The sequence below is a fragment of the Danio rerio genome, chromosome 18, assembly GCF_052040795.2.
Source record: "Danio rerio strain M-AB ecotype USA chromosome 18, GRCz13ab, whole genome shotgun sequence".
Classification (NCBI taxonomy): domain Eukaryota; kingdom Metazoa; phylum Chordata; class Actinopteri; order Cypriniformes; family Danionidae; genus Danio; species Danio rerio.
In genome coordinates, this window is record NC_141038.1 from 47,138,494 (window position 1) to 47,282,672 (window position 144,179).

Sequence of the window (144,179 nt, forward strand, 5' to 3'; positions counted from 1 at the left end):
GCCCATTCTATTCAAATCATACCCATAACTCATTAAGAGAATAAACTCAACCCTGTTAGACCATGTGCCATGGCACAAACCATATTTTTCCGTCCTTAAAATAGCAAAAGTGGACTTGATGCTTTTGCACCATGCGCTTTAGACTTTGCACCTAGTTCATTAAAATAGAGGTCATTAAGGTTAATTTGATTCAGCTTAAAAATTTAAGGCAACCAGTATTTTTTTTTAAAGTGTACTTTATTCTTAAGTAAACTTGTTTCAGGCCATAGGTTTACACACTTTAGGTAACTAATAACTTTTTATGGTTATTCAAACATTTGCACAGCAATTGCCTCCATTTTGTCAGTTGAATTAAATTTACTTTTATAGTAATCTCAACGGGCAGCACAGTGGGTTGCACAATCGCCTCACAGCAAGAAGGTCGCTGGTTCGAGCCTTGGCTGGGTCAGTTGGAATTTCTGTGTGAGTTTTCATTTTCTCTCCGTGTTCGCGTGAGATTCCTCTGGAAGCTCAAAAAACATGTGGTACAGGCGAATTAGGTGAGGTAAATTGTCCATAGTGTATGTATGTGAATGAGTGTGTATGGGAGTTACCGGGTGATGGGTTGCAGCTGGAAGGGCATTTGCTGCGTAAAACATATGCTAGATAAGTTGGCGGTTCATTCCGCTGTGGCGATCCCAGATTGATAAAGGGACTAAGCCGAAAAGAAAATGAATGAATGCATGTTTTAGTGAGCTCTTCAACTCTTCAAGCAGAGTTAATCCATCCACCTCACAGGCGATGGACAGCATGATTATTGCACAGGTGTGCCTTAGGTTGGCACTATTGGAGGGCTGTTCTGCTGATTTTGAGTAGAAACCAGTGGTATGCCGTGGAGTTCTAAAAGCAAAGTCAAGCTCTGTTTTTCAAGCGGGTTATTCCACTGTGGCGACCCCAGATTAATAAAGTGACTAAGTCGAAAAGAAAATGAATGAATGAGTAATCTCAATTTACATCACTCAAAGTGACTAAAAATTTGAAGTTAAACTTTAAACAACTTTACAAATGTAGTTGAAACCTGACAAACTTATTAAAATAAGCTCAAGCAGCATAAATACATTTGTTATCTTGACTTTTTGTCGCTGTGTACAGCGTGGTAAACGTTAATTAAATACAAATATAGGGCGACTAAAGTGCTTTGGACTGTGATGATATCTTAAAAGTAAAAAAACAAATCAATAATAAATTCATTAAGTTTTCAGATTGTATTTATGTGCATCAAAGCTACTTCCCAGGACAAAAAGTAGGTTACTTCGGTAAAGAACTCTGAATAGGTTTCTGTAACCAGGCCATTTTGCTGAGAAAGTACGTAAGAAGCCAAATGTTGGTTAACCAAGTGCTAAAAAGAAAAAGGAAGGACCCCTGCGACTTTCATCAAAAAGTGAAGACACTATATGTTACTTTCACTCAATAAAGGAAAATGATGCCAAGTCTTAATACTGTAAATCTGATTAAACTGCAGGATTGTGAGGGATGTGTTTGCTCTGTAAAGGAAATGTGTGGGTTCTTTGTTTTCATACAGAATTCAAATAAGGTAAATGCCAGTCCTTGAGGAGGTAAACTTCAGAGGTGTGTCTTGACATTGTGAGCGCAGTAATTCATGGGTCGGTTGTTCAGAGGGGTTTCAGCATTGAGACGCTGCTGGAATTTAAGGTGCACATCTGTGACAAATGCATTGCCATCCACATCAGGACAAATATGAATCAGTTATCAGAGATAATTACTCTTGAGGTGAGCATTTCCAAACTCTCAACTCACTTTGAATGATTTTATTCATTTGAAATTCTGGATATTCTGTACACTGTAAAGATTTATATAAATAATTAGTCATGACAGCATATGTTTTTAATTCACTGTAACTTATTAAGCTAAGTTAATCATGTTCTGACTTAATTTTATAAGTTATGCAAGCAGCTTTAAGTGAGTTGAACATAATATAAGTTCAGTGGACTCATGAGGTTAATTTGATCCAGCTTAAAAATTTAAGGCAACCAGGATTTTTTTTTATAGTTTAGTTTCAATTTGAATCTCATGAAAAAAGTTTGAACATGTTTAATGTTGCAGTTATATCAACAATAATAATAATTGTAAATATTGATATCACAAATGTTATAAACAATTAAAAATTAAAAATTAATTAGTATTATTGATATCACTGCAAAAATACTACTTTTGTGAATACTTATGTTAATAAAGATGAACAATTGAGGTAAAATATAAATTGTTCAGTTTTATATGTATTGTTAACAAAAGCAACCTTGTGAAGTGTCATTTGTGAATCATTGTATGTCTTAATTTGTGCTATACTACTATTAGTACTATACTAATTATTATTAATTATAATTTTCATGTAACACACACACACACAAAAAAAAACAGGAAGTGAGACTTCCTTTAAATAACTTCATGTGAACACTACAGGTGGACAAACTTTTTTTTTTTTAATTGCAAATGAACAAGCAAGATGATTTTATTATGCACTATATAAAGATTTTTTTCCCCTAAAATGATGTTTAACAGAGCAAGGAAATTTTCACAGTAAATCCTACAATATTTTTTCTTCTGGAGAAAGTCTTATTTGTTTTATTTCGGCTAGAATAAAATATAGCAATTATATATATATTATTACATTTTAAGGTCAAAATTATTAGCCCCTTTAAGCTATATATTTTTTCCTAAGTCTACTGAACAAACCATCATTATACAATAACTTGCCTAATCACCCTAACCTGCCTAGTTAACCTAATTACCCTAGTTAAGTCTTTAAATGTCACTTTAAGCTGTATAGAAGTATCTTGAAAAATATCTAGTCAAATATTATTTACTGTCATCATGGCAAAGAAAAAATAAATCAGTTATAAGAAATGAGTTATTAAAACTATTATGTTTAGAAATGTGTTGAAAAAATTTCTCCGTTAAACAGAAACGGGGGAAAAACAAACAGTCGGCTAATAATTGGGGGGGTGGGGTGGGGGGGATTTTACAGGTTATTTTCATCGATTTTAACACAACATAACTGAACATAAGAGGCAGAGAAAAATGCTCAAACCCAGAGAATATAGAAAATTCTAGATGGCACTTAAAGGTTTCGCATCCAAACTCTTCATAGTCACTTGTCAGATTGATCTACAATGTAAAAAACACCCATAAATAAGCAGTTTTCCATATTTAGTGATTCATGTTATTGTTTTTCCTCATTTATTTATGCTTGTAAATTCCATTATGGAACCTGGATCTTTCTTTTGACAATTTTTAACCTTGAAAAGTTAAAAGAGTGACATGTATTAACATGTTTAATAGTTTAAAGAGATATATATTGTCTGGGTTGGTGTCGTATATTATGGTACATTTTTACCGATTATTTCTCTCTCTATATTATTTCTTATACATTATTGCAAATGACTAAAAAGTCAATAAAAGTCACTTTGTTCAACTCTAAAGTTGAATTTTCAACATCAAAAGCCGACAGAGCAGAGATTAAGACTTATGACCGTAAATAAACGGAACACTTGCGAATTACAAAGTACGGATACTGCTAATTAACCAATATTGTTTACCGTGTGTACTGGAAGAAACATGATGCAAATATTCAAATGTCTACAGTTAATAGAACTCAGTTGTGTATTTTCAGGGTGTGGACTTCTCGAACTACTCCTACTATGATGAAAATACAACAGAAGGACCTTCTGATGGAATACAATACATCTGTGAAGAAAAAAAGGACCCACTGCTTCTGTTTCACACCGTGTTCCAACCGCTTATATTTGGTGTTGTTTTTCTCATCGGCCTAACAGGGAATGGTCTGCTTTTGATAGTCCTGTTAAAGCGGCGCCACAACCTGCGCATTACTGAGATTTACCTGCTACATCTGGCAGTGGCTGACCTGCTCCTCCTCTTCACCTTCCCATTCGCAGTCACCCAAAGCATAGCCGGATGGCTTTTTGGAAACTTCCTGTGCAAGCTAGTGGGTCTTGCTAATCGCTTAAATCTGGTGTGTGGCTGTCTGCTTTTGGCGTGCATCAGCTTCGATCGCTACCTTGCCATCGTGCACGCCATCCCAAGTCTCCAAACCCGCAGGCCCAGGACTGTCCACCTCACCTGTGGACTGCTCTGGCTCCTCTGCCTACTTGTGACCATTCCCAACTTGGTCTTCCTGTCTGTGGAGAAAGACAACAACTCAACTAGGCTCTCTTGTTATTACAACAGCCATGGCATCCATGGAAGTAACTGGAAGCTGACCAGCCACTTCATCACACACCTGTGCTTCTTCCTGCCTCTGGTGATCATGGGCTACTGCTACACCTTTGTAGTCATCACTCTTCGCCAAAGCCATAGAAGCCTGGAGAAACAGGGAGCAATTCGGCTGGCCCTATTGGTTACAGTGGTTTTCTGTCTGTGCTGGCTACCATATAACCTCACCATTCTGATGAATACCCTTGTGGACCTGGAGGCTATGCCTAAGCTGAGCTGCCCTGCGCAGGACACATTGGATCGGGCAGTTATAGTGACCGAGAGTATCGGCTTTTCCCATTGTTGTCTGAATCCAATCCTGTATGCTTTCATAGGGGTCCGTTTCCGAAGAGACCTGCTCCAGCTGCTTGCCAAAACAAAGTGTCTGCGTGTTTGCTTTTCAGATGTGCGCATTAATAATCTGAACAGGGTGTCTGTCACAGATGCGGTTACTACAACAACGAGTAGCCAATACATCTAACAGCAGATGAATGTTTCTGTACATATACAGTAGAAACCAGAAGTTTACATACACTCTAAAAAAAGGAACATAACCCTTTAAAAACATGTCTGATGGTAAATCATACTAAACGTTTACTATTTTAGGTCCTTTAGGATTACCTATGAGGGATGTCCAGACTTGGTCCTGGAAGGCAGGTGTCCTGCAAAGTTTAGCTCCAACCCGAAACAGAAACACCTAGGCTAGCTAATCAAGCTCTTACTAGGCAGTCTAGAAACATCCTTGCAGGTGTGTTGAAGCAAGTTGGAACTAAAATCTGGAGGACACCGGCCCTCCAGGACTGAGTTTGGACACCCCTGACCTAAATGATTTACATTTGCTGAATGCTAGAATAATGACAGAATTTATTTTTTTGAGAATTTTTTATTAATTTCCAGACAGTCAAAAGTTTACACACATTTCCTTACTATTTTTTTTAGCTTTGCTTTTAAACTGTATAACTTTGGTCAAATGTTTAGGGTATCCTTCCACAAGCTTCTCACAATAGTTTAAAGGAATTTTGGCCCATTCCTCCTGACAGAATTGGTGTAACTGCGTCAGATTTGTAGTCGGTCCTGCTCGCACAAGCTTTTTTTAAATCTGCCCACTAATTTTCTATAGGATTGTGATCAGGGCTTTGTGATGGCCAAACCATTCACTCTGTTGTCCTTAAAGCACATTTTAACTAATTTGGCAGTATGCTTAGGGTCATGGTCTATTTAAAAGACCCCTTTGTGGCCAAGTTTTAATTTCTTGGGTGATGTCTTGAGATGTGGCTTCAGTATTGCTACATAACGTTCTTTATTCATGATGCCATCTATGCTGTAAAGTGGACCCGTCCCTCCTGCAGCAAAACACAACATGATGCTGCCGCCATAGACTTCACAGTTGGGATGGTGTTCCTAGGCTTGTAAGCTTTGCCCTTTGTCCTCCAAATGTAACACTGGTCATTATGGCCAAACAGTTCAATCTGAGTTCCATCAGACCACAAGACATGTCTCCAAAAAATTATTCTTATTACTCCCACCTTGTAATTTAGCAAATTGTTATCTTGGTTTTTTTTTTTTTTTTGATGCTAGCTTGCTGATTTTCCCATGTTGTCACACAAGGAAGCAGTGTGTTTGAAGTTTAAATACTATTCTACAGTTATGGCTCCAATTAACTCAAATGTCGTCAATTAGCCAATCAGAAACTTCCAAAACCTTGACACCATCATCTGAGCTTTTCAGAGACATAATAATCCTAATTTATCCAAACTTGACTTACAAGAAAAGTTAAATACAAAAAAAAATATCTCATTATTCTGCTATTGAGCATAACAGAAACAAATGTGATAATCCTAACTTCCCTAAAAGAGAAAACGTTTAGTCACATTACCATCTGACTTTTTTTTTTTAAATGGTTATGTGCCTTTTTATATAGTGCAGGTAAACTTCTGGTTTCAACTGTACTTTCATACTTTCATACCAGCTTTTTGAAAATATCTGCATACTGAGCCAAGAACTGGACAACTGCAAATAATGCAAGTGTGTGAAACCATATACATTTGGACAATCAGTTTAACATTCATTCCTGATCTGCATTACTGCTTTGGATTGTTTTTTGAAATTCTTATAATAAATTTAATGCAAATGACACGTGATTCTTTTTGAAAAATAAAAAAGTCAAAATGATTCTTGATGTCCTGATTCTTGTCTTTTGTAGCGTGACTGTCGCTGAAAATGTCTCCTCACACACATCAAAACAAAGCCAACACCATTCGTATTTGTTATTAGATTTCTAATAAAACACAGTATACAGAACAGTTGCAAACAAACACAAATTGCATCTTATTTACAGCAACTATGTATATATATATGTATGTATGCAGATATATATACATATATATTATATTTAGATATTTATATATTACCTTCCACAACAGTTTGGTAGCCAGAATGTAATTAGAACATAGAAACCCAGATGCCTTTCACCTTTGCAATCAAACACAATGATCTGAAATGTACATATTTTACAAATATTTTAAAAAATGGCTTCAGATTTTGTTACTTAACGGTAATGTTAACCCTCAATAATTTCAGCATCTCCCAAAGTTAAATTCAGCATAGAGATTATTACTAAAACCAATATTTTCTTTAGCATTTGATCGACACAGTTAGTCAATGGCATTAAAAACATGTCCAAAATGAGAAAAAGCCAATAAGAAACAAGGTTTTTACAGTCTTTTTAGAGAAACCGGATTAAAAGGGCATGTTGGCCATACTACCAGGCCCGTAGCCCAATGGGCTGTCCAAAGACATGCTCCGTTGTCTAAGACTCTGGGGACCCATCATGCCAGTCTGTGAATGTGGAGGCCCCATCATAGGCCCCTGAGGGGACATGAGGGCACCCTGCTGGCCAAAGTGCTCCCCAGGGAGAGCCATGCCTCTCTGCTTAGCCTGCATCATCATTAGATTCTGCTGAGCGATAAGATTATGAGGATGCTGCTGTGGGGACAGCATGCCACGGGGAGGGTGGGACGGGTGTTGTAAGAGGTTATTGGCCATCATGGCTTGTTGCTGCTGATGGTGGTGTTGTTGCTGGAGCTGCTGTTGTGGAGACATGCCTGTCCTACCCATCATGTGCCCTGGGTGGCACATGGGCCCCATCCCACCTCCTGATCCCATGCCCCTTGAGCCGATCTGAGGCATGCCCATACCTGGACGCATCCCGCAGTGTGAGGGGTGTAGGGGCAGCTGTTGCTCAGCCATCATGTTCTGTAGGTTAGCAATATGAGGGTTGGAGGAAGGGATGTTGCTGTGGGGAGGTCCAGACGAGGAGAGTTGTTTGAGAAGTTGAGCGGAAGAAACCTGTGGAGGAGGTTGGCCCTGGTGAGGATTCTGCTGTGGCTGGGACATGGTTTCACTCTTAGGGAAGTACTGCAGGGTGCTGCTCGGCTTGTCCGCAGGAATGATACGGGAAAGATCAAACTCAGGAATGCCTGTATGTGTGGGCCTAATGACCTCACTCAGGTCTGGACCATCACCCATGGGCATTGGCGGAAAAGAGTCTGGTTGATGAGGTGGCCGCTGGTGAGACATGCCTTTGCTTAAAAGATGCATCTGTTGGGGTGGTAACACATCATCAGGACGTGGGGGGTACTGTTGCCCCATACCACCAATAGGGGAGTGTAGAGGTCCCTGAATGCGAGGGAATCCTCCCATTTGGTTTTGGGTATGCATTGGAGAAACATTACAGGGTCCTATTCCATCTGGAGGTCCCCCTCCACCACCCATTATTTCTGAGGGCATTCCTGGTATCCCCATAGGGTTAGGGGACGGGAGCATAGGTCCAGGATGATCATGTGATAACGGCGGGCCTCCTTGAAGTACCATTCCCATCGGACTTTGTGGACCACTGTGAGGTCCCATTGCACCCTGTGAGGAAAGGAGCATCTGCGCAGACTGGTGGTTTCCCATGCCGCCAACTGTAAAAGAGGTTGAATAAGATATTTTTAAATTCATTTTTGATTTTAATTAATCATGTTTAATCATCTGTCTATACAAGTAGGCAATTTTACAAGTACAATTACAGAATTGGTCATAAAATGATGATCTGAAAGACAAAGGATCTTTATTTATTCTGTTAAAAAGGTCTGTACCTGACATGTTGGTTCCAGGTTGAAGGGGTCTATCAGGTAGCATCTCATCATCTGATGTGGCGATTGTCTTGATTGCGTCATGGTAAAGTGGAGTGGAACTAGGCATGGCATATTTTGACATCTGAGACATTATAAGGGACAGAGGATTTTGGGAGGGAGGTGCATCTGGTGATGATGTGAAAGGCATGCTAGGATTGATAGAGTTGGAAGGCTGACTGATTGGTGTTGAGTTGGAACTCCTAGGTGGCAAGGACATACCTAATGTAAACAAAAATGGTGACATGTAAATATGTAAAAGAATAAATGTACACAAAATCTTAAAAGTTTTTTTTTTTTTACATTTCAGTAAACCTTTTACCTGTATCAGTGGAGCTGCTGCCTCCGTTGCCTGTGACCTTGACACTAGGAGGCCCTCCAGGGCTTGGCATAGCAGTCTTGGGTGAGGCAGTCCAGCCAGGTGAAGCGACAGGCATGGAAGGAGATTTAAGATGTCCAGGGGAGCCAGATGGTGAGCGAAGACCAAGCGAAGGTCCCATTACCTGGGGGGACTTGATTGAGGTGGAAGAGGGTGTTCCAGCCCCAGAGGCTGCTGGTAGGGGAGGGTGAGTTGGACCACTCTGTGGTAACTGGCTGGGTGATTTCAGGCCTGCTGCAGAGGGTGAGGGCATGAGAGGTGATGGCTCCTGACTAAGAGAGGGGGATTTTAGCTGGTGAGATGGTGGAATAGCTGGAGAACCCATTGGATTTACACTAATAGGCAGGTCAGGAGGGTGTCGAGCCCCAAGGTCTGTAACCCTTGATCCAGTGTTCATGGGAATGTGACTAAGTCTCGAAGTGCTGCTCAGATGGGGAGGACCTGGCTGGTCTGGTCCATACATATCAGGGCCTGGCTGCTGTAAATATGGGCCATCAACCTGACCGCCGGGAAAGGAGCTCTGATTGGGGAACTGAAGAGGTCCCTCTGGGCCAGGGATCATTGCTTTGTTAGCACCACCCCGGCCATTCTGTGAAGCCCTAATGCGGGAGATGTCTTCAGCATTTAACATCTCCCCAAGAACACCAGGACCTCCCCTCAACTTCTGAGCCAGCAACTGTTGCTGTTGATTTATATTCATTCCCATATTCATATTGAGGTTACCCCCTAAAGGAGAATCAACTATGTCTCTCATTGTGGGGCCCCCATCTCCACCCACTCCACCAATTGGAGAACCCATTATAGTCCGAGAAACAGGAAAGTCCATTGGATCACCACGGGAGGGTGGGCCTCCAGCCATGCCAGGATTAGGGAAGCCTGGTCCCCCAGGATTATCCATCATTCTAGGGCCTCCAAGTCCTGCCTGCTGTTGCTGTCTAGACATTTGCTGCAAGTCTAATCTATGAATTCTGCGGTATATTTCTTCCCGCGTCATAGGGCGATCTAAATCACCCTGGAAGTGTTGGGGAGGCCCCCCAGGTCCCCCTGGAGGATAGCACCCGTGAAATGGACCTCCACCACCCATGTTTGGAGGAATTTCCTCTAACCAGCCCATGCCTGGTCTTGGAGGTCTTTGAGGCCCCAACCCTTCTACACCTAATACACCACCTGGGCTTTCTGGATAACCCCCACCCCCTGAAGGACCTCTCATCTGTCCAAGAAATCTTGGCCCGCGAGGACCCTCCTGATTCATGTCCATCATTCGTGCATTCCCTCCCATTCCTCCCCCTACCATTGGACCAGGCCCCCACTGCTGATCACCAGGTTTACTATGATATGGTGGTGGAGGACCCCTCATCAGCATTGGAGGTCCCCCAGGCATGCCCATCTCTGGCATTATGCGGAAATGCTGGGGATGCTGGTGGGGGTTCATATCATGTTGTCGCCTTTTCTCCTGGTAGTATTCTTCTTGTAGCTTCCTCCATGCTAGCTGCTCTGGTGTTACGCCTTCAGGTCCAAGAAGGGGCCCCATGTCTAATCCTGAGGGTGAGGAGAGGTGGTGGGAATGTGGTGGCATACCATGATGGGGACCCATCAGAGAGTCATCCAGTCCAGGCCCACCAAGGTTCTGTGTCTGTGAAATAATGGACTGTAATGGCTCTTCGTACTTTTTCATTCCACCGACAGGGGGCATACCAGGCATACCAGCATTGTTGATATGGCAATTGCCAGGAATCCCTCCACCAATTTCACCATCTTCCAAACCCCTACCTCCATCATTACTATTATTGTTGTTAACATTAGTGCCATTTGGATTGCCATTAGGACCTCTTGGATCCTCTTGGGCAACACCAGTTCCACTACGGAGAAGTAACCTCTCAATGTCTCGAAGAGTCTGTAGAGAGCGTTCACGATGTTCCAGCTGCTCCTTAGAGAGCCCATCTGTGTTTCCTGGTCCTACTCGTTGACCTAGTTCACTTTGACGAAGTGCAGATAATACAGAGGGACTTGTGGAAGGAGACACACCAGCACCATGGTGAGGAATTGCACCTGGCCTATCCACTCCTTCTGTTCCAGAAACCCCTACTGACTGTGGGCCTGAATTTCCTAGGCCCAGTGTATGAACTGCAGAGCGGCCGTTGTTGCTGGATGTTCCTCCTCCTCTGTGGGTTTGAGCTGGTTCACTGTCTGGATGGCCAGTGGAAGAAGGAGTACTGGTACCAGGAAGGTGTCCAACTCCACCAACAGAAGCTGGCCTGGGAGTACCACTTTGAGATTTAGGTGTGCCAATCGGAGGACTGTGACTAGAGCTGATGTGCTCAGCTAGATTGGAGACTTTTCCAACTCCAGTAGACTGCTTAAACAGAAACAAAAAAGAAGAGAAGAGAGAAAGCAAGAAGTGAGTGCGATGTTAAGCCATTATTACTCTTAGTTCAATACATCAGAAAAGACTTCAACTTTACTGTTTCTCATCAACACAGAAACAGGAACAAAGATGAGCATTGTGATTTAAATAGCCATTTAAACAAATGCACTGCCTCACGCCATGCAGCACCTGCAAGTGTGGATGCTTTGTCATATAACAGCATCTATGCTACAGACATAAACAAATCCCTCCAGCCTAAACATTTCATAATAAAGTATGACAAATATATGCAGGCATTTATGTACACTATGTGCTCCTATATATAGACAGACCTGGTCCAGCTTGGTACGAGGGACATTCTGCTGGTGATACAAGAGGATGGAGTCTGTGTGGCCATGCATCACTGCCTCTGCAGCACTGTAGAAAATAAAAATAGATTGATGAATCAAATTTACAATATCATTATTAAAAACAAAATCTTAGTTTTCAGTTAGATGACAATGGTTGATAAAAGCGCACTGCTAAACGTGTGTGGTGGAAAATGCATATTAATGCATATTAATGTTAATGCAGCATATTAGTCAACTCCTTTGTTGTGGTTTTCGCAAACATTTCCGGCATAGACATGACAATATCTAGTAAATATCCTATCTGTACATTTAAAAACAGGATATTAAGCTGCAAATCCTATTTGAACAGAATAGAGAAACCATACTGACCTATTAGCTAGGCTGGTGGTGAAGACATACACTACTTGCTGAGGGGGCCGAGAATGCAAATCTGTGCGAATACCAGGTCCGTGGCCAGAACCTAATCCTGGACCTCCCGGATCACTGACATGGCCGGTGGTGGATGAACCAGAGTGGCCCTGACTAGGACACATTACATGCTCACCTGCAAAATAAAGAGAATGAGACCAAGTTAATAAGTAAAAGAATATTCAGGCTTTACATATAGGTCACCTAAACCTGTATATCAGTGTTTTGGTATTCTATCAGTGTTCAAGTTATCATTAAAAGCTATTTTTATTTCAGTTATACAGCAAGCATGCAATCAATTTTAAGAAAGAGTAATATGCAATAATATATTTAAATGAGTAAATCATACATTATTAATAGATACACTGTAAAATCCAACAGTCAACTTTATCAAATGAAATGAGTGTAGTTAACTCAAAATTGACTGAAAATTAATTCTACTCATTTGAAACGCGTTTTGAACTTAGTAATGAAGGTAATGCGTTAATTAAAGACCTCATTACTTCAACTTAAATGGAGTAAGTTCACATTACTCATATAGATTAGGTTACTTTTTTTTGTTCAAATGGTTTGTTGCAATCGGTTTCTTTAAATGGTTTGAGTTGCCTTAACTTATTACGTTTTTAGAGTACTCAGTTGGTTTGAGTTCTCTTAATTTATTAGGTTTTACTGAGCTCAAATTGACATTGTTAATTAGAATGAGTTAATTAAATACCTCATTACTTCAACTTAAATCGAGAAGGTTCACAATACTCATTTGGATTAGTTGTTGAACTTAAATGGCTTGTTGCAATTGGTTTCTTCAAATGGTTTGAGTTACCTTAGCTTTTTGGGTTTTACAGCGTAATAAATCAATATCCAAACCTGTAACACTATTTTGTGTTACAGTGGGAAATTTGGAAGCTTGTAGCACTAGTTTTACAGCTAAAAAAAGCATGGCTTTGGCTGGTAAAATTAAATGATGGATTAACAATTGTTACACAATATGCCAGCCTGGAGAATCACTGGTTTATTATACCAGACTTCTAAATATTGTATCCGTTAAGCAGGTATTAATAAATAAATCCGTACTTCCACGAATAGATTTGAACTTTATAATGATACCATGAACAGGTTCAAGTAATTAATGATACTGAATGGTAAAATGTAGTACTACAGTACTGACTAATTACCATATATACACTGTAACACCCAAAAAGTTTAGGTAACTCAAACCATTTGAGGAAACCGGTTGCAACAAACCATTTAAGATAAGAAAACTAATCTTAATGAGTGCTGTGAACTTAATCAATTTAAGTTAACTAAGCAATTTGAGCACATTAAAACACAGTAAATGAAGAGAACTCAAACCAACTGAGTACTGTAAAACTTAATAAGTTAAGGCAACTCAAACCATTTGAGGAAACTGATTGCAACAAACCATTTGAGTTAAAAAACTAATCCACATGAGGACTGTGAACCTTCTCCATTTAAGTTGAAGTAATGTTATGTATTTAATTAACAAGTTACCTTCAACACTGAGTTCAAAACTCTTCAAATTAGTAGAATTAACTTTCAGTCAACTTTGAGTTAACTACACTCATTTCATTTGATAAGGTTGACTGTTGGATTTTACAGTATATAACATAAATTTCCTCACTCTTAGCATTAATAATAAATTTGAAATGAACAATTATTTTAAAAATAAAACTATAAATCCAAAAACCTACATGTCCATTTCTAAACAAAAAAGAGGGGGAAAATCTTCTGCAAAACCACAAGGAGGAGCTAAAATCCCACAGAAAACTTCCCAGAGTGTCAGTTCCATTATGAATATCTGAAAGCATTTACGTCATCAATTTATGTGGGCTAATATGACACGCTCAAGATTAACAAAATAAACCAACAATAAACCTCACATGAATTTCAAACAAAATGAATGCATATTAGCAGTCACAGCACTAAAGATAATACCTACATTTACCCTAAAGTCTAAAATTTGGATTTACAGGTTTCAAGATTATGGATCTGGACATTTTCCTTAAAGGGCAATCCAAAGCCTGCAGAGGGTGTCGTGTTGCACTTGTAGTTATAGTGTTTCACTACACACCTTCAGTCACATGTCCGTGCACTGTTTAAAAAGGCAGAGCTTGTCACAAAAGAGAACAATAGATCTGAAAGCTCAACATTGTGCGGGTTACACAATTAATGGGCAGTTCACAGTGAAATGCTAACATTACATTATTTAAGTTATACTTTTTTGAGCTAATAAATGTCTCCGAAATAAATAATAGAGCATTTTTAATAATATTTTGATATGACAGTTTTTTTACACTGTAAAAAATATGTTCCACACTTTCTTCATGTTGTCCCAATACAGATTGATTAAGTTAAACGTTTTTACAAGTTTATTTAGATTGAACATAAAACACTTAAGTTGTCCCCATCAGAAACTTAAGAATTGTGTTGTTTCAACTCATTTTAAATAAGTTTAAACAAGCAAAAGTAAGTGTTTGAGAAGTATTATGAATATGCAATGTCTAAAGGCATATTTTACTATACAATTAAAATGTTATTTACTTCATTTATTTATTGTTGATTTCTTGACTTGATTTAAAATTTAGCTCCAAACATCCATCAAATGACATGTAAGCAAGTTTTTAGACATAAGCGGTTTGCAATTATAGCAATAGGAGAGAAAAGAAAGTATGGATGCATGATGTGATTATCAATAACAAGTCCTCCTCAAGACTGATTCCAATATAGATACCGTATACAAGTTTTTTGTGTGTTGGATTATAAACTCACCGGCCACTTTATTAGGTACACCTGTCCAACTGCTTGTTACACAAATTTCTAATCAGCCAATTACATGGCAGCAACTCAATGCATTTAGGCGTGACATGATCAAGACGACCTGCTGCAATTCAAACCAATCATCAGAATGGGGAAGAAAGGTGATTTTAGTGACTTTGAACGTGGCATGGATGTTGGTGCCAGACGGGCTGGTCTGAATATTTCAGAAATTGCTAATCTACTGGGATTTTCATGCACAACCATCTCTAGGGTTTACAGAGAATGGTCCATTTGTGGGTGGAAATGCCTTGTTGTTGTCAGAGCTCAGATAAGAATGGCAAGACTGGTTTGAGCTGCCTTATATCAACGGTTCAGATTGGTGGGGGAGTTGTAATGGTGTGGCACACTTTGGTACCATTAGTACCAATTGAGCATCGTGTCAATGCCACAGCACACAGAGTATTGTTGCTGACCATGTCCATCCCTTTATGACCACAGTGTACCATCTTCTGATGGCTACTTCCAGCAGGATAACGCACCATGCCATAAAGCGTGAATCATCTCAGAACATGACAATGAGTTCACTGTACTCAAATGGCCTCCACAGCCACCTGACTCAATCCAATAAAGCATCTTTGGGATGTGGTGGAACCGGAGATTTGCATTATGGATCTGCAGCAACCACATGATGCTATCATGTCAATATAGACCAAAATCTCTGTGGAATTTTTCCAGTACCTCATTTAAGCTATGCCACAAATGGATAAGGCATTTCTGAAGGCAAAAGGGGGTCCAACCCAATACTAGTAGGGTGTACCTAATAAAGTGGCCGGAGAGAGTACTTTATATGTGAGTTTTTACTGCAAACGTCACCTCCATAACACTGGCATTGCTCACAGCACATCATATCGTATCATATGTTTATTTTTATTTTATGCCATGTCAGTAACAACAGCTCTTTTAATGGCAAAAACATCAGAATTGGCTTTTTTTGTTTGTTTTGTTTCAGTGAAAACAAGTCATTGAATGCTTCTTTCTCAACTATTCCCTAGATCAGAATAGCAAGTAGCATAAGGTGCAAACAAACACACACAGGATTTGTGGTCACCAACTGTCAGATGCAGCACCACCTCGCAGACACAAACACAGAGAATACAAGGCTTTGATGAAGTGGCCTGTGTGGTTTGTAGAGGAAGACGAATGACACCTGATGGATGGCCAACATTTTAACGGTGTGCAAATACTCTTTTTTTTCCCTGTGTGTGATTTATTATGAATGCTTTTAGCCTTTTAATTATATTCTAACTTTCTATATTTATTCATTATGCTCCCTTTCACATTCCTGTGCTTTCATTCTTTGGTCACACCTTGCAATAAGGTTACAATACTAGTTAATGTATTTACTAACATGAACTAATAACGAACAATACTTGTACAGCATTTAATAATCATAGTTCAACATTTACTAATGCATTATTGACATCCACATTCATGCTAGATAACATGAGTCAATGCACTGCGAGTTAACATGATCTAACAATGAACAACTAATTTTCATTAACCAATGTTAATTTCAGGGTTCTTAAAAAGTCAGATTTAAGACTTTTAACACCCTTTTAAGACCATTATGAATGAAATTCTGACTTACAAAAGGCTAAACAAGAAAAAAAAATTCTAATGGCCCCGTTAAAACATTTAAATAACCATTAAACACATGTTTTTGTAAAGAAGTGTCATTAATATACTTCTATTGAGATTGGAATTGAGATGGAATGCTAGCGATTGGATGGGTGTTAGCCTGATTGGGTAGCTTTACTGTACATGGACAGAGACAAATTAAGATTTGTTTAGAATGATTTAAAGAGCCCCTATTATGGGTTTTAAAAAAAATGACCTTCCATGCAGTGTGTAACACACAGTGGCGTAGCGGACGGGCCCGCAGGGCACGCACCACGGGGGGGCCCCACGTGATTAGGGGGCCCCACGTCGTCGCGATTTTCAATAATTGAAAATCCGGCAACCGCAATAATCAAACTCTTGGGAACAACTGTGGTCGGAACCAAAGTTCACAGGTCTGTGTTCTCTGAACTCCTCTCAAGCGGTGGACTACTTCATTCTGATTGCCTGCCGCCGAACCGTGTCATAGCACATACCATAAAGTTGACTTGATTTCAACTCTCCTCGACGCCCACACAGGAGAAGACGCGCCGCGCTGTTCCTCGCCGCCGGTTCTCACTAAAAATGAATGACTTCTGGCTACTTTGACGCTCTCGCCGCTTTCGGTTTGTGATCGCGCCTCAGTTTGTGAAGGCATCCCGGCGTTGTCGCTCCACCCCGCCCCCTTTCCCGCTCCTCAGTTTGTGAAGGCTTCCCCGTGTTGTCGCTCCACTCTGCCTCCCCCCCCCCCTCCTTCTGGGGGCCCCGTCAGTGATCCCTGCAGAGGGGCCTCCGCATTTTGCGCTACACCACTGTTAACACAGCTCTAAATAAAGTCAAATACCCAGGCTTATATCTGAAAGAGCGCCCTATTTAAAACCATTGATTCATCTGTAAAAGAGTCGAGTCAGAGTGGTTTGAATGAATCGGCACTGTAACGAGTCTTTAGCCGTGTCGCCGTGACGTCGATATGGAACTCAAGCCCCGGCCCATTTGTTGTGCACACAGGCCTGGGAAAGTTTAAACCCCCGGCCCTGCCCACAAACACTGTAGAAAGAAAAAGAGGAAGACAAACACTGTAGCAGATCCCGGTTGAATCGCAAAGTCGCTGTGCTCTGAAGTGTGGAAGGGAAAGTAAGTGTTATTTTCTATACCCAAAGATGAGGCTGTGAAGAGTCAGTGGTTGAGGTTTATTTTTGCAAAAATAGCTCAGCATTATAGCCCCAGCCTTGTGCTGTGTTCCCGTCATTTTGCTGACGAGTGCTTCAGCAATCTACTTATGACGGGGAGATTCGTCGGCCGTTCGGTAAAGGAAGGATCAGAAAAGACTGTTGATGTATGGGACTTTGTCAGAGCTTGACAGAACCTTTACAGTACATGAAACCACCAACAATCAAGAATGCATGATTATATGGTGTCATGGTTTTGTAATTAAAAAAATGTGGTTATAATGAAAGTCAATGGGACAAAAACAGCCACCGACATTAAATTTGAGAGGAAAAAAAAGAAAATTAATCAAAAACAATGCATCAAAGGCAATGTTGTTTCACATGTTCACGATAAAAGGTAAAAAAAAAAAATCCAGTCCATGATTACTTTATAAATTGAAAATACGTCATTTTGTGTGTTTTTTTTTCACCAAATCAGTGACATCATTTATGAATTTGGCAATTGTTGTCACCAAAAATCATTCTGCTAGCTAAAAAAAAAAAATTATGGCCAAATTAAGACTCAAAATCACGCAAGAGTGGATGAAAACCTTCCCAACAGTACATAAGGGTTAATAATATTGAGTTACATATATGTAATGAAGACTTTGCAGTGTTATTTACGTTTTATTATTCAATTTATGTGCCTGAACAAAGTTAGACTCTCCCCAGAAAACCATAAAGCAGTGTTTATTTCACTTTAATATGTGCTTCATTGTGTTTATGACTGTGTTTTATTACATAAAAAGATATTTGTATTCACTCCCCTTAAAAACATCCCAATAAATCTAAATTAATGACTTTACAAGTAGAGTGATTTACTGTACATATCTACTGAATTTGTACTTCTATCGTAATATATATCGCAGAGCAAAACAATATCGCAATTTTTCCAATATTGTACAGCCCAACTAACTCTCTAATTGGATAAATTGTCTGTACACTATCGTAAGTTATGTATTTCCCCCAAAATTACACATAATTATACAAATAAATTAGCTGAATTAAGATTTTACTCTTTATTAACAACCTCAGAGCTTAGCAAATCTACAAGATCATAAGTTCAAACTCAAGTTTCCCAATGAAGACAGTATATATGTATGCACTTTCTACTTCTCAAAAGCTGACTACTGCATCCTAATCTGCATCTAAGTCATATTTTTCTGAAATATATGTGAGGCGAATTACATTTAGCATCTTTTTTTCCGCACTGGATCAACAGCATTGCGAATTTTTTTTTTACTAAAACGACGTCAACCAGACATTTGTGTAAACAGTCTACAGGAAGAAACATTCATTAGGGTTTATAAAACCGTGTTTATGTACAGGTAGTCGGGTGCAGACTGGCAGGGTCTACTGTATATGTGTGTGTGTGGACTCACGGTGTGTGGCAGAAAGCGGTTTCTCATCCTCTTCTTCAGTTTCGGCTCCTGAACACCATTCATCACCGCTGTACGGCTGCTTTCTCTCGAGCACACACCGGCGTTTGCTGCGCATCACACCCTCTACTGGACACCAACGAGAAAAACACACACAGACAAGGAAGAACATTAACTTCTGGTGAAATATCACATCAGCTCAACAAGGGCTTTGAAGAATTTTTTTTTTTTTTTTGATTTATAAAATCTAAAACCTTAAAATAACAAAATTTGCAGCATTTCTAGTGATTGTTGTAAAAATACCGAAAACAATCTTTTTTTGTTTATTTATTTATTTAATTATCTACTTATTTATTTATTTAGTTGTTTATTTATTCATCCATTTATTATTTTCCATCCATTTATTTATTTATGTACTTATTTATTAATTAACAAATTTATTAATTTATCTATTCATTCATTTATTTATTCATTATTTTAAATTTATTTATTTATTTATTCATCTACTCATTCATTATTTTCCATTCATTTATTTATTTTTTCATTAATTTATCTATTTATTCATTCATTCTTTTATTATTTTCTATTTATTTATTTTTTTGTTTGTTTATTTATCTATTTATTTATTTATTTATTCATTCATTCATTTATTCATTATTTTCTATTTATTTACTTATTTATTCATCAATTCATTAATTATTTTCCATCCATCCATTTATTTATTTATTTATTTTATTTATATATCTATGTACTTATTCATTTATTATTTTCTATTCATTCATTCATTCATTTATTAATTCATTCATTATTTTCCATCCATTTATCTATTTATTAATCAACTATTATTATTATTATTATTATTATTATTTATATATATATTTATTTGTTTATCTATTTATTCATTCATTATTTATTTAGTTAGTTAGTAAGGTATTTATTTGTTAATTAATTAATTAATTAATTAATTAATTAATTCATTCATTCATTCATTTATTCATTTATATATTTATTTATTTATTCATTCATAAAATTAATATTTTCTATCCATTTACTAATTTATCTATTGGGGGGAATTTATTGGGGGGAAGGGGGAAATGCAAACTCCATACACAATTGCCAACTGACCCAGCCGGGGCACGAACCAGCGACCTTCCTGCTGTAAGGCGATTGTGCTACCCACTGCGCCACCGCAGAATTTTGTGACATTTGCTTGTTTTTCAATTAAACTCAATCCTGGAGTGCCCAAATTACCCATGAAACAACAAAGCTGTTTTAAGCATATACCACAAACTCTCTCCTGAAGCCCATTAAAGACTGCCATCGTCTCACATGCTCCAGACAGAAATGTTTTGGAATTTCAATGGTGTGATCAGACACAAGGCCTCCGAAGCCTTGAAACCTGCCCCAACCTTGAACGGCAGACACAGTGAGGGCGAGCGAGTGAAAACGAGAGGTTGTGGTGGCGGCCGGAGATAAAGAGCTGACCTTTTCTGCATCCTCTTTTGTTCCCAGCAGACATGAGTTTACGTAAATGAGTGAGTCAGCTCTCAGTCTCTGTGTCTCTGCTTTCTCTTTAATCATCGGCCTCTCCAGGTGCGCCCGTCGAGAGCATGTGGGCGACTCGCATTGCATTTCATTTCAATTGTTTCTGTTTGCTTTTCTACTGGGTGAACAATATTTACCGAGAAAGAGATGAAGAGAAAGACTGAGGAAAGCTTCCCGGAAATGAGCTGGATAGGGATGGAAGGGTTATTGTCCTTTTGATTTCTGATCCTATTCACTGTGCGCACTGTTTTTATTGGCAACTTACTTGCGAAATAACTAGAATCAGCAGTTTCTTGATGCTTTTACTACTGAATTCTATAAATTAACAGCTGTCCATCAGTACTTTTGATTTTAAATATTAAACTAAAAAAAGTTTAGGCGACCGTGTAGTAGTTTAGATTGCAACTATGTAGTTTATTTATAAGGATAGTGTCTATTTTAAAATATGTTTGCATAATTTTGAAGATTTGGCAACCATCAGGCTGTCATATTGAGCAGAGCAAATCAATTGACGGTTGACATGCCACCACAAGATGGCGACAAAGTATACAGCTGAACAAATCATTATAAAGTAGGTAAGTGATATTTCAGGTCGATCTCTCTTTTGTATGTTGTAGTACTGTATTTATACCGTAGTAATCTAGTAGTGTTTGCTTAGGCATTTTCAGGGTATTTATTGTGATCTCCCAATTGCAACAGAAAATTTGTGGAAAATCTCAGTAGACTGAAGGCATTTGAGTCACAATCACACAGTATGAACTATAAATGACGCGATCTGAGAGAATCACAGATGAGTCGCCAATGCTTGTGAGGTATTTGGCATGCTAAATATCTGAGGCTGTCAGCGATTCAAATCATGCCGTGTGAAATGAGTTTTGACTGAAAATAACATCAGCGATTACCTACAGCCAATAAGAGAGCAGCATTCACTTGTGTGTGTGTACCTGCAGGCCAGTGGGAGGCTGTGGGGGAAGTTAAAAGTGCTCATTTTTGGTTTATTTGGACACAAGAAATGGAGAAAAAACTAGTGGAGGTTTGACGGGAGTACCCGTGTATGTTTGACGTTTCATACAGAAAGTTAAAAAAGAAAGTTGAGGAGAAATTGCCTAATTCCTTTCAAACCCAGGTGAGCAGATATGTAAACTTTCTACCACCTTTAAAGATTTCTTTCTTGTTATGTAGTTAATAACAAAAGATATCCTACGTGTTTTTGGCTGTGTGACGTAGTTTGGACGAATTTGTCGGCGATTCTTCCTTTTGTAAAGTCATGCACGGTAAAAGCCCCTGTCACCAATACATCTTGCAGTGTAAATAAAGCATCGACAAAACGCTAACCCAGAAAGTCAAGCAGTGTGAAAACATCTGACACAACTACTTTGAAAATCCTGCAGTCTGATCTCGGCATAGGGTACTTGGCCAGCGGCCTCAAGCCAATGCACGCCTCCAAGGAGAGATACTGCCATATCACACATATATATATATATATATATATATATATATATATATATATATATATATATATATATATATATATATATAAATAAATTTGCCAAACTAATATAAAAATACTATACTATAATATAATATACAACTATACTATAATATTTATAAGTGTACTCAAGTAATATTTAAAATTTTAAAATTAAATAAATTGTAAAAATATAACCTTAGTTTTTATTTATTAATAATATTAATAATTCCTTACACTCATATTGTGGTTTTCTGGACACTCATAGCCTTACACATTGGGGGAATCTCCTCATCCACCACCACTGTGCAGCATCCACCTGGATGACGCGATGGCAGCCATATTGCGCCAGACCACACATGACACACCAGCTGATTGGTGAAGAGGAAACAGTGGTAAAGCCAATTCTGATATGGACATGATTTGGAGGCCATGATGGACGGATGCTGTGGGCAAGTTTAGCCAGGATGCTGGGTTTAAACCCCTCCTCTATTTCGAAGGACATGCTGGGATTTTTATAGATCAGTCCCCCTCACTGTACTGGGGCAATAGGACTCATATAGGCACCAAGTTGGGCGCCCCCTGCTGGCCTCATTAACACCACTTAGCTTTCAGCAACTTAACTTTCCTATGTGGTCTCACATCCAGGTACTGACAGGGAGCAGCCTGTTTCAGAGAGCTAGCACTATTATTGGCTAAAAATTCATTCATTTTCTTTTCAGATTAGTCCCTTTACTAGCTAAAAATCTAAAAGGTAATTTTTAAAGTCTTTTTTTAAACACGTGTTAAATTAGCACTGCAACAAGTAGGGAATATTTGATCACCTACTACATTTATTTTATAATAATTAAACAGATGGGATTATAATTATCAACTTATAATACAGAATGAACGTATAACGCTAAGCCTTTTGTTTTATTTTGACTGTTGAATGCTGTAAAATAACTGAAATCATTAAACATAGTGATATGGAACTACAATTTAATTAAGACCTGCCTGGAGCTACTTCAGCCCTGCACGTATCTGAAAATAATTGCACATTTCCTAAAATTAATACTAGTTTTAAAAATATTTAAAACAAAAATAAGAAACAAAATGTAACATCAATGTAAAATCATATTTTCAAAACTACAATATCAGCACCATCCACACTATAATAAAGACAAATATGTGTGAGCGTTTGTACACACATTCACACACACACACGTACACGTATACACACATACACAAACACACATACGTATACACACACACACACACACACACACACACACACACACACACACACACACACACAGCTTCAGTGTTATTACAGGAAGCCCAGATGACTCAGTTTCTCAAAATCACACCATTGCTCCGTTATTTCCCCTGATCTCTCTCTCTCACTCTCTCTAATACACACATGACATACACAAGGCACCGGGCAAATGGAAATAAAATAAGAAACGGCACAATGAACCAAACAAAAAGAAATGACACACACACATACACACACACTGTGAAAAGAAAAACACTCCTCCGCAATCCAGGAAGAGCAGGCCTGTTATTGCCTTTATATTGGCCAGACGCTGTTCGGATGAAGCTCACGAGACCTGTCAGGAACACGCGCTCTGATCGTATTTCATCTCCTAATCAAAATACAGAAATGAGAAAGGACACTTTGCAGAGATGATGTGTTTTTATGACAATTATGTGAAGATGCACCCATAGACTGTCAAGAAATTAAATATGCGCTGCATTTCACAATCATTTCATAGTACAAATCTTTTAAAGAGAGTGCTAACACTGGAATGGCTGAACACCCACAGAAAAAAACAAACAAATAAACTAATTTAATAAGTGCTTGCAAAAACAGTAAGAAAACAGCAGCATATATGTTAACTTCATTTGTGAACAGCTCTATCTAAAGCTAGACTAAAAAATCCTTCCATGGTCTGTTGATGTTCTTGATTCTGATTGGCTGGAAGGTGTGCAAAAAGTAAGGGATTAAGTATGTCCAGGAGGTTGTTATCGCAGAATCATTTCCCACAGGATTACTGGCAGGCCGACGCAAATCATAACACCATTGCATAAAGCTGAAGAGCTTTATTCTGCAAAAACAACCATCCTGGATGTACTTTATCCAGCTTATTACATGACTACTTGCAACAAAACAATAAAATTGGACACAAAACATTGTTCTGAGCCATAACAGTTTATCAATTCTTATATTAACGCAAAGCTTGACCTAAGCAGCTAACTGGCTGAGTGAAGATGATGAAGCATACAATAACCTGCACGTTATTCAGTCACAAGATGGCGTCAAACAGTCAATAATGCAAAGCTGACAGAAACTAAAGCATTTCAATGAAGCTTTTACTAACCTACTTATTACTCATTCACAAGACGGCATGTTATTCTGTGAAAACAATCATCCTGTATGTACCTTATCCCACTTTTTGCATGACTCCTTGCCAAAAAACATAAATATTAGACACAAAATATTGTTCTGAGCCATCCTTGCAGGCACAGGATGTCAACAAGACATCCTATTGACGTTGTACCCCAACGTACCCCAATGTCGGGGTACGTTGAATTATTTTTGGAAATTAAAATCGGGTTGACAACAAAACCCAATGTCAGGCCAACATCAATGTCCAACATCTAATCTAAAATCAACTAAATTTCAACGTTTATTCAGGTTACACCTTGGCGTTGTGTGGATGTTATCACTATGACGTCTATCAGACGTTGGATTTTGATCACTTTCCAACACAACCTAAAATCAACCAAATATCAACGTATTTTGACGTCAAATTAATGTTGTCCTTTGACGCTGGCTAGACATTGAATTTTGGTCACCTGACGTCATGACGTCAGCAACAATACTTAAGTAGGCTGTGGCGTTGACAAGATGCTCAATTGGTACTAATGGGCCCAAAGTGTGCCAAGAAAATATCCCCCACACCATTACACCACCATTCTCGTTAAACCTTAGAGATAGTTGTGCGTGAAAATCTCAGTAGATCATCAGTTTTTAAAATACTCAGACCAGCCCATCTGGCACCAACAACCATGTCTAAGTCACTTAAGTCACCTTTCTTCCCTATTCTGATGCTCGGTTTGAACTTCAGTAGAATGTCTGTCCAACTGCTAGTTAACGCAAATTTCTAATCAGCAAATCACATGGCAGCAACTCAATACATTTAGGCATATAGACATGGTCACTCAAATAACCGCTCATTACAACCGAGGAATGCAGAACAGCATCTCTGAAGGCACAACAAGTCTAAACTTTAAGGCGGATGGGCTACAGCAGCAGAAGACCACACTGTGTGCCACTCCTATCAGCTATGAACAGAAAACTGAGGTTACAATTCACACAGGCTCGCCAAAATTGGACAATAGGAGGTTGGAAAAACGTTGCCTGGTCTGATGAGTCTCCATTTCTGCTGTGAAATTCGGATGGTCGGGTCAGAATTTGGCATTAACAACATGAAAGCATGGATCCATCCTGCCTTGTATCAATGATTTAGGCTGGTGGTGATGGTGTAATGGTGTGGGAGATATTTTCTTGGCACACTTTGGGCTCATTAGTACCAATTAAGCATTGTGTTAACGCTACAGCCTACCTGAGTATTGTTGCTGAGCATGTCCATCCCTTTATGACCACAGTGTACTCATCTTCTGATGGCTACTACCAGCAGGATAACATGTCGTGCCATAAAGTGCCAATCATCTCAGACTGGTTTCTTGAACATGATAATGAGTTCACTGTCCTCAAATGGTTCTGACAGTTACCAGATCTCAAGCCAATAGAGCACCTTTGGGATGTGGTGGAACGGGAGATTTGCATCACGGATGTGCAGCCAACAAATCTGCAGTAACTGTGTGATGCTATCATGTCAATATGGAGCAAAATCTCTGGGGAATATTTCCAGTACCTTGTTGAATTTATGCCATTAAGGATACTAGTAAGGTGTACTATATATATATATATATATATATATATATATATACACACACATATACACACACACACCGTAAACCTGCATATATTATGTAAATGCAAACTGTGATGCGATTAATTGCGATTATTCATTTGACAGCACATTATAAACACAAATAGATCATTTCTTCTTTAGTCTCTCTTGGGTCACCCTGAAGATGCTAATAAAACTGTATATTCTAAACATCTGTATTTAAATTATAACCATTTACAGCTAATGGTTTAAAATAGATTGATGTGTATTATCTACTATTTTAAGTTCATAAAAGGTGACTTTGTCACATATGTTTCTATTGACAACATTGAAATCTTGATTTTAAGCAAATCAATAAATAAACAATCAAGACTAAATAAAGAAACAATTTTTTATATTTATATATAATATATTTCATATATTATAAATTTGGTTAATTTGGTTAACATGATCGCCTCACGCCAAGAAGGTCGCTGTTTCAAGGTGATGTGATGTTAGGTGAAGGTGATGCGGTTTCCCCCACAGTCCAAAAACATGCACTATAGGAGAATTGGTTAAACAAAATCGCCCGTAGTGTATGTGTGTGACAGCACGAGTGTATGGGTGTTTCCCAGTGATGGGTTGCAGCGGGAAAGGCATCTGCTGCATAAAACATATGCTGGATAAGTTGGCGGCTCATTCCACTATGACGACCCCAGATTAATAAAGGGACTAAGCCGAAAAGAAAATGAATGACTGAATATTATAAATGTTGTATACTGTATTTATATGTTTATACTATTATTGAACTGCCTTGAATTTTACTAAATGAACGCGTAAAAACAGATCCAAAGACCCATGACTTTATTGAGAATTGAACTGCTTTTAAACTTTTCTTCATTTCTTTACGCCAATTTCTTGCTTTGGTTTTGGCAAGAAACTGAGCAGGACATGTTCAGTCAGAATTACAAAACCACACATGGGAATTTGAGCATGAGTGTGTGTTTGTGTGTGTATATTTATGTGTGTGAGTGTGTGCGTGTATACGTGTGTGCTCTAGGGGACCTGTTGACATTCAGGAACTGGTGGCGTTGAGCCTCCCTCCCCCTCAGTCTCTATTCTACTTCCTGTCTGAGTGTGATTGTTGCTCTGTCTCCTCTCAACTGACACACACACACACACACACACATACACACACACACACACACAAAAGGACAACTAACAGGAAAACACATACACACTCGCGTGCACACGCATTCCAGGAGCGCGCACAAAAACACAAATACACACACACTCAGAAAGGTCAGGGCATTTTGGGGTTGCGGAAAACCTGCAGTTTCATCTTTACTGTGTTTCCAGTTGAAAGGGGGATTCCAGAAGTGTGGCCTTTTCTAGATCGGCGATGGAGAGATGCATAGAAATTAGTCAAATGAATGTGTGTAGTGCTGACCTTAGTTAACAGATTCTGGCCACTCCATGCTTAACTGATCATTTAAAAGTTTTATTAAATATTTTTAGTATTTTCTGTTTTCAATATAGCATGACATGCATGAGTATTTTAGTGTTATTTTTTTTTTACTGAAAATTCAGTGACTCAGAAAACATGACGGATATTACAATAGGGAAATCAGTCAGTCAGAATCTGATGTTTTGAGAAATCTCATGGCATTTTATTTTATTCAGGCATGTGATCAGCCAACGACAAAAAGAAGAAAGACGAGATATTTGTGTGTGTGTTTGTAAACAATAAATAATATTCTTTATATAAATAATTGATATTGGCCACACAATTTGTGCTTAAATTATTGTTTAATCACTTTAAATGTTTAGCAGTTTAAAGCCTGGTTTATACTTCTGCGTCAAGTGACCGGCGTAACCCACGGCGCATGCAACGCGCGTAGCTGTGCATTTATACTTCTGTGCGCGGTCACTGTTGGTCTGCATTAACACTTCCGAAACAGTAGTTGGCAGTGAAATGTAAATATTCCTCTGTGTCGAGTTTCTTCGCTGCTGTTTTGTTTTCTCTGAATGCTTCCTTAATGGACAAGTGGCTCAAACTCGCTCATTTTGAGGCAGGAACCGGCGGACGTGCAACAACTTTAACCATGAGGTCAACACAAAACAAAACTTTCCATCCGGAGCTCCTTCACGGGACTCCACACTTGTAAACAATTGCTTCATCGGGCTCGCGCGGCTCTCCGTCCCGCCCAGACTCGTCAGCGCTACCAAGCTGACCAATCACAGAGCTTGCGCTATGAGTCGTTGCAACGTGTAATTACATTTTTTGAGAGGTGCACATCAGCGACGCCAATGGCCATGGCGTAGGGGCTATGCGTCAACGTGTAGGCTGCGCCTTAGCATATACACGATAAGCTAATCAGCTGATGTTTCTTTGTACTATTTGAATCGTTTACGAAATAAAAAAATCTTACATTTTTATAAATTTTTATAACTTTGAATCATGTTTCCAGAGGTCACATTTTCAGCCACATCCACATATATTGTGGGAGCTGAAATAAAACACTTGTGTTTTCCACCAAGGCAACAGGTGTGCTAAAATATAATTCTGGAAACGGACAGTGGGCTGGTTATAGAGGCCATAACAATGAAAGACAGGGTGACGAAAAATGCACAAATGCAAGTCGCTGAACTTTTTTCGCGAACATAAACATGAAAGGAAAACCTACCTTTAGCATCTGGCTCCAAAACCGGGGTGAGTGACTCTCTCTGGTCTCCTGTGTCGATGGACACGCTCCGCTCCCTCTTCGCTTTGGTCTTCATCATTCCACCGCCGCCGCCTGTCTGGTTGAGGGTCTTCAGTCCAGGGTTTCCAGGTGAAATCTGGTTGGCTTTAACTCCATGATTTCCAGACGCGCTACCCTTTGACCCTTGGATGCCAGCAGGTGCTTGCTGCTGCGCCTGGTTTACATTGGGGAGCTGTGATTGGGCCCCGCTTGTCACTTGCTTGCCATGATTGGATAGTTTATTTTCAGAGTGCATTTGATTGGCTGGTGATGGAGAGGAAACGGCGGGGGTTGGGTTCCGGCAATTTGTCGAGTCTGCCTGTCAGTGAGACAGCTGAAAAGAGAAATATGACAGAATCATCAGAGTTTGGCTTGAAGATTTATTAGCTACTTCATCTCATATGATAAACATTCACTAGGGCTGAGCGGAATAACATTTAGTAACTAGATGTGGACTTTTTAAAACTGGGTGGTGCTTGCTAGGGTAAAGGTTGCCTGAGTGCTCAGAGGTGTTGTTACAACGTTGCTAGTGTGTTCTTTATGGTTAAAAGTGCATTGCTAGTTGGTTGCAAGGGAGTCACGGGATGGTCACATTTGCCATCCCTCTAAAGGCTGATTTATGTTTCTACGTCAAGCAATCGTCGTGACCCAATATCGCATACCTATTTATTTCTGCGTGCTGTTTGTGTTGCTCTGCAATAACACTTCCGAAATGCTAATGGCTGTGAGGTGTTTATGTTCCTCTGTGTCGAGTTTCTTCCCAGGTATTTTGTTTTTCTGAATGCTACCTTAATGTACAAGTAGCTAAAACTCGCTCACACAGAGGCAGGAACTGGTGGACGTGCATTAAACTTTAATCATAAGGTAAACACAAAACAAAAGTTTCCATCTGGAGCTCCTTCATGGGACTCCACACTTGTAAACACTTGCGTGGCTCTCATCCATGCCCACACTCGTCAGTGCTACCAAGCAAACCAATCACAGAGCTTGCGCTACGCGTCATTGTGACACGTACTTACATTTTTTGAGAGGTGCGCGTCAGTGTCGGCCATGGTGAGGGGTATGCGACTGTGCGAAGGCTTCCCCGTACAATATGTGTGTACTTGATGCAGAGGTAGAAATCAGCCTTAACATCGTGTGCTAACTACACATGTCATAGCATGACAAGCAATTTGGCTGTCTCCACCAATGCTATGCTACATTTAACTATAGCCATTCAGAAAGCATAGAATAGTGCACTGCACTCCCAATGAAACTGGTATGGTTATAATCAATACATTATTATAACATTATTATCAACATTATAAAAAGTGCATATGTTTCTGAGTGACTGATGTTGCTGGTTTGTTGAGTCACAGTTCTGACTTTCATTTTCAAACTGTTTGCTAGTTATTTTAAGATCTGAGGTAAACTTAGTCTTTCCGCTTTCAGTATAGAAATAAATGTCACATATGTGGCATCCAAACTCCCTCTGCTAGCATTTAACAATAAAAACGTAGGTGAGGTGATTTGCATTGTAGTTTATGCTGTTGTCCTGCCGCGATGTCATTCATTTGTGTTGATAAAATACTTATACAGCATTTAAAATAACTTATATACCTAATGGTCTGACAAATGTTTTATAGACTATTTGTTGCTATTATAATATTACATGAAAAGGTTTAGACAGCATATTTATTGTTTATTTAGATAAAGGTGGTTACTTATGCATAATGATGAATTAGTCTTACTTTATAAATATATTTTTTTACTATCTGAAACATGTATTGTTCACTGATGAGTCCACCTTCACTGTCTTTTCCACATCCGAGAGAGTTACGTTGTGGAGAAGCCTCAAAAGAAGCAGCCCACCCAAACTGTTGCATACCCGTTGTGTACCATGGGGTGGATCAGTGATGGTCTGGGCTGCAGTAACATGGCATTCCCTAGGACCAATACCTGTGCTCGATGGGTGCATCACTGCAAAGGGCTACCAAACTACTCTGGAGGTCAACGTGCACCTATTAGTTCAAACATTGTATCCTGAATCCATTATCAGCATGATAATGTACCAATACACACAGCAAGACTGATGACAGAGTGGTTTGATGAACATGAAAGTGAAGTTGAACATCTCCCATGGCCTGCACAGTCACCAGACCTAAATATTATTAAGCCACTTTGGGGTGTTTTGGAGGAGCGAATGAGGAAACGTTTTCCTCCACCCTCATTACTTAGTAACCAAACCACTATTCTGCAAGAAGAATGGCTCAAAAAAGGACCTCCTATACCGATCATACCATAATAATGAATTAGGTTTAGGTTTAGAAAACTTTTAAATTTATTAAAAATTATTGTGGTCTAAAACCAGACATTTTAGTCTCATTCTCCAACCCCTGTATATCTACACCACCTGACGAAAGTCTTGTCGCCTATCCAAGTTTTAAGAACAACAAATAATAACTTGACTTCTAGTCGATCATTTGGAATGAGAAGTGGCTTAAATAAAAGACAAAAACCTCTAGATAACGCTTATCATACCAAACTAAAATATGATCATGCCTTGATTTTTAATTATTTAATTAGGACAGTAAGGTCTGACTTTGCTTAGACAAAAGTCTTGTCACTTAACAGAAATAATGTCCAATAACACTGCGACGTACAAGACGAAGAACACAAAAACACCATTTTGTCGGGGGAGAGAGAAGCTGCAGCGTGTGCACATGCCGCCATCTTGGAAGATGATATGGCTGTTTCCCAGTGCTGGGTTGCAGCTGGAAGGGCATCCACAAACATATTCTGGATAAGTTGGTGGTTCACTCCGCTGTGGTGACCCCTGATTAATAAATCGACTAAGCAAAAATGAATGAATGAATGTTCACTGAGATACCATCTAGCTGCAAGCTCATTTCTAAACTTTAACAACCACATGTCCCTTAAATTTCTTAGTTGTGATTTTGGTAACAACATTAACAACCATTACATACATCACTGAGATAGTTCACTTAAAAAAATAAACACAAACACATCCTGAACTTTGAGCTGTGACAAGCAGGACTTGACAGAATTCAACACTCTGTTTATTAAAATGTAAATGATCTGGTTTTGCATGTCAGGAGATTGCTGTCTCTTTTGTACGGATGTAACAAATAATTCCAGCCATAATACTCAACTCACAATATGGTATCACAATATTTCAATCCAAAAAAAAAAAAAAAAGAAAACAACATTTGCTAGGAATTAGTGTGGTCAACTTGAACAGACTTAAACCTGGTTCTGTTCCCAGTTAACCGTGCAGTGTTGATACCAGAATACAAATTCTCATGATTCTGAAGCTGTATAATTAATCACGTTAATCGTTAAGCACTATCACTAACTACAGCATATCCTGTAAAATAAGCAACTTTACATGTAAAATCAGACATTCGTCCATTAATAGAACAGTATATTTAATGTTACATATAACAAAATATACCTTATAAGATTCAGTAAGCTGACCTCTGGATAAAACTAACTCTTTATAATGAATCATATTGGGTAACACTTTATTTGGATGGTCCATTTGAGTATTAGTAGACTGTCTGCTTAATATCTGTTGATACTGCTCTTTCAGCAGACATTTAACTGACTATAAGAAACTTTGCAAGTACATGTCAACTTACACTAACCCTAACAATCTACTAATAATCTAATGAGATTAGGTAGGCATGTAGATGCAATGTAACCTAAATTCAACAAATGGACCATCAAAATAAAGTGACCTGATATTGTTTACCACATTGCCTTGCAAGATTTTTTTTATTGCAATATCTTTAAATAATGATGATGTATCGTTATAGCCCTACTGCTTTGCATTGGATGCTGTGGGTTTGATTTACGCACCTCACTAGGTGGAAGATGCAACAGACGAGTGCATTTCGACGTCTCGTCACTGCACACACACTGATCTGTAACACAAACACAAGACAGAGGTTTAATTAGGTTTACTTAAATATAATCAAGACCACAGACACATAAAAACAACATAATTAGCTATTTGTAGTATAATGACTGAAGAGAAATGAAAACCTATGAAGGAAATAACTTCATTAATAATAATAATAATAATAATAATAATAATAATAAGAAGAAGAAGAAGAAGAAGAAGAAGAAGAAGGAGAAGAAGAAAAATATTATTAGTATAATTTATTAACAACAACAACAACAACAACAACAACACTATTATTATAATTATATTAATAATAAAAAACAATAATAACAACAATAGCAACAACAACAACAATAAAAATAATAAAAACAATAATAATAACAATAATAACAACTATAATATTAATAATAATAATAATAATAATAATAATATCCAAATTTCTATAAAATTTGTCAATTTCTTGGCAATTGGAAAAAAATTATTATTTTATTTTTATAAGATAAATTATTTAAGAATTAACTAAATTGAAGAGGATTAGGCTAAATTAAATTAATATGTAAGGTATCAGTCCTCCCCGCACATATGTACACAAATATTATGGCAACTATTTTATTATATTGATCTATCTCTCTCTCTTTATTTATTTATTTATTTACTTATTTATTTATTTATTTATTTATTTATTTTTAGTTATTCTTTTTGTGCCTCTGTTATTTTTATTAATAGTTGTGTAAGTTGTACAAAAGCGAATGTGTTTTAATATTTAAAAAAAAAATCTAATAAATCAAGTAACCAAAAAATACAGTGAGGGAAATAATTATTGAACATGTCACCATTTTTCTCAGAAAACATATTTCTAAAGGTACTGTTGACTTCAAATTTGTAGCAACAAAAGCATCCATTTACAGATGAAGTTTTGTGTAATAAAATAAAATGATGCAGGAAAAAAGTATTGAACACATGAAGAAAGGGAGGTGTAGAAAGGTAGTGAAAGCCCAGACAGCAGCTGAAATCTCTCAGTAGTTCTTCAGCAACCCTCTACGTCACAGTAAATTGATATATGCTGCTTCAGTCCAACATCTACATTATCAAGATGATGAAAATGAAACCAGGGTAGACATTTCAGCAAGAAAATGAGCCAAAACACAGCCACTCTCAAATGCTTTCAGAGAAAGAAAATCAAGCTGTAGAATGGCCCAGCCAATCACCTGACTTGAATCCAATAGAGAATACAAAATAAAGCTCAGATTTGATAGACGAGACCCACAGAACCATCAAGATTTCTACACTCTGTTGAAGTCTGGGGAAAAACTCACACCTGAGTAATTCATGTGACTTCATTCTCTATGTAAGAGGCGTCTTTCAGCTGCCATCAATAAAGTATTAAATATATTTCAGTAGTTCAGCATTTTCTCCTTGTGTCATTACATTGTTATAACACATAACTCATTTTTCAGATGTTTGTTTTGTTTTATTTTTATGTTTGCATTGTTTGAGTTTTTACCTAAATCTGGTTCTATTTCATGTTAACAGCTCATAGAGAATATTTGTCCCAGAAAAAAAGCATGACATTTTGAATACACCCCCCCCCCCCACCCCACTGTATATATGCAGATGGTCTTATTTTTCAACAAACTACTCTTCTCCTATTCTTTTCCTCATTTCCTACTCCCATTCATTCTTTCATAGTCATTCGTCTGTGCATACAAATGTGTGAAGTGGCAGACACTTTGTGATATTTGCAATATTTACATATATTTGCATCTGCTTCTAATATTTACATAAGACCTAAAAAGGTCTTTGTGGTGTACTTAAAACAACAACTCTAAATTCACTTAGCAAATGGGTTAAAAATAAGAGGTGTTTACAACAATTTAAATTTACAAAAACGATCTTGTGTACATTTGTAGTCAGTCACTGCTGATTTGTGCGAGTCAAGTTTGTGTAGGGACAACATGAAGGAATTAAGTTAACTTATTTGTTTCTACAAATTTCACTGGATTGATCTTAAAACTATTAAGCTTTGCCCTAAAAAACAAGTATGGTGTTGTTTTAGCTCATATTAAACAAATAGTATGAACAAACAGCAAATTCTTTGAGTCTTCACAGGAAAGCACAACAATTTAAGCAAGTTTTGAGAAAAGCCGTCACAAAAATCAGTCATTTCAGTCTGCAGATATATACCTAAAAAGACAATATGCAGTGTCCTCCTAGCAGGCAAGGGTTGTCAACATGACATCAGATTGACAGACCCCAACACAGTGGGGATGTAACATTTTGTTTGGAAATAAGAATCAATTTGACATCAGAACCCAACGTCATGGCGACGTCAATATCCAACCTAAAATCGACCAAAAATCAACATCTAATGACGTTACAACCGCCCCCCCACTTCGTTATTATTGTTCAGTTATTCGTTTGCTGGAAATTAGAACTGAATTTAGAAATAGCTTTAAAACAAATCTTTGCGCCTAAACTACATTAAATATTTAGGCTAATGAATGTACAGTGTAGTGAGTTTCCACCGTTTCCTTATCCATGAAAGTAAAGGAGTAAAGTAAAAGTAAAATAAAGAGAAAGTAAAGAGGCTGAATGGAGGAGGATCGTTCTTTATCCTCACGCAGATGGCTTAACTGTTTTCTTGCTGATTAAGCATTCAGTTTTTACATTTACAAAGTCCACCATGTAAATAGCAAATGCCCCATGGCACAACGCAACTGACTCCTAAAGGGAATGTGAGATGAGACTCTGATTGGTTTAATGCACGTTATGCTCAAAACACACCCATAACTCATTAAGAGAATAAGCACAACCTTATTAGACCATGAGCCAGGGTGCAGAGCATATTTTTCAGTCCTTAAAATAAGAAAAAAAAAAGGATTCTGACATGTCATTAATGCTTTTGCTCCATCACTTTAGACTTTGAGCCTAGATCTTTAAAATAGAGGCCAAAAAGTGTGTTTCACTTCAGGGATTGGACTGATGACTAGGGCTAGACAGAATCTGCAGACATTTTATGCGATTTCTGCGCAGAATATTTAGATTTATGCGGAATGATTTTAGGAGTATCATAACTAAAACCTTAATATATGAAATTAAATAGTTATATAATTTTTCACTTTTATTTAATGTTTTTAATGCAAATCCAATTAGATCCACTTTGTTTGGTAAACAAAGCAAGACTCTTGTCAGGGTTCTGCCACTCTGGTCTTGTAAATTCTTGTTTTGGTGGCAGAGGTCGGACACTAGCTCAGTCTCGTCCTGTTTCTGTCATTGTGTGTCTCTGTGTGTGCGCGCGCCGTCGTGGGTGTACGCAGAGTGTGCTCGCTCCCGCTTGATGCGGCAGCGCGGTCTTTGCGTGCCTCAGACGCGCGGGCTCTTGTACTCGTGTTTGTGTTTTCGTCTGTCTGCAGCGTGATGTTTCATTCCCAGCGTCTCAATCCAGTTGGTTTCGGTCTTGGTCGGCGCTGGGATGAAACATGCACGCTGCGTGTGTGAGCGCACGGTGAGTGTTTTCATTGATCGTGTGCTCGTGTCTTGCGTCTGTCAAAGCACGTGGCTCTGTGTTTACATTGTGGTCACGTGCTTTTGTCGTGTGCTTCAGTGTTGTGCTTGTGTTGTCATGAACATGCGGTTAATGAGTTCTCTCCTTGGCTGCATGTTCTTGTCCTGTTTTATGTGAGTGCATGGCTTGTGTTGTCTCTCTGTGTCATGCGCTCTCCCGTCTATTGTCTAGTCCCACCCTCCTTGTTAACCCATTATTAGTTAATTGTGTTCACCTGTTTGTGTTAATTTTCTACAGTTTATAAACCCCTCACGTTTGCTGTCCTGTGCCAGTTCGTCATCACATTTCGTCATTTGAAGTCCTGTCATGTTTCCAATCCTGATCCTTGCCAGCCTGCCCAGTCCAGTTTGTTTTTGTATGTATTTGGTTTGTTAATGTTTTCCCCCTCGGGGTAGTTTATTTTGCATATTATTTTATTTTTATTATTTAATAAATTCCCATTTCTCTGCATTTGAGTCCTCGCTCCTTTTTCCCCATTTCCCCTCACCAACCCTGACAACTCTCATTTAACATAACTACTAAAAGACAGAAAATACTATTTTACAAACTGTATTGTACACAAATCATATGCATATTTTCATATTAGTCAATAATATTACTGAAATTAATTTAATAACTGAATAAATCTAAATTTACACACATTTACACAAGTAAATAATGATCAATGATGGACTAAAAATCTGCACAGAGATTCCGTGTGGGCCTACTGATGACTCATCTCACACTAAGAGGCGTGTCTATTTTATTTTCTATTGTTTCAATCAAATTATTTCTGGTGTAGACACTGTCTCTCGCTCGTATACTACTTATAAATGACTAGGAAACGCAAACGCACTATATGCAAAAGACATTTTAAGTTAAAAAAAAAGAGATAGACAAGTCACTTCTTGTTTCAATGAGGAATTCAAGACAGAAAAGAAACACTGCATTCGTCAAACCGTGTCATGGGCTCTTTGCGATATATTTACAGAGTTTTATCAGAGGGAAAACAGAGCTGAAACGAACTGACCACATTCCAAGAGTTACCGGAGAGACCCAAACAAACACATACGCATACAGAGGCACACACAGACGCAAACACACACCTCATAGATCTCAGCACAGCTGCCAGGGCTGAAATGTGTGAAGGATTGGGTTTCTCTCATGTCAATGAAAGAGAAACTACACACAATACCAGCAGCCACCTGTCTGTGTCTGTAACCTGCAGAGTCAGACCTGTCGTGTGTATGTGTGTGTTGAGGGAGTTCCCATGCTGTCGTTGCAGGTCTGTCATGAAGGGGAGACATGCTGGAGATGTCACGCATACAGGTCTGAACAGGACACCCTGACACCTGTTGCACAAGACCCATTCACACACACACACACACACACACACATACACACACACACACACACACACACACACACACACACACACACACACACACACACACAGTGACACCATGCAAATGATTTAAAGAAACAGGCCTTATTTTACATATTCTAAAAATACAAGAGCAAAAAAATGGGTTTGTTGTGCTTGCAGTGCCGCATACTTTGTCAAAATGTAATGCCAATAGTTATAAAATAGTAATTTTGGTAATAAATAAATAAATAAATAATAATATCATTCATTCATTCATTTTCTTTTTGGCTTAGTCCCTTTATTAATCTAGGGTCGACACAGCGGAATGAACCGCCAACTCATCAAAAGTATGTTTCACGCAGCAGATGCCCTTCTGGCTGTCACCTATTACAGGAAAACATCCATACACTCTCATTCACACACACTTTCATACTCTACGGTCAATTTTTAGCATACCCAATTCATCTGTGCCACATGTCTTTGGACTTGTTGCGGAATACCGGAGCACCTGTAGGAAACGCACGTGAACACGAGGAGAACATGCAAACTACACACAGAAACACCAACTGACCCAGCCGAGGCTCGAACCAGCAATCGTCTTGCTATGAGATGAACATGCTACACACTGCACAACCGCGTCGCCAGTATAATAATAATAATGATAATAATAATAATAATAATACAAATACTATTATTATTGCAGGTCTTAATAATAATAATTTTATTATTATTATTAAATAAACAAATAAATATTGTTAATTTTATTATTATTATTATTATTATTATTATTATTATTAAATAAACAAACAAATAAATACATTATTATTATCATTATTATTAAATAAACAAACAAATAAATAAAATTATTATTAAATAAACTAAATAATAATAATAATAATAATAATTATTATTATTATTATTAAATAAACAAATAAAACAAATAATAATAATAATTATTATTATTAAATAATATTGTTGTTATTAGTATTATTTATCCTTCATTTTTCTTCAGCTTAGTCCCTTATTTATCAGGGATCACCACAGCGGAATGAACCGACAACTATTCCGGCATATGTTTTACGCGGCGGATTTCCTTCCAGTCGCAACCCAGTACTGGAAAACACCCATACACTCTTACATTCGCACATTAAGCATAATTAAGTTCATCCAATTCACCTATAGCGCTTGTACTCAAGACACCAAAATGTGTATATTCTGTATTGTATAATAAATAATCTGATGAGTATTTTGAGCTGAACTTTACAGATACATTCTGGCAACACCAATGACGTATCTTACATCGGTAACACTTTACAATAAGGTTCATTAGTTAATGCATTTACTAACATGAACTAATCATGAACAACACATGTACAGCATTTATTAATCATAATTGAACATTTACCAATGCATTATTAATGTCCAAGTCCATGCTTGTTAACATTAGTTAATGCACCATTAGTTAACATGAACTAACAATGAACTACTGTATTTTCATAAACTAACGTTAACTAACATGAACAAATACAGTAGTAAATGAATTGTTCATTGTTTGTTCATGTTAGTAAATGCATTAATTATCATTAACTAATGAACCTTATTGTAAAGTGTGACCCTTACATCTTATAAAAGGAGTAAAATAGGTGCCCTTTAATACTGAACACCATTTGCTTTAATAATCTTATTAAGCCATCCCACAATTTTAGGATTTATTTTGGTTGATTGTGTTAAAGCTCCTATTTTACATCTTTATTAAAAAAAAAACCCCCCACAAAATTAAAATGTAAAATCATCAATAGGCGATTTATTTTACAAACACACACACTTCCAGTCAGAAACGAAGCTGACGGGGTCCCACACATATTTCCATCCCGGAGGCATTGAAGCTATTGACCTCAAAAACAAAAGACACATTATTGGTTCTTCTCACACCCCCTCAGCAGCACCTCTGCTCCATCACGCTCTCCGTCTCTCTTTTCCACTTACAAACACCCTCACCTTCCTCCAACAAGACTTATTTACACACTTTCGTCCTCTCAGGCTCAAACAACACACTCTTTCCCTCTTATTCTCTTAGAGGTTTGTCATTTCTGAGCCACAGCGGCACCAAACGGATGCCAAAATAGTTTGATATCTGTATCTTCCGAAGAATTTCCAAGTCATGTTGGTTACACTTTATACAGATACCGATAACGTCAAGCAAGCTATTTGGAAATACATTTGAATTATTAGCCCTCCAGAATTATTAGCCCCCCAGTATATTTTTCCCCTTTTTCTGTTTAACGAAGATTTTTTTCAACATATTTGTAAACATAATAGTTTTAAAAACTTTTTTAAAAAATTATCTTTGCAATGATCACAACACACAATATTTGACTGGATATTGTTCAAGATACTAGTATTCAGCTTTAAGTGACATTTAAAGGCTTAAGAAAGTTAGTGTAATTAGGCAAGTCATTGTACAACACATTTTACCTCTTCCCAACAGTAAAACTCATCAACAATCACGAATACATGATTATATGCGGTCATGGCTTTGCAATCCAAAAATGTCATTATAATGGAAGTCAATGGGGCAAAAACAGCCACCAACATAACGAGAGGGTAGTCAATTCGAACAGTGCACAAGATTAAAATGTAAGCTCATCCATCTCATTTAGGAGACCTTTGTTCCTCTTCAGAAAACAAATCTGTTTTAGATTAAATCTGAGAGCTCCCTCATCCTCCATAGACAGCAATGGTCCCTTTCCAAGTGCAAAAAATACCAAAAAACATCTTTAAAACAGACCATAAGTGAAGTTTATTTATAAACTAATTTCAAGAGGATCACGTGCTTATGATTGCTTGCGGCTGGTCCCGCATTATTCACAGGGCTGATAGTGGAAAAAATTCCTGAGCCTGAACTTTTTTTCCTTGCCCCTGAGGTGAGTAGGGGTGGGGGTACTATGTATGCAACGCACTTTTAACACATAACTTGTGGGCCCCTGGGCCCAAATATATTAACAGCCGATGTGTAACCCTGATCATCATTATTGTCAAGTGGCTCTTTTTAGACACATGCCAGTAATGTCAGTGACACATGCCAGTGTCAGTGATCTTGTGACATGTGCCAGTAGGTGTCAGTATAAGCACGTTATAAGCACATTAATCTTATAAGTCTCTTTGCTTTAATATTTAGAAATCATTAGGCAAATGACACCTGTTATCTTACATGTATATATGTTATGAGTTTTCAACATGCATTTTATTATAACTTTTTAAAGGATATTATTTAAAATACCTTTAAATGAAAATAAGTTAAATAATAAAATAAATGAATGAATTAAAAACATAGAGAAGTCCATATTGTAGGGAACAAAGGAACTGCCAGGATGCAATAATATACAGTACAACAGATAAGTGTAACCCCTCCCATACATAAGCATGCCACAATAAATTTGACTGACATGTACTGTCAAATGACTATATTACGTACGGAAGTATGACTACGAATACATAAAATAAATGCGTTTAAATTAAAACATCGTGGAGTAGCTCAGCAAATAAACTAACTTGCGACGCGATAAATTAGGTTAAAAGTCGCGTAATGATTAAATATGGTTTTGCTCGTGTTAATTAATGTCATAAGCTTCGCCGGGTGTCGATGTCACTGCAGTGACATGCAGCGCGACACTCTGAGTGACACAGGTCACTACACATGCCACTAGCGAGTGACACATGACAGTGGAAAACCGGACGTTAGGCTTGCCATGATAGACGGTGTTGACGGTGATACCGGTGTTAAGACGCAACACCGGTGACATCACTTTTTCACCGTGACACCGTCCCCACATTTGTTTTTTTTTTTTAAGTATTGTTTTTTTTTTAATTATTTAAATATTTATTTGAATTAAATGGGAAACATAATTCTAAATAATTTACCTAAGATGAGAGCATGCACTATAATTATCATCTGATCATAGCTACAATGCGTCATATTTCATTTATCACATCAAGAGAACAAGAGGAGTCGAATTTACAGAAAGAGAATGGCGGACGGATAAGTGTCAAAACGCAATGCAAAAGCGCCTGTTTGGCTATATTTTGCAAAAAGAGAACCTGAAGACGTAGGTAAATGAGGCAATCTGCAAACTTTGCCTGACAATGGTGGCAGCAGTTGGAGGAAACACAACTAGTTTATACACTCATTTTCAACACTTGATGTTCAACTATGTGTGGGTCCCGGGTAGATAAGATCAATAGCCATAAATGCGCAACGCATACTGATTTTTAAAATCACGCGACCATCATCTCACAGTTTAATAATAAATTATCTTTTTTTGCAATTGATTATTATGCGTTTAATGTAAAAAAAATCAATGAAGAATAGGCCGACAAAAGAGTGGGCTAACCAGTGTGTGCGCGCGTCTTTTATCACTGAGGACGCTCTCTTCAAAAACCGAAAGTTGCTTCGTCTGTCTGGCAATATTTCGGCTTTTAATAAATGAAAAGTTAATTTAGATGAGTCAATATTAAAAATTGCAATAAAGTAACTGAGACGTGCGGCCACACATCAAATCTGAGGTCTGATCTCATCTCTCTCTCTCGCTGTCATCCAGACACAGACGCCTAACGAGTCAAGTCGCAAAACTGAGGCTGGTACCAGCTGACAGGTAGAATTGCTGAACCCTTGCGAAATCTGTCAGAATACAGCAATGAAATAAACATGCATAAATGTCTTTGAGCCAGAAAGTCTATCTAGGATATCTCAAAACGCAATTGGAGCCGTGGAGGAGTTGTGTATTTCTGTCGATTTGTTTTATTTCGTTAAGTAATAATTTAAAGCTTTCTATAAATATATTTATTATGTCTGTGAGGCATATACATTTTGCTTCATTTTGTTAAGCGCTCCTGTTCAAAAACCAGACGACAGAAAGCGCATCATTTTGGTTTTCTTTATTTTATAAAAACGCTGTAACGTTTTTTGATGTATTACTCGTACTTTGTGAGCAAAAATGACGGATAACTTTAAATTGCTCCCACTGAAAAAATGCAAGTGATTGCTCTGGCGCCTCGATGTCCTGCAAGCTTTTTATAAGCAAACTATGCGCCTAATAGCACACATTCTTTAACGTTTAAGCTACCATTGTTTTATACTTTAACTGTTTTATATCTTTTATTTTAGGCAAGTCGTGATGATCTGAGAAGGCAAACTGATCAAACAGACAATGGTCTTCCGCTGGGCGCTGTTCGTTAAAAAAAATATATTTTTAACGAATAAAAAATGCTCCAAACGTTTTTCTAAATAAGCTGATTAAAAAAACTAAAACTGATTAAAACTAAATATAAACACTTTGCCATTAGGCTACATACAAAACTGAACTATTTCATAGCTGAAACACTAAGTTGTTTAAGGAGAAGGGGGAAATATATTTTTGTCCCGTCTATTGCTTCACCGTTATTTCGAGAATAAACCCAGCGTAAATATGCAGATGTCATTCCCAAAACATATCAGCGTATATGTGCCGAAAACGAAAGTTTCATACAAATTCTGAATGGATTATAGCCTGGAAAGTGCAAAGCACGCTCCTCTTATTATCACTAAAAAGCGTCACTAATCTTAGTTCATAGAGATCTCACAAAGATCCGTTTTATTTATAAAGCTCTCTAATTTACACAATTAATCTTTTATTTACATGGCGTCTACACTCAAAAGATGATTCACGAGCACACAAAATGGCACTTAATAAAAACCAATCCGGCGCTTTCAGCAGTGAGTGAATTCTGTGAATCTAGAGAAATGACAGATCAATATCCGTGAACCTGATTTTTTTTTTCCCCCGCAGCCACAGTACGCCGGAAATCCGGCGTGGTGCCGGAACGCTATCACCCCTGTATTCAATTTATGATTCACCAATAAGGCGATTCCTAAGCCACTATAAATACCCTAAGTTCCATATCACAGCCATCTTCGTTTTAAAGAAATCCCCCTTTTCCAGCCCTACTTCTCCTTTTTTCCTAGATGGGTGGCACGGTGGCCCAGTGGTTAGCACTGTTGCCTCACAGCAAGAATGTCACTGGTTCTAGTCTTTACCAAGCCAGCCGACGTTACTGTACGGAGTTTACACGTTCTCCCCATGCTCACGTGGGTTTCCCCTGGATTCCCCGGTTTCCTCCCACCGACCAAAAATATGCAGCTTAAGTTAATTGACTAATCCAAATCTGCACCATAGACATGCTCCAAGTAAGAAGTTATCTTCTAAGAGCAATCACTATCTGTTCATTAGCTACTACAGCAGGGGAGTTCTTGAGATCTACCTGAGCTCAAACTCCCTGCTCGCCTTGCAAACAGGAGGGAGCCCCGGGCTCGAGAATAAGCTCAGGGCTCTCTCCCAGGACAGCATGCCAAACAAGCTCTATGATCAATCCTCAGCTTAGTGTGAATTCTTGAAAGTTGACTTTAAAGTCAAGTACTCAGTGCTACACCTAGTATCTGAAACGAATGACAAAACACACCCTAAGTAACGCATTTCAGATTCATAAAAATGTAGACAGCGCCCTCTAGTGTAGTTTTCATCTGAAAGGTGCAACAAAACATACCCAGATCAATGTGTTACATTTTGCAAAAACACATATTCCCAATGGATATAGGTTTCAACATTTTTTTCATAGATGAAAAGCTCTTAGTAAAGAGACAACTGTACATAAAATAAAATAAAAACATTGTATAGTTTCTTCAGAAAACCTCCATCTGGATTTAAAAAATACGCATTTGGAAAATACATTTTTAAGAGTATATAGAAAGTCTATTGGTGAACATCAAAATCAAGTGTTTAAAGATTTTAAGCTGATATTATGATACTTTGACGCAGTTCAAAAGTTACTTAAAAACCATTTTGAGGGATGTAAACAAAAACAATGGTGCCAGCATTTATCCTGTTTTACTTTTTTTTTTTTATAGCTTCTGGGAATCCAAAAAGAGCCAGATACTAATAAATTATGTTATAATAGCTTTTTTTAAAAAGAGTTACGATTGAATAGCCTCGTTACAGTTATGAAATAATTTGATAACAAGCAGGAAATGTTTGTGTGCCAATGACATCACCACATTGAAATGGTCTATAGCCAACAGACTATCTGTTGGAGGATTAACAACTTTCTGTGGAGTTTGCCTTGGTAAAATGATTGGTGTCTTCTCTTTTTAAGGTTCCATAAAGTACACAAAGAGAGGGCGGGACATAGAGCCCCTCCTCTTTTTAAAAAACAGCCAATAGTGTTTCGTTTTTATCACAGCTCTGCCAGTGAGAGTGGTTGAGCTCAAGTGCATCAAATGAGAAGCGTATTGAAGGGGACGGGGCATGTCAGATTCTAGAGATCATTTGATTGGTCAAGATTTGATGAGAAACTGAAGTATGAGGCGGAAGTGACAAACTACGAGCTTTCGATGTTTATATCGGTTTTATATCTTATAAATGTAATTTTGTCATTGTTTTGTTGTACACTAACAGATAACCTTAAGACTAACATACTGATAACATCTAATAAGCATTTTAATTTCACCGGACATTTAAACACTTCAGCTCTTTAAGTGAATTCTGATTGGCTGTATTTTTATCATTCATCACCTGTTAAAAAAAAAACGATTCCAATGTGTCGTTATAGTTGTGGTGTGGACTTTGCTATCCTTAAAGATATAGAGCTATTCTTAGGTTTTACACTAGTAAACATTACAGTTATGCTCTTTGGTGTGAACGGGCCTTTAGCCAGATTGTTATTGTGCAATCATTAAGATGCTAAGAGTGTTTTTGTGCTGTTGCTAGGTATTCTGTGGACATTACACTTGTTTTGGTTGGTATACATTGTTGGGTGGTTGCTATGTTGTTCTGAGGTGTTTTTATGCATTAGTGTGAGGTTACTAAGGTGATCTGAATTGGCTTCTATTTACTGTTGTGTTGTTGCTAAGCTTTTGTGAGTAGTTTTTACACTTTGTACAGTTGTTCTGACTGTTGTTAAGGCACTGGCGTCTGGTTGCTAAGTTATTCTAGGAGGTATTATAATGGTGCATACAGTTTTTTGCTTACATGGGTACGACAGATTAATTTCCTCCAATTTTTCAAAGGAAATTGAAATTTCTGGACAGTAACTTACACTAGAAAATACCTAACAGTTTGTGTGTGTTGTGTTTTCCGTTTATTTACAGTTGTGAACTGCATTATGGGATGTTGATCTCTGCTCTGTCGACTTTTGATGTTGAAAATTCATGTCTGCAGTTTAACAAAGCGACTTTTACTGACATTTTAGTAGTTTGAAATAATATAATGTTTAAGAAAATATACATATTATAGAAAAATAAGTCTGTAAAATAACAAATGTACAGGCAGCTTATTATAAGGTTTTTGTATTGATTCAATCTACGGCCATATATACTTGTAAAATAAAAGAAAGTTTGTAAAAAAACAAAACAAAAAAACTTTAAAAAGTATACAGCAAAAAAATTAATAAATAAATGCAAATCTCCAAAAAAAAAAAATAAATAAAATTAAAAAAGCAAAACGAAAATTTATTTTTGAGAAATAAAAGTGAAATTTGCTAACAAAAATAGAACTGCAAAAATCAAAATCAAGCAGTGCAAAAAATAAAACTAAATAGTTTTTAATATATTTTTAAAAATATATATAGATATACTACATATATATTTGCAAAACTATTTTTTACAGCATTGCCTTTACAAACCCGTCCAGTCACCTGCAATGCTCAGTTTGATTTGCTTTTCAGTCAACCGTGAGTTTCAATGCTGTTTTCACTTTGCACTTCGCGTTTCTGTGCGTTTCACTTTGTTGCTGTGATTTAAAACTTGGGCGTTTAAGGCAGGCCCGGACATGCCTTTAATTAAGCACGTCATCACCTGGAGACACAGTATCACCGAGGTGGTCTTACAGCCCAGTAGGCGGCAGAATGCAGCTATCATTTGCTTGCCAACCACCATAAAACTTTGAAAGAAGACACACGGTTGTCTAAAAAGCAAGTAAGCATTGCAAGTGTTTTGTAAAGGCAATGCTTTTAAAAAAGGATTTGCAATTATATATAGCCTTTTTTTTTTTTGCAGATCTTATTTTGTTAGCAAATTTTATTTTTATTTCTCAAAACTAAATTAATTTTTGGCTTTGCGATTTTTGGAGATTTGGATTGGTTTATTTATTTTTTTACTTAGTACTTTATTTTTTGTTTGCAATACTTTATTTTATTTTGCAAGTATATATGGCCATAGATCAACTCCATGTATTTCTACCATAATATAAAACACCAGCCCAGAAAATATATCACTTTAAACTATTAAAATGACAATAAAAGTAACTTTTTCAAACTTTTCAAGATTAAGATTAAGGTCTTATAATGCAATTTTATAGCATGAATAAATAGGGAAAATTTAATTAAGGAAAACTGCTAATTATGGATATTTAACAGTGTAGTATTAGGTTAGGCTGTGCGATTAATCAAAATCAAATCGCAATCACGATTTGAAATGTTACGATTAGCTAATTGCAAGAGGCTGCGATATGAAATGTATTATAGTATTCATTTATAGTAAATATGTATTACAGTATATAATTTCCCAAACCCAGAGCAAATGTGTGACTGCCATCTGTTTGTGGCAGTCTTACTAGTCAGTTGAGTGAGCACACTTCCGCTCTGCCAAATCAGAATTGCGCAACCGAACTATGCGGAAAACCCACAAATAAACAAACAAACAAACAAGCAGGAAAGCACAGGCAAGTGGGATGATGGCGTCCACTGCTTCAGAAGCATTAATAGACAAATTTATATCATAGAAAAACAGCATGTCAGTAATATTGAAATATTTCGGTTTCAAAATCACAGACACCGAACAAAAAAAAAAGAGTAATTTGTAAAAGCTTTCACAGAATTGTGGCCACAGCACAAGAAAATACAACAACCAGCACCTGAAAAAGCACCACAGGTGGCTATATGAGGAGTGTCATGCTAAAAAGTCAACTAAAAGTATTGCCTGGGACATTCAATCTAGCAACAGCAAAGTACAATTTCAGAGTTGTTTGCAGCTGTTACACCATATGAAGAAACATCACGCAGGTACCAGGAGATAACTAACGCCACAACTCACTACTGTTTGCTCTAGAGACCAATGAGTGTTTAATTTCTGAATATTTATAAAGAAATTTGGACAGAAGTTGGAGTCAGTTAATATCTTTTCTAACACTCACTGCATTTTAGCAGTAAGAGGCTACTATACAGAATATTGAGCTGAAGTTTGACTACAAAATTTAATCGCAAATTAAATCAAAATCACAATATATATATATATATATATATATATATATATATATATATATATATATATATATATATATATATATAATTAATTAATTAATTAATTAATAAAAAAAACTAAAACGCAATTAGATATTTTCCCCAAATCGTAGAGCTCTATTTGGTAGAAAAACTTTACATTTAATTTGTTCTTTTTTTTCAGCAGCGTTATCTTATACAGAACCTTCTAGACACAATTAGTCATTAACTAAAACACACACAGCCTTTATCACTCATTAACTCCTAAAGGAAATCTTCCCACAATAATGTAGTGTAACACTCTTTGTACTCATCTTCTGGAGTGGACAGGTCAGACTAACTGCACTAACTAGAATCATTAGCAATAGTGACTGACCAATATGGTTTTTTAATAGCCGATAAAACCACCAGTGTCTAAAAAGTAAGCTGATCTCACACCTGACACATAGTTTCCCGTTAGATTGGTTTATTTGTGCATGTGTGAACCCTTTAGATCTACAAACTCCAACACACTCTGGAACTGTGCCATGATGACAGTACATAATATTTTCCAAGATGTTAGTATTTAGCTTTAAGTGACATTTAAAGGCTTAACTAGGTTAATTAGGCACGTTAGGGTTATCATGCAAGCCACTGTATAATGATGGTTTGTTGTGTAGACAATCGAGAGAAAAAATATATATTGCTTAAGGGGGCTAAAAATTCATTCATTTATTTTCTTCCACTTGTCCAAAGCCTGTTTGCAGGGGCAGCAGTTTCAGGAGAGAACCCCAGACTTTCCTCTGACCAGACATTTGCTCCAGCTCCTCTGTGGGGATACCAAGGTGTTCCAAGGCCAGCCGAGAGGAGAAAGGTATAAACGGAGGCCGGAGCCAGCTCCAAGTGGGTGGGTCTTGGAGCTCCAAGTGGGCTGGGCAAACCTTATTTAGTTGTATTTAGAATTGAATATTGTGCTTTATGAATTTGTACACCTAAATCCAACCCTAAACCCAACCTCACAGTAACCTGATAAACCCAACCTACTTGCGGTGTAATTCCTCCCACTTGCAGGTCTCCGGGCTGCAGTGATACCTACTTGGCCGAGAGACATAGTTCCTTTAGCGTGCCCTGAGTCTTCCTCGAGGCCTCCTCCCGGTGGGACAAACCTGAAACACCTCCCTAGGTAGGCGTCCAGGAAGCATTCGAAGCTGATGCCAGAGCAACCTCAACTGACTTCTCTCAATGTGGAGGAGCAGTAGCTCTACTCCGAGCTCCTCCTGGGTAACAGAACTACTATAGAACTATCTATAAGGGTGTACCCTGCCACCTTGCTAAGGAAAATCATTTCGGCCACTTGTATCCAAGATCTTGTTCTTTCAGTCATGACCCAAAACTCATAACCATAGGTGGAAGCAGGGATGTAAATTAAACAGTAAATCAAGAGCTTTGCCTTTTGGCTCAGCTCCTTCTTCACCACAAGGGACCAGTACATTGACAGCATTTCTGCTGCCACTACGCCGATCTGTTTGTCAGTCTCACGTTCCATCCTTCCCTCACTTGTGAACAAAACCCCAAGATACTTGAACTCCTTTGACTGGGGTAAAAACTTTCCTTCAATCTGGAGATGGCAAGCCACCTTTTTCCAGTGGAGCATCATGGCCTCGGACTTAGAGGTGCTGATTCTCATCCCAGCTGCGTTACATTCGGAAGCAAACTGCCCCAGTGCATGCTGAAGGTCCATGTCTGTTGAAGCCAACAGAACAACATCATCTGTAAATAATGCCTCATTCACACAAGCAGCAACTTTCTAACTCGACACGCCCACCTGGTTGCCAATGGTCAGTGACGCATGCGTAGACGGACATCACCTGAGCTCGCTCACTCTCCATTGAAATGACTGGTCGCTTGGTGCTTTGCCGATGCGAGTCGCTCGTACTGTGAATGAGGCTTAGAGGTGCGCTCTGCCAAAACTCATTTCGGCCACTTGTATCTGAGATCTTGTCCTTTCAGTCAAGACTCAAAGCTCATGACCATAGGTGAAAATAGGAGCATAGATTGACCTGTAAATAGATAGCTTTGCCTTTCGGCTCAGCTCCTTCTTCATCACAACGGGCTGGTACATCGATCGCACAGATGCCCCTGTCAATCTCACGTTCTATCCTTCACTCATGAACAAAAACCCAAGATACTTGAACTCCTCCACCTGGGGTAAGGACTGTCATCCAATGTGGAGATGGCAAGGCACCTTTTTCCAGTGGAGCACCATGGCCTCGGACTTGGAGGTGCTGATTCCCATCCCAGCCAAGTCACACTCGGCAGCAAACCACCCCAGTGCATGCTAAAGGTCCATGTCCGATGAAGCCAACAGAACAACATCATCTGCAAATAACAGGGAAGAAATCCTGCGCTCCTTAAACCGAACCCCCTCCGGCCCAAGGCTGCGCATAGAAATTCTGTCCATAAAAATTCCGAACAGAATTGGTGATAAAGGGCAGCTCTGCCAGAGTCCAACATGCACTGGAAACAAGTCTGACTTATTGCCGGCAATGCAAACCAAACAGGGACGAGACAGCCCTTAACAGAGCCTAACAGGGGCTAATAATATTGACCTTAAAATAGTTCTTCTAGTCGAAACAAAACAAATAAGAAGTCCTCCAGAAGAAAAAATATCATAGGAAATACAGAGATCTGCAAACTTCGACAAACTCTGGAACTGTTCACTTGTGGTGAAAAAGCAATCCAACTCAAAGGACTAGCGAACCAGGTTTTATTACAGTGTGTGATGAATTACATGCACGGTGTAAAAATAGTCACACTTGTTTTTCTAACACCTCTCAGAATAAAACGCGGGTTAACCTGGAGCAAAGATGATAGGAAATGTCTAACAGAAATATAGTTGGACAAGCATATTTCAGAAGATCCATCTCCACGAAAACACAGAGAGAGCCTCGACTTTCACTTAAAATAATACAGTAATATAAGCAATAGATCTAAATAAAAGAAGCCCACAATAAGCACAAGGAGACGCTGTCTATATAATCTGGTGGATGATTAACATGAGCAAAGTCCTGAAACAAACAGTTGTGTCCTGACCAGTGAGATGAGGGTTTACCACCAAAACTTTCTGTGTGGAATTTTTCTTTGCATTAGTCAATGTTTGTGTGTGTGTTAAGCCTCTAAAGCAGTAATTACATCAGTGTGTCTGAATAACTTTAGAAGAACACAAGTACACACTATTGAACTGTGTGTGTGAAAGGGGAAGATTAGAGAGAGAGAAAGTGAGACGCGGGAGAGAGCAAAGAAAAGACAGGCACAGAAAAACTGAGAACATCTTAAGAGAATGACCCAGAGAACCCTGTGAAAAGCGCGTTTTTTTCCCCCAACCGCTTCTTCTCAAAACTCGGCTATTACCGCTTGCCACTTTGATCCCATTTACAGAGTCCAGAAGAAATGGGAAAGAGACTGATATGAGAAAACGAGAGCTCAAAATGGGAGTTTGTCTCTAGCAAATGACATCTGAATTGAGAACATGAAAGTGACGTCAGACGAAGAAACTTTCCAGAGATTCAAAGTTTTGTTTGAAAGAAGCAAAATGAACATCTGAGATGATTGATTTTGGAGGGGAAATTCGGAGCACATGTTTGATGCTCACAAAACAGAGAGAAACTGATGTCATGGGGACCACCAGCACGTAAAACCACAATATCTCAGAAGACAGAGTCAGAATTCCCAAATGTGTGTGTGTGTGTGTGTGTGTGTGTGCGTGTGTGCTTGTTTATGTGCTTTATGAGGACACATTCAAAATTTCCTGTAAGGGTTGGGTTTGGGGTAAGAGTAGGATAAGGCCACACAAGTATGTGTTAGTGTGTGTATGAGTGTGTGTAAGTGTGTTTGTGAAATACCAGGACATTTTGTGATCAATCTGAATAATTACATGGGCAGGACACAGGTATTAGGAGTAAGTAGTGAAGTATGGAGACATTGCTGATGTCCTGATCTCTCAAAAAGCTTATAAATCATACAGAACTTTCTTTTTAGAAGGTAAAAGTAAACATGTACACAGTTTCCTGTGAGGGTTGGGTTTTGGGGTAGGGCGATAGAAAATACAGTTTGTACAGTATAGAATAGGGCTATTCAATTGGCAGCCCCATTTGTTCAGGCCCTCCAAATAAAGTGACCAAGACATGAAAAATAAATTTAGTTCAGTCGATTTCAGAATTCCCAAGTGTGTGTATGTGTGTGTGCACTTGATTATGTGCTTTATGAGGACACATTTAAAATTTGCCATGTTTCCTGTGAGGAGTGGATTTGGGGTAAGAGTAGAATAAGGCCACACAAGTATGTGTTAGTGTGTGTATGAGTGTGTGTATGTGTTTTTGTGACATACCAGGACATTTTGTGATCAATGTGAATAACTACATGGGGATGACACAGATATTACAAGTAGGTAGTGAATTATGGAGACATTGCTGATGCCCTCATTTCTCAAAAAGCTTCTAAATCATACAGAAAGAGGGTTTTTTTTTTCAGAAAGTAAAAGTACACGTGTACACAGTTTCCTGTGAGGGTTGGGTTTTGGGGTAGGGCGATAGAAGATACAGTTTGTACATTATAGAACAGGGCTATTCAATTGGCAGCCCGCGGGCCAAGTTCGGTCATTTGTTCAATGGGCAATTTGTTCAGGCCCTCAAAATAATGTGACCAAGACATCAAAAATGAATTTAGTTCAGTCGAAAAATGACCGCTATGTAGTTATAAAGTGATGTGCCACTGTTCAATACAGCACGAGCTGCAGTTGAAGGCTGCGCAGAGCTTGAGAGACATTAAGCTAGTGGCATTGAAAACACTTAAATACTGATTCGTAAAGGCTTTTTGATGGCGCGTTTTCATTTGCACGGATCAAAACTGCTGCAACTAAACAAAGTTATGCCACCTGTGCGCTAGTTTTAAGTGCTTACACATCAAGGCTAATACGCATACACACTGCACTACATTAACTATAGCAGCAGGCCAAGGGATGGGTGCCAAAACTAGACTGAAGTATCGATAAGCTCTGATGTTAGCAGTTCCGCTGTTGGTACTGGAGAATTATTGCTAAATAATAATTAATTACAGTAGCATAACTTAACTGACCAACCTTTTATAATTTGCCATTTTCGTCTGCACAGTTGGCAATCTCACGTGGGAAATTCTCATGTTTCCGGCGAGTGTGTCAAGTATAAAAGCCTTTTTAAACCAGATTTTGGTCAAAACCCAAACAATACAAACATAAAACAAAACATTAAAAATCTGGAAAATTAGTTATGTGTTATAACAATGGAATGACACAAGGAGGAAGTCCTGAACTACAGGATCGTATTTAATACTTTATATAAAAGGCTTTTTTTGGTGATAGCAGCTCTCTGAGACCCCTCTCATATGGAGAATGGAGTTTTTCTCAGACTTCAACAGAGTGATAAAATCTTGATGGTTCTGTGGGTGTCGTCTATCAAATCTGAGCTTTAATTTGTATTCTCTATTGGATTCAAATCAGGTGATTGACTTGGTCATTCTACAGCTTAATTTTCTTTCTCTGAAAGCATTTGAGAGTTCCTTGGCTGTATTTTGGCTCATTGTCTTGCTGAAATGTCCAGCTTGGTTTCATGTTCATCATCCTGCTAATATAGATGTTGGACTGAAGCAGCTGATTCATTTTCAATGAGGAAAGGCAGAGGGTTGCTGAAGAACTACCAAGAGATTTCAGCTGCTGTCTGGGCCTTCACTGCCTTTCTACACCTCCTTTTCTTCATGTGTTTAATATTTTTTCCTGTGTCATTTCATTTTATTACATGTAAGTTAATTAACAATATGTTTTCTTTGCATATATGGATTCATTTGGTTGTTAACCAAAATCCGGTGAACATTTCAAGTCAACAGCACCTTTAGAAATAAGTTTTCTGAGAAAAGAGGTGACATTTTCAATATATATTTCCCCCACCATATGTTAAAAATATGGAACAATATTGAAAGTTACAGAGAACATAACTGCAGCATGTGTATGTATAATAACAAGCATATTATTGTGCATCGGCGTGGTCTGCGGACACAAATGCAATTATTGTTATGGTCATCATTCCTTGTGTGAAAGGGCCTTTAAATCTAACCTTTTCTGCCACATATTATTGATAAACAGAGTATGCGAACAGGAAATCAAAGCGAGAGATGAAAAGGAACATGACCCGGGCCAGACTCAAATCCAGGTCTCCCATGAGCACCATCGCTCAATATGTCGGAGCACTTTCACTGACCACAAGGACACCACTCGGATCCATTCAATATTTATTTATGCATTTATTATTGTATTATTAGTAGCTATATGTCAGTGGATGTAGACAAGTGGGAAAGTAAGTGAGCATTATATGTTGTAATAATGCTGAAACAAGTCAAAGCAGCAATTGTAAATCTTTGAGTCATATAAACTGTAGGGCTGTCAACTGATAAAAAATTAACTAATTAATCACACTTTTTTTGTACTTAATCATGATTAATCGCGAAAAGCCTTATTTATTACAGAAATAAAAACACAGGCGTGTGAGTGCCATTTGAATTTCAAAACAATCAATGCCAATAACAAACAAAAAATAGATTTCCATCTTGGATTCTGAGTGGACTACAAAAGAAAATCCAAAATACAGGCAATGCAAATATGGAAAATGAAAAATTATACTAATAATAAAGTTTTGAATACAGACATTTGTACTCATTGTAAAGTTGTATTGCTAGTTGAGAACATTAATTATAAAGTAGAAACTATTTTGCTTAGTCCTCCTTAACATTTAGCCAGTTGCTAAGACAGTTCAGTCTATTAACATTATCGGAGAGACAACGTAGCCAAGGGGTAAATCAAAGACACGTACCAAAGACTATAGACTTCTTACAGGGACTTTGGTCACACCGTCTTTAAACAATTAAATCTAAACAGCTTTGAGGGATCCGGACACCGCAAAGACTATAGAATAAATATAGACTGCCTTAAAGAGACTTTGGACACAATCAGCGATGTCAGGCGTTTGCTCTTGTTGCTAGGAGATGCACACATGCACACATACACACACACACAATGCGCGCAGTACCCGACTCTCTTCAGATTCATCAACACGCATGATCACATTCATCCAATTTGCTTAAACTGAGTGTTCTAAAGTATGGTTGTATTTTAAAAGCAAGGATTCTGACAAGGCAACCTGAAGCAGTTGCTTTACAAAAGTTGTGTGTAGGGGGGAAACACATCAAACTTAATGAAACATTTGAGGGTGCAGGAAATAAACTTAAAGGCAGAGGAATGGGCTGTCTCTGACAGCTTGCGACATCATCTGGCACTTTCACGGAATACATTTCAATGGACACCAATACCCTGATTTTATAATTAAGAAAATACTCCGATTTAGAGTCTACCATGTAAGCAGCGATTTTTGATTACCTTAAAGGACCACCCGAGTCACGAAATGCAGAGGTTTTTCTTTTCATTCATCATGTGGTGTCAAATTCCAATAAAACAACACTCTTCCAGCAGTTAAAGTCTAAAGATTAAAAATGAAACACCCGAAATGGCATGAAACTCTGGATAGCCTGGTGATGTGACATTAATTGTTTCATACTGAAACGTTCCTTCTCAAAGCGCTCCTTGGTCTTATCCATATTTCTTTGCACATTAAACACACGTCAGCCACAACAGGAAATAAAAAAAACTGCAACTGCGTTAATTTTTTTTTTACGCGTTTAATATTCAAAATGGCGAGGCAGTGGCGCAGTAGGTAGTGCTGTCGCCTCACAACAAGAAGGTCACTGGGTCGCTGGTTCGAGCCTCGGCTCAGTTGGCGTTTCTGTGTGGAGTTTGCATGTTCTCCCTGCCTTCGCGTGGGTTTCTTCCGGTTGTTCCGGTTTCCCCCACAGTCCAAAGACATGCGGTACAGGAGAATTGGGTAGGCTAAATTGTCCGTAGTGTATGAGCGTGTGTGTGAATGTGTGTGTGGATGTTTCCCAGAGATGGGTTGCGGCTGGAAGGATAAATTTGCTGGATAAATTGGCGGTTCATTTCGCTGTGGCAACCCCGGATTAATAAAGGGACTAAGCCGACAAGAAAATGAGTGAATGAATGAAATATTCAAAATTAATCGCATGCATTAACGCACTAATTTTGACAGCTCTAATAAATTGTTAATTGAATCCATTTACAGTACTATGGTTAACACGGTTTTCTTTATTCAGTTGAACATAAATTAGTGCCCATGTCCAGTTCAATTTAACTGACACGACAACAAGATTATATGATTACTGACTGAACATAACAAATGTTACAAAAAAAAAGGAAAAACCCTGAAGACCCTACAATAAAGCAATAATTGGCATAATATTTTTCATAAAAAACGTAGATTTTTTTATTATTATTTATTTTATTTTGTTTTATTTAAATTGTTCTGTTCTGTTTTGCTTTGTTTTGTTTTATATAATTTCGCCTTCAACTGTATGTATACACTACTGTATGTCAAAAGCTTGGGGTCAGTAGGAATCTTAAATGTTTTAAAATAATCGTCTCCTGCTCACCAAGGCATTCATTTCATCATAAATGACAACTTATAAAATTGTGAAATGTTATTGCACTAAACTAAGTGTTCAAAAGTAGTTTATCATTTAATTTGACCATTTATTCCTGTAATTTTAATGATGAATTTTCAGCTTCATTACTCCAGTCTTTAGAGTCACATGATCCTTCAGAAATCACTCTAAAATTAATCATTATTATTATTATTATTATTATTGTTGTTGTTGTTTTTATTTGTTTTGTTTTTATTGATGCACGGTTGCCTTTACATCTGCAAAAATGTGTTAGGCTACATTAGGGCTGCACAACACTGGAAAACTATGCAATATGCCATGTTATATGGCATATTTGGTAGTATAACCAACTACCAAAACGTTATTTCATCAGTAGTTAAAAATATATATATTTATGTTGTGATCATACTAAAAAACATACGCAGTTAATATTTTTCTGAGCCACTTAAAAAATTATCAAAGTGCAAATGATTCTGGTTCTTCTTAGCTGCGGAAGATATTGTAAAGGCCCCCAAATCTGGTCATATGCATGCAGCACACAAATGCTTGGCACATAAAACTGATTTCATATATTTCACTATACTTCTCTGCGATACAGATATAACATATATTATTATCGTATATTATATTAATATGTTCCAATATACAGTATTACGCAGCCCCAGGCTACATCATCAAATACAAGTTAAACAACGTACAGAAAACAGAAACATACTTATGTCATTTTAATAAACACCAACACTCTTATCCATGTAGTTTTGCAATCTAACAGCAAGCCTAAGTCAGCAGACAAGCACACACACACACACACACAACTTACACTGTTGCACATTTTTAGCATGCTAAAGTATATTTATAGCCTCAATGCCCAAAGGAGAGCAGGAGAAAGTAATAGGAAAATTCTAGGCCCTCTCCTAAGACACACACACACACACACACACACTTTGCATTTTGCGCCCTCCTTTATACTTGCGTAAACAAATAAATCTCTCGCACACATGCACATAGAGCCGTACTGTAGGCAATACAGGGTCAATACTGTGACCAAAGTGTGTGACAGAGGAGTTAAACGTTAACAACACACACACAGGCGCACACACAGTGAAGGCTTTATGACACTGGCCCTGGCTTAACAAACTACATTTGAGCACGGCGCCAGTGGAAATGCGGGGAGGGGAGAGACAGATGAAGAATGAAAGGGTCTGACGGCCGTCTCTGTCCCAGCCAGTCCACTTAGACTCGCTCTCTCTGGCAGACCAAATTGTTTGTTTCCAAAACAACAAGCTCTTTGACTTTTGCAGCTTAACCTCGTCAACGTTTCTGCCAGATTTAATTCGGCTGAGAAAATGGTGTGAGATGAGAGCTGCTCTCCAGTCCAATGACGAACGTGTATTGACTGGGCCATGCGTTGATGCAAGGACGTCCATTTCAATGTCTAGCAGCAACCAAAACAACAACAAAAAACACTAGCTTAATGACCATTTTGCACTATTAACTAGGGGCCTATTGGGCTTATTTGTACTTACACTGTAAAACTGCTACAATCAATGTGTGTTGGGACAACATAAAGGAATTAAGCTAAATTATTAGTTATTACGAATATGTTAATTATTAGTTGTTACAAATTTAAGTGGATTAAATGTAATAAAATAAGTTGTACCCCAAAAAACTAAAGAATTGTGTTGTTACAAATTTAATTTTAAATAAGCAGTTTGAACAAGCAGCAAAAGTAATTTTTTTTCTTTTTTTTCCAATTCCTTTTTATTATATTTTAAGTAACATCTACATCCACATTTACATGTGTCAGATCCAACATAAACCAAAAAACAAACAAATGAACAAACAAAACAAAAACAAAACAAAAGGCTTCTCAGTATTTTACATCAAAATAAAATATCACCTCTATTACTAATCTTCTTGTAAAACATTTCCAAATCCACCACGTTTTAAAAACAGCGTAAAAGGTCCCCAAACTCTATTAAAAATTATATATCTATTTCTTATCATATAAGTTATTTTTTCCATTTTCATGTTTGTTACCATCTCTTTCAGCCAACAGCCTATAGTTGGTGCACATATACTTTTCCAATTTAAAGAAATAAGCCGTTTCGCTTGTAGAATACATATATTCAAAAATATTTGCTCCATCTTTTTTAACTTGATCTCTTTGGGATATAAATGAAATTAAAAAAAATAAGGAGACATAGGTATATTAACCTCAAGAATATTTTCTATAATTTCTTTCATATATTTCCAAAAGTTCTGTATTCCTTTACATTCCCATATACAGTGATACAACGTTCCTTTATGGTCCCTGCATCTCAAGCAAGTATCAAGCAAGTATCTGGAATATTTTCATTATATTTATGCAATAAAACTGGAGTTATATAAATCCTCATCAACCATTTATATTGTAACAGTTTCAGACGAGTGTTCATTGTTAGTGATTGAGCTTCCTCGCACATCTAAATATAATTTTTTAAAGTTTATTTTGCAACCCAGGCTCATTCTGGTTACGTACCCCTATATACATTTCTTTAAAGCACCAAATACTTCCCAGAAGTTAAGTATTTTGCAGTTTTTGTTTTCGCAAATCCATCAAAGGCCTGTTAAACATCATTTGGGATATATTTAAAAAACGAAAGAAAATTCTAAGGGGGGGTAATAATTCTGATTTCAACTGTACATGAGTATAAAAGTATACATAAATGCAAAAAAAATTGTTGATTACAGCTGTTTTTAATATTTTAATATATCTTTTAATAGCATGTGTAGAAAAGTGTAGCACATCTTCCTTTCTCTGTTGTAAACAAATACTGTTGTTGCGCATAAAGTTTATTTTATGACAGCTGACACACTCAAGCTCCAGACTGTCATGATACACTTACAATCTTTTGTCAGGCTGTGGGGTAAAGGTAATGATGAAGTAAATAATGTTTTGTTTTGTTTTTTTGTAGCGACCACAAGTTTCACTTGTTGCCACAGGTTTTCATTTCGTGTTGCCTGTATGTTTTGTTTACTCTTAAAAATGCAAGTAACCATTGACTTCCGTTTTACAAATCACCAAAAAACAGATTCAGCTAAAAATCTTTCATGCTCTAATGAAGCAAATAGAAGCCCTTTAAGAATACAGTCTGTCCACTAGATCACATGTTGTCATTGTTAGTAAATCTTATCCATAGGGTATAGGGCTATCTAAAGTTAGCACGCTAACCCGATAACAGTGTGCTAAGCTGGCATAAATGTAAATATATAGTCTTAATAACAAGACTATACCCTTGATAAAATGAAACATGGTTTAATTATATTAAAAGTGCTTATTTGGCATACATATTATATTTGTATGAGCACAGTTTGACTACAAATATCTACAGTTAAACGTTTTACAGTTAAAGTGTAGCAAAACCCTGGTCATTTTCCATGGCTTAAATACTGGCTTTAAAACTGACAAGTTCAGCAGGTGGAGATTTTTTGTCTGTGTAGTGTATACTGTTGAGTTGTGTACAATAACATCAAGAATTGTGTACAGTAAGACCACAGGTCAGCAAACAAAACCACTATGTTAAGACTGTTTTCCTTCAAAACAAGTCTGATCAAATATCAGGTAAACTATCAGGTACCTTTTTATGTAATAGACATTTATGTCCAGGTAAAAGAAACAAAAAAAGATTAACCCATTAAGAGGATGTACAATGTAAAATATATATTGCTGCCTAAAAAAATTGTTGAATCAAATGAACTTTTCTAGTATCTAAGTGACATAAAAACACATTAAAATGTCTTTTTGCTGTGTAATTCTTTACACTGTAAGTTGCAAGACTAGTCTAAGCAGTACATGCAACCAACCACAAATGTGAACCACATGGTAAAATATGATTTAAAGGGCACCTATCATGCAAAATCAACTTTTGGTAGCTGTTTAGACAGAAAAATTGTGTGGGTATAGTGTGTGAACACTCATATTGGAGTTAGGGTTGTAACGGTATGAATTTTTTACGGTATGATAATCGTCTAAAACAATACCACGGTTTGACGGTTTCGCGGTATACGGTATGTTACAAATGTTACAAAATAATAGAACAGTGAAGCAAATTTGACTTTTTCCAAATAATATATTTTCAGTTACTATAAACAACACCACTTACAATGAACAAATAAAAAATAAGAAAATAAGAAATAATGTATCAAAGTCCAAATAAAGTCCAAATAAACATGGTGCAAATCCTCAGTAAAAAAATAGATATAAATATTTACTATACTATAAATAGTTACATAACGAAACTAGATTCAATATGGAACATCCTTAGGTTTTATGTGCCAGCATGGATATGGTTGTCTGTGGACATGGATTTGGATATGGTTGTCTACATATGTCTTTTGAAAACAGCAAGAGCAGCAGTTCGTCTTTGCAGTGTCACTGTTTTGTCATGTTTCTGTGCTGCTGTGCATGCAAAAGTACTTAGTATGAGAATTATTTCATGCAAAACTTTTTTTTTTTGCGTTTTATTTAGCCGCGCATAAATGTATGCCTATCTCTCATTCCGTGTTGTTCAAAAAGCTCATTGTTGGTCCACAAACAAAAGCGAAACCTATGCTTATTGGTTGTGATATAGCGAGTTTGAACCAATCTGGGCATGGAGGAGGGACAATGCATCAATGTATCATGTCTGGTTTGTCCAGAGACACAGTGACGAGCGTTTCTTTGTCAAATCAGCGTTGTCAAATTTTGATGACGTAACCGCACTGATTCCGGAGCCTCTGAAAGTCCGTGAATGTTATGTGATACGTAGCAATGGAAAGCTGAGATTCTCTTCTTTATGCCAATCTTTGAATTGTATGAATCGGATCAGCGGATCAAAAGTTATTAAACATTTAAGAGCAATACTTATTTTTAGCCGCGGGCGGCTGTCTCGGTCTTTAAGGGTAAAAACCGTTGATATGCAATTGTTCATGGTATGATAATCGTGCACGTTCAAATCGTGGTAGACCGTCATACCGGTATATTGTTACAACCCTAATTGGAGTGATACAAACACAACAAGTCTCTTTTTTAAAATTTCCTGTGGTTAAAATAGGATCTAAATGCCAGCAATTTTGAGGCCCACCGCAACGTGACATAGCAGTGTAGTTTTCCCGCTCACCAATATTGATTGACAGGCATGTATCAATATGTATCCATAGTAACATATACTGTATAATTATGTCCACAGGACAGGATTTGCAAAGAAACTGGGATTTAAAAAATCTGTTCCTATTATACCTTTCAGAATATTGGAATTTTCTGCTCTGAACACTATTTAGCTGTTTTTGTTGCCATTTGCCTATAATGCTAGTTCTCCCTGCCCACTGTTCCCATATGCCTGTCAGAGTGTGCCTCAATCTCCAACTGTGTCAGATAAACAGCACAATGACAGACATGAAGGAAGCAGATCTCACGTAACGTTTGTGAGAAATAGAACAGAAAGAACTTTCCCAATGATTATTTGATGTATTTGTTATGGAGTTAATTCAAGCCTTTATGCAATGATGAGTCACACACAATGTCGTTACAAAGTTCACGCAAACACACACACACACACACACACACACAGACACACACACACACAGACACACACACAGACACACACACAGACACACACACAGACACACACACAGACACACTGCTGAGCGTGTTTAACTTTGCATGGCAAATGTGACAGGATACACGTTAATATCCACTGCTGTATGGATATCCGTTATGTTAATGTACAAAAGAAAACTGATTTAACATCCACAAACTGAGACTGAAGAGTCTGCATTTATAATTGGACTGACCTGCGGCTGTGGTGATGAAGTAAAGACGGTAAAATTGCTGTAATTCGTCTTTAAACTAATAAAACTAGTAAAATGTGATTCGTAATCACATTTGATGATGACTGATGATCACGGCGAGCTTTGATGCCAAGTACAAATGACATTGTTGGTACAGAGATACTTTTTTTTTATATAAACCCACTTCAACAAAGCCTAAATACACTGCCTAAAGAAAGATAGTAAAAAAGAAAAGTAATAATAAAAATAATAATAATAGGGAAAAAATGCAAAATTTTATAAAATAAAAGTAATAAAAAATAAATAATAAAATAAAAGATACATAGACAGACGGACGGACAGACGGAAAGACAGACAGACAGATAGATAGTGATTGTAATTGAATATTTAATTGAACAGATCTTTTAATCCTGGTTGCTTTGCGCACGTCCTGTCTTGTTGATATGATTATACGCGTTACTACGAAGAAATGTTATTACATGGCTGTCAATCAATTCGGTGGGTGGGGAAACTGCAATCCTACCTCACGTTGCGGCGGGCCTCAAAATGGGAGGGATTTAGATCCTATTTTAAGGAACTTATTGTCTTTATATAACCCCAAAATTACTGTGAACACACTATAGCAACACACAGCTCTGTCCAAACAGCTTACAAAAGATGATTTTCATCATAGGTGCCCTTTAATAATGGAAATTTAAAGGATGCAATTGAACTCATTTTTAGGGCAATACACAGTAAAATATACCGGGTTCCACACAATTAATTTGATTTATTTGATTTGACAAATAGGTTACCTTGTTACTTTTTAGAAATTTAAGTGGGTTAAAGTCAAGTATAGGGTTGTTTCAGCTAGTTTTAAATAAGTAGTTTGAACAAACAGCAAATGTCTTTTTTTTACATAATGACATGAAGCTATTAAAAACAAGAGTCAAGGAAAAATTTCCAGTAAATTATTTCAACAAACCCGCGCAAGTATATTCAGCAAACAGTTTTGCTGCCCACAAATTATGCACAAGATTCCTGCAAATAAACCCATTTTGCCAGGGTTATGCATAGAGTACACTTTGTGTAATCAATGCAAATCACATACATAGGGCTAGTCCCTGTGACAAAAGTGTATGTACACACACGCGTTGTCAACTGTGTCCTATCTGGCATTGAGTTCAAAGGGTCAGCGGCACTGTACTTAATCCCACTCCATCACCTGATGGCACGACCTTTGCTCACGCTACCGAGCGCAGTAAAGGAAAGTTAAACACACTCAAGCCAGCTACCATGCTGAAAGCTCTAATCATTCACCTGCTACTGGCATTTAAAAGCCCATAAGCACACGGGTCACAACTGAGCATTCGCCGCCGCCAATCAGGTCTTTCCACTACTGCACGCTCCATTACGCCTAGAATTGGCAGTGTGAGATTAATTAAAGACACAACATGTATGGTTCACAATATAGAGGTCACTTATTCAAAACAAGAACAATAACATTAACTTGATTACACCGTGAATTAGTGGAATCCTAGGAATTGTCATAATCATGTGATTATATTAAAATCATTCAAATTTACTACATGCTTTGATTTGATCTTTTAAATTCACATTATTTGATTTTCTAATTACTACTCACTTTATTTGACAAGTTATATATTTTGTAGTCATGCACCTGTTTTATGTGGCTGAAGCAATTATAGTAATATAAATAGAAAATTAGAATTAAAATAAAAATTTTATTAAATTATAGTAAAATGATCAATAAAAAATGGAAATAAAGTAAAAAATAAATAAAAAATAAAAATCAAATCAAATAAATAACAATAGAAATAAATTTAAAATTACATAAAAATTTAAATAACAAATAACTTAAAGTAAACAAAAACTTAAAGTAAAACAAATAAACAAACAATCAAATAAATAGAAATAAAATAAAAATTAAATAAATTAAATTTAAATATAAATAAAACAAAAATAATAAAATCAAAAATAAGTATAAATATAATTAAAAAAATAAAACTTAAATTAAATCAAATAAAAAACTAAAAAACTAAATAGAAAATAAAACAAAAATTAAATTACATAAATAAAAAATATAACATAAATAAAATAAAAAAGTAATTAAGTTAAACAAAAATAAATACATAAAATAAAAATAAATAAAAATAATAATTTTTTTAAATTAAAATAAATATTTAAACAAATAAGTATAATTAAAATAAAATTTTATATTATATATATATATAAAAAAAATAAAAAATAATTAAATAAAAAATTAAATAAAACAAAAAATAAAATAGTAAATAAATAAATAAAAATAGAAATTAAATAAAAAATGAAAAAAAAAAATAAATAAATAAATAAATAACACTTAAAATTACAATTTAAACAAAACATACATTTTGATTAAAATAAAAATAAATAAATAAATAAATAAATGATTAAAGTAAAATAAATAAATAAATAAAATTAAAATAGAAACAAATAAATAAAAATAATAAATAAAAATTAAAACAAAACAAAATTAAATTAAGGTAAAATAAATAAATAAATAAATAAATAAATAAATAAATAAATAAATAAATACATACATACATAAAAAAAATATTAACATTGAATTTAAACATTGTTGGAAACATTTAGAATGATGCAGGTACATGTCAAGAAAACATCAAATTATTCTAGTGGATTTTGAAATTTCCATGCAAAAATCTTCTATATTATGCCTTTAAAACAGACATATAATTGTATTCTCATTGCTGACCTATTTTTATAAAGGTCACATTAAATTATTTCTGTCTATGATTATGACTCAAGAATTTGGGTGGGGAATTGTAATACTAAAGACTCTGTTCTCTCTCTCTCTCTCTCTAACACACAAGCACAAATGGGCACAAACACACACTTATACAGCTATCTTAATGAAGACTTTCTTCATTAAGGTTTTTGTATAAGCGTACAAACTGTATTTAATCCCCCTACCCCTAAACCCAACCCTGACATACAATCTGCTTTATAACAGTTTTCATTCTGTCTGATTCATGAGCTGTTTTCTTCACAAGAAAGTTCAACATTTACTGGTATTGCTATACTTGTGGGGACATTTTGGGCCCCACAACATGATTAATACAAGATACAACACATACACACATAAAATTCTGTCATCACACACCTTCATGTCTTTTGTGAGCTATGTGACTTTCCCTCTTCCATAGAGCTCCTGATATTTACTGATAGGCAAACGTTTTAACCACTGTGACTGGATCAGTGAGTCAGCTGTTAGATCTCAAGAAATATTCAGCTACAGGTTTAGTAGTATTAGTTTGTTTAAGGATTGGTAAGAGGTAAAATGTGGGTCAACAGAAGAATCACAAAAGTAGTTACAGAAACCACCAACTGGGTAATTGTTTTTTTGTATGTACATTAGTGTGTCTTTTAAATTATTAGAACACATTTTTCATGATTTACAGAAAAAGGCTCTCTAAAATGTGAGTTTTTTATATATATATAAAAAGTCTTGACAAGCATATTTTGTAAAATAATCATTTGATGACCCATTAAAAGACTCTAAGGGCCCTATCATACACCCGGCGCAATGCGGTGCGGCGCAAATGTTATTTGCTAGTTTCAGCTTGACGCAAGTGTCGTTTTGCTGTTTTGCACCATGTTGTTTAAATAGCAAATGCATTTGCGCTCATATGTGCGCCCATAGGCGTTCTGGTCTAAAAAGGAAGGCGTTCTGAGGCGCCTCGCTTACACACTGCTAAATAGCCTACACACAAGATGTAGAGCAATAGGCATATATCTTTACATATGAAAAAAATTAAATATTAAGGATATATATATATAGGATATAATGAGAATATATATAGGATATAAATATAAAGGATTAAAATATTAAAAAAACATTATTTTCTAGCCTACATAAATATGAAAAACCACTGCTTTTATGCCTTCTTCATCTTGGGAGGCTTTTTTCAGTTTATTCATAACAATTTGCTTTTGTATAATGTTATTATTATTAGCATTTTTATTTATTATATCCGTATTTATGTTTGTTTTATTAAAAACAAGCTTAGATTTGCCCACCTGCAGGTTTTAGACCAGGGGTGGCCAACCCTGTTCCTGGGGATTCTACCTTCCTGCAGATTTCAGTTGCAACCCATATCAAACACACCTGCCTGTAATTATCACGTGGTGTTCAGGTCCTAATTAATTGGTTCAGGTGTGTTTGATATGGATAGTAACTGAAATCTGCAGGAAGGTGGCTCTCCAGGAACAGGGTTGGCCACCCCTGATTTAGACCATTTGGGGCACAGCATGTGTTTTAGGATATAACTCAAGTTTTTGAGCACACTTCTTTATTATTGTTCATTTTTTCATTTGCTGGAAATTAGAACTGAATTTAGAAATAGTTTTGAAATAAATATTTGCGCTTACCAAACGAAATTAATTATTTATAGGCTAATTGATGTCTGTGCATAAAGGTTTCCTTATCCATGAGAGAAAGTGAAAGTAGATCGATTATCTCTCATTCTTGATTGGTAGATGCTCTGTTAACTGTTTTCTGTTCAAAACTGTTAACTGTTAACTGTTTGCTTGTGAAATGTTCAGTTTTTCCACTTACACTTACTTTACGTCATGTAAATAGCAAATGAGCTATGGCGCGACGCAGCTGGCTCTTAAAGGGAATGGGAGATGAGACTCTGATTGGTTTATTCTCAAAACACACCTATAACTCATTGAGAAAATAAACTCAACCCTTTTAGACCATGCGCCACGGCGCAAAGCAGATTTTCCTGTCCTTATATTAGCAAAAATGCATTCTGACACGCCCTGAATACGTTTGCGCCCTGTGCTTTCCGTTTTGTGCATGGACCGTCAAAAGAGAGCCCCAAAGATCACAATTCAGCCCTAAAATACTACTTAAGGGGACCTATTATGCAAAAATTACTTTCATAAGAGTTTTAAACACAGTTGTGTGGCAAAAGTGTGTGAATATAGCCAACCTTCAACCTTATGGCTCCATAACTTCACTCCATAAAAGTTACGCCTCTTATACGACAAGTTACGCCCCTGAGACCCCTTTATGTTATGCCCCTGTCTTGCAGTACGCAGACAGACCCTTCTTAAACATTTCAGTGGCTGAACAGCACTTCAGTGCATATAACCCATTCATAACACAACACAATCTACATAAGCTTTGCGTGACTAGAATAGTTTTAAAACAGAACATTACCTGTCTAACAGAAATACTTCATTCATGGTGGCATCCTTCCTCCAGCATGCAAAACTAACTCCAATATTGATTCAGAATTTTAAAAAGTTGCACGTGAACGCACAAACGGCAGATCTGCCTGGTGCGCAGATGTACAAATCTACATTTGGTGACAGACAGTTTGGGCTGCTTATCAGAATTATTGGAATTGTCAGCCCGAAAATATTTAATTGGATGAACATTTTTTTAGTTTTATGCCTCACCCAGAATATAAAAATACATAAATGCATTAACTACTTAAACTCTGTTGCTATTTGGGGATTTCCGCCTGGATTTTGCCTACCCAAATTTAAAAGCTTCCCAAATCCACATGCAGAGGTGTAAATGCAAAAATTTGGTATCATTTTAAAGAAAACCCTTTGAATTTTCATAAAAAACTATTGAAAGTGTTTAAAATATCTGTATATGTTGTCTGTGTTATAATAAACATCAAAAAAAAGAGGCGCTTTTTGTATTTTTTTTATAAACTCAAATTTGAAGTGTACATTTTAGGTTCTGTGTGCTCTAGCGTGCTGTAATTTTGGTGGTTCCTGCACATGTCTGTAATCATAGGAAAAAAGAAAAATGTCTCCACCATAATCTATGCAAAAATTATTGCATTCCAACTGATGAGAGGTGCTGTACAAGCCACAGAGACCGATCCTTGTTTACATATTTCACTATTCTTTTTTTTGATCAAACATAATTCACTGTGTTTGGACCACATCAGACATATAAAAGGATTGCTTATGCACATCACCTCAAAAACAGAGGAGAATGGCCTTGAAGGGCACAGCATAAGATAAGAGATGACAGCTGTCTGTGCTATCTGGGGCTGCTTATTGATCATGAATGTATTGTTTACATTTCTGCTTTATTCTTACTTTCTTACTTTAATCAATACTACTGGAATTTGATGGGACTTTCAACCACCACAACAAAAATGTTCCTGAAGACAACCACCTGAAGTGTTTGATTTTCTTTTCTCCTGTTGTACACTCAATAAATGATCAAGTGTGGAACTTCTTTGGTATTTCTGTAATGCTAAACGACAATAAAACATTGTTTTGTGCATATTGTGCCATTTATATCCACACATTTGAAACATTAAACGCTGTGTATATTACACAAACAAGTGACAAGCACACAGGTAAGATGTAGGGAAATTAGCCTGCTTTCTAACACCTTCAGACAACTTGAAATACAATGCTTTGTATGTGATCCTTCTAAGGTTGCTTTTGTGACTGAATGGAATAAAAAACAGATCCTTCTGAATTCAACAAGAAATAGATGACTTAGAACGAACAACATAACGGAGAGTAAATGAAGACTATCATCGGAGGGACAGACAACACAATTGGTGTACTCTACAAATCATTCAGAATTGAGCACACTTATGGCACTACCATAAAAAGCAATCGCCCCACACCCAGATTAGAACCGATGACTCAGCGTTCGAGAGAAACACGCACAGAATCGTAATTGTTGGGATCGTGTCTTGTCCGAACATGAAACTTGCCGAGCAGAAACCCAATTTCCCACACGCCACCTGAAACCACCTGAGTCCAACACGCTTTCATCCTGTGCCTGACTAATATGGCCACAAACGGTGACTAACGCACTTTCTCACTTTCCTTAATTTCTTGCTTTCCTCAGCAGCGGGGACTACTTCACACACACATACACCGTCGGCACACTTTTTCCCCTCCCCGGCGCTCTCTATTTCTGTCTCGGTATGTGTTCTGCTCATTCCCTAATGAAGTGTGTGAAGAGGGAGCCATTAAACACATTTTAAACCATGTTCAAACCCATTATTCATGCTGCCTGTAGGATTGCGCTTGACATTTGACTGAGCATCAATTATGTTTGACAGCTCTATAAACGATACACAAAGGACTTGTTAGTGGGGGCGAGCGCTACAATTACGATTGCTCACACTTACGGTTCGAGCTTCATTCAGATTTCCAACTTCCACATATGACTTAGACATAAATTACACATTGGAATTACACATGCTATTTCTAAACACCTTAAAAAAAAATGGGCAGAGATTCTGAGAGGTAAAAATGTACAGGTTTATGCTTGGTATTAATGTGTTTGCATTGATGTAGTCACAGATGAGATATCTTACTATTTCTTTGGTATACACTGGTGTTAAAGGGATAGTTCACCCAAAAATTAAAAGTACCACTTATTCCAATGGAAATACATGTATATCACAAAAAAACGAAATATCACAATGTCTGATTTTTTTCAAATGGATTCCAATTTACTGAAATCAGATTCAAGCCTTGTCCAAATGTAGAAATGTATCCGATATGAATCAGATCTATGCCCTCGTGCCTTCATTATAAGCTGGTAGATCGGATTTTCACCTGTTAATGTGAGTCGCACATCATTAAAGACTACTGCATGGTTTCCGCTACATTCATTCTTCCGTGGCGGGGCGCCACACCAAATTTCCTCCCGCCACGGCTACATTACAGCTTCTTATTTAAAATATTCGGTCGTTTTTTAAATAGCGGGTTAAAAATTGCACCTAAAATGTATGAAAAGGTAAGTGAATAATAACAGCGCAAACTTTTCTGTGACCGTAGTAGTGCTGTGCGTTCTGTTAACCCTTTAGGGTGACTTGCTGACTGACCGACAGGTGCGTGATGCGTGAGACCAGCGAACACGACGTAGCTTTTAGTTATGATGAACACAATAATTTCCATAATTATACTTTATTTATAGACAAAGGTCTTTGGCTCTGCATATAATGACTTTATCTTGCTGGAGTTTATAGCCGTTTCACTTTACTTCAGGACGCATTAATGCCGCGGTCCGCTCCGCAAGTCTATCGGAGACATTCATAAATATTCCTATCAAATCTAATAAATGTTGGAGACATACTCAGTAAATGAACGCACTAAATCACACATCAGCCACGTTTATTTGAGGGCGCGCAAGAAAATCTGCACTTGAGCAGCGAATATTTGAGGCCGTGCAAGAAGTTTTGTGCACGAACAGAAATCGGTGCTCAAGCAGAGATTGACATGCTCGTAGACTATTACATGAATGCGATCTCGACTTAATACTCATGACATTTGTCAATGAAATAACACCTCATGTAGTGGTAGATCGGTGTAAAATGGCTAACAGAGTCTGCCGCCACAGCTAGAAAAAAATCCTAGAGGAAACACTGTACTGTATAGTGAATGACGTCAACTCTGATGCTTTCATTTCAGAAAAAGACTTCAGCAGAGTAGCAAACCTTAAATATCACATACAGACTAAAAAAGCTTTTATATTTGTTATGCAGCGCGTATTTAGGCATGTTAACGAGAAAGTGCAATCACAACATCTGCCACGTAAACAATATAAACGAATATAAAACTAGTGCATACAAAACGTGCAAAAATCACGTTACGGAAATGACAATAAAATGCCTACTGGTTTAAAAAAGCCTCAAATAGAAGAACAAGATCTTTCAGTCTATAATATTGTAGTGATATTAACGTACTGTAAACTTAGTAACTAAATCATTTTGACTAAGGTATGTCTTAACAACTGAAAGAATACTGCTGACGATACGAACTAACTTTGCCCCTGAATAAACAAACAAAGACCACTGATCGCACACTTACCAAATCTGTAGAGACAGGACAATCAACACCAACTGTAGCCACGTCTTTATTAAAAGAATACAAGCGGCAAATCCAGATTTCACCATTTCCAGATACGAAAAGCTCTAGGGTAAAAAATATATTTCTGTCGCGTGCACTGCAGTCCACACGTCCAGCTGCGCTCTCATAGCAGGAAATCATTGTGGCACATTTATAAACGAAACACTGAGGACCAGTGTCTCCAAACAATTCTTATTCTTCCACTTGTTTTGGCAACACAACGTGGCCTCTCTCCCCCGACTCAACATTGTAACAGGTAAAAACAGTCTTCGAAGCTATCATGCATATTAATGAAGTTGCACCGCATACACAATAGGGCGCGCTGATTGGTTTGAACCAAGTCTTTCTCATGAATTAATATTGCACACGTTACGAAGTACTCCCAGGTACAGACAGCCAGTCTACAAGCTAGAATACACGCAAGTATCTAATAGGTGTGGTGCAGCTTAAAAAACTCATTTCAAACCGGAAGAACGAATTTGCTTAAAATAACGCAAAAACAATCAATTTTCACTGTTTTGTGAAATATATGTGTCCTAATAGTGTTTTTAGCAGTGTGGGACACTTATACGACAACAGCTCAAAGCATGTGTTTTGGTGTTCTGCGACCCTTTAACTAATTTAAAATAAAAAGCTTGCATAAAATAACATGACACATACTTTCAGATTCCTTTCACCTAAAGTACCACATTTAGTCAAGATTGTGATATATTACTTTTAAACGTAAAACTTTACCCAACAAGTCAAATATTTGACATTTACATATTTATAATATTAGCATGACACTAATAAACTGACTTTTCTTGTCACTATCATTGAATCTTTAAGCCCTACAGTTTCTTTAAAAGACAATCCTTTTGTATTTCACTGGGAAAATAACAGCAGGTTTAGGATGACATGAGGATGCCTGAATAATGCTTTAATTTTCGACTTTTCCTCAGGTTGTATCTGTAGCGAGGGTGTTCATATTGTCTCCTTTGCCTTTGATTGCTCCACACGTCCTCCTCCAGACTGCAGTCCATCTTCTGGTCCTCTTAAATAAACAGTATTCTTTCATTTTATTGTGCCCCTGTTTCTTGGCGCAGTGTTTTCAAACGAGCCAGGCTACGAGATCATTTCCCCCTGACTGCGTCTGTTCTTGCCGGCTCTGTTTGTTGTTGTGTCATCATCCAGTCTGCTTTTTAGGCCTTGTGTTTCTCTGTCTTCTCTCATGCTGCTTTCAATCGTTGAGACCTGTGTCATGCGTAGCCACAACATTAACCTGTTTCAACCCTCAACAGGCTAATGTTTTGACTTTCACCTGTGTAACGTCCCACAATGCATTGCGCTCACAACAAGTTGTCTACATAATGCACTCTCTTTCAGATCTCTTCTTTTTTTTTTTTTTTTCGTGAATGCCAATCATGTTTATTACAACATGATTATGATTAGTTTGCATTTGCAAATATCCTGGCATGAGGCGTCCGTATCCAACTGATTCCGAAAAACTGGAAGAGAAGCTTTCAGTAATTATGGATAATTACCAAATTGGCTTTTGAGAAATGTAATCACCTGACGCCGACGGAAAAAAAAGTGATTATAATTTGTCGTGAGTTGATGTTGATTATGTTATTTATCAAAGTTTTTCAGCAGGGTGTCTCGGATGTTCACTACACAGTCGGCTGATAATGTTATTCTTTATTTAAAAGGCCAAAATTACTATTTACACAAATATAAAAATGCAGAGGGCGACGCAGTGGCGCAGTAGGTAGTGCTGTCGCCTCACAGCAAGAAGGTTGCTAGTTCGAGCCTCGGCTGGGTCAGTGGGTGTTTCTGTGTGGAGTTTGCATGTTCTCCCTGCGTTCGCGTGGGTTTCCTCCGGGTGCTCCGGTTTCCCCCACAGTCCAAAGTTATGTGGTACAGGTGAATTGGGTAAGCTAAATTGTCCGTAGTGTATGAAAGTGAATAACCCAGAGATGGTTTGCAGCTGGAAGGGCATCTGCTGTGTGAAACGTGCTGGATAAGTTGGTGGTTCATTCCGCTGTGCCGACCCCAGATTAATAAAGGGACTCAGCTGAAAAGGAAATGAAGGAATGAATGGATAAAAATACAGATGATACATCTGTTGTTAACACTTTAGTGCAGTTCACAATTCATCCTATTGGCTGGATTATTATTACTTGGCTTTTGTTAAGATATTAACTGTTCATTAGTAGTCTTATTCTGCATCCTTAGTCCTACCAAACACTAAACACAACTTCTACCTTACTAAATATTAATAAACAGCTCATTAGTAGTTTATTAGGCTACACTCTCCGAAAAAAGGTACACGGTGATAAAAATAATGTTCCCTAAGGGAACGGTTTTGTACCCTTGTAAGAGTTGTACCTTATATGGTACAGAAAAGACCTCTTATAATGTTATTCTGTACCTTTTACAGTACAATTGAAATGAAGATACACAATTGTTTTCACAAAAAAAGGCAGATAAGTGTTGGAAAACTTCTCCCTTATTACAATATCTATAAAAATAAATATGACTGGAAAGGCAAAGTGATTTTATGAATAATTTCCATATTAAAACATGAATCATCATTTAAAAGCATATGTTTGAAGAAACAATTATTAAACTAATTATTAAGTTCTATAATACAAAACAACTGGTTAAACAAAATCATAGGTGTTGTAAACATTTAAGGCATTTTTAATAAACATTTGGTAAGCATTTTCTGATAAATACACTTTCATTATTGATATCTGCACCATTTTGTCGTTTGCTGTGCTCTACGCATGTGAGCTGGCAAAAGGCCTGCATATGCAAAGTGTTCATACAGACATTTTAGTATTGTAAAACTACTTATACAGTGTGCATATCTCATTACAATATGTTTGCATAATTCTATTTCTATTTTAAATTACATTCATTCATTGATTTTCTTTTTGGCTAAGTCCATTTATTAATGAGGGGTCGCCACAGCGGAATGAACCGCCAACTTATCCAGCACATGTTTTACTCAGCAGATGCCCTCCAGCTGCAACCCATCCCTGGGAAACATCCATACACACTCACTCACACTAATGGAAAATACACTATGGAAAATTTAGCCTACCCAATTCACCTGTCCTGCATGTCTTAGGACATTGGGGCAAACCAGAGTGCCCGGATGAAACCCACGGGAACACGGGGAGAACATGCAAACTCTACGCAGAAACGCCAACTGACCCAGCCGAGGCTCAAACCAGCAACCTTTTTGCTGTGAGGTGACAGCACTACCTACTTTGCCACAGCGTCGCCCCTATATTAAAATTAGGTAAATAAATAAACTTTTAAGTGATTACAAATGTGTTGTGTGAAAATTGGAGAAAAAAAGTTTTATATCGTCCATGGGAGAATGTGTTTCTGTGATATTTTTGTAAAAAGTGTTGTGAAGTGTTTAGCAAAAAAATAGATCTTTTGATTTATGTTATTTTTTATTATTTATTGTAAATGGAAAAGGTGCATTTACAAAAGAAGAAACTTAAAAAAACAACAACATTGTTTAAGAATGTATTTATGTTTTATATTTACTAAAAATAAATTGACACATTTTGGATATGGGAAAATGCCTTTTAATAGTTCTTGAAGGAACACATTTGACACTGACTGTTGAGGTGTCTTGTCAATGTAGTGGTACCTTCATGGATCAGATTTGTACCTTTGATGAAGATACAATGTTGTATCTGCAGGTTTTAAAAACCAAAGGTACATTTTGGTTTCCCATGGTGCAAATCATGTCCTTAAAGGTAAAAAAAAAAAAAAACTGCAAATCTACAATGATACAAAATTGTTTCTTTGTCTTAAGGTACAATTCTGTTCTATGAAAAAAGTACTGTCTTTTTAAAAACCTTGACTATTCAAAACCACAGTACACCTTGAAAGTGGTTATCGTCCCATGCCTAGTGTCCTCTGAATAGGTTTCAAAAAATGTATCTTTGGTTGAGTTTTTATTATACAATATTTCTATATTAATTAATTATATTCCTAAAAATATCCAAATTTAGGAAACAACAAAAACTAAAACGAATAAATACTAAACTAAAACTAAGCAATTTTAAAATATAGAAACTAATTAAACCAGTAAATCTCCCTTTAAAAACTAATTAAAACTAACTGAATTTGAAAACAAAAAGTCAAAACAAAATAAAAAGTAAAACTATTAAAAAATCTAAAACTATTATAAGCTTAAATTCAAGTGGGCAGATTTGGCCAGGATGCCGGAGTTAAACCACTACTCTTTTTCGAAGGACATCCTGGGATTTTTAACGACCACAGAGAGTTATGACCTCGGTTTAGCATCTTATCCAAAAGAGCACTGTTCACTTAGCAGTGTAGAGTCCCCATCAATATACTGGGGCGTTAGGACCGACACAGACTACAGGTTGAGCGCTCCCTGCTGGTCTCACTAACACAACTTCCAGCAGCAACCTAGCTTTCCCATGTGGTCCATCATCCAGGTACTAACCGGGCGCAGCCCTGCTTAGCTTCAGTGGGCGACCATCACAAATAAACAAACAAACAAACAAACAAACATCATCATAAAAGCCATTCGGACAAAAGTCATTCATATTAGATTTCTGGCACAGACTGTGTCGCAAAAACAAAGCTTCAGCTGGTGACACAATTAATAGAAAATGAGGTCAGTGTAAAGGAGCAAGTTCTTGATGCATGCAGTCCTAAAGTGTTGCCACCTGCAGTCCCTCACCTGCAGCATCACTGTAGCTCTACATACAGTATGACTGTTGCACTCCCGTAACCTTTTGTTCTCCTCAAGACTGCACTGCACTCACTCCCACGACCGACAACATGCGACTGAAAACAAACGGCCTGTTGCAGCGGAAGAACAATGGACTGACTGAAGAGCGAAGACACACAGCTGGACAGAGAGAGAAAATTACTAGATAGACACACATTTGTAGGTAAACCCTCTATTGTGGTGAAAACAGCATGTGATGATCTAACCCGGTTTTCACGAAAAGTCAGACTGGGAGTGTCCATCTCCATTATTTTCCATATTTACTCATCTCTTAGTTGTGTAACATTCATTTTTAAAGCCGACGTGCACTGAAGCATTTATTGAACCAGTTTGTGCTCAAAGATGATTCAGCAGGAAAGAGATTTTTGTGACCTACTGACCTCCTCTTTACTCAAGCAGGTTGATTTCCCATCAAAGTGACTACACTTGTGCATGCAAAACTTTCCATGTCGATGGCAGCATGTTGCTGTGTGGTTTTAGCAGAACTGACTAAAGCGAAAACAGTTTATTACCCAAAACACATTTAGCTGAAAGAAAATACAGAATGCAAAGTAAATTACAAAGTAAAAGTGCTTCAAGTGAGATTTATTAGCCCTCCTGAATTATTAACCGCCAACCCACCTCCCTGTGTGTTTTCCCCCAATTTCAACCTATTTAACCTGTTAGCCAGCACTCACTTTTGGATGATTTTTTTTCAGTTCAACTAGAAAGTACGTAGAAAGTACTGGCTAAAATTGACTGACAGATAACAAACAGTGCATCCGGGAAGTTTTCTTAGCGCTTCACTTTTTCCACATTGTTTTATATTACAGCCTTATCCCAAAATGGATTAAACTCATTTACTTCCTCACAATTCTACACACAATACCCCATAATGACAATGTGAAAAAAGTTTTTTTTTAATTGTTGCAAATTTATCAAAAATAAAAAACCTGGAAAAATCACATGTACAGAAGTGTTCACAGCCTTTGCTCAATACTTTGTTGATGAACCTTTAGCAGAAATTACAGCCTCAATTCTTTTTGAATATGATGCCACAAGCTGGGCACACCTGTCTTTGGGAATAAAATTTCACATTGTCATTATGGGATATTTTGTGGAGAAGTTTGAGGAAAGAATTGAATTTAATCCATTTTGGAATAAGGCTGTAACATAAACAAATGTGAAAAAAGTTAAGCGCTAGGAATACTTTCCAGCTGCACTAATATATAGTATTAATTTTATTGAGTCTTTTTTTGCCCTTAACGTATATATATATACACATATATATATATATATATATATATATATATATGTACATACTGTATATATATATATACATTTATATATATATATATATATATATATATATATATATATATATATATATATATATATATGTGTGTGTGTGTGTGTGTGTGTGTATATACATATATATATATATATATATATATATATATATATATATATATATATATATATATATATATATGTGTGTGTGTGTGTGTATATACATATATATATATATATATATTAGGGATGTAACGGTATTGTAAATACCGTCATACCGCAATATTATTTTTTTTCGATATTACCGAAGTCGCATGACTCGGTAAAACTATAGGTCTTCTGAGAAAATTTGCTCAGGCGAATGAAGCGAACGGGATGTAGCGAAAACTACAATTGCCATCAGCCCATGCTTGACCATCATCCCTTGCGGTCTGTTGTCGCTACAGATCCAGTAATGCGGAAATGGAGTGTGCTGCTAGAAGCGGGGATGAAAAGAGCTGGAAAACTCTAAAGCAGGTCGCACACCAGAAGCGGCGCTCGGCGGCGCGCCGCGCAGCGCCACGCAGCGCCATGTATTTTAGAATTCTAAACAGGTTTCTATCAGGATACACACACCGGCGGCGCCCGGCGACGGCTCAGGACGCAGTTCATTTTTCAGCCGCGCCACAGAGCGCCATCTGATTAGTTTCATGTTAAATATCATTCGAATGTGCGCGTCTGGTGTGTGATACTTATAAACTGTCATGTACATCTGAAAACGGAGGCGGGGCTGCAGACATTCGCCTCTCTGATTGGGGCTTTTCCTGAATATTAAGTAGCCTAACACGCACAGTTCCTGCATTATCTCCGTGTAAGTTCAGACTTCGCAAGTTTGATCAAGGCTGCAGTCTCTTCTTTTCAGTTTGATATGGAAAAGCAGATTATACCGAGGACACGGGTAAATCTTCAAAGGGAACAGTGTACTTTGTAACTTCATTCACATCACCCTGGCTTCGTTGTTTCACTTTCTCAACAATAAAATGTAAACATGATTTAAGGAACTGCCTATTTTCATTTTAATATTAGCAACTTAGACAGCAGACATGTTGAGGCGTCGTGCTGCATAAGATGAGCGTCATTTTCACTGTGTGGATATTTATAACAAAACGGAGCCGATAAAAACACTGCCTCCTTTCAATTTCAGTGAAAATACGAAACACAGCCTCTCTTTTGCTGAGTATCAGTTTTAATAATCGATAATGGCCATTTTAAAAGTATAACATACAATAAGTTTATACATTATAGGAAATAAAGGCAAGCGATAAGTCAATATACAGAATAGACGTGGTTACATTAATCATTAACTTATCTTTGCGCTCAGCCAAAACACGTTACCTGAGAACAAGTAATAGATTCCAATGCCCAAAGTCAGGGAATATGTCGTTATATGCCGTTTAATAAATATAGTGAGATTAGATCCAGCGGGAGATGCTTGATGAGAAGTCCGACTAGCAGAGCTCTCATCTGTGTAGATGGGCTGAGTGTGATTAAATGTTGAATGTGATGAGTTTTCAACACTACTAAATTGAAACTTTATTTTTTTACATGGTTTAATAATTTTTTGTTATTAAAATTGAAGTTCCTGTTTCAAAAGCTTACAGATAGATGGCTAATTTGTATGTCATTGACACTTTTGGCACTTTTTTGGAGTATTTTCATAAGTTTTGTTTTTTCCTGTAAATGATTCAATAAATACCGTACCGTGACATTCATACCGAGGTATTACCGTACCATGAAATTCTGATACCGTTACATCCCTAATATATATATATATATATATATATATATATATATATATATATATATATATATACATACATACATACATACATACATACATACATACATACATACATACATACATACATACATACATACATACATATATATATATATATATATATATATATATATATATATATACATACATACAGTATGTACATATATATATGTGTACACACACACACACACACACACACACACACACACACACACACACATATATATATATGTATACATATACATACATACATATATATAAGAAGTGAAACACAATGTAAACAATATACATAAATTCTGTTATATTGATAATTACCAATATACCAAAAATATACCACAAAAGTGTGTTCTACAGCTATGTAATGTGACATTTTTTCAGGTGTATGATTCCCTTTTACTAACATCACCAATACAACTTAAAAAAAGACTGCAATTTTTCTAGATTCACCAAACACCCTCTCTTGAATGCCATTGGACAGACCGACGAAAACAAATCGTGCCCCAAACTCAGCCGATTGGTTAAAGCGGTGTTGCTGTGTCAGCCAGGCAGAGGCATTTTTTTCATACCCAAATCTATTTGCAAAAATGACTACAGAGGGTGTGAGGTAAATACGCATGCACTGGTTTACATGCATACAAACTGACCAGAGTTTCTTGGCGCACAAGCCATGTGACCCTCATGAGAACTGAAAAACAGAGAGAGGGAGAGGACGAGTGACACTGCATACAGCATAAACAGATTGTCATGGCCACAGAACAGCAGTGTGTGTGTGTGTGTGTGTGTGTGTGTGTGTGTGTGTGTGAAGCCGCAGTCCCTCGGTGAGCTCTGCAGTCTCTTTCTCGGTTTCATTCTCTCTGTGTAAAGACAGGGAAGAGCTGGGCTCACTTTGCACGAGGGTCAAGGGTTGTATCTTTTCCAACACACTCTGGGCCTTCAGCCAACTAGAGCAAAGAAAAACAGCAAACTGCAAGCAGAAGATGGAGAGAGGGAGACGGAGAATCGCCGTTCTGTACATGTGCAGTGTGAAAGAGACAGACATGCAGGGAAGCGAGACGTACACGTGAAGACTGCATTTGTACATTCGTTCGGAAGAAAATGCAAGAGCAGTTTTGCCTGGGTAAAGATTGTTGCCATGATGCCAGGATGACCTAGGGGTGAAAAGAACCCACTGCTAAGACTCTGCGATGTTATGGTGTGTGAATATAACTTTTTTAAAACTTAAGTTTGTTTAATTTACAAATAAAATGCAATGCCTACATTAGCTAACTAGGGATGCCACGGTTCTCAATATAATATTGAACTGTATGGTTGGACCTCCACGATTCAATACGCACTTGTGAATTTCGGTTTTCTTGGTTTTGCATTCTGTTCGTTTTATATCTCCCGAATTGACTGCGTGCCTGTAAATCCATAAGCCGAGATGAGGAAACTCCTCCCCATGAGTAAATATCCAATCACTAGGCTCTAAAGTTAGGGGGCGCTTGACCATTCCACACTTTAACATTGCGAGCGGCGGTGAAGTGAGGTTGAGGCAACAGTACAAGCAAGCGCTGGCAAAGTGAGGCAACAGTAAGAGGAAGCGCCGGTGTCTTTCAAATCAGTGGTGTGAGGAAATTTCGGTTTTGCCGTTGAATTGAAAGCCAATAAAAGAAAAAACGGTGAACAAAAAAACGATGTGCAAGCATTGTTTTACACGTATAAACATGACTGCACATCTGCAGCGCCATCACCCAGCAATATCACTGTCTGAAGGTAGGATAGCAGAGAAGGTTATAAAGTCCTCCAAATAGCAACAATCCCTCGCTAAATCTTTAAAGCAAACATACCCAACTGGTTCCGAGAGACACATAAAAATAACAAAGGCAGTGCGGGTGTTTATTGAAAAACATTTGCAGCCATTTTCGGTGATTGAAGATGTGGGCTTTTGTGATTTTTTAAAAGCACTCGATCCGTGTTGCAGACTACAGTCTCGCATTTTTTCAGCACTGAGATAATTAAGATGGTTTATTTATGTTTACTTAAGAACAAATGTTTATTCGAAATGGCCAATTTATCTTTATTAACTTCACATGTATGTTTATTTTCAACGTGTAGGATTTTATGTGTTCCCCAGTTTGTACATGAGCTACCAGCAGCTGTGAGATTTCAGTGTTAATTTTTTTTACAATACACTAGGAACTAGTGTACTTTTCTTGGCTTTTAAGTAAAGCAAAATAAGTATTGCAATAAATAATTAAATTTTTTACTGTTCCTATTGCCTATAGAATAGAAGTCAAGCCATGAGAACTGAACCGAAAACAGTGTTAAAAAACTGAAGTATCTATTGAACCGTGGGCTAACCGTATTGTTGCATCCCTATAGCTAACGTATGATTCACCAATCAGATGATTCCTGACTTACAGTAGTATAAATAACCAAAGCATCTCACCCCTAGTCATCTTTGTCTTGAAAAATCCCCCCTTCCACCCCCTCTCCTCCTCTTTTTTCCTCTATAGGGCAGCACGGCACCCCAGTGGTTAGCACTGTTGCCTCACAGCAAGAATGTCTGTTGTTCGGCTCTTTACCCGGCCAGCTGACATTTCTGTGCGGAGTTCATGTTCTCCCCATGCTCATGTGGGTTTTCCCCGGGTTCTCCGGTTTCCTCCCACAGTCCAAAACATGAGACATAAGTAAATTGACTAAACCAAATCAGCACCATAAACTAATTTCACCAGCAGCACACCCTCATTGCAATCCTTAATGGAGAGGGAGAGGGGGGTTCTTGAAATCTACCTGAGCTCAAACTCCGCTCTCACCCTGCAAACAGGAGGGAGCCCCTGGCTCGAGGATCTTATGAGCTCAGGGCTTTCTCCCAGCCAAACACACTTTATTATCAATCATCAGCTAAGTATGAACTCTTGAAACATTATTATTTGAAAATAAATACAAACATAAGCTTTAGCGAGTCACCACATTGCATTTTATAGAGTCGAATCATCTTTTTTTATGATGTTATGATACTATATTATATAATGTCTACTTTTTGAGCCTTTTTTATTTTTGCTTTTTTCTCCCTGAATGTTTCTCCAAATTTGTTCTAAAAGCTGACTCTAGAACAAACTTTAAATTTTTTTTTCTTTTTTGTATATTTCCCAAATGATGTTTAACAGAGCAAGAACATTTTCACAGTATGTCTGATAATATTTTTCCTTCTGAAAAAAGTCTTATTTGTTTTATTTTTCTTTATTTCGGTTTGTAATTTTTATGAACCATTTTAAAGGTCGAAATTATTAGCCCCTTTAAGCTATATTTTTTCTGATAGTCAACAGAACAAACCATCATTATACAATAACTTGCCTAATTTCTCTAACCTGCCTAGTTAACCTAATTAACCTAGTTAAGCCTTTAAATGTCACTTTAAGCTGAATAGAAGTGTCTTGAAAAATATCTAGTCAAATATTATTTACTGTCATCATGGCAAAGATAAAATATTATTAGAAATGAGTTACTAAACTATTATGTATAGAAATTTGTTGAAGAAATCTGCTCTCTCCTCTACAGTTTGTTTATGTCTTTATGTCTTCTCAGTGTGAGTTTTGTCACTGTTTTGGAGCACACTATCTAAGAGATATCTTAAAAAACTAGCTATACCGAAGCTAACATCTAAAAAACTTTATTGTAATTTCATGGGACCTTTAAAGGTTTTACTGTTTTTGTTTATACTACTCCATGCATAGTGCACACCAATGTTTCTGTAAATTTACATTAACAACATGATTATCAACAATCATCATAAGAGGTAAAAGAATAGAGCAAATTTTCTTTAATGAGAGATGTTTCACTTCATTATTGGTGCGTGAAGCTAAATATTTAAGTGCTAAATTAAGCCAGTGTACACACACTCCACCATGCAGCCAGCAGCAGCTCTGGAGGAACACACTCAACAAGAACTCACAATAATTTCCATCCCACCTCAAATGTAGGGCAAAGTTCTATCTCGATTCAGCCAAAGAGTTTATACAAAAGGAGAAAAAAAAAGGCCTGTGTGTTTAGCCTGGGTCTCACAGCTGGGTGCTGTTGTTTTCGGCGTGCTGAAAGCTTCTCGATATCACATTATTCTTTCATAGCTCACCTTCGCACCGCCACTTGTAACTCATCTGGAAGCTCTCAGATCACCTGACCAGATAAGAAACACTTTGTTCCAAATGCGGGATCTTATTGTCCTTGCAGCACACTACAAACGGCCTTTAATAGACCCAAAACACAGATCTACAACCGATGACACTCTTCACCTTCCTCTGCATTCGTCTGGCCGGAGATAAGATAAAGTTGCTGCCTCATAAAACCATCACTAAATTACTGTTGATTTTATGATGAACTTATGTGTTCAAAGAGGTATTTGCATAACATAAGCTCCTTCCTAAGATTTTTGTGATGAAATTTTAATCTATATGTAATTATTTTTCTGTAATATTTGTTTTGTCAATGAGTATTCAATTTATGTTTTTAAAATGAGATCTTCCCCAACTTTGGTAAGTCTATATGCCCCGGTGCTCCTTACAGAAAGATTTAGAAGGTCCTTTATTGTAACTGCTGTCAGGTTTTTAATAAAGTGGTGTAATTAGTATGTGTAGCTTTTTGCGATAGCAATAATAACAACAACAGTAACAACTACAACAACTTTATAGACTGTTTATGAAAGCATGTGGACTGTTTTTTTATGTGAAGGACTTTAAGGGGAAAAAAGGCGGGAAAATGGGGATTAAGTCCCTCATAGGGATTAAGTTCTCTATTATTATTTTACTACTACTACTACTACTACTACTACTACTACAATGTACTAGGTTGTTTATGAAAGCATGTTGGCAGATTTTTGTGTGAGGTACTTTGAGGAGAAAAAAGGCAGGAAAATAAAAAGGTGGGAAATGAGTTTCCCCTCACAGGGATTAATAAAGTTCTGTTCTTCTTTTTCTACTTCTTCTCCTATTACAACAACAACAACAACGACAATAACAACAACGACAAGTTCCTAGGTTGTTTATAAAAGCATGTTGACTGATTTTTATGTGAAGGACTGGAAAAAAAGGCTGGAAAATTAAAAGGAGGCAAACGAGTTTCCTCTCACAGGAATTAATAAAGTTCTCTCTTACTATTCCTGCTACTACTACTACTACTACAAGGTTGTTTATGAAAGCATGTTGACTTATTTGTTTGTGAAGGACTGAGGAGAAAAGGCGGGAAAATAAAAAAGGTGGCAAATGAGTTTCCCTTCACAGGGATAAAGTTACCCAATTACCACTTCTACTACTACTTCTACTACTACTACTACTACTACTACAACTTCCTAGGTTGTTTACGAAAGCATGTTGACTTATTTGTATGTGAAGGAGTTGGAGAAGAAAAAAAGCGGAGAAATGAAAAGGTGGCAAACGAGTTTAAATAAAGTTAAATAAAGGGATAAATAAAGTTCTCTATTACTACTACTACAACTTCCTAGGTTTTTATGTGAAGGACTTTGAGAAGAGAAAAGGCAGGAACGTGAAAAGGTGGCAAATGAGTTTCCCCTCACATGGATTAATAAAGTTCTCTACTACTACAACTACTATTTCTACTACCTCTACAACTACAATAACTACAACTTCCTAGGTTGTTTATGAAAGCATGTGGACTGATTTTTATGTGAAGGACTTTCAGGAAAAAAAGCGGCAAAATGAAAAGGATGTGACTGCATGTGATTCTCTTTTCTGGTCCATTACAATAAATAAATGCTCAAACAGAGTTTAGGGGGAACAGAACAAATCTTGGCGTAAGTGAAAACACTCAAATCAGTCCATATTGCAGTTGGACACATTGCAAAATAGGACCCTAATTTTGACTGAATTTAGTCTGCACATTTATCAAGCAGTAAAAATATGTTACATTCCTTTTTTAAAACGCTGACATTTAGATGAACTCATCTGTCGACACAATGCAGTGAAGAACATGCAAACATCCATATCACTTCAATCAGAAGCTTTCTAAAATGTAATTTTCTCACCTGTCATTTATGTGTGTGTTGTGTATGTGTGTTTTTGTGTGTAGGGACAGTATCTGGATGTTTGTCATTAGCATGTCACTGCAAAGGTATTTTCAATTCCTTTTAGTTAGAAATATGGCAAGAATTACACCGCATCCAAACAACATGCAACATGTGGCGACATGATAAAAGGTATATTTTCCATGTTAAAAGGAAATTTTGTCTTAACCATCCCATAACACCGGTTTCTATTAGAATGATTTCTATTTTTACTATGCTGCAACTGAAAAGCAGCATAACGCACTATATGCTGGCAATAATGACCTCAGGTACTGGTTATGGACTTTATTCTGTTAAATGTTACCAATATGAGTTTCATTACCATTTTATGTGACATTTATAGACATTTATTAAAGTCCATGTGAAATCAAAATTTAATATGTTTATTTCGCTAGTGCACATTGTTATTCTTTAGGTGAACAATTAATCTGTGCAGGTTTATTCACTGCAAAAATTTTTTTATTTGTTTTGGTAATCTTCGATCAAAGTCTGATAATTTGATTCCACATTTGGAGTGGCGACCCTTTTCTGTTGACGTCAGAATAATCTTAACCACACACCTACCATAACATTGCTATGAGGGAATGATTTAATAAATAAAAAAAACGCTGCCCACACAACTTAATATTCTATATAAGTTGGAAGTACATCAATATACTAAAATAAAAGTCGCAGAAACTTCTGCTTTACACAGACTTTAAACATGAACATTAGATCTGACTCTAAAGCCTCCATTCCAACGCACACGACAAACGATGTTGCAAAGGCTCATTCGAGAGAAGACTTTTATTCTGACATCGCAGCAACCTTAGAGTTGATTCACTGCAGTTTGCTGCTCACTCACTGCCTGTTGGCGCTGATCAGGGACATCTGATCCTGTAGTAATTAGTCGTTTGCTGCAGATGTTGATTGGAGATGTTAGTCATTGACCTACAAGGGTTCCCAAACTTTTCAGCCTGCAACCCCCAAAATGACAATGCCAGTGACTCGCGACCCCCAATATCCTCTGAGACTAATTTCTCTACTGCCTGTACATTTGTGGCATACAATCTGCTAATACAATCCAGTACATCAATCTGACCACCTGACTCCTCATCCTTTAATAATATTTGTGCTCTGACCGGCACCCAGAGAGGTTCACTCATCTGATAAAATCAGTGCAAACCTTTAAAACAAACGACAAGCGACAGACTGGAAGTCATTCATTTCCAATGGAGAGCAGCTGCGTGGAGTTCCGATCATGTCCGTATGCTGAAAAATCGGATCCGAATTGAGCTGCGGATCCGTTGAAATATTTGAACTCCTGCGACTAGACCGTATGCGACTGGCCGACCGGATGTGATGTATTTCAGTGTTGTACTAGCAGGTCCGTGCGGGCGAGATGAGAAATAGGAGTTTATTTGGTTATTTTTTGAATTATAAAAAGTCTATTTAAAAAAAAAAACATTTCTGTACATAAATTTAAGTAAGAAAGTAACAAAATATGTTTTTAATGTTGTCTCCACATTCCCTCCAATATTTTAATCTATGAGTTTAGTCTATGAGTTTCTAGTATTCATTCATCCATTAAACCATAAACGCACAGAGAATAAAGGCTCTTGCTTTTGCCCTCCATTATTTCGGACACTGTGAGAATCAGCTTCTCTCCCATGGTGCACGACAACACTGAAAATAATGTGCGACTGCCACAAGGGGGGCGTATTCCGACAGTCGTTTCCAAATGTTGTGTGCAGTGGAAAGGCGGCTTAACTACAACAACAGCAAACCAACAATATCAGCCACTCAGGCTACTTCCTTTAGCGCCCCTTACAGAGCTTGATCCACGCTGGCATTCTCCCCTTGGGTTTTAGGTTTTAAAAAGGGAACAAATTCCACCACCCCGTCCAAACTTTTAGGATACCAGGTGCTGACGCCCCCTTGTGGGCTGGGACCCCCTGTTGAGAACCGCTGAGCTAAACCATGCATAATCTTCTAAGCTACACAACCTTTTTAAGACTTAGAGATGTTTTCCCAATTAAGCAGTCTATAGGTTTTTAAAATAGTACAATGATGAAAACTAAACTGTTTTTTTCCTAATATTTTACATAACATATAAACCTTAACTTTCCTTCTGATAGGCAGGCAATACTCATTTTGGATTGTTCACCGTTTATTTAACATGACAACCAACATAAAAAATAAAATACTCTTGAGTTAGAAACTCAAGTATCATGACCACGAAATAACCAGATTTATTAATAAAATCTTGTCTGTGGTTTACTTGCATTGTAAGGTTATTTGGTTTGCATGTAAACCGGGACAACAGGTTATTTCAGTAAGCTGATTTCTGTTAACAGCCACTGTGCATGCATGTAAACCGTGCGCTCGCTTTTTTACCTGTTGTTACCAGGCAATAAGCAACTGCTGGATGATGCGGCTGACCAATCAGATTTAAGTATACAGATGACCATGTAACAAGACACTCGGATCCATGCAGCGCGGCCTCGCTCTGTAACTGGAATAATCAGTTCACGCCTATCATAGCTGTTGTTTTTAATTTCCCCAAGTCTGTTTTGAATATATATTCCCTGAACGCTTGTCTGTGTGCCTGAGAGAATGTACAATTATTCAAACGACATGGAAACAGATGGAAGCGTATTGACAAACGCTGTGCTTTAGCAGAGGTGATCGTAAGTGTAGCATCACACAGTGTCAGGTGAGAGGCCATATGTTTATGCTACGCTAAAGTTTGCACAGGACAGCATGAAGCTTCAGCTCTACGGCCGAGGAAATTAAGAGACATTAAAAATGACACACTGAAACTAAAAGCATTTGAGTTCTGACCTCATAACATAGCAAATCATGTCAATTACTCTCATTTATTATCACTGGAGATGAATGTGTGAATATTGAGCCGTTTAGCTTAAAAGGGACCTATTATTCCCCACTTTATGAGATGTAAAATAAGGCGAAAGTTCAGCTAAAAAAAAACCTCACAAATAATGTTGTATAACTCTTTGAAACTGCCCCTTTGGATTTGATCCTAATTGTGCCATTTTGGTGACTGTCGCTTTTAATTCAAATGAGATTAAGCTCTTTTCAAATGAGGACGGAGCTACAAATGCCTATGTGTCAGCATAGTGGCAGATTCAAAAACAACACTAACTTCATCCTATGCTTATGAAGAAGAGATGGTTACTTATGGGTGGGGCTTTCCTCTGATGACACGTACAAAGGGAGAATGTCAATCAAAGTGTTTCTGCAGACTTATCAAGTGTGATTATAAAGATAGAAGAATCGTACATTTTTACAATTCAAAGCTGGTTATTTTGCATACAGTTGCCACACAACTATGTTTAAACTCTTTATAAAAGTTTTTTTTTTTTGCATAATAGGTCCCCTTTAACCCATCAACATGCCTCAGAGTTACTCCAGCTACTGTATTTTGTGTACGGCTACTATATTTGACGCTTTTCTATTATGGTTAAGGTTAGGGTTATGGTTGGGTCGGTCCATTGTTCATTTAGGTTCATGTGAATTTATTATAATTTATTATTTATTATACTTGTTATATATAGTTTTTAAAATTAAATATTTAATATAATTAATTTAAAAATTTAAATTATAGAAATTTTATGTAAAACAACAGACATTAATTTACAGAAATTTACTTAAGTTTAAATTTCTGATAAATTTCTGTAATTCAACCTCTGTTTTTTTACAGTAAATTTCTTTAATTTAACAGCCATTATTTTACTTTTTTTTCCGGCACCCCAGAATGGTGTAAAATTATTTAACCGTAAAATTACAACTTTATTTTTAACAGTGTACTATTAGATCATAGCTAACTCATGTTTTTAATCCTATATTGACTTTGTTTCTATATATTGTAACCGGGTAAAGTTATAATACTAAATAAAAATAAGTATTGAGTACGAAAGTTTGATAATTAACCATTCTTTTCTAATCCTTCACACGTAGTCTTAAAGGGATAGTTCACCCAAAAATGAATAATGTCGTTATTTTCTCTCCCTTTCCTTGTCACAAACCGGTTTGAGGTTCTTTTGTTCTGTTGAACAGAAGTTATTTGAAATATGTTAGAAACCGGTAACCATTGACTTCCATAGCATTTGCTTTTCCTACAACAGAAGTCAGTGGTAACAGGTTTCTAACATTCTTTGAAATATCTCAAAAACAACCTCAAATTGCTTTGGAACAGGTCTAGGTTGAGCTGTGAGGTTGACCATTTACACTGTCAGGTCTTCATGCCCAATTCCGATTTGTTGCATATATCTTCTTTAAATTGTTCTTTAAATTATGACCCATACCCAATTTATGCGTTTACACTTGCCATACAATTTACGATGTCGCACATGCATAAAGGCTGGTTCTAGCATCTGCGAAACACTATGATGGAAAATATTATCATGCTTTTTACTCTCCGAAATATGTTAAGTTCCCCCAACTATGTTGTTCCCCCCTATGGTTTATATACAGTATGGTGTCCTCCACCATTCAGAGGAATTTGTGAGTACGAGAGAGATCTCAGGTATGGTGGGAGCAAATATTGTGACTGACCACTTTCCTCCTCCATGTTTCCTCTGTTGTTGTTGTTATTTACTGCGTCAGCGTCTCCACACACGCTCTTTCATCTACATCAGGGGTGTCCAAACTCGGTCCTGGAGGGCCGGTGTCCAGCAGATTTTAGCTTCAACCTGCTTCAACACACCTGCAAGGATGTTTCTAGAAAGCCTAGTAAGAGCTTGCTTAGCTAGCCCAGGTGTGTCTGATTGGGGTTGGAAGTAAACTTTGCAGGACACTGGCCCTCCAGGACTGAGGTTGGGCACCCCTGTTCTACATCATTAAACCACAGAGAAGCACCACATTGTCGCAAATATAATGACGTACAAAATGGAATGCCTCAATAAATCCATTCTGCTTCTTTACATCAATGGTTCTCAAAATGGGGGTCGGGACCCCCCGAGGGGTCGCGGGACAATGAAGGGGGGTCGCCTGGTGGTTTCCAAAAATCTATTTATTTTTATTAAACCATAAGAATTACCATATTTTATCCATAACCTTCTGAAGAGAAAAAAATAGTCGTTTATACCATTTATAGTTACTATAGTAGCTTATAGTTATTACTTCTATTGGATTGCAACCACTGGGGTAATTGCATTGTATTAAAGACACAGCAATAGAGTCAGATGCAGCAGATTTCATAACAACTGGTTAAAATTTGTGGCCCATTTACAGCTCTCATACATAAAAAAAATGAAAGGAAGAATAGACTTGGGTCCATTGGTGTGTGTGTGTGCCATTGCATGCAAGGTTTCTGTATTTATAACCACCTCAGAGGATATTGGGGGTCACGAGTCACTGGCATTGTCATTTTGGGGGTCGCGGCCTGAAAAGTTTGGGAACCCCTGCTTTACATGATAGACACATTATCATATTGATATATATTTGATTTATTTCTACATACGAATGAGACCTGAAACCGATCTCTGAATATCCGAATGCATGTGTTTTTTCTTTTTTCGTGTTTACATGGTCATAAAACAGATCTGATCTGTATCACTTATGAGCAAAAAATCGGATTTGGGTCACATTTCGGCAGTGTAAATGGGGCCAAAGAGCACATTTCAATTTTTAGGTGAACTTTTTCTTTAACAATGTGTTAACTACAGTTGGTGTGAAGTAGAATATGAATATAGTTTATTAAGGATGAATTCAATAATCAAAGAGAGTTTGCACACAGAGAAATAATCCCTCAAATTACAAGTTGAAAATAGATGATGTTTCAAAAAAAGTCAATACAGATATTCACATGAACTGAATGGTTTACTCTGCTGATTCATTCATAAACTATGTTTGACGCACATACCTCGACATACCTATGGCAAACCAAACCTTGAAGTTCAACTGTGCTTTCTTGACACACTAATTAAAGACAAAGGAGAAGCGTTTGCCAACAGGTTGGTTTGGCCGGAGGCTAAATGAATGTGTAAACTGTAGATGACAATCCCACTGCACTGTATCTAACACTCACCTACCAAATTGTGCCTTTCAGCAAATCAGTTAAGATGAATGTAACAATTAATATTGAACATTAGTAGCTGATATGTAAACTTCCTGACAGCTGAAGACGTAGAGATGTATATAGATTTTAACCCTTAAATGCATATCTTGTGTCTTTATCCTACCAAAACATAACTCACAGCTCTCAGCATAATTCATTTTGTATACTTACAGTTTCATTTTATTAACGTTTCCTTGTTGCTATTTAATGTAACTACTCACTAATATTAAATGATTGCATGTACTTATTATAAGACTTAGAATGCTGGTTAGGTTTAGGGTTAGTTGCTCTTTGACGCTCAGTTTTAATCCAGCTTATGTCATTCAGTGATCTCACTTCCTGCTGTTTTCCCTCTCATTTCCTCATTCATCTCTCTCTCTGTCTCTATAAAAAGTTAGAAATAATCTCAAGAGTTCAAAGGCATTATCAGATAAATACTCCTTCGTGCTAAACGTGATGTCACAATGTAGTCTAGTCTAGTTCCCTAAAGCGTTTGTTTATCGTCTTCTGTTTCTACAGAGGGGGAAGTGAATTGTAGATTTTAAATTGAGGTTTACTGTAGTCACTCCGACCACACTCATGTCCTCAGTTAACTCACAACTGTCCTGAGAAAAAAGGTTTTCCTGTAACACACAAACCAGTTACTGAATACTTCTAATTTTACAAATATAGAAGGGTTGTGGTTATTAGATTATGCTGTGCTGATTTAGAAAAATGCAACAATAATTTACCATATTAAGCTAAACGTTCGTTACAGTTTACAGTTATACAATACATTTGAATTCTTTTTTAAATATTTCTTGAGTTATGCTTAACAGAGCAATAACATTTCACAGTATTTCCAATAATATTTTTATTCTGCAGAAAGTTTTATTACTTTTAGTGAGGCTCCAAAAACAGCAGTTATATTTTTTAAATAATTATTAATTATTAATTAATATTTTTTTTCCAATTGGCTAGACCAATAACTGTCCTCATTAACCTAAAGTAACCTAGTTAAGCCTTTATATATATATATATATATATATATATATATATATATATATATATTAGGGGTGTAACGATTTATCGTTGTAAGATTTATTGCGATGCAAAAATGTCGCAATATGCATCGTGGCGTTATGACGATTTGATTACGATATGACGTCCGTTTTCTCTTATTAGTTGAGCTGTTTGCACGTGAGCTACGTTCCACCTGCTGTCGCACGTGAGTTCAGATTGCAGCAGCAGTAATGTTAGCAGACCAAGATGAGCGGTTGAAATAGAGGATGGTCCATCCTCTCAAAATCAGACGTCTGGCAACATTTCGGTTGTACAGTCATTGCTTTAGACTCTTCCGCTTTTTGACACGCATACTGGGTCAAACATCCTAAGTTTTAAAGTCTTCACAGTGATTTACATACTTTGCACAGCGACATGGATACCTCCTAATGGTGTTAAAAGAGTCACATACTGTATTTATAAGGTACAATTCACCCTAAAATATCATTCTGTCTTCATATAATGATGTATTGGCGGCCGCAAAATCACACATGACGTGAGCTGTTACTACAGAGGGCGGACTATGATAGACGCGCGTGTATGGCAAGCCGTTTTAGGATTTAAACCTTTGATTTGACTATCCATAAATATATTTAGAGATATCTCTAATTATATTTTGACAAGTCATAATTATAATTCGACTAGTTAAAATATAATTAGAGATATCTCTAAATAAATTTAATTAAATATGAATTAAATATATTTATGGATAGTCAGAACAAAGGTTTAAATGCTAAAACGGCTTGCCATACGCGCGCGTCTGCTTCAGTGAACAGAACCTGCAGGTTGTGACTAATAAAGTAGTAAACAACATTCAGTTTGTGGAACAGAGTGATCTTTCAGGAGCCGCGTGGGAAGTATAAACAGCACTTAGCAGTGGAAATGAAACCGAAAACGTACACATTATTTAAACAATAATATCGCATTTTAGAGTTATTATTATATATATATATAAACACACAGTGATAATAAGTATTGAACAAGTAAGCATTTTTTTAGAAAACATATTTCTAAAAGGGCCGTTGATTCAAATTTTCACCAGATGTTAGTAGTATATCAACCAAAAAAAAAATCCATACATGCAAAGAAAACAAATCTGATTAGTTTCCAAAGCTATGTGCAATAAAATGAAATGTCACAGGGGAAAAGTATTGAACACATAAAGAAAGGGAAGTGTAGAAAGGCAGTGAAAGCCTAGACAGCAGCTGAAATCTCACATTAGTTATTCAGCAACTCTCTGCCCTTCCTCATTGTAAATGAATATTAGCTGTTTCAGTCCAACATCTACATAAGCACGATGATGAAGATGAAACCAGGGTGGACATTACAGCAAGCCAATGATCCAAAACAAAGCCAAGGAACACCTCAAATGGTTTCAGAGACCGAAAATCAAGCTGTGGAATGGCTCAGCTAGTCACCTGATAGACGAGACTCGCAGCACCGTACACTCTTTTAAAGTCTGTGAAAAACTCACACCTGAGCAATGCATGTGACTTCATTCTCTATATTAATACTTATATAATAAATTGTTATATACAAATCTGCTATCACATGGACTATAGTTCCAGTCATGCACCACACACTCACACCTGTTCCGGTTGTCTGCTGATTGCTAACACACACAGCTGAAGCTGTTCAGAACTGATGACATGGACTTTAAAAGCAGCACAGACGCACACACTAATTGCTGAGTCTTGTTTAACTGTTTATTGTGAACATTACAACACGTGACCCTTGCTTTGTTTTGTTTGTTTATATTGCTTTCTGCCTGCCTTTTGACCACCCGCCTATTTTATGACCACGACTTTGGATTGTCTGTATACATTTGCTTGTCCCTGTGTTGACCGTTGCTTGCCTGACCATTCTCTGTTAAATAAAACCTGCATTTGGATCTGCAGTCCTTTTGTCAGCATCCGCTTCACATTATTATATATTTTCTAAATAAGCTGGCGGTTTATTGTGACCCCTGATATATATATATATATATATATATATATATATATATATATATATATATATATATAGTAAAACTGCATTTGTAGAAAAGGAAATACAAAGTAATAAAGAATATATATATATATAAACACGTGTGAGTGTGTGTGTGTGTGTGTGTCTTTTCTTTGATTAAAGATAATCTTTAATGATATCAGCATTATTGTACCTCCCTGTCTTTATTATTATTATTATTGTGTTGTTATTTTACATACACCTTTATGTATAAAAAAATATTATTTTAATTCAGAAATTACATGGCATAGAAATTAGTCAAGTCACTAATTTGTATTTATGTAATTTGAAGGAATAAATCCAGGTTAAATGTTTTATTTATGTATTACTATCATCATATAAATGGTGAGGTAATAATTAAATGTTGAATGAGATTTTATTTTCATGAAACTCATTTTTAGTTTAATTTTCATTCAAATAATTTCTCCTATCCAGAGTCTGCAGAGAACTGCAAGTATGGAATTTCTAGGTCGATTCCACTGAAAAAGTGTAAACACTGTGACTCTGTGGCGCTATGAAAACATTGCTCTGTTTATCTAAGAATCCCAATTAGCCACGACGCAGCAGTGTTGACTGCACCAATGGGTTGGGTTCGAGTGGACAATCTGTTTGCTCAGCCAATCGCATATGGAGGGAGTGTTCAAGAAACCTGTTTGCTAAAAGCATTGAATGACAGCACTGGAAAGAGTTTGCAGGAAGCCCTTATATGGAAATGGTGTTGACACGTATTGTGCTACTGAACTAATTAATGACATTCTCCCTCACCAAGAGCAATCTCGATTTGACAACTTGATGATTGAACATGATTTTGATAGCGCAAACATATGTAGTGAATTCACCTATAGTTTAAAACACATGACATGGTGAACATGTTTTTCAATCGAGTTTTAAACGTGTCAAGTTCTAATGAAGTAAGGATAAGAGTGTAATTTTCTTGCTTAAATGGTTTGGTTTTATATAATTTGAACATATTACAAGTGATATAAAAAAACTAAATAACATTTCCTTGAATTTTTCAACATGTCTACACATCTTATTCAGTTCTTAATATTCTTAAGCTATTTAAAATAATGCTAAAATATTTTTCAGTGTAATGTTTTTAGTGATTTTTAAAACCGAGTTTAACTTATTTATTTAATATGTATTAATAAATTAATTTGTTATATATTATATAATATTTATAAAATAATAATTGTTTTTAATGACAACTAAAATTAAATAAATAATATTTTTTGATTAATTATATTTATGCATTTTGAAGATTAAGTTGCCACTGAAACTGAAGCCATGTCACTGATCCTGCTAGATTTTAAAAATCTTAATATTATTATATTTGATTTGGGGGGGGGGGGGGGGTGGCTCAGTTGTTGCACTGTCGTTTCACAACAAGAAGGTCTCTGGTTCGAGTCCCAGCTGGGCCAGTTGGCATTTCAAGTTTGCATGTTCTCCCTGTGTTCGTGTGGGTTTTCTCCGGGTTCTCCCATTTTCCCCACAGTCCAAAGACATGCACTATAGGGGAATTCATTCATTAATTTTCCTTCAGCTTAGTCCTTTATTAATCTGGGGTCGACACAGCGGAATGAACCGCCAACTTGGTATAGGTGAATTGAATAAAACTAAATAGGCCGGAGTGTTTAGGTGTATGTATGGGTGTTTTCCCATACTGGGTTGCAGCTGGAGGGGCATATAAAAATATTCCAAAATAAATATTTCTTAAAATAAATATAAAAACAAGTTTAATATGTCTCCTGCATGTACTTATGTCAATTGGGGCTGCACAGTAAAAAAAAAAACTGACATTGCGATATTGTATTTTTCTCTAATATATTTTGCGACAGAGTATATTTTCACCAGATAAAATGAATTGGTCTATTTGGAAGAATTCATAATTTTAGATTCATTAGGATGGATTTGTAAGGGAGTGCATTAACAAACAAATTAATAAAAATAAATAAACCAATCACAAACATTGAGAAATACAGTAGAACATTATTACTGTACAAATAATACATACAGTGCTTTATGATTTTTTGGAAGGTGCCCCGTGCCGACCTGTACAGTCCAATACTGTACCACTCAGTGGAAACGGGCCATTATAGATGTCTAAGAATAGGCCAAAACTAAATTAGTCATCAAATAAACATTAATGAATGACTACACATATAAAATCTGTCCAATCGGTCTATTTGATGACAAGTCTAGTTTTGGGCTATGCTTAGATGTCTATTAGATTTTTACTGACAGCCCAAGTTCAGTCTTGTATTAGCCAAGCTGTCTACATCTAGATGTCTATTAAACACAAAATTGTTTGCTGGGTAACATCACGTCATTGACCAATGAGTAACTCCATTTCCATACAGTCACTTTAAATGTAGATTAGGCCTTATATTTCGTCACAAAAAGAAAAACTGAACAGGGTGATCACCTACTGTAAATATTATTTCCTGCATGGTAAAATCCCTCCAACATGATAATACAAGACTAAAGGGTGAGACAAGGGTGGGTGAATTTCCTACATGCAGCAATCAGAGATTGACGTCACATTCTCCTGATCTCTGTGACGTCAAAACACATTATAGATGATCCAGATCCCGTTAAAAGCACATCTCTTGGGCGATTCTCTCCAAAACATTCGCTGATGTCTACGAGGTGTTGAGCCAATGTGGGGCAGAGCGCACTGAGAGCCTTAGGCCTCAAAGACAATTCAGATCAAGTTGCAAACTCTGTGAGCTGCTAAAAATAGCGTGCTAGGATATCACGCTCGCAGCTACAGCTAATGGCTTGTATGGCCAGTGGGCTAAAGAGCAGCCAAAATACTGCCAGAATACACTTCACACATTCTCCCTCGAAACTCGCACTATATCTGTCGGCTTCTTTTGATGGAGCGAATTTAAGAGGAAAAGACGCATTTAATTGAAAGCAACTGTGGTGCCGAAACTATCAGGAGAAAACATTATCAGCTCTGTCTGATCTGGGGTCAGCTCATAGTATCACTATCTCTGTCTCTATCACACGCACTGCACTAACTTAATCAGCTTGCGTCACTGAGGCCCTGGGGATCTGACAGGAAAAAAGAATTATGTGAGCACTACTCAAAAGACAGATTTTTGCTGCATGTTATTTAAAATAGGCTGAATCATCACAATTCTTGAGGTTTTTGTTTTTGGGACAACTTATTTGTTTTATGTTCAATTCAATTACATTTGTAAAAACAATTCAGCTACTTAGTCGGTTTATGTTTGGACAACATGAAGGAATTGTGTGGAACTTTTTCAGATTTTTTTATAAACTGTAAATGCTGGCTTTCACACAATTCCTTCACGTTGTCCCAACACAATTCAATTAAGTTAACCGAATTGTTTTTACAAATTTAAGTTTACTGAACACAAAAGAATTAAGTTGTTCCAAAAAAAAACTTAAGAAATCAATTAATTAATTACTTCAGCTTATTATAAATGTATAGTTTGAACAAGCAGCAAAAATATTGCAACATGGTCTCACATCCTGAAAACGTAGCCCTATATACATTTCTGGAGATCACGAATTAAGTAACCAGAGGAACGTTTCATCAGATCATTTTTCGTATTGAATATTTTCCTTTTTTTCTTCTGGGTGTTTCTTTATTGTTATTTTTATTAAATTACAGGTCCTAAGTTATGTTTGTTAAAATCAATGTTTTTTGCAGTAATTAATTTTTTTGTATAAATGGAAAGCAAATGACATTTGTTTCCTCCTTTTTTTGCTGATCCGAAAAATGATCAGATCCGTGACTCAAAAACCATAGTGTGATCATGAGATTTGTGATCCGTGTATTTATATAATTTAAATATACACAGTACACACATTTAAATCATGTCAAAACAAAAGTTTATTTTGGGTGTGATTAATCGTAATTATGTTTTCCCAGCACTATTACAAACATAAGTTATTATGCCTTTTGATTATGTAATCTTTTACAGTGTATATAATATGTATTTAATTCATATCATAATGGAAGAAATCCAACATAGGCTCATTCTGAAAACGTAGCTGTATATACATTTCTGGAGATTGTTAGTTATGTAGCCAGAAGTACGTATAGCTGCATTTCATTTTTTAAATGAACGCTACGAGGCGGTATGACGCCGTTCCTTTTTGCGCTTACCAGCTGACCACTTACATCCGTGTGGATGGCTTTCCCGCTGTTACCAGTAGCTTACCATGTACGTTGGTGAACTTGTGATGTGGAGAGAGGCTGACCACGTCGACGTGGTTAAAATCAGGCAAACCCGGTTCCAGTAAGGAAGTAAGACAAAAACAAAAGACATAAAATTTTTTTTTAAAAAGTAGATAACAGGGTGCACTCTCAGAAATAAAGGTACTCGAGCTGTCACTGGAATGGTCCCTTCTCAAAAGATACAAATTTATACTAAAAAGGTCTATATTAATTTGTCAAAAGTATATATTAGGACCTAAAAAGTACAAAAGTGTTCCTCTTAAGATTTTTAGGTATTAATATATACTTTTGAGGTACCAATATGGACCCTTTAAGTACAAATGTGTCCCTTTCGAAAAGGTACCACCCCAGTGACAGCTTATGTACCTTTATTTCTGAGAGTGTGAGAACCCAGTTAATCTGAAAATGCAGTAAAAATCAGGCTACCGCGAGGGCTTTTCTTTTCTGCATTGTTTTTGAAAACACTGTTGGTTGGGTTTAGGAAAGGGGATGGGTGGTCTGGTGGATTTATGCGAGAATAGCGGGCACGAATGGCCCTCGCAAGGAAAATATGAGATCTCAAATGCGTACACAGTGGACTCTGGCGAATTTGCGAAACAAAAACTGCAAAAAACATAGCTCCTGGCATGTGCTCTCCAGAAAGGTATATAGGGGTACATAATCAGAATGAGTCTGGGTTGTTTTTTTGAGTGTAGTGCACGTGATGGGATGCTAACTTTTGATGTTCCACTGAAGAAAAAACTACTCTTTCCATGTGATGATGTCATCAAGTCCCACTTTCGCAACCCAATCAATTCTCAGCAGATAAAAACATCAAGCTTCATCTCGGCGAGTGCTCAATCAAGCCAAACACAACAGAAAAAGCTTTTTTTTTTAAATCTGCCACTTTAGCTCTTAAAAGACATATTTAACATGACTATTTCAATTTAAACAATATATTAAACACACACACACATATATATATATATATATATATATATATATATATATATATATATATATATATATATATATATATATATATTTAATATTTGACGTATTTTGTAACTGGTGTAACCCATGCTATTACAATCTGATCCATGGTTCTTTCTGTAAAAATAAAAAAACTAATGTTTTGCAAAATGTCCCAGACACTCATTTCCATACAGCAAAATAAATAAAGGTGTTATGTGCCATATTTAAATGCATGCAAGTTTCAGAAGAAAAGCTGCCATCTGATTCAAATTAAGACAAATATTCAGTTGAAATGCACAGTCATGTATCTTATGCATATTATATATCATCAAGAAAACAATAATAATGTTGATGGGCCTCTGAAACTACAAATATTTTGTGTGATGTCATCAAGCTCCTCATTTCACAACCCAATCAATCCTCAAGAAAATCAAAACCAGCCCCAATGTGCACTATCCCCAAGTAAATACACTGTTTCAAGAACTTTTAATTCCTCATGACTTCTCTCTGTACAAAACAATACATATATATATATATTTTTTTTTTTTCTTTAAAAGGTCCCAGCTGCTCATTTCCATACAGCAAAATATAAATCAGAGTTTCCATTTGCCATATTTAATTACAAGCAAGTTTCAGAAACAAAGCTGTCATATATATATAGCTTCCAATATAATGCACAAGTTTCATAGACTATTTTATGGTGTCATGTCGGAAGCTTGAGTGGCACTAACCAATTTTGCAAAACAATTGTGCTCCAAGGATGAACGCTTTTGGTTAAATTACTCCTTCAAGACTGTTATTTGCCATGCCAAAGTCAAAAAAAAAAGCTAGTGTTGCAGTCAGGATGAATAAGACTGCCAAGGACACAATCATGTCTTCAATAATAGAGAACCATATTTTCAAGCATAAAGAAACAGAGCGGTGAAGGAAATTCTATGACTTATATTAGGGCTGTGCCGATAAACGATATCATATCGAACCATTATAAAATTTAGGTCAATAACTATGATAAGCTCTTGACTTTTTTACTCAATACTGATCTAAGAGCCAATCACACAGTAGAAATGTGCAACAATGGCAATCTAAAAGAGTGTTAATATTAGAGATAAACTGAATTTCGCCAAATTTATCAGCCGAAAATATGTTATGCCATTTAATGGATCAGACCCTCTAATTTTTGTGGCTTCAGTCATTTATGGGGTACTCTTTTAAATCTGAAAGCATTAACAACTTCTAGAGTTGTGTGATTAATCAAATTCACAATCGCAATTTGAAATGTTGCAATTAGTTAATCGCAAGAGACTGTGATATAAAATATATTTGTATATATGTAAACAAGCGTAACGAATAACGTCTTCAAAACCAGTCCACTATGCTTCAGAAAATCAAACATGCTAGACTTTCTGCGTTGCTGTCGTAAGACATCGCAGACATGGTATTGGTTGTCGTGAACTATGCCACAGTACACGAGAAGAAACGATTAAACCTTGTGTAACGACATCCATTTGTAATTTACGACTCCCTATGACACCCTACATCAAGGAAATCGTGTGATCTAACCGGGGCTTTATAACAAGCCAGTTGAGTGAGCACACTTTCGTTCTGCCCAATCAGAATTGCAAAACTGAACTACGCCAACAATAAAAAATAAACAAACAGAAAAGTGCTGACAAGTAGGATAACCGCATCTGCTGCTTCAGAAGCATTAGTAGCGAATTAATTAATTCATTTTCTTGTCGGCTTAGTCCCTTTATTAATCCAAGGTCGCCACAGCGGAATGAACAGCCAACTTATCCGGCAAGTTTTTACGCAGCGGATGCCTTTCCAGCTGCAACCTATCTCTGGGAAACATACACACACACTCATTCACACACACACACTCATACACTACGGACAATTTAGCCTACCCAATTCACCTGTACCACATGTCTTTGGACTGTGGGGGAAACCGGAGCACCCGGAGGAAACCCACATGAACGCAGGGAGAACATGCAAACTCCCCAAAGAAACGCCATAGACGAATTAATATCAAAGAAAAACAGCATTTGTAATATGGGAATATTTTGGTTTTAAAGTCACAGACACCGAACAAAACAGGTCATTTTTAAGAGCTGTCGCAGAATTGTTGTCACGGCTTACAGATTATTGAGCTGAAGCCTGAATTAAATTAAAATCAACTTAAAGCTTAAATTAAATCCAATATCTGTCAAAAAAAAACGCAATTAGATGTTTTTCCCAAAATGCACAGCCCTAACAACTTCTATCAAATATATATATTACTATTGTTCAATATGGAAAATATTTATCGAGATTGCATTTTGGCCATATCACCCAGCCCTAACTAATATTTATAGCAAGTGTTATTTGCATGCAAGGACTTTTATTTGACATGTTTAACATGCAAAGCACAGCTTGTCTCATTAAATACAGTTATGACATGATTAATTTAAATGCTACTTTATTTTTGATAATGAGTTTGCATTACTATTGTTTTTTTTGGGGGGGGGTTTAGATATATTTCAGTCATTCTTGTAGTTTTGTACTTTAATCTTTGCTCTCTTTCAACACTAAAACTGATCCTTTGAGCTGGAATTTGTGCTCTGCTACTGTAAACAGTAAACCTGTCCACTTTGATTTGATAGGTCATCTCAATCATTTCAATCCCTTAATCAGTTTTTAGACAGCTAAGGCAGAGCAACATACAAATGTAACTGTTTTTGGGTCATCATAACAACAAACAAGCCACTGTATAATGATACTATGGTCACATGTAAATATATAAGGTTGAACCCCCCCCCCCCCCCCCCCCCCCCTCATAAAAGTCTATCAGGCTAGCATCTTCATCAATTAATCAATCAACCATGTGCTTTTCCATAGGAACATCAGATAATATAATGAGGTAAACACATCTAAAGTGATCCAGAAAATCATTTAAACACTTGTACTTTAATTTAAGTCTATTAGAAAATAAAAACATCAACGTAAAGGTCATTCGCAAACAAGAAATGCACTTTCCTAAATCGTTTTGTAGTTATTTCCCTGGTCAACCACCAATTAAAAGTCATCTTAATTGAGTTTCCCTCACATTCACAAAGGTGTAGTTAGTATAATTCAGCCAAGACATACATTTTGACATTATATACAAATCTATATGACTTTCTTTCTTTCTTTCTTCAATGCAGTATGTGCTGATCACTTTATGAACAACTAAGTATGCCAAGCAGCAAGATTGCAAACAAATCTGGGTAAAAGTACCATAAAAGTGGTCTATACTACTTCCACCATAGTCTTCTGAAACTATACAACAGATTTGTGTGACAAAAAGAATACAATTAAAGCCACCGCTTATTGATTATCTCCACATCTGCCCTAGTTCTCCTTGGCACATTCACAAAACTTCATGAATGAATTATTCCTGAGTGAATGAATCTGCTGATCGAGCTCACAAAACTAGTTTGAATGATTCGTTCAAAATTAAGACTTGATTTGAACTCGCATACGCAAAGCATCACTGGTGGTAAATTTGATACATTTCCTCACACAAATCTGTATAAAGAGATAGTTCATCCAAAAATAAACATTTGCTCACTGTTTAATCACCCTCAAGTGGTCCAAAACCTTTATAACTTTCTGTTGAACACAAAAGTAGATATTTTGAAGAATGCTTAAGACCTGTAATGATCGATTTATAAACAAACATCATGAAAGTCAGCGGGTTTCCGGTTTTCTTCTTAATACTCCTTTTGTTTTTAACAGAATAAAGAGAGTCACACAAGTTTGGTGAGTAAACGATGACAGAATTTGCAGATTTGGGTGAACTATCCCTTTATTAAGAGCTTTAGAATATCATCCATGTGTCGTACAGTATATGAAACCCTTTTACAATATTTTGGTCTCCTTTTCAAGCTCACGAGCTTCAATCCCCATTCATTACTACTGCACAGAAAGGAGCTAGCGCTTCATCTGAACTCTTCAAAAAGGATGAATGCAAGTTTAGATCAAATTTATGACATAAATGAGGACTCTAAATCTAAAAATACTCATTATTAAACTATAAACAATAACATTCTGAACAGTGTACAAATTATGTGTCTGTGTTTGGCTTACAAACAGTGCTTGTGCTCTCTTTGTTTACAGTAAATGCTTCTTGGATTGATATTTTGGTATGTGATGCAACGGCCACTGTGTGTGTGTGTGTATGCACAACACTCATTTGCACAATATTCAAAATGCAAAGAGAAACAAATGTTCTGCATGCATGCCCTGACAGTTCGCAACGCACTTTTCCACAATAAGAAAGCTAACGCCTGACAGTACTACTACCGCTTCTCTATTGACTTGATGGAGAGCAGCGGCCACATTCACCGTCACATTCTTCAAGTGCCTGCCTCTTTCTGCCAATCAGTCGCGACATTGTAACAGCCTCGCGCGTTTTCCTTAAACTCAGACCTTCAAATGACTGTCGAAAAGCCCTAACTCGCTCTAAAGCAGCAGCTACAAGTCTTTCCTGTCTTTTTACGGTCACATGGAGACGGGCCCGAGCCTATCGTCAGCTCATTAGCATCCATTGCACTGAAGAGGCAGTTAGCAGGCGAGGCTAACTCCAGGATCCCCTACAGCTGCTGCTGTGACGGCGAGTTCAGCGCCGGAGCGCAACGCTACCGACGCGCCGCCATACGTGACAGTTCGACGCGGTCTGTCAGGGCATTTTTACGCCGTGCTTGTGTGGGTGCGTGACCGCGAAGCTTTCCTACCCCATTCCGCCGAGCGTCCTGCGAGCAGAGGCCGATGTCAAGAGTGACGGCCAGCCGACATCACCCGAAGTGTCCGCCGCCACTGCGCAAGATCCTCCCCGGCTGCGTTAAAGCGACCAATGCGATGGCCCGAAGTAAAGCCGCTGGTTAAATATCAGATGCCTCACAATGGTGTGTCGGTGGTTCTCCGAGCGGAAGATGAGTCCCGGGGAAGACGGCGGATCATGACTCCGCTGTTGGAGACGCTGTCTGCTTATTCCAGCCTGTACTGTAGAGGTAGCAGAAGGCGCTCAGACAGACAGCCGCGCTCGCGCTCATTACTCAACTCACTGTACACACATATGAGTGACACTCTCTCTCTCTCTCTCTCTCTCTCTCTCTCTTTCTCTCTCTCTCTCTCTCTCTCTCACGCACGCACACACTCACACACACATAGAGCTATATGAGGACCGCTTCCTGCCGTTTCAATGAGCTGCTTTCATAGATCATAATAATACACCGTCACCTAAAAAGAATAATTAAGTTATTATTTTTTGTAATCATACAAAATATTTTTACAATCAGAATTATTATTATTTATTGTAATATAATTATTATGTGTACATATTATTATAGTAATATTATAATATCATTTAAATATTATCCAGAAAATTGTTGTTTACAATAGGTTTACAGCAAATTTGTTAATAAAATCATAATAAAATTTGTAAATAATAAATAAAGAAAACATTCTGCAGAATGTACTTGTTTACTTATAAACAAATACTAATATATATATATATATATATATATATATATATATATATATATATATATATATATATATATATATATATATGATTTAAAAATTAAATGAGTGGCATACGCTCTCTTTTTCACTCAGAGAGAAAGCACTTTATTACTATATTACTGTTTCCTGCTGTTTCAATGGGCTTTCATTTTAGATCAAAATAACACACAATCAGTTTAAAAGTATATAATTATAATATATATAATATATATCATATCATAATATACATTTTTTACATATTCAAAAAAATAGTTTTTAGTAGGTTTTGCAGCAAATATGTGAATAAAACTATTAAAAAAGAATGAACTAAGTTATAAACACTAAAGGAAACATTCTCAAAATGTATTTGTATATTTATAAAACAAACAGAATTTTTTACAGTCATAAATATCATAATATCGTAATGGGCTTTACAGAGAAGAAATAAAACAAAATAAAAAATGGGTCCTTTCCTAGTACTAGGTTGCAGCTGGAAGGGCATCCGCTGTGTAAAACATATGCTGGATAAGATGTTGGTTCATTCCACTGTGGCAACCCCTAATGAATAAAGGGTCTAAGCTGAAGGAAAATGAATGAATGAATGAAAGTCATGGGTCCAACTATATATTAAGTGGCCTTAACATGTAGGCGACGCAGTGGCGCAGTAGGTAGTGCTGTCCCCTCACAGCAAGAAGGTTGGTGGCTCGAGCCTCGGGTGGGTCAGTTGGCATTTCTATACTGAGTTTGCATGTTCTCCCTGTGTTGGCGTGGGTTTCCTCCGGGTGCTTCGGTTTCCCCCAAAGACATACGGTACAGGTGAATTGGGTAGGCTAAAATTGTCTTTAGCCTATGGATGTTTCCCAGAGATGGGTTGCAGCTGGAAGGGCATCCTCTGTGTAAAACATATGCTGGATAAGTTGGCGGTTCATTCCACTGTGGCGACCCCTGATTTATAAAGGGACTAAGCCTAAAAGAAAATGAATGAATGAACTAATATGTGCTTGCATCAAAAAATACAATGTACTTACTGTGTTCATAATGAATTGCAGTGCACATCTGATGCTCTTGAGGTGGGATACAGGGTAGGGTTAGGGGTGGTCTAAGGTGCAAGGGAAGGTCAACAGTGTAATTAAAGATGTATTTACAGAAATTATGTATGTAATCAATCATAAGTACACCGTAAATACATTTAAATAACAATTACATTGTAACAAATGATTACTTTTAATGTAAGTACGTATTAGTTAAGGCCACTTAATACAAAATGATAGTATATAATGATTAATAAATAAATGAATACTAAAAAAACTTGTAGATTTGTTATGGCTCTCAAATCTGATTGGCTGAGAGATTTTTTCAACCATATAATGTTACAGCCATATAATGTTATAGCAATATATATATATATATATATATATATATATATATATATATATATATATATATATATATATATATATATAAACTCTATATAGTTTAGTTTAGTTATTATATAGGTATTACATAGATTTTTCAGGTGTTCTGTGCTTACGTTCCTTCTCATGCACAGCTTCTCAATCTTCAGTTTCAATAATCTGTGATTGGTTCCAGAGCAAACAAATAGAAATAAGGACAAAGTAAAGTTTTATTTATTTACAGCCATGTCAAACCATTGCCTTTGCACTTTTGCCTTAACAAATAGCAAAAGAGAAACAAACAGCCGTAATTAGAAAATACTTCATACACTTTTGTTGTGCACGCATCCCTATATACATTTCTGAAGAGCACCAAATACATCCCAGGAGGTATGTCCATTTACGCCTGCTGTTCTTGCTTAAATCCACCAGAGCCCGCTCTCAATTGACTGACTGACTGACTGACCCACCAATCCCTCACCCCCCTCCTTCCCTAAACCTAACCAATAATAATTTTTACCACATCTTCCCATCGCAGAAATCCAACATAGGCTCATTCTGAAAACTTAGCTGTAAATAAATGTTTGGAGATCGTTAGTTGTGTAGCCAGAAATACATATGGTTGCATTTCATTTTTTAAATGCACGCTACGGGGCAGTATGATGATTGTCCAGTTAGCTCACCATTTACACGCTACGGGGCAGTATGATGATTGTCCAGTTAGCTCACCATTTACACCGGTGGACTACAGATGCAGAGAGATGACTTTGATGACTGGGTTTGAGTCAGTTCAAGAAAGCAGGTTAGACAAAAACAGAAGGCAAAAATAAAATAAACAAGTAAACAAAAGGGTTAGCATGTGGTAAAAATCAGCCGAGGGCTTTTTCATTTTCTGAATTGCTTTTCAAATTTGTCGGCTGGGTTTAGGAAAATTGGTGGGCGGGTCAATCTGTGGTTTTGAAAACACTAATGGTTGGGTTTTGGAAAGGGGTAGGGTGGGTCAGTCGATTAGTCAGTCAGTCAGTCAGTCAGTCGACAGTGACGTCTGGTGGATTTATGAGGGAACAGCAGGCATGAAAAGCGAGAGAAATTTAAGATCTGAAAAAGCGTACACAGTGGCCTCTCGTGGATTGTACATAAAGTAGTTTATTTTTACTTTATTATTTATTGATTTATGAGTAAATGTCATAATTCCGTTACTCTTTACAGTTGAATCAAAATGATTCGCCCTCCTGTGATTTATTTTTTTTCTTTTTCAACTATTTTTCAAATTATGATTAAAAGAGCAAGGAATTTGCTTTTTTAATCATTTCCAATAATATTTGTTTCTTCTAGAGAAAGTCTTATTTGTTTTATTTCGGCTAGAGTAAAAGCAGTTTTAAATTTTTTTAAACAATTTTCGGGTCAAAATTATTAGCCCTTTTAAGCTATATTTTTTTTCCATTGTCGGCAGAACAAACAATCATTATACAGCTTGCCTAATTACCCTAACTTGCCTAGTTACCTAGTTAAGCCTTTAAATATCACTTTCATCTGAATTTTATCTTACAAATAAATAGTGATTTTTTTTTTACTGTCATCAGGTCAATTATAAAAGAAATCAATTATTAGAAATTTGTTAGTAAAATTATGTTTAGAAATGTGTCTTCTTTCCATTAAACAGAAATTGGGGTTATATATATATATATATATATATATATATATATATATATATATATATATATATATATATATATATATATATATATATATATATATATATATAGGGCTACAATTAAATCTAAAATAACACTGGAGTTACACAAATTCAACTGATCAAAGCATGTTTCCCTGCTTTCTCACCAAAACTTTGAGCCACACAGTTTTGTGGTTTGCTGAAAGGAGCACACTTAGACATCAGACACATAACCTGATCTGACAACAGAGGTATCAGATGTATCAACCCTCTTAGATCACCCCTTACCTGGCATATGCCTGATCAGGGCTCTGTCCCTGGGAGGCACGAGACCCTCTGAAACATTTGGAGCCCTCAACTGCTGGTGCAGTCATCATTTCACAGGTGAGCACTCCCTCTGGTGGTGCACCAAACAGTTCAAAGTCCAAAAAGTCCCTTTAGTGAAGCCCTGATGAATTTATTAATTTACGGACATTTCGTCAATCCATCCAAAACGACACTAGGATTAGTCCTAAAGTGAATTAAGCACAGTTTCATATCCGACAGGCTTGCGCTAAATGCACCAAAAGTTGCACCACCGAGAAATCAACCACTTTTTAAACTGAAATACAAGCTAATCTAATTGTGCGCATACAAATAGCTCCTTTATGAGCTGCTTGTGTTTATATTTTTGCACCCCAAGGAAGTGTGCGTTATAATCTCATATACATGATGAAACCAAGAGAAATGCAGCTAATTATGCTGTTAAAATTGTGTAGTAAACACCACTGAAACCTGACTGCTGTATGACTGAAGTAAAAAAGAAGAGATATTTTGCACTGGCAAGAGTTTTTTCCTGAAAAGAACTGGGCTCTTTCTTTGTCTCCCAGATCGGGTGTTGTGTTACACTCTCTAATGCCAAGCCTGAAGGAGAAAGTGGCAAAGAGAGAGAGGGAGAGAGATGAATGAATGAAAGTACTAAGAATCTACGTAGAGATACAAAAATTTTTCTGTTTAGTGGACTTAAAATAATATGTTTTTGCTGCTTGTTTAAACTGCTTATTTAAAATGAGCTGAAACAACACAGTTCTTGAGTTTTTTGGGGGTCAACTTAATTGTTTTATGTTCAATCAACTTAAAAACTAGTAAGTTAACCTTCATGTTGTTCCTAAATAAATCCATTGTGTGGAACTCAGCATTTTTTACAGTGTTTCTGCTGCTTGAAAACACTTACGTGGGGAGTTTGTCATAGTTTACTCACCCTTGTACACTGAAAAAAGTGTTGCATGCAGAACTGTTGCAAACAATTTATTTGTGTTGAATTTAAACAAACAAATTAAGTTTAATAATGTTTAACTTAATTTGTTTGTTTAAATTCAGCCCAAATAAATTTCTTACAACCACTTAACGTAAAAAATTGAGTAAATCTAATGAATCATCTTTAAATATTTTTTTTCAGTGTACATTCAAAAAATATTTTTGCTGCTTGTTTAAAATGAGTTGAAATAACACAACTCTTGAGTTTTTTTGGGGTCAACTTAATTGTTTTATGTTCAGTCAACCTGGTTAAACCAATCTGGGATGTGTTTCCAAAAACCATTGTTAGCCAACTATAAGGTCTCGCAAGTTCCGTCGTTACAAACATGTTTTGTTGATTTTCCATTTCCCAAATCCATCATTCCAACGAGCATTCGCAAACTTGTATGTTTGCAACTACACTTCTAGAGCTGTAGTTAGAAACACACTTCCTGGCTGTGTTCTATTCCCAGTTATCCCCCCTATGCCCTGTTTGTTTAGAACCTTAGAACCTAAAAGAGCATTAAAGTCGTCTCTATTCGGTATAATTTGCTTTAAAAGTATTTTACAGTTAAGTTATAGTGATCTTCATGTTTACAATTGTGCTGCCTTCGCAGTGCAATTTGAAAACATTGATGTCATTTTGAACACAGACGCGGCTCATGACGAAAGCTAAAGGTGACCTATTATTTAAAAGCGGAATTTACCAAAGCTTGTGAAAACAAAAAACACAGCATACATTAATGCTAGTAGGTTATTTATTAAGTATCTGTACTGTATATGACATGAGCCTGCTGGTTAGAACATTTCTGTAGTGGTTTGCATGTGTCAAGTTGTAAAAGTAGACTTTTCAAAAAATAAAATGAAATAAACAATATCCTACTTAATAATAATAATCATCATAATCTTCATTATCATCAATATTATCATTAAAATAGGATTTTAAAAATTTTCTAATAAACAATAAATATTACATTTCATTAATAAATTCTCGTTATTTATTTATTTATTTATTTATTTATTTATTTATTTATTTATGAGTTCAGTATTATTACCTCCAGAACTTTCTTGAGCTTCTACGCTCCCAAAGACCATCTCACACTTCTAAAAGCCACCACACGTTCACTGCGTTTCAACTTCTGAGGTGGAAGTAATCTATTATAGAAGGTAAAGGGCTGACAGTGGTTTTTCCTACCGCAGCAAATTCTATTTTTCTTCTACATATTTGGCACCGGTTTATCAGGAATTGACGATTTTGTTCTCCTTGACTATTTGGATGCAAATGGTGCTTAATTTGCAAATATTTTATGTGATATTCCAGTTTTGCGCATACGTTTAATTCGCATCTTTGCATGGAAACATTCATTCAATTTGCTTCAGCTTATTTATCAGGGGTCGCCACAGCAGAATGAACCATAAACTATTTCAGCATATGTTTTACACAGCGGATGCCCTTCCGGCTGCCACCCAGTATTGGAAAACACCCATACAATCTTGCATTCACACACATACACCACGGCCAATTTAGTTTATTCAATTCACCTATAGCGCATGTGTTTGGACTGTGGGGGAAATCATGGCACCCGGAGGAAACCGTCGCGAACATGGGGAGAACATGTGAACTCCACACAGAAATGCCAACCGGCTCAGTCGGGACTCGAAACAGGGACCTACTTGCTTTGAGGCGACAGTGCTACCCACTGAGCCACCGTGCCACTATTAGAAAGAAACATAGTGACTAAATATAAATACTGTACATTGGTTATATGTGAATAAAGGCATCAATGAAATCTGTTTATTCTATATATATCATGGTGATTGCCTCTGTTCAGACATGAATTAAACTGCTCAAATTATAGATTTAATTTTGAACATGTTGATATTATTCATAAAGAATTTTGAACGAACAGACTTTAAACAGAGGGACAATATTTGTGATGAAGAGGAGTTTGCATGTTCTCCCTGTGTTGATGTGGGTTTCCTCCGGGTGCTTCCGTCTCCCCCTCAGTCCAAAGACATGCGCTATAGGTGATTTGGATAACCTAAATTGGCCGTAGTGTATGAGTCAACCCAGGCTCATTCTGAAAACATAGTCCAGTGGACGGTTATGGAGGCCGTGAAATATGTCCCAGGTGGTACGTATTTGTGCAGTTTTTGTTTTCGCGAATCTGCGAGAGGCCGCTGTGTGCGATTTTTCGTTTCTCGAATGTCTCTCGCGAGTGCCACCCTCCTCCTTCCCTGAACCCAACCAGTTTTACCGATTGACCCGCCCGCCCGCTCACTTCCCTAAACCCAAGCAACAATTTAGAAAAACCCTCGTCTGTTTTTTTTTTTTTTACCACGTTTTCGGATTTCACCACGTTCTCACCCTGTTATGAACTCGTTCGCTTTATTTTTTGGATTCTGTTTTTGTCTTACCTGGTTCTGGAACCGCTCTTCCCCGGACTCGAACCCAGGCGCCTTTGTCATCTCCTCCTCTCTGCATCTGAAGTCCGCCGATGAACACGATGAGCTGACCGGACAAACTGACTGCGGCGGGAAAGCCCTCCACACAGAGGTAAGCGGTCAGCCGGCAAGCGCGAAAGGGAACGGCGTCACACCGCCGCGTAGCGTTCGCTTAAAAAAATATAATGCAGCCATACGTACCTCCGGGACGTATTTCGCCGTCTCCTGAAACGTCCACGGGACTACGTTTTCAGAATGAGCTTGGGTTGGTATGAGTATGTGCGAATCTGAGAGTGTATGGGTGTTTCCCAGTACTAGGTTGCGGCCTGAAGGACATTTCTGAATTAATGAATAAAGATGAACATATTTGCTATGGATTAAGAGAGACTGAATGAATAAAGTTGTCACTTTTTAGTAAATGAATTGTCCATATATTCTTGTAGGAGTTTTTATGTGAACAAATTGCGAGCACTACTTATGCCAGTATCATCAAACTTGTTTCTGAAGGGCCGGTGTCCAGCAGATTTTAGCTCCAACCCTCATCAAACACACCTGAACAAGCAAATCAAGGTCTTACTAGGTATACTTCAAACATCCAGGTGTGTTAAGGCAAGTTGGAGCTAAACCTTGCAGGGACACCGGCCCTCCAGGACCGAGATTGGTGACCCCTGACTTATACTATGAAAGGTCAGTACATAAGTACCAGCAAACTGGGATGAAGCTAATGCATAGCTGAGGTTATGAGGTTATTAAAAATGACCCTGAACCGCAACAAAGATATTAATATAGAATAAGGTACAGACAACCGGTCATCATCATAAAATAAACACAAACAGAGAAGTCTTGTATCATCCCTATGAGGTTCATTTCGCAATAACGACCAGCTAAATGGATACTACCATGCTTATTACATGGCTATTTATCAAATAATGAACAGAAATTGACATGAAGTATTGACTTAATTTAAAAGAATTGTAATATGTGGGACGAAGGAGACCACAATGCAACATGAGCCGTTTAGGAAATTGGTTGCTAGGGACAATTAAATAGTTAGCAGCCATTAAACACAAATATTTGACCACAGAATGCATGTTCTCCAATCAGATTCAAGCACTCCAGAGAGCAATGCAACGATATTAAATAAACAGGGTCAAATTTCTGGAAAGTGCATATTAAAGACGCAAGGGTTTGTTTTAAAATGTCTTCCCATGATCTCTGTGTGCATTTTTGTGAGTAGTTTATATGGCTGTACCCAACGAATTTGATGATTAATATCATTTGCAGAGTTATTTAATTATATCACTCATTTAAAGTGATCCTCGGTCGGCAGACAGCAGCAAATAAAAGCGTCAAAGACCAGACAGCTTTTTGAAGCAGAGACTGAGAGACGCCCAAATCATTTCCTCCTGGCACTGATCATTTAACACACAGAGAGCGTGATGTGTGTTAATACAGACGTTTGAGATGCATCTCCCTCCTGCCCGTCTCACTTTCACGCCGTTACCGTGCCACGGCAGCAAGCACATCAATTAGGCAAGGAAATGAGAGTTGGACGCTAGAACCAAACAGAATATAAAGAGAAGGAAAATGAGACAGAAGAGGAAGGTCAAGAGTAAAGAAGGAGAGCGAAACAGTGGGGAATGAAAGATCCCGAGGAGGAGAAAGGGGGAGAAAGAGTGCGAAAGCAGTGTTGTCATGGAAACTGGCAAGGATCTGAAGACCAAAACAAGAATGTAAATTGGTTTACCCTCCGCGAGTCTGATGGAATTGGATAACAAGAGCAGAGAAAAAGAGTAGGGGAATGATAAAAAAGGAGGAGTGATGTATGATCGAGGCTGAAGGAAAATGGTTATGAGCGTCAAAGTCACGTATTAAACCTTCATTCATTTTCCTTTGGCTTACTCCCTTTATTTATCAGGGGTCACCACAGTGGAATGAACCGCCAACTTATCCAGCATATGTTTTACACAGGTGACGCAGTGGTGCAGTAGGTAGTGCTGTCGCCTTACTGCAAGAAGTTTGCTGGTTCGAGCCTCGGCTGGGTCAGTTGGCGTTTCTGTGTGGAGTTTGCATGTTCTCCCTGTGTTCACATGGGTTTCCTCCGGGTGCTTCGGTTTCCCCCACAGTCCAAAGACGTGCAGTACAGGTGAATTGGGTAGGCTACATTGTCGGTAGTGTATGAGTGTGAATGAGTGTGTGGATGTTTCCCAGAGGTGAGTTGCAGCTGGAAGGGCATCCACTGCATAAAACATATGTTGGATAAGTTGGTGGTTCATTCCACTGTGGCGACCCCAGATTAATAAAGGGACTACGCCGAAAAGAAAATGAATGAATGAATGTTTTACACAGCGGAGGCACTTCCAGCTGCAACTCCAACCCAGGCTCATTCTGAAAATGTACCCCTATAAAAATTTCTGGAGAGAGCAAAATACATCATTTACATTATTATTTCAGAGGCTGTAGTGTATCCTTCTTTTTTTAGATCTCAAATTTCTTTCGTGAATGCCATTCGCACCTGCTGTTCTCACGTAAATCCACCAGAGGCTGCTGTTGACTAAACTGACTGACCAACTGACCAATATCACCCACTCACCCCCTTCCCTAAACCCAACCAATAGTATTTTAAAAAGCACCGACTGACCCACCTACCTACTTCCCTAAACCCAGTGTTTTGAAAAGCAATCCAGAAACGTTTTCAGATTTTACCACATTCTCACTGTTATTTCCTTGTTTATTTTTTTTTTGTCTTACCTGCTCTTTGAACTGTTTTTGTTTTACCGACTCCAACTCCATTGTCTCAATTAAATCCACTCTGCATCTTAAGTCCAACAACTTACATGTCGAGCCACCAGACAAACTGGTAACATTCGTCCATACAAAGGTAATTGGTCAACTGGTAAGCGTGAAAAGGAACAGCATCACACTGCCCTGTAGCATTCGTTTTAAGGATAAAATGCAGCCACACGTACTTCTGGCTACATAATTTACAATCTCCTGAAATGTATATAGGGCTACGTTGTCAGAATGAGCCTGTGTGGTGCAAACCAGTACTGGGAAATATCCATACACTCTTAGGGCGTACCCACACCATGTACAGTTGTCTTGAACCGGGCCAAAGCACGATTGTCCCCCCTCCCATCTCTCCTGATGGCCCGCACTTACATAATATTCCGGCCTGGACATGCTTACGTCATTGATGATGTGCTGATCAGTAAGCAATTTCTCCTAGCACAGTGGAGATTTCTTCATTTATATCATTTAAGTCGTTTGGGATGCGGTGACACACAGTCAAATACTTCGCCGAACAGATCAGCCACTTTTGACAATCATAAACAATCATAAAGTCCTCGTGCTGCAGGTATTAGGAGGTTTGCTGAAGGTGCAGCTGTGGTGCAGTGAGGGGATTGCGTCTTTAATAATCTAAGACAGTTTGGGCTCATTGAACAGCAAGAATGATTAATAAATCCATATGAATCAGTCCTTTTAAAGTCACGTCTCACTTTCAGTTTCGGGCTCAGGCACGTTTTGCACTCACACATAAGAGTACCCCGCCAAAGCCCAAGTGAACCGCGCTCAGATTCAGAGCACTCACACTTCTCAAATGAGGTGGTTTTTCGTAGGTCGCTAGGCGACCAGCAACATACAAAATACAAATTTTATTCATGGAAAAAATGACAAAGCACTGCAGTGTTTAGGTGTTCTGTGTTTTTTGAGGTAATTAGTTTACCGAAATGTGTTTATTCTATACAAGCTGAAGCTGAACGGTCAATTCTTTTAATGTGACTCGCGGTGCACTCCTGCTATTCAGTCAACTGGGAGTGTGCGTCTGGAAGTCGCGAGCACGTCACGTCACTTGCGCACACTTCCATTGGAAATAATTAACTTGCACAAACTCTAGGGCTGTTTCTCAATTCCAAAAACACAGAGAACAGACTCTTGTGGAGACCGCTCTTGCCAAGTTACCTCGCAAGAACGAACTCGGGAGACCGCGATAACAGAAAACGCGTCCTGTGAGAAATGAGATGCTGTGTTCTTCCCTGGGTCTTCCCTATGGTCACATGACCTTTATGCGCTTTTAAGGGAAAATTATTTAAACATTACAGCATTCATACAGCGATTTATTGGTTTTCCCCTTCAATATGTACTATATGCGTAAAACATTATAAATATACGTTGCACAATACAAATAAAACTAATTTTAATATGAATTTCAGCAAATAAACACTGTTAATGCGTTTATGCCTTTATAAAGATTTTCATGTTAATGTTTACTTTCACCGTCAAATAAGTCATAGCTCTGAACTTTAATAATAAATCTATATAGAATGCTGCGCTTCCCACCTTCTTCTGGAGCGAGTTTTCCGCTCAAGTCTGCATCTATGCGTCCTTGATATCAAGAACATATTCGGGAACTTTTACGTGTCCTTCGGTCTTGTGGTCTTGAGTTTTGGAACTGAACCTTGGCAGCTGATGATGACGTTACAGGAGAACACGAGGACGCAAGATCCCTGAAGAGCGCATGTTAAGAAACAGCAATGAAAAGACGCTAAATGCGAACAGCCCCTGAAAAAAGTTGATCTTCTTGCACAGCCATGGTGGATTCACCTGATTTGTTCACAAATGGGTTGTTGATCCCTTCCTTGGCAGTTCGTAGGCCCTTCACTGGGCCTTTTCCTCTTAGCAAATAAATTTTCCAAAGACGTTGAGTTTCTTAGACATTTTGCATTTTGTGGGTTAAAGTTGGGCGCTCTAGTGACCGAGATGTAAGCGAGAGAATACAGTAATGTTTCTAAATAAAAGACTTTTCAAAATAAAAAATCGTTCAGACTCAGATAATAAATAAAACGGGAATAATTTGTAATTGATGCACAGACCGATACAGAAATGTGGTTGAGGACCACTGACCTATAGCAGTGTTTGGACTGTGGGGGAAACCAGAGCACAGGGAGGAAACCCATGCCAACACAGGTAGAACATGCAAACTCCACACAGAAATGCCAACTAACCCAGCCGGGACTCGAACCAGCAACCTCACACACCGTAAACATACCAAATCTAAAAACTGCTTAGGAGAATATCTGGTGCAACAGGAGCAATTGGAAGAAACAGCATCTAATTACGCAGCCAAATCAGTGACTTAAGTAATTATGAAGTGCTTTTAATTAGCCTTGGGAGGAACTGAGGTGGGTTAAAGAGAAATGTGTGTGTGTGCCACTGCGTTTTTTTGTTGCCTTGTTTGTCTTTCACAAGTTTAATTTAGCTTGTTAGTGGTTCTCTGGAGACCTGGAGCTTCCCCCACATCAGTGTTTTATAGAAAAATGAAATAACTCCATCACAGACAGCCACCGGCGGAAAGAAAGAGCAGGCTGGATGAGTCCCCGTGGAAAACTGAAGATATTAAGCATAGAAAACAGTAGTTACACACTAATATTTCAGAGTCTTACATTATGGTTATTATCAGCATATTTACTCAGAACTGGTTCAAGCTGCATTTGAAGGATAAGATAATATTGAATCACTCTTGTTATTCATTTTAGGTTTAATGTGCAAGGAATCAAGTCATTCTTCATTTTGTATTTACAGTACAGACATTGTTGTGTTTGATGGTGTTTGAGGTAAAATGCATGATCTGAAGTCATTCACAAGACATTACTTTCATAATTGGCATTACTTTCACCAGACAATCTGCTGAGGTTCAAGTATCAGAATGAAGAAGAAATGCGATTTAAGTGATGTTGAGTGTGGCATGGTTGTTGGTGCCAGACAGTATTTCAGAAACTTGCAGGGATTTTCATGCACAGCAATCTCTAGGGTCACATTTACGTTGATTCATTTATCAGACAATTTGATCCAAAACAACTTACAACCATATCACCCTGCAGCCCAAGACTGGTTACTCACTGAAGATAAGCAGGGCTGAGCCTGGTCAATACCTAAATAGGAGACCACATGGGAAAACTAGGTAGCTGTTGGAAGAGGTGTTAGTGAGGCCAACAGCGAGCACTCAGTCTGGTCTGTGTGAGTCCTAATGCCCTAGTGTAGTGAAGGGGACACTATACTGTCAGTGAGTGCCATCTTTCGGATGAGACTTTAAACCGAGGTGCTGAGTCTCTGTGGTCATTAAAAATCCCATTCTTGTAAATTGTAGGAGTGTAAGCCTGGTGTTCTGGCCAAATTCCCTCCATCATGGCCTCCCAATCAATCCCATCCACTGAATTGACTTTCTCACTGTCTCTACACTCTATCTACAGCTGCACTGGCGCTGTTGTCTTGTGGCTGCCGTAGCATCATCCAAGTGGATGCTGCACATTGGTGGTGGCCAACCCCCCACCCCGGCCTCAGCTTTTTGGTACAATCTATAACACCACCGCATCGTCAATTTTGGTATAATATCCAATCGCAGCGGCTGCACAAAACTTGGTGCATAGTACAGACACCTAGACATCCCCACCACCCGCCTCCCACCCCACCCCGGTCTACCGGTATTTTCAAAAATGGCCTGTTCACAAATGATCCCTTATTAGAAAATTGCCAGTAATTTTCTGAAAAAGGCCTGTGTTAGTTATGATTTTTCCCCCCTGAGGATACGGGCATACGAAGAGGAAAGAATGTGCTCTACAGGTGGTTTGTCAAGCCCACTCACCTGTATGAAGCAAACTCCGAATTGCACAATGTTTTCCAAGAAGTATAAGGTGATTATAAAAAGTGCCTTACAGCAAGAAGATCTCTAGTTCGAGTCCCAGCTGGTTCAGTTGGAATTACTGTGTGGAGTTTGCATGTTCTCCTTGAGTTCGGCGACACAGTGGCGCAGTAGGTAGTGCTGTCGCCTCACGGCAAGAAGGTCGATGGGTCGCTTGTTCAAGCCTCGGCTGGGTCAGTTTCCGTTTCTGTGTGTAGTTTGCATGTTCTCCCTCGTTCGCGTGGGTTTCCTCCGGGTGCTCCAGTTTCCCCCACAGTCCGAAGACATGCAGTACAGGTGAATTGAGGAGGCTAAATTGTCTGTAGTGTATGAGTGTGAATAAGTGTGTATGGCTGTTTCCCAGTGATGGAATGCAGCTGGAAGGGCATCCGCTGTGTAAAAACATATGCTGGATAAGTTGGTGGTTCATTCCACTGTGGCGATCCCAGATTAATAAAGGGACTAAGCTAAAAAGAAAATAAATGAATGAATGAATGTATGAGGTGCTTTTAATTAAATATTTGATGCATATGAAGAGGAAAAGAGTGTCTTCTACAGGTGGTTTGTCTTGCCCACTCACCTGTGTGAAGGATACTATAACAATTGAAAAATGGGAAAAAAACATGGAGAGTTGATTAAAAAAAGTGTCTGATGCATATGGAGAGGAGATTTTACTGGTGTAGTGAAATGAGTATTGTCAAGTGTGATTACCCATATAAAAAGCGGTGCTTTTGCCCCTTCCAAGTGCTTAAACATGAGTGAGAAGAGAGAATACACACACAAGCACCCTGCGATCAGACACCCAGAGTTCCAGCACCTGGAGAGCAATTAGGGGTTGGATGCCTTGCTCAAGGGTACTTCAGCTTGGTATCGAGGGTTCAAGATAGGGCTGTTTGTTCATTCTTCTACCTTAAACTCCTGCCAGAACCAAGAATTGAACCTGAAACCTTTGGAATACAAGTCCAGCTCCCTGATCAGTAGGCCACAGCTACCCCAAACTGCCCCAGGTGGTTTGTCAAGCCCACTCACCAAGTGTTAAACACACTCAGAATTAAACATTGTTTTCAATGAATCTTATAAGAAGATGTCTGGTGCATATGGAGTGGAAAATAGTGTGTCAGTGAATGGTCCAAAAAGAGAAAATATATGGTGAACATCAATTAAAATTGGATTATTGATGCCAAAACTGAAGAATAGCCAAACTGGATTGAGCTGATAGAAAGGCTAAGGTAACTCAAACAATCACTCATTACAACCATGGCACATGATCTCTGTATGCACAACATCTCAAATCTTGAAGCAAATGAGCTACAGCAGTGGAAGAAGGCTATAATTTGCACAGGCATGACAAAATCGCACAGATCTGATGAGTCTAGATTTCTGCTGTCAAGCATTTAGGCTGCTGCTGGTGATGTAATGGTGTGGGGAATATTTTCTTGGCACACTGAGATTTAGTATCAGCTGAGCATCTTTTAAATTCCACAACTGACCTGAATATTGTTGCTGACCATATTCATCCCTTTATCTAAACACATTTACAGTACCTGACAAAAGTCTTGTCACCTATCCAAGTTTTGGGAACTTGACTTCTAGTTGATCATTTGGTATCAGAAGTGGCTTATATGGAAGGCAAAGACCTCTAGATTATGCTTATTTTACCAAAATAAAACACGATCATGCCTTAATTTTTTAAATTATTTAACTCAGACCGTTAGGTCGGACATTGCTTAGACAAATGTCTTGTCACCTAACAGAAATAATGTACAGTATAGAATAAAAAGTCATGGTGTAGTGGAAAAAAGAATGAATATTGTGTATGACTCCCATGAGCTTGGAGGACTGCATCCATACATCTCTGCAATGACTCAAATAACTTATTAATAAAGTCATCTGGAATGGCAAAGAAAGCATTGTTGCAGGAGTCCCAGAGTACAGGAAGATTCTTTGGATTTATCTACAATGCCTCCTCCTTCATCTTACCCCAGACATGCTCAAAAATGTTCATGTATGGTGACTTGGCTGGCCAATCTTGGAGCACCTTGACCTTCTTTGCTTTCAGGAGCTTTGATGTGGAGGCTGAAGTATAAGAAGGAGCGCTATCCTGCTGAAAAAGCATCACAAATGTCCTGATACCGCAGGCTGTTGATGTTGCCATCCACTCTGCAGATCTCTCGCACACCCCTTTGTACATGAGTGAAACCCCAAACCATGATTTTTCCTTCACCAAACTTCTATGAGAATCTTGGGTTCATGCAGGTTCCAAAAGGTCTTCTGCAATATTTGTGATGATCAGGATGCAGTTCAACAGATAATTCATCTGAAAAATCCCCCTTCTGACACTTTTACAAATAATCAACTAGTCAAGTTATTATTTGTTGTTCTTACAACTAGGATCGAAGACAAGACTTTTGTCAGGTAGTGTACTGTAGCAGTGGAATAAGCAGTAGCATCGAAACGTTAAAAATTGTACTGTAGGTTCTAGGTTGTTCCCTTAATTTAATCTCCACCATAAATCAAGGCACATATGCAAGTAGAGTGTTTCAAATATCATATAATTAATTAAAACCTGTATAAATACCATTCAAATGTTTCAGTGCGCTCTTACAATGCATGGCTTACCAAAGTTGAAGTGGGAAAAGTGCATTTAAAAAGTAAATAACACTCATTTTTCCACTCTATGGTCGACTCTATGGACCTCCTATAGATTTTGCATAGATCAATTTGTGGCAAGGTGATTTCATCTTGGTCTGCTGCTCAGTCTTTGTTCTGTGATTGTTTCTTTGATGAGAAATAGCAGCCACTCGGTGCCGTATGTCCTCAAATACCGAAGGACGTGTCACAGATGATAGAAGGTTCATTCAAGGCTGGAACACTTCCAAGGCCAGGTACACTTCATACAAAGACTGTGTTAATGGACGTTTAGTCAAAACACTCTCGCTGAAGGCAAAGTGAGTCACTCCCCACCAATTCATTCTCCTCAATGACTGAAAGCGCATTTTGTGCATGTTTGCAGTTTCAATACCATCAATCTCTGATCTTTTTACATTTTCAAAGCAATACTTTACTCTTCCCACAGATTGCCACCCACCTTCCTTTCTTTCATCCATTCGCTCTTTCTCTTTCCCTCATACACACACACACACACTCAAACATCACGCAGATGTATTTTAACACTCGGAGCTGCTGGAATCCCATCATTAGTTGACACGCTCACAGTCTTGCCTTGATAGGTCAGTTGCCTGGCAACTAATGGTTTCCGTGGTGACAACAATACCCCTGCCATTGTGTCTGTAAGTCATCTTAACCTGCTCCTCGCCGTGAATGACCCTCGTTTCTGAAAGCTCTCAGTATTAGCCTGCTGCCGCTCTCATCTGCTGCCACATAAAAGGCAAAACTGCATTTTCAAGCATCTCTCAGCATCACAATGTTCACCTAAACCAGATGCGTTTTATGGGCAGAGGTGCAGGATGGCACATAGATGGTACATGATCCTCACTGCTGGAAAAAGCCTCCAAAGCCCGTGAAAACAGGCCAGTTAATGGCTCAATATGCAAGATTTTTTCATTATAATATCCAAAAACCACTAGAACAATGTTTTATGTTTTGCTGACCTAAATACTTGCATTATCCTAGATGTTTCGAAGAATGTTTGAATCCAGAAATGGACCATCCCAGGTAAAAAAAAGTGCACAAAAAAGCACTTTATTTAAGTATACATAGTATACTTTTCAGTAATGTACTAAAAGTGCTCTATTTTCACAAACTAATTTTGTACTTAAAGTACTAAAAGATAGTATTAAGTATATGTTAAGATAAACTTAATACCATCTAAGTGTACTCAACTGTGCTATTTTGAGACACCCTGAAATTGATCTAAAATGTGCTTTTAACATACTATATCTGTATTTAAAAAAATATATTTAGTTATAACTAGAAATACACTTGAACCCTAATTTTAAACATTTATAAATACATTTAAGAATAGCTTAAAGCATAATAGTAATATATTAAAAGAATATACAAAATGTGAAAGCAGTGTGCTAAATACTGTATTAAAAGTGCTTCATTTTCCCAAAATAATTTTGTATTTAATGTACTAAAAATTAGTATTAAGTACATTTTAAGATAAACTTAAGTACATCTAAGTGTACTCAACTGTGCTATTATGAGACACCATGAAGCTGATCTAAAATGTGCTTTTAACATCCTAAAAATTTATTTAAAGAATATATTTTAAAGGGATCCCAGGGGTTTTGTAGTAGAAGTACATGCACGTGGAACCTATCTCTGTTGTTTGTGTCACTCCTCGGGTTACACTAATAAAACTCTTTTGGATGTTTTTTCTGTATTGTACTTGTATTGTAGTACACTAAAAAATTATTTAAGTACTACTGGAATCAGTATACTTTAGTTAAGTGTACTAAAGTCCTACTGAAGTATAAACATACTTTTAATTAGTATATTTATAGTGTAAAACCATCAAACTTTTATTTAATACAAAAAAATAACAATGTACTAAAAATGTATTTGCGGGTATTTAAGTGTATTTTAATTGCATTTAATTATATATTTTTTTCACTTCGGATGTGCTGTATCGCCATGCTAATGACATCACACACCCTTGATTGGTTTTATAGAACAGAGTAAAACATCAAATATGCAAAAAAATAAGCTAAATATGTTGTTTTTTATTAGGCTGCACAGAGCAGCATTATAACAGAGGCCTAAAATGTATTTAGGCTGAAAAAACAGTGCTGCTTCTTCCCCATGTGATCACGAGCAGAACCAGAACAGGTGGACTGTGGCATAATAAAAGCTCTGCTGCTCCCATCATATTCATCTCTCATCAGTAATTACTCTGCTTCATATTACTATGATAATAAGGCCCAATCCAAGTTCTACCCCTTAGCCCTTTCCCTTACCCCTCCTTTTGCACGTTCACATGAAAGGGTAGGGGTGTCCCAATTCTCTTTAGTTTGAAGGCGTAGAGCTAAGGGGAAGGGCTAAACAGCCCTCAATACTGAGATTTTTCAAGATCACACTCGAAACAAAGTGATCCCAGTGATGGGTTGCAGCTGGAAGGGCATCCGCTCCGTAAAACATATGCTGGATAGGGGTGCTTTCACACCTGTGAATCGATTCAGTTGTTCCGAAACAGAGATTACAAATGTTACATTGTTGCTCTTTGCTCTTGGAGCGGTTCGCTTTCACACTGCAAAGTTTATAATCGGACCAAAAGAGCTAAAACAAGTCACGTGTGAGTAAACTCTCCTCACATTGGTCAGTGTCAGGGTTTATTTTGCAGAGTCCCGCTCAGCTGTCAGGAGAGGTGGTGGTTTGGTGGTGTTTGAAAAGGTGCGCGCGACGTGTCTGAAGAGTGAGGAGAGATGCGATGGGTGAGAAGGGTGAGCGACGTAGCCTATTCGAGGACTGGGAGGGAGACGCGAGATTATCACTCGTTTGCGGGCATCCGGAGACTCGCGCAACTTCCCGCCCTACTCATAATTCTCTCTTCATATAGCCTTATGCCTATTACATATCCATAAAACGCAGTGATATAATCACGCTTGGATCATTTATTTTCTCACTGCAATCGATCCGCTCCAGAGTTCATTTCAATCGAGCCGAGACCACCTCATTCAATCGATCTCGGAGCAATTGATTTGGTGTGGATCCAAGAGCGATTGGTGGTTCAACATATGCCAAACGAACCGCACTAACTGGGCAAACGGGACAGGTTCTGAAACAAACGTGTAGGTGTGAAAGCACCCTAAGTTGGCGATTCATTCTGATGTGGTGACCCCAGATTAATAAAGGGACTAAGCTGAAAATAAAACAAATGAAAGATAATTAAAAAACTCCATACCTAGGAGGATCTCTAATTTTGATTAGTTATTTTTTCAAATATCTAGTTTAAGTGTTTTACACTGTGCTTCAGACTATATTTATCTCATAAAATATGCAAAAAACAGCTTTTACTCCTGTTGCAATAACTGCAGATAGCACTAACCAGTGATGTCAAAATGTTGGAATTTGTAGGTCCTTTTCTTATTTAAATTTCTACTATAAATTTATGCAAATATGTATACATTTACATTATGTGTGAATGCATAGACTAGAAAAACTTTTTCCAAAAGATTTTGGAAAATAGAGACAACCCCTAACTGCCAGGTTAAAACTTTAATTGAATGTTTTAACCTAGTCTCATATTTGTTATGGTGACAAAGACTGCACAAAATTTGTGCAAGGAAACATTTGCAAATAGAAAAATGGAAACAAACTGAGAAAACAACATCCGTTTGACATTTAACAACACATGTACATGCTGATTCTCATAACACATGCAAATACAGAAACATCCAGCAAATATCGCTGGTGACAACAGAAAAACCTGGCAAACCTGGCTGCTTCCTTTTAGGCTGCGTCCGAAACCGCCTACTACTCAGTACTGCATTTGAATTTAAATTTACTACTCAACTGTTAGAAAAGTACGTTCAATACAGTATGAATCTGAGTAGTTTGAATGGAACTTGGACCTACTACATCCGCCATTTTTTTATGATCACGTGACCTATCAGCAACAGTTGCGTCGCATCACTGCCATTAATGAATTCTTAAGCGGGGCATCACAGGATATCGTGGCGTCCATCAGATGTGCACTTCAGGATCTTGCTGGAAGTGGGTCATCTGGGTACTTCTCGCATACTGATTTTCAAATTTTATTAATTCGGCCATACTACTCACATACTCACATATTGCTCACATACTGTTTTTAGCATGCTATATTTAAGTATGTGATTTCGGACGCAGCTTAAGAGTCACCGTTGAACTAAGAGATTATTAGCCTATAGCTACATTTTTTTACAAAATATACCAACGAACCAACGAACCGTACATCCAGAATATTAAAATAAACCAAAACTCACCCCACAAAATCCAACAATATTGCTGACTCGTAACAGGAAACAGCCTGGTTCATCGCTTTTTAATATATGTATATTATGAAATCTGTTTTAAAATTGATCTATCTATCTATCTATCTATCTATCTATCTATCTATCTATCTATCTATCTATCTATCTATCTATCTATCTATCTATCTATCTATCTATCTATCTATCTATCTATCTATCTATCTTTCTATCTATCTATCTATCTATCTATCTATCTATCTATCTATCTATCTATCTATCTATCTATCTATCTATCTATCTATCTTTCTGTCTGTCTGTCTGTCTGTCTGTCTGTCTCTCTATCTATCTATCTATCTATCTATCTATCTATCTATCTATCTATCTATCTATCTATCTATCTATCTATCTATCTATCTATCTATCTATCTATCTATCTATCTGTCTATCTGTCTATTTGTCTATCTGTCTGTCTGTCTGTTCAGGTAACTAAAAAGTGACTCAAAACTTAGGAAATTGTAGGTTGTTCTCTAAATTTTATCCCCACTATCAAGGCACATATCCAAGCAGAGCGTGAATGAATTCACATTTTGTGTGTATGCATGCCCTAGCTAGCATAATAATTGCGTTATATGTGCAGGTGTGCAGGATGGCACATGGGTGGGATGTGTGTTCCTCAATCCTGGGTCTTGTAAAATTACCTGTTGATTGGTGTGTTAACGCTGGTGCACTGTAGTGTTAATTGGGCTAATGCGAGATTTTGCAGGGCTAATGAGGCACTAAATAATTCATGAATCTCCTAGCAGCCCCTGTTATGGGAGGTGGGAGATGTTCTGCTACCTGCAAGTGTGCCGCAACCCTGCTGAAAAATCCAGCTTAAACCAGCCTAGGCTGGTTGACTGGTTTTAGCTGGTCGACCAGGCTGGTTTTAGAGGGGTTTTGGCCATTTCCAGGCTGGTTTCCAGCCATTTCCAGCCTGGTCTTAGCTGGTCAGGCTGGAAAATGACCAGCCAAATCCAGCTAAAACCAGCTTGACCAGCCTGGTTTAAGCTGGATATAGCTGGTTTTGGCTGGACTCCCAGCTTGGCTAGGCTGGTCAAGCTGGTTTTAGCTGGTCATCTCCCAGCCTGACCAGCTAAGACCAGGCTGGAAATGGCTGGAAACCAGCCTGGAAGTGGCCAAAACCCCTCTAAAACCAGCCTGGTCAACCAGCTAAAACCAGCCAACCAGCTTAGGCTGGTTTAAGCTGGAGTTTTCAACAGGGAAGTGTGTTTACTAAAATAACAACACACTTTCTGAACCTGGTGGTTTGTTAATGAATATTACATTAGAATTTAATTCAAGACTGTCAAAAGCGATTACAGAATTTATTACTTTATAGTAAGATATTATTATTTGCAGTAATATATTATTCATGTTATGTTCTAAATATAATTAAAATAATTAAATTATTCATTAAATATTAATATATTAAAATATGTTATCAATAATATTTAGTAATTAGTAACAGTATTAGTAATATCCTCCAAACAACTCTATTACGTTAATCTTAGGCTTGACATGCAACACAGTGAATTACTTCTATTGTAAATGCATCAGAGGTTTATAAAATATTTAATTTATTATATCCACTTATAATATATCTGCATATCTGTTTATATCTAAAAAGTATTTTAAATATATCAGACTTTCTCCACCATCGCTCTAGACATCTTATACACTCGACTAAGACATTAACAAGGCCTTATTTGTAACGCAGAATACATGCATAGCCACAAGATGGCGATAGAGTCTTGTCTAAAATGGCGCGAGTATCAGAGCAGAAACTATTGTGAGCTACAAAAACATCCAACCGGTTGCTGTAGGGCTACTATTCCGCAGACAACAACTGTTAGAACAGTACATAAACGAATTAAATACCTGAAGATGCTAATCATGAACTTTAATCTCTCTAGAAACTTTCAGGTAAGTATGTTGAAACTGGTGGTTGTAGTTGAAGTCTGAAGGAAAGCCATGGCTTACTCCAGTAAACAGACATCTGAACAGTTTATCGCTTTCCTGATTAACTTACATTTTGTTATGGAACTTCGTAACATTCTAGCATGTGGTAGTGTTAGCGATGTTTATTTCATGAAATACTGCACATTTCTAATTATTCAATCAAGCAATATAAACTACTGTAAGCTCCACATGTTATCAATGCTTTTAATAAATATTTTAATTCCATAATTACCCTTTAGTTCATCCTTTTAGTATACAGATGAGGAAAATGTCATTTCTGACACAACAAGCTGCACAAACAGCGACAAAATATGTTCATTTATGGCAACAATAATGATGTTTATGATATTTATATATACATAATATTTAATCAAACCTTCTCCTAAGTATTCCTAAAACTAATGAGATGGTTATTGATTTTAGAGAGAGAGCACAAAGCAAAAAACATCCCACATTTATTATTGGGGAGCAAATTCAGTTAGTAACAAATTATAAATAATTGTGTGTGTTGTTGGACAAACAACTTAAGCGGGATGTATGGACTGAGTGTATAAGGAAAAGGCTTCAATAGAGAACGTACTTCTTAAAGAAACTATTGTCTTTAAATGTTGACAACACATTGTTGATCATATTTTATAGTGTTTTATTGAAAGTATTGCAACATTTTTTTGTAATCAATTGGTATGGAAATGCTGAGGCCCAGAAGAGGTCACTGGAGAAGATAGTAACAACAGCCAGGAAGTTGTGGGGAATAAAATTAAACAGCATTGATAGTATATACAAAGAAAGTGTATTAAGCTACCATGCTTGTTGATGATGAGAGACATCCTTTATTAGACACCTTTCAATTGTTACCATCAGGTCAGCGATATTTTGTTCTCAGATGTGTGAGAAATAGGAAAAATTATCATTAATACTTCAAGCAATTGAGTTTTTAAATTCCACCTCTCTCAGTTGATAGCCATTAAACTGGATATTCATTTAGAGGATGGGTACCAGTGCTTTAGGTTTTTAAAATGATTGTTTATCTATATAAATGCCAAATGTAAAATGTCAGAAATCTCTGTGAGTTTATGCTGCAAATGAAATTTCCCTTAGGGGATAAATAAAGTTAACTCACTATCTAATTAACTACATAACGAGAGCAATAAACATGACAAGAACACATTTAACAACAAAGACAGAATGTGGTGAAAACGTAAATGTGTAGGAATGTACACTATGGATAAATAGTGCACATTTGAGGTTGCTAATGCTAAATGGTAGCGCCTAAGCACATTTTTATAATGACTTTTATTCTAATGTTTTATATTCAAATATTAAAGTATTAGTAGCCTACAGTGTACTATTTCAACAGTAATAGGAAATATACAACTTTTTCCTTTGCACAGTAACTTTATTACAGTACAATAGTTATATGCCTACTGGTAGTTTACTTTTTAAATACTAATAGCATAGTTAGCATATAAAAGTAGGCCTATACATTTTGCAGTATGTTGTCAATAAGCTTATTTACATTTTATACTGGAAATTAACTTTCAATTAATCTTATTATTTACTATCTCAATATTATTTTGCAGCTTAAGTTAACTCCTATATTCCTATTTAGATAAAAAGGGGACATTCTACCAGAAACGCACACTATCTGTCCCTAAAATAAAAACATATATACATTCTAACATTTTTTTTTTAAATTGACTGATGGTCAATTATTTCATTCTCAGGTTTTCCTTTGAACTTTTATTATTAAAAACACTTTACAAATTTACAAACCCTGCCATTGTCCTTGTCCTTAGCCAATTGAACCTACAGCTTTAATAGTTTTGTTATGCTAAAAACTGTTATTTAGAAAAAAAACTTCAGAAATAGCAAGTTTAAGTTGTTATCATTCACATCAATTATTCTACAAATTCTATAAATAAATGCTATTTTACAATTGTCCCCAGTCCTGTCACATTTGCAATAAATTTAACATAAATTGTGTGCATTATTTGATGGAGGAGAAGCTGAAAGTGATCAAGGATGCGCTCTATCATTGAATTGTTGCCACATTTGTTGGTAGAATGTCCCATATATATACAGTTGAAGTCAGAATTATTAGCCCCCATCTCCCACCCTCTTTGATTTTTGTTTATTTATTTTTTTAATATTTCCCAAATTATGCTTAACAGAGCAAGGAAACTTTCACAGTATGTCTGATAATATGGAGAGAAATCTGGAGAACGTCTTTTTTTGTTTCATTTCGGATAAAATATAAGCATTTTTTTATTTTTTAACCACTATTTTAAGGTCAATATTATTAGCCCCCTTAAGCTATATGTTTTTGTTTGATTGTCTACAGAACAAACCATCAATATACAATAACTTGCCTAATTACCCTAATCTGCCTAGTTCACCTTATTAACCTAGTTAAGCCTTTAAATATCACTTTAAGCTGTATAGAAGTTTCTTGAAAAAATCTAGTCAAATTATTTACTGTCATCATAGAGGAGTTATTAAAACTATTATGTTGAGAAATGTGTTGAACAAAAAACTTCCCTCATTAAACAGAAATTGAGGAAAAAAATAAACGGGGCTAATTCAACTTCTTTACGGACTTAGTTGCTCCACATATTTGTTAGTTTATAGAAAAGAATGTAAAACTGCTGTATGTGAAAAAGTATTTTATATGCTACACAATACGTATATTTCTGAGCAGCACATAAAAAGAAGACTGAAACTTACAATTAGCACACTTAAAAGGTTAGTTCACCCAAAAATGAATAGTAATTTTACTCACAAATTTATAAATTTATTTCTTCAGTCACACTCAATTTTGATGGTCCGTTTGTTGAATTTAAGTTACATTGCTTTCACATGCCTACTAATTCTCATTAGATTATAAGTAGTCTATTAGATCGGGGTTAGGGTTAATGTAAGTTGACATGTACTTGCATAGTTTCTTATAGTAAGTTAAATTTCTGTTAAAGGAGCAGTATCAACAGATATTAAGCAGACATTAATACTCAATTGGACCGTCAAAATAAAGTGTTACCATTTCTTCTGTTGAACACAAACAAGATGTCTGAAAAGTAGATCACATATGACCAAGATGGCTGTGTGTAAACATCGCAATGCTCAGCGGCTCTCCATTTTTCTGTAGTTTTGCCGTATTTTTCCTGCTAATTTTGGGTCTGTTCGTGCAGAACAGTAGAGCCTTTACATCGTACACCCAACAGAAGCTTTTGGATATTGGTTTGTTCCTGATCATTTCTTTTACTGCATTTCATTGCCTTGTACTTGCACATGTGTAATGACAGTAAAGTTGAATCTATTCTGAAGAAAACTGATGTATCCATTGACATGCATAGTAGAAACGCAAAGTACTATATTAAAACACTACAGCTTTTTTTTAACAGATCTTTTTTTGTGTTCAACAGAAGATTAAAACTCAAACAGATTTGGGACAAGTAGAGGGTCGGTAAACACTAACAGAATTTTCATTTTTGGATGAACTACCACTTTAAATAAAGTTATGCTTTGTAATGGAATCTTTGTTATGATAAATTAAGTCACTGTGATTCCAGGTTTCTTGCTTGCAAAAATACTATGCCTCATCTGGAGCGAGAGTGCCTTACAATCTGGCCTGCATTACTTTCTTTTGTCTCACTCTCTCTCTTCCTCCTTTCTTCTTCCTCTCCTCCGATTCCCTCCTGTTTTCTCTCTGTTTTTACTTTGTGCTATTCATATTCCTTTCATTAAGCGCCGCTGCTCCCACAATGCACTGCTCCTCCTGGGCTGCCCGGCAGATGTTTCACAGTTTGTGGCTCCATGTAAGTTAAATCAGCGTGTGCGCTTTTCCAGATATTAGGCACGAATGTGACTGTTTGAATGAAGCATTAATGATTTTCATTCGCACAACATCTGCAACTTAACGGACACATATTTGTGTTTGTAATTACAGCACGAGTGATCCCGCAAACTAATACAGCTGGCCTGTTCTGTCTGTTTCTGAAACTCCCTTATTAATTGCGATTACTCATAGAAAAACCAACTCTATAGACACCGTATTTAAGCTTGAGAACACAGATAGCATTAGTAGTCAAGTGTGTGTGTTTGTGTCTGGACGAAACTGCAGTTCTTGGTTCCCCTCCTCCATTTTTACTTTCAGAACGCTGTCCCCGTAATTGATCCCAGATTGTCTGTTTGCGTTGCCAGAAGCGATTCATATCGTTTTTATCTTTCAGACAAGCCCTCTACCGTTTCCAGATGGAGAAGGCACAACAGGGTTCAAGTTTGTTTTTCAGAAAATGTAATGCTATAATGTCTTTGACTCCCACAAAAAAACTGCATAAAGCAGCAGGTCTGCAAACGAGTACCTTTAGCTGCGGACAGATGGAAAGAGTGAAAGCATGTGCGAGAGAAAGAGAAAATAAGACATCTTTTTTTTTCTCTCTTTGTGGCTGTGGAATTCCTGAGAGTAATTTGTTTACTCGTCTGTTTGTTTGCGCACCAATGTTTGTTTGCTCGTCTAAGTGTTAAGAAAGCATATTATCCTTGTACATTTCAAACACGGTGTCATGGTTAGCGATGTGGTCTGGTTTCTATTGAGAGAGAAAATGTTGTGATGGTGGCTTTCAAGGGCAGTTCTGGTGTGTGTTGTTGTGTGTGTGTTTGCAGTCTAAGAAGCTGATGTAAAAATCCCAGTACTCATAAGACAGTACCTCGGAAAATATTGCGAAGCTTCAGTAAAGAAACCTTCAGAATTCTTAACAAAAATGGCATATTTTATGAAATATTGTAATATTTTTAAGAGCTGGAGTAATCTTAGAAGGAACTTTTATGATATAATGGTGTAATTTACAACAGAAATCATTCATCATTCATTCATTTTCCCTCAGCTTATTATTTATCAGGGGTCGCCACAGTGGAATAAACCGCCAACTATTCCGGCATATGTTTTAAACAGCGAATTCTTTTCCAGGTATCACTGTCATTACCTACATGGGCATTGAGTCCCCCAGTAGAACCTAGGATTCAGGAAGTTAAACCTATTATTCAGGAGGAACAATGCGGTTTTCACCCATTCTATGGTACACAGGACCAGCTCTATACCCTTACCAGGGTGCATGAGGATTCATGGGAGTATGACCAACCAGTCTACATGTGCTTTGTGGACTTTGAGAAAGCATTCGACCATGTCCCTTGTGGCATTCTGTGGAGGGTGCTCTGGCAGTATGGAACTGAGCCGAAAGGTTAGATTTACCGGTCAGTCTACGTTTCTTCTCTCACCTATGGTCATGAGCCTTTGGGGCATGACCGAAAGGATAAGATCTCAGATACAGGCAGCCGAAATGAGTTTCTTTCGCAGGGTGGCAGGGGGCACCCTTATAGATAGGGTGAGGACCTCCACCACCACTCAGAGTAGAGCCGCTGCTTCTCCACATCAAGAGAAGTCAGCTGAGGTGGCTCGGGCATCTTTTTTCGGAAGAGAAAAGAGAGGTGTTCCAGGCATGTCCCAACGGGAGGAGGCCTCGGTAAAGACATTGGACACGCTGGAGGGACTATGTCTCTTGGTTGGCTCGGGATCCCCCAGAGGAGCTGGAGGAATTGTCTGTGCAGAGGGAAGTCTGGGGTTCTCTTCTAAGACTGCTGCCCCCGCGACCCAGCCCTGGAAAAGCGGTTAAAAATGAATGAATGAATGCCCTTCCGGTTGCAAGTCGGTACTGGGACACCTGCATACACATACTATGGTCATTTTTGTTTACCTAATTCACTTATACTCCATGTCTTTAGACCGTGGGGGAAACCAAAGCACTCAGAGGAAACCCACATAAACCTGGGCAGAACATGCAAACTCCACATAGAAATGTCAACTGGCCTAGCTGGGACTCTAACCAGTGACATTCTTGCAGTGAGGTGACAGTGCAACCACTGAGCCACCATGCAGCCCCTTACCTCAGAAATAAGATAGCGAATGCTTATGTTCATGTAATTGAGACGTTAATAATAGAAACATTTTTGTTTACGCTCTGTAAAATAAACCTTTACATTTAGATATTTTTAATTTGAAAATTTGAGAAAAATACCCATTTAATAAATAATGATTCTGTTGTACATAACATTTGCTAAATTGTTGCATTGTTTATAATTTTGAAGAAGTGATTCATTTCTTAATATACTAAATTATAAGCAAATGAGGTGCAAATTAGTTTTGCCATCATATATTCAGTACCTACATCAGGGGTCACCAATCTCGTTCCTAAGGGGTCCTGTGCCTTGCAGAGTTTAGCTCCAACTTGCCTCAACTCACCTGCTAAGACCTTGATTAGCTTGATAACCTACATATTTGTAAACTTGTGCAATAGACATCATTGTAATCACATTAGTTATGTTTCCATCCAAAAATACAAGTTAACTTTATGCGCAAAAACTGTAATATCGCTTAAAAGACATGCAATTAAAGCAGTGCTTCCATCCAACATGTCAAAGCGTAAAAAAGGCATGAGACACGGAGCAAAGATATTCTTGATTCTGGTGGTCATTTATAATATAATAACTGTAATGCCGAAATCGTTAAGACATTTTAGAATACAAAACAACATTTTGGATGCTTTACAATGTGGTCAGCATGCTGGTTTGTCTATTCGCACACATTTTTATCATCACATGATCTCTCATTACAAAATCACATGACCTTTTTTAATGCGCATACTGGAATTTGTTCGGTAAAAGTGTTTACATCACAGTATGTTCATCTTTTCTTATTGGATAAAAAGTTTATCCTACTTAGTTGATCTTTAAGAGCATTTTCAAAATTTATGTGCATCTTGCCGTTTCCATCAACCGTTTTTTTATGCGCATATCCAAAATGCATGGCACGGTGGGTCAGTGGTTAGGACTGTCACCTCACAGCAAGATCACTTGTTCCAGTCCAAAGACATGCGGTATAGGTGAATTGAATAAGCTAGTTTGGCAGTAGTGTATGAGTATGCGTGTGTGTGTATGTGAATAAGAATGTGTGGGTGTTTCCCAGTGCTGGGTTACCGCTGTCTATCACTGGGTTGCGGCTATCTATCACTCCGCTGATTAATCAGAGAGAAAATAAATGAATGTTAGACACAAAAAAGAAGAATAGAAAAATGTTAGAAACCTTTACTACTATGGGAGTCAGTGGTTGCAGGTTTCCAACGTTCTTCAAAATTTGGTATTACTCAATACGGTATGAAACAAGTAAAAGGGTGACTAAATGATGAGAGACGTAAAATGTTTGAGTAAACTTATCTTGGAATGTTCCTTGAAGAATTTGTGTGTGTGTTTTTGTAGGAATGCAGTTCTGTTCCAGTTGTTCTCAGCATTGTCCTTGATGTCTCCTTATGGTGTCCTTCATCAGTTATCTAGGCAGGTGTTGAGTGTACAGGACCAGCCTGATCTCTTTGAAGGCTGTTCCGTCCGGCTATCCTTCAGATTTCAATGTGAAGCCTAATCTCCTCTCTTTATCCCAATGGCATTTATCCATGAGATCATCAGAAGCAACACTGGATTGTAAAGGCTAATTGCACATAATTGCTCACTGGCTCTGAGACCGAAACAAGCAGCTCTGGGAGCAAAATAGAGCCACTGAGCTGAGGAGATACGAGATAGACATCAGAGAGTTCAGGAAGTCATTTGCCCAAAGATACCACATTTTCCTACTGACCGAAGGAGGAATTGTAAAACCCCACATGTCTTGTGGGATCACAAAGGGGTCGCTGAGAATGTGAGAAAAGTGTGTGGAGTGTATAGAAGATTAAGCAAACGGCCACGCTTGCAAAACATTTATACCCAACTTAGTCCCCACGGACCATCTTTGTGTTTCACCACAGAGCGCAAATTGGGCTTCTCGTTTTTCCTTGGACCCTGAGTAATATGACATCACACAACTGCAGGAAATCCTATTTTGGAGCCTGTGAATGCTTCATATACATTTGGGCCAGCATGAGCCAAGAGCAGAGCGCCAAGATGTGAAACCAAAGCGGGGGAAAAAAGAAATTAATTTTCACAAGCTTCTCGTTCTCTCTGCCTTTAGCTTCTTTTGGCAAGACAGAGGAAAACAAAGAGGTCTGTTAAGGGCCACCTGCTCAGGGAGGATTGTGGGTAAGCACTTCCGCACACTGAACAGCTGAAGCGGAGCTGCTGAGGCAACGGCCCTGAGGGAGTCTTTTTCGCCGACTGGGGGTCGGCAAGATTAAGAGGAAGCAGGAAGCAGAAGATGAGGTCGTCGCGGCCACTCGACTACAGGCGTAGCTGCGAGCGGCAAAGCTTCTTCTCTCTGATGGACAGTAGATCGGTCTGCATGCAGTACATAAACGCTCCACGCTACATTAGAGGCCAAAGCCTTTCCACATGTTGTTTGCAGAAGGCCTCTGTGGTGCTTTTTCCCCATCTGGCTCTTTCCAGGTCAGCTGGACCGCCCCCTTCTCTTATATACACGATCCCTGACTTCAACCTGTGTTCTGCTTCAGAGCTGCTCCACCGAAACACAAGCAAACCGTCTCCGGGGTTTTGCGGTTCACACACTGGTTCAGTCTCACTATGTCATGGGTCTCTCGCTCCCTCGGTGGCAGGTCAGCTGGGCTGTAAAACTCACTCTAGTGTGTCCGCTGCTTGGCAGAGCCACAAATACATCCACGGCACTTTGAGAAGCAGTTAAGCTCATCCATTCAGAGCCTGACACACTTTGTTGACAGGCCACAAGCCCCTCTCCATCATTAGGAGCCGGAGTGGGCCTGTGAGAAGCCATTACTGTAGTGCCCTGGGTGTCGCAGCCAAAGAAGTTACGTAGTGTTCTGCAACTGTGGATCCTGGGAAAATGTGGTTTGTGTGTACAGTAAGAAGAAAACACAAAGCTGTCAGCAGTTACAGTAATGACTGAATCGGAAATGAAAAAAAAAACAGCTTGTCCGCCACCCTCCCTGAAGTTAGTCTGGATAAATCTGATGCTGCTGGAATGTCCCATCGGGCATCAGACTCCACTGTAATCCTTCTGTGGTTGAAAGTTATGAAAATGTGCTCTACTATTTCCCTGCCTCCCATAGGCTGTCTTTGCAGTGCTGTCCACTTTTGCTGTCAAGCTTCCTCTTCTTTCTGATCATGCCTGTATGTCTGTCATCTGTCCCTAACCTCAATCACAGGACAGCGACGACAGAACCATTGCAAAGATGACAACTGCAAGTACACAAAAAGAGACAATGGGAAAGAATATGAAAAGAGAGGAGACACTATGAGATGAAAGCAGAAGGATAAGGATACGAGTAGACAATAGCCACTTTCACACAGGGATACCGGTAAATATATGGAAAATTTCCGGAACGACTTGACCGGTTAATTAAAAAAAAGTGCTGTTCACACAGGCGAGGGTATTACGTAATTTTTCCAGAAAAGAACATTCACACATCCATTCCAAAATACTAGTAAATTCTGACATCATTAACCAGAAATGACCTCTAAACAGCTGCGCTTGTATTTGTATACATCTGACTACATCACCAACTCTGTGAATGAATCATTATTGTGAACAACTTCGAGGAAAACATAGAGAAACACTTTCGCATTTGGAGATGTACTTGATATGTGTGTGCTGGTGCTCACTGGCTGTTTCACGGGCACACGCAAAGCTTGAAGGTAAACAAACAACGGCTCATCATAAGCCTCGTATCGATAATTATTTACACGGCATTAAGATGAACATATAAATGTTTTCTGACTAACTTCTAGCAGTTAAATGTGTCTGGAAAAATATTCAAAGGCTTTTATTCTCATAAACCGCGCGGACGTAAATGCATCTGAGTGTTGTGATTGGCTTAAGCAGACGTTTTACGTGAGCACGTTCTAGACGTGCACATGATCTTTCGGGCAATCTTCCTTCTGCATTCACACAGCGCAGCATTCCGGCAGATAACCGGTAATGTTACAACTTCTCTTTCCGGAAAATAGCCAGAACGAATTTACCGGTATTTTCAAAAAGGGCCTGTTCACACATACACACCTTTCCAGAAAAGTTCTGGTAATTTTCCGGAAAGGTCGACATGTGTGAAAGGGGCTAATGTAAGAATAAATAAAATGAGATAGAAATGAGGAGGAGAAAAGACATAATCAAAAAAAGTTACAGGAGGTCTTGCAATATTATGAGAAAAACAAAACAAAGGTGTCCAGGTTTGATGATGTAAGAGGCAGTGGGAGATGAGACAAGACAATACAAGACTAGAAGAGGCAAGCTAAGATGAGAAGAATATATAGGAGATAAGAAACAAGTGGAGAAAATAAATGAAACTGAGAACTTATGCAATACATATTATAGAAGGTGGACGACCAAAGGAGAGCAGATGAGAGAAGAAGAGGTGACAAAAACAGATGAAGGTACAAGTGGACAAAAATGATGAAAAAAGAGATGAAACAGTTGAGAAGTGATACTGATAAATACTGTAGGTGGGATGAGATTGAGAAGAGATAAGTAAAAAGGGAAAGGAGACAAAATGGAATAAGGTATATGATCATGTAACGGAGGCCAGCTAGTACAAACTGTGCCACTAAAGTTTGCAGTCTTAGCACGAAGAGCTGGAGGGTGAGTACAACCAGAGGGGATACTATGATGCCCCTGATGGAATGGCTCAATCTAACAACCAGATAATTAAATTGAAAAGCTCACTCCTGTGGCCTCAGGAGGCATTTAAAACAATGCTATAATTTTTTGGCAGGCTGCTAGCATGCTTTATGAGATATGACAAAACTAGAATAGAGGAGCCAAGATGAAATGTGGAGAAAAAATGCGATGAGAAAAAAAAAAGACAAGAACAAATAAAATATTACAAGACATCCCGAGCTCAAATCCCTGATAAAGCCCAACTTTTCAAGCCCTTCTTTTTTAGTTTAGAGCACAGGTGTCAAACTCAGTTCCTGGATGGCCACAGCTCTGCACAGTTTAATTCCAACACCAATTAAACACACAGGATTAAACTAATTGAGTCTTTCAGTCATGTTCAAAACCTATAGGTAAGTGTGATGAAGCATGATTGAAACTAAACTGTGCAGGGCTGCAGCCCTCCAGGAATCGAGTCTGACACCTCTGGTCTAGGGTCTGTAGTCAAAAACAGGTGTATTAGAAGCTTACAATAGAGGCTGTATTCTTCAGCATTCTTGTTAATGGGCCTTTCAGAGCAGAGCAAGAGGAACCAGAAGAGTTGCATTGGGTAGAAGGGAAGTTTAGGGAGGTCAGTAATGGAGGCAAGCAAGTTGTACCTATGCAAGTAAGCCCCAATCTCAATTCTATTTTTGTACCCCTACCCCTTGGCCCTTGAGAGTGTGAAGGGGAATGGCTTCAAAATTTACCCCTGAGAAATGGGACACCGCTACAACACCAGCACACGTTCCCAAATATCATTGCAATCTCTTGCTTCATATGAGATAGTAGTTATTTCAGTTGCGTTTTGTTTTTTGAAGTTTATCTTCAGGAAATTACCGAAGGCAACAATATCATGTTATCATAATGATACAATTTGCCAATAAGCTCGTAACTGTACTTTGCATTTACACTGTGGCCATATTCATCTGTGTAAACACACAAAAACAACATTAACATTATACCAGACACTGTAAAAGGGATTTCCCTGCCACTAGACTTTTCTGCCAGGGTATTCTAGTGCAAGGCTCGGAAAATCTGTTAGCCCAACATCCCTGGGCTATTGTTTTTTCAGTCGGGGTACCAAAATCTATTTACACCATGCCCAGCAGGCTATCTATGAGCGGAACCAGACATGGTGTAGACTGTGGTAGCTAGACTGAAAAAACAATAGCCTGTGACATTGGGCTACTAGATTTTGCGAGCCCTGGAGTGTCAGATGTGAAAGTATGTTATGGGACTGCTACCCTATGCCTTCAAGCTAAAGAGAATTGGGACAACCCCACCCCTTCACGTGAACTTGCAAAACAAGGGGTAAGAGGTAGAATTGGGATTGGGTCTAAATCGAAATCATTGTGCCCTTAAAGGATGCAATATAGGCATCTCTCTTTTTAGCAACATTGTTGGTTCCCATGCCCATAACCTGACCTCTCTTTACTCTGTAATAAGAGATATTTTCTTGAAGAAAATAGTGTGCATATGTGTGAATATATGGTCCAACTTTACCTGTACATAATATGGAAAACAAGAAAGAAGGGGGAACGCATAATTATGTGGGTAGGGGGTATTTGCTCTTAGCTAGAGGGTAAAATGCCAGGTTATATATTTAAAAACACAGAAGGAAACTGTGCAGCGCTGCATGCTAACTACACACAGAGCTTAGAGCTTCATAAATTAATGACACACAGAGTATCTGCACACACTCACCAATTACAGCGCAAACACCATCTGATCCTGATAAGGCTTTCTCGAGTCCGTGTAAACACAGATCCTGATGCAATCATTTTCTGCAATCGTTTCAGCCGAGGCCAGACGTTGAAATCATTATATGGTCATGTGATCACTGAAAAGGAAATCAATGGCAGAGATTGTGCTATCTGTTTTGCAGTCTTTATCTTTTAATGCATTCCATCAAGGCACTGCAAACATCCGTGACTCTGCTTTATTTAAAGGAACATACTATGTTATATGATGTTTTTAAAAATGATAATTTGAGGTAACTTAATATCTAAGTAAATACCAGTGATACACATTCATTGAGGACACTCTTTTTAATGGTCTGAGATTGTGTACACTTCATGCTTTTCAAATGTTAAGTTTAAACCACATGTAGAATCCACTATATGGGATTTCAGATGCAATTGAGACACTACTTCATGATTTTTTCACCATTTGAGTCAGCCGGTCAGACTGAATTGCATCTTTATAAACTAAAATGATTATCAGGATATATATATATATATATATATATATATATATATATATATATATATATATATATATATATATATATATATATATATATATATATATATATATATATAATTATGTCCATAAAATGACTGAAAATGTGCTGGCAGTTTATTACCAGGTTTGTTAACAGCCCAAGCATTATATTTTCTGAAACTCTTAAGTCAGTAAAAGCTTTTTTACAAACTTTTTAACATCAAACATTCTTGCAGAAACGGTCAAGGTCCCATAAAGCAACTCAAAAGCATTAAAAAAAGAATAAATAAAACTATTACTCCCACTGCCGTTTATGTGGAAGTTGATATAAAGCCGAACCATGTTGGTGTTTTGTAAAGCTGCGGTCAATGTTTGTAGGTGCGAAATTCTGTCGTACAGAGCTGCGAAAAGGGGCGGGATTAAACAAGATTATTAGGCATTAAAAAAGCGAGCGATTGCTCCATGTTTTACATTTCTGTCCAGAGAGGTCATGTTTTGATCCTCGATTGGTCTCGCGCAGTCAAGTGATGCGATTTTGCAGGTCAGTTCACCAAGCTTGAACTTTGCACCGCAGCAACCTGCGAAACTTAACGCATGACCCTGCGTTTCCGGTCTGACCGGTTTCTCATTTGCGTGCGTGTGAATGGAAGTCTATGGGATGAAAAGATCAGTGTGACCGCAGCTTGACTTCTAATTTTTACGAGGTGGGTTGCCCAATGCTCAACCCCCAACCTGGAGGGCCAGGACATACACACATACACTACGTACAACTTAGCTTACCGAATTCATCTATAGCGCATGTTTGGACGTTTGGGGGAAACCAGAGCACCTGGAAGAAGCCTACGCAAACATGGGGAGAACATGCAAACTTTACATAGAAAGGCCAACTCACCCAGTTGGGGCTCAAACCCGCAAACTTCTTGCTGTGAGGCGACAGCGCTACCTACTGGTCCACTGTGCCGCCCAACAGGTAAAACTATTACACTTTTTTTTTTTCCAGTGTTACCTTCACTGTACCATTCAGCTATTAAGAAGTTTTAACAAGAGGGCTAGCTTGTGTTTAATGCTCTTGTCTAAAGTCTTTAGAGATTTGAAATCGCAAATGTGTTTGCTTGTGAACTTGTCCAGTTAACTGATACCTGTTTGAGTGATACCTCAGAGAGGGTGTAGGAGTAAGTCGCGCGATAGACATACTGTATAAAACACAGAGATTCATTTTTGTATTAGTTCATTAGGTTCAGGAAAGTGTGCTGGTTTGTGTATGTTTTGTTTTTTACTTGGATTAGTTCATTTAAGACGTTTGGTACGTTGAAGATGTTTCTTTTTTTCTTTTCAAGTTTAGTTTGTTTAATACAGCTAGCGGGTTTTGTTATATTTATTTCCTTGATTTAAGCACCTCTAATTCTCCCACAGGTAATTTATTATTTATTCATTGTAAATGTTTTTCTTTCACTGTACAATATATTTTCACTGGTTTCCCTATGGGCAGTAAATAATTGCAGTGGTATTTGGTTTTCGCAGTAGGTAGTGCTGTCGCCTCACAGCAAGAAGGTCGCTGGTTCGAACCTCGGCTCAGTTGGCGTTTCTGTTTGGAGTTTGCATGTTCTCCCTGCCTTCGCGTGGGTTTCCTCCGGGTGCTCTGGTTTCCCCACAGTCCAAGGACATGCGGTACAGGTGAATTGGGTAGGCTAAATTGTCCGTAGTGTATGAGTGTGTGTGTGGATGTTTCCCAGAGATAGGTTGCGGCTGGAAGGGCATCCACTGTGTAAAAACTTGCTGGATGAGTTGGCGGTTCATTCCGCTGTGGTGACCCCGGATTAATAAAGGGACTAAGCCGACAAAAAAATCAATGAATGAATATTTGGTTTTGAGTAGTTTCTTTTTGCATCTATTTGTCACAAACACACTTAACTATTATATGTAGTTTAGTGTAGTTATATGTTATGTCAAATACCCTTAGTTTAATATTAACATCTAAAAGGACGTAACATATAATTAATTTCTTCTCCAAAAGGACAGCAGTTACAAAAAACCTGAGTTCGTTATAGCAACCTGGCCCTCACTCTAAAGTGCTGCCAACCCCCCTGCCAGGCACAGCCGGATCTGTGTTGAAAGGGCACCACACCTGAAAGCTTTTACCCAAACAGGCCCCAGATAAGACTCCTAGACTTGTAATACCTTCCACTCCAATCTCTCCAATTCCATCTTCACTCAATGCCATTCCCCCCTCTCAACGAAAAAAAACACACCCCCAAAACATTTTTTTTACTGCTCATATTTTCCAGCTTCCCTCCCTCTCTTCCTCCTTCCCTCCTAGGGCTGTAGGTCTGCCGGAGCAGATGTGTCTGGCCTCCGCAGTCTCAGACTGCTTTAATAAGGGATGTGTTTCACCGGTAAGGAATTTGGTCGGCCAGTCCGCCCATCTGAAGCAGGCCCACTCATCCTACTCATCACAAATCAACTCCGCTTTGGAATCTTTGCCTTTTATCTACCTTTCATCATTGTCGTCGTGCGATGCAGCATCTGCTGTAATAAAATGGCAGGGGTTGCTTTTGCCTTTTTTATGTGAACTTGGATTTGATTTCTGACAAAACTATATATACCTAGCAAACAATTATAAGTTGCAAAAAGTTCAACATATTTTCTTTACATTAATCCCGACTTGCATTACTTTTTTTTCCTATGTGGAACTTAGCAGCCAGACCCTCCATGGTTTCTTTCTCCATATAAAAGCAAACAGTGATATAACAGAGCATTCAAGTCATATTGGACAAATTATATTAATGAGTCAGATGTACATGAACACCACCATGTCGTTATTTTGAGTTTGAAACTTGAAATTTTCATTAGAAGAGTTGGCGGCATGTCAGTGAGAAACATGGCGTAATTCATTTATTAATTTTCCTTTTGCATAGTTCCTTATTTATCAGGGTTCGCCACAGCGGAATAAACCGCCAACTATCCTGGCATATGTTTTATTGAGCGGATGCCCTTCCAGCTGTAACCCAGTACTGGGAAACACCCATGCACTCTCACATTCACACACACACACACTCACTCACTCACTACACTATGGCCAATTTAGCTAACCAATTCGCCTACAGCACATGTCTTTGGATGCGATCACAGGGGCAAATAGACAACTGGCCCAGCCTGGATTCGAATCAGCAACCTTCTTGCTATGAAGACGACTAAGGACTAACCACAAACCACTGAGCCACCATGCCACCCTCATGGCATAATGAGTGATTTATAATCGAGAATTATATGTATCATTTTATACAACAGTTCTGTCTGGTTCTTGAATCTGATTGGCTGATAGCTGTGCAATATTTTGCTAGTGACATCACACAAAGGCCTCTTCACCCTTCACCTCTGTGTATTACTCCGACCACATACAGCAAGCAACAAGCAGGCTACAGTTTGACAAATATTACTGTTGTTAGACAACAAAATGTACTTTTGAGGCTTTTTTAGTCAAGAATGTAGTTGTTTAGATTGCAACTATGCAGTTTATTTGTAAAAATAGTGCCTATTTTAAAACATTTCTGAGACCTTGTCGGCGGTCAAAGACGGTTGATGTTGTCTATCCACAAGATGGCGCCAGAACTGCATAATAAGCACTTGCTTAGTGTGTTTTCTTGAGCGCGAATACAAAGCTGAAAAACGGAGGCCTCGTGGTTTTTAAGGTGGACCGGATAGAGTCAATTAGAAGCTGTAAATAAGAAGTTGGATTTAGCCTTGTCCCTCCTTATCGCAAACACAACAGCAGTCTGGTGAGAAATCTCTGTAGATGGATGGCATTTCATGTCACGTTCAGCCATATATCTTAAAATGTGAGCAAAATTTGTTTTTTTGTCATCACCTTAGTCACACACCAGAAGCGCCGCTTCTCATTACGCTATAGAGAATCATTCAAATACTAGCTCTAAAGTGACGTTGGTGAATTAGTAACGGCTTGTGCTGTTCTGACGTCAGCTGCAGATGTAAATGAATAGCAGAAGAAGGTAGTTCCTAATACAAAAGGGTTTTAGACTCTCTGTGTTTGATTTTCTTTTTTATGTACAAGATTGTCCCGTCAAACTATTGTATAAACGCAATATCACACTCATAGCAGTGTGCTATGGCTGTATATCAGC

The 144,179-nt window shown here is 37.5% G+C and overlaps 3 protein-coding genes and 1 long non-coding RNA gene across 17 annotated transcripts in view; 2 read left to right on the top strand and 2 right to left on the bottom strand.

Annotated features, from left to right (window-relative positions):
- Positions 1 to 1,444: 1,444 nt before the first annotated feature.
- LOC147839824 (C-X-C motif chemokine receptor 5) lies at positions 1,445 to 6,419 on the top strand. 2 transcript variants are annotated; one of them, XM_087293605.1, is made up of 3 exons: positions 1,611 to 1,770; positions 3,671 to 4,762; positions 6,196 to 6,419. In XM_087293605.1, exons 1-2 carry the CDS (start codon positions 1,738 to 1,740, stop codon positions 4,748 to 4,750), a joined length of 1,113 nt encoding a protein of 370 aa, XP_087149731.1. In that variant the 5' UTR covers positions 1,611 to 1,737; the 3' UTR covers positions 4,751 to 4,762; positions 6,196 to 6,419. The 2 variants fall into 2 exon arrangements, with proteins under 2 accessions (XP_087149730.1, XP_087149731.1); XM_087293604.1 differs by lacking the exon at positions 6,196 to 6,419 and having other exon boundaries at positions 1,445 to 1,770; positions 3,671 to 6,129.
- A 111-nt stretch (positions 6,420 to 6,530) lies between these two features.
- Positions 6,531 to 104,372, bottom strand: bcl9l (bcl9 like). 4 transcript variants are annotated; one of them, XM_087291901.2, is made up of 9 exons: positions 104,030 to 104,372; positions 32,524 to 32,588; positions 28,606 to 28,996; positions 18,968 to 19,090; positions 11,908 to 12,082; positions 11,521 to 11,605; positions 8,767 to 11,176; positions 8,409 to 8,666; positions 6,531 to 8,234 (listed from the first exon to the last, which is right to left on the bottom strand). In XM_087291901.2, the coding sequence occupies exons 3-9, from the start codon at positions 28,916 to 28,918 to the stop codon at positions 7,009 to 7,011; spliced, it is 4,590 nt and encodes a 1,529-aa protein (XP_087148027.1). In that variant the 5' UTR covers positions 28,919 to 28,996; positions 32,524 to 32,588; positions 104,030 to 104,372; the 3' UTR covers positions 6,531 to 7,008.
- A 22,573-nt stretch (positions 104,373 to 126,945) lies between these two features.
- Positions 126,946 to 144,179, top strand: part of LOC137488333 (V-set and immunoglobulin domain-containing protein 10-like 2) — a 26,194-nt gene continuing 8,960 nt past the window's right edge. The window contains exons 1-2 of one of the 10 annotated variants that reach the window (XM_087293624.1): positions 126,946 to 127,142; positions 130,921 to 130,990. The gene's annotated coding sequence lies outside the window, so the exon portion shown is untranslated. Of the gene's footprint in view, positions 127,143 to 130,920; positions 130,991 to 138,051; positions 138,443 to 139,862; positions 139,999 to 140,689; positions 141,011 to 143,683; positions 144,048 to 144,128 lie in introns of those variants that run through there. The other 9 variants (XM_087293623.1, XM_087293626.1, XM_087293631.1 and 6 more) reach the window with 9 other exon arrangements.
- LOC147839825 (uncharacterized) overlaps positions 141,320 to 144,179 on the bottom strand; it is a 5,018-nt gene continuing 2,158 nt past the window's right edge. The window contains exons 2-3 of the long non-coding RNA XR_015515446.1: positions 143,270 to 144,179; positions 141,320 to 143,138 (exon numbers count right to left, since the gene is read on the bottom strand). The exon at positions 143,270 to 144,179 is cut by the window's right edge and continues 1 nt beyond it. This is a non-coding gene — a long non-coding RNA (uncharacterized LOC147839825). The remainder of the gene's footprint in view (positions 143,139 to 143,269) is intronic.

Coding starts and splice junctions, on each gene's coding strand:
- LOC147839824 (XM_087293604.1), top strand. CDS start 1,738: ATGAATCAGTTATCAGAGATAATTACTCTTGAG. Junction 1,771..3,670: donor CAGAGATAATTACTCTTGAG/GTGAGCATTTCC, acceptor GTGTATTTTCAG/GGTGTGGACTTCTCGAACTA.
- bcl9l (XM_087291899.2), bottom strand. CDS start 28,918: ATGCACTCTGAAAATAAACTATCCAATCATGGCAAGCAAGTGACAAGC. Junction 12,083..18,967: donor ACCGCTTTCTGCCACACACC/GTGAGTCCACAC, acceptor TTTATTTTGCAG/GTGAGCATGTAATGTGTCCT. Junction 8,235..8,408: donor ACCTGGAACCAACATGTCAG/GTACAGACCTTT, acceptor CCTCTTTTACAG/TTGGCGGCATGGGAAACCAC.